Source organism: Mus musculus, chromosome 19, assembly GCF_000001635.26.
Source record: "Mus musculus strain C57BL/6J chromosome 19, GRCm38.p6 C57BL/6J".
In the NCBI taxonomy this organism is placed as follows: Eukaryota; Metazoa; Chordata; class Mammalia; order Rodentia; family Muridae; genus Mus; species Mus musculus.
Genome location: NC_000085.6, coordinates 7,401,730 through 7,545,281, shown reverse-complemented (window position 1 = coordinate 7,545,281; position 143,552 = coordinate 7,401,730). Strand labels below are relative to the sequence as shown.

The following is a 143,552-nucleotide window of genomic DNA, read 5'->3' as shown; positions in this document are numbered from 1 at the left end:
GTTCTTTGTCTTACAGAAGCTTTTCAGTTTCATGAGATCCCATTTATCAATTCTTGATTTTAGAGCCTAAGCCATTGGAGTTCTGTTTAGGAAATCCCCCCACCCCCATGACAATAAATTTAAGACTCTTTCCCACTTTCTCTTCCATTAGATTCAGTGTATCTGGTTTTATGTCGAGGTCCTTGATCCACTTGGACTTGAACTTTGTTCAAAGTGACAAAAATGAATCTATTTTCATTTTCCTACATGCTGACTGCCAGTTAGACCAGCACCATTTATTGAAGATGCTTTCTTTTTTTCCATTGTATATTTTTGGCTTCTTTGTCAAAGATCAAGTGTCTGTGTGTGGTTTTATTTCTGGGTCTTTAATTCTATTCCATTGATCAACATATTTGTCTCTGTACCAATACCATGTAGTTTTTAATTACTATTGCTCTGTAATACAGCTTGAGGTCAGGGATGGTGACTCCCCTAGTTCTTTTATTGTTAAGAATTGTTTATGCTATCCTGAGTTTTTTGTTTTTCCATATGAAATTGAGAATTGGAATTTTGATGGAGATTACATTGAATCTGTAGATTGCTTTTGGTAGGATGGCCATTTTTACTACGTTAATCTTACCAATCCATAAGCATGGGAGATCTCTCCATTTTCTGAGGTCTTTTTCTATTTCTTTCTTGAGAGACTTGAAGTTTTTGCCATACAGATCTTTCACTTGTTTGGTTAGAGTTACCCCAAGATATTTTATATTATTTGTGACTATTGTGAAGGGCATTGGTTCCCTATTTTCTCTCTCAGTCCATTTATCATTTGTATAAGTGCTGAGAAGGTATATTCTTTTGTTTTAGGGTGAAATGTTCTATATTATCTGTTAAGTCCATATGTCATAACCTCTATTAGTTTCATTGTGTCTCTATTAAGTTGATGACCAGACCATTGGTGTGAGTGGGGTGTTGAAATCTCTCACTATTATTGTTTGAAGTTCAATGTGTGTTTTGAGCTTTAGTAAAGTTTCTTTTATGAATGTGGATTGCTTTGCATTTGGGGCATAGATATTCAGAACTGAGACTTTCTCTAGGTGGATTTTCCTTTGATGAATATGAAGTGTTCTTCCCCATCTTGCTTGATAACTTTTAGTTGAAATTCTATTTTATTGGATATTAAGATGGCAACCCCTGCTTGTTTCTTGGAACTGTTTGCTTGGAAGACTTTTGTCCAGCCTTTCACTCGGAGGTAGTGTCTGTCTTTGTTATTGAGGTGTATTTCTTGTATGCAGCAAAATGCAGGATCCTGCTTGCATATCTAGTCTGTTAGTTTGTCTTTTTATTGGGGAATTGAGTCTGTTGATGATAGTAAAGACAGATGATTGTTAGTTCCTATTATATTTGTTGTTATAGGTGGCATTACATATATGATTCTCTCCTTTCGGTTTTGTTGTGAGATAATATCTTATTTTTTTCTTTGGTGTGGGCATTCTACTTGTGTTGGCATTTTCCTTCTAGAATCCTCTGTAGGGCTGGGTTGGTAGATAGATTTGTTTAAATTTGGTTTTGTCCTGGAATATTTTGGTTTTTCCATCTACGCTGATTGAGAGTTTTGCTGAGTGTAGTAGCCTGGGCTGGCAATTTTGTTCTCTTAGGATCTGCATGACTTCTATTCAGGCTCTTCTGTCTTTTAGTGTCTCTGTTGAGAAGTCTGGTATAATTCTGATAGGTCTGCCTTTATCTTAGTTGGTCTTTTTCCCTTTCAGCTTTTAATATTCTTTGTTCTGTGCATTTAGTGTTTTGATTATTATGTGACATGAGGATTTTCTTTTCTGGTCCAATCTATTAGGCTTCCTGTATATTTATGGTCATCTCTTTCTTTAGGTTGAGGAAGTTTTCTTCTATGATGTTGTTGGAGATGTTTTTGGGTCCTTTGAGTTGGGAATCTTCACTCTCCTCTATTTCTATAATTCTTAGATTTGGTCTTTTCATTGTATCCTGGATTTCCTGGATGTTTTATGTTTTGTTTTTTCTTGGACCATTATGTCAGTATCTTCTAAGGTATCTTCTACACCTGAGATTCTCTCTTCTATCTCTTGTATTCTGTTGTTGATGCTTGCATCTGTAGTTTCTGAACTCTTTCCTATGTTTTCCATTTCCAGGGTTGCCTCCATTTGTGTTTTCTTTATTATTTCTATTTCCATTTTTAGATGCTGAATGGTTTTGTTCAATCCCTTCACCTGTTTGATTGTGTTTTCCTGTATCTCTTTAAGGGATTTGTTTCCTCTTTAAGGGCTTCTGTTTACCTGTGTTTTCCTGTATTTCTTTCAATGAATTATTTATAGACTCCCTAAAAGAATCCATTATCTTCATGAGATAGGATTTTAGGTCTGCATCCTAGTTTTCAAGTGTGTTGTGGTACACAGAGCTTGCTGTGGTGGGAAAGCTGGGTTCTGATGATGCCAAAGTATATTGGCCTCTGTTGCTTATGGTCTTGTGCTTGCCTCTCACTGGTTACTTCTGGTGTTAGCTAGCCTGGGTGTCTCTGTCTAGAGCCTGACTCTTGTGTCCCTGGGTTACTGCTGCTCTCCTTGGAGGCCTGTGCCCTGGCTATAGCAGACCTCCTGGGAGGCCTTCAGACTGTTGGGTCTTCAGAGAAGCACGCACACTGGTGATCTGTTGCCTTAGCTGCAGGGGATCTCCTGGGAGCCCTTCAGACTGTGGGGTCTTCAGAGGGGCAGACAAGCTGATGATCTGTTGCCCTGTATGCAGATCTCCTGGCAGGCCAGAAAGCATTAGTTTTTTAACCTTTCCCTATGTCCTCTCTTGTCTCTCTCCCTAAAGGCAGCAAGGACTGCAGGAGAAAGTTTCTTTCCCTGCCTGTCTTTGGTTGAATCTCAGCTGTTGTAAACTTTCTGAGCAATTCCTAAAAGTTGAAGCTTTGGGGGTTAGCCTTGTATGAGGGGGTACTGAAAGGAGAGAAAGGGCTGATATTGGGTTGTAAAATGAATATTTTTTAAAAGAAGTTGAGACCTATTCATCCTTTCTAATCCATTTAATTTCTACAGCTTTCTCCTTATGCCTAAGGCCAACTACATGACAGAGGCAATATTAGCAGCTTGCTGGTTTTTCAGAGGCATTTGAGTCTATGAAAGCAAATACCCAATATGCCTCACAGAACCATGACACAAACCCAGCAGGCAACTCTTCAAGTCCTTGAGTAATCCAACTTGGATAAGCTGCAAGGTTTTCTGGCTGCTGATTTTAATCCTCCCTGTATTATTTGGAGAATAAGTGTCCAATGCCCTCCTACCTTAAAAAAGGTTGATAAAGGCTTCTCTGAAGGAAAGGAAGAGTTTGCAGTCTTGCAGTTATACAAGTCACTGGTAAAGAAGGGGGCATAAAGCATGAACAAGGGGGAAGTTGGACTTTCATCACCTCCACACAAATACATGCAACTGGGGGGACTGCTTTCCCTTTCCTCTGGCACAACCAGCTGCTTGGAGTAGGTAGGGAACTATTTCCTCCTCTGTGTACACTCTGCTTAGATGGCAAGGCTCCCTACAACCTCTGCCACAATGAGGGGCCAGGCGTCCCCTGTGGGGACACTTCTACACAGGGAACAGGACCAGGATCCCTGAACGGCAAGCAGGAGTCAGTCAACTAAACAAGCCAGAAGGGATTGCTCTGGAGCAAGAGATGGGAGGAGGTCAATTTCCTTGGGCAGAGCTAAGAGAACCAAGCAGCTTTGGGTTTCTCTCAGCAACCTGGCTGAGCTAAAAGGATAGGAGGCCAATAAGATGACATAGCTCTTAAGCCAAGGAGTGGCTTGTACCAGAGAAAGTCATTGGTTATTACAGGGAAACTAGTAGTTACCACCACTACTAGAGAGCTTCAAGAGCTGCCATAGTAAGAGCAGCAGACAGCAGTGGCCACAGTCAGTGCCCTAGGATGGGGGCAACACAATGCAGGTGGATACATGCTGTCCCCAACCATGCATCTGCAGAAAACTGTGCGCTACCTTGAGGACAGCAGTAGCTGCAGTCTCAGGACAACTCATTCTCACTTCAATTTTCTCTAACCATTGGAATGGACACTCAGGGACAGAGTCACACAGAGACAAATAATAAACACAAACAGGAGTAGCTACCACACATTTCTAGGTGATATCCCAGACAGCATCTACGAAGGCTCCTGGTCTCCCCTCTTGTGTACTAACCTAATGACATCTCTTACAAACCACACTTACCTCCTGAGGTGTTCAGACCAGGTGACATTCTATTTACCCTTTTCTTCTTTTGGGTGGCAGTGTCAGGGTGCCTCCAGAGCACTCAGCATAGGTTGCACACCTGCTAGAAGTCCTCTGCAGCTGCTACATTCTTCACTGTTCTTGGGATCCTGAGGCTCCAAAGTGCCAGGAATCAGTCTGGAGATCTTGCTGGGGCCTCCAAAATGTATGAGACCACAAGAGAAGACCACTCATACAAAGTTTATAGCCATTGTTGGCTACTCAAGCCAAGTCAGGTAGCAGAAGCATTCCCTGACATGCTCAGACTCTTTGTAAGCAAGGCCTGAACACCTGGAGACCTCTGGCTACCAGGCTCCTAGATTACTCAAATGGCTGGGCCTAATCCCTTCATGTCTGTGAGCTTCGGCACACCCTCCCCCACAACCCCCAGAAGCCCCATCTGATTGGCTGAGGCACTCCAAAGGCTAAGGCCTACCCTCCCAGACTTCTCTGTTCCCAGCCCCTTGAAGTGTGAAGTGGCCAGGCCCTATCCCCAATGGCCCTAAAGGCAATCCCCAGCCCTGAGACTGTTCAGGCCTAGAAAATAAAAAATGATATCAGAGTTTGCCCCAATATCAGGTCATATAACTCCTCCACGCCAACCTGGAAAGCTCTGCATCCTGCCCACAAGAAACCCTAAATAAACCCTGTGTTCTCAGTTTTCTGCTGCTTCTACAGAACAGAGGTAGCCACCCTCTTGCCCCCGCCCCCTGCCCCAATAAATCTTTGTGAGGTTTGTTGCATGATGACTTTGCTGTAATCCTTGGCTCCAAACTGCCATGAAACCTTTCCCATCTAAGTTGTAACACTTATACAATTGAAAATTGTTATTCCGGTCCGTAGGAACTACTCACATATTTGGGACCCAAGTATCGCCCCAACCATTTAGAACAAGGGGGTTTTAAAGGCAAAACCCACATCCAGGTACATCCCTCAGCAGCTACATAGGGAGGTTTTGCACAAGAAGCTAAGTTAGTTAGGGTATCTTGATCTCTGGTTCCTAGAATAGAGTTGGGTTATTTTCCACAGATTCTCCATCAAGATCAAAATCTAGCTAAACCTACAGAATAGCCTCAGCAATAATATAAGATGGAGGAATCTCTGCACTGCCTTGCCCTGTTACGAGTACTCTTCTATTTGTTCATATTTCCAGCACCACATGAATTGGATGTAGCACAACTTAGTCTATAATCCCAGACAAGACAGGTGGAAGCAGAATCAAGTGTATCATCAGATAAATAGTGTGAGGACAATCTGAGCAACTGCTGACCTTCATCGACCTATGTAGATCTGTCAGAGACCTGGGATTTGAAGACTTTAAAGAATGAGGACCACAATTCAATGCTGCAGACAACTTTACTTCAGTTTCAGTGCATTTTATACACAAATGTAATAAAAAAAAAAAAAAAAGTAATGATTCAACGAAGGTTGAGTTCAGAAAAAAATGTAAATAAATGCCAGTAAGCACATACTAAATATTAACAGAGCAGCCCTTTCTCAGAACAGCCCAATTTAAAAACTTTTCTCAGGAGAGAACAAATATAACACAATTGCCTGGCAAGTACTATAGATTATGTCTGGGAAAGCACAAAAGCAAGGCAGAAGAAGACTATATCCAGATTCAGAGCACACTGAGGACAGCATTCAGCATAGCCTTTCACCAAATTGAGCTCTACAGCTATCTTCCAACATCCAAAAAGAAACATGTCTTAAAAGTTGATTGCAAATTTTTGTCGCAGGAGGCACAAAATCATGTTTGTAAACAATCAAGGGGAACAAAATTCACTTGAGGTAAAAGGCTCTCTGCCTGTATTACTGGAGACTCTTTCACAGTTCTCCAAGGCATTGTTCACCATGCACCATGACCACGTTCTGACAAGGAAAAAAAAAGGAGCCCAGTGTAGTGGCAAACTCCTCTAATCACAGTGATCCTTTTTTCTTGGGGGGGGTGGGGTGGGGGGGGGTGTTTTTGTTTTTGTTTTTTCAAAACAAGGTTTCTCTGTATAGCCTGGCTGTCCTGGAACTCACTCTGTAGACCAGGCTGGCCTCAAACTCAGAAATCGGCCTGCCTCTGCCTCCCAAGTGCTGGGATTAAGGCATGCGCCACCACTGCCCACTCCCAGTGCTCTTAAGGCAGAGGCTGGTGATTGCTATGAGTTCAAAGCCAGCCTGAACTCCACTCTGAGTCCAGCCAATGAGTGACAAGGCTGCATAGTGAGTCCACAACTCTCCTGTCTAGTCACTGCTTTCAAGGCATTGGACAACAGCCTTACTAGATCACCGCTAACCAGGCTCAATGTCACTGTGGTCCCATCTCTGACCAGGTCACCAACTCCCCTGACCAATCCCCACTCTGTTCTATAGATCCTTCCACAAGAAAGTACAGTAACAACACACACAGGTGACACGGTGGTGTGATCTTTAATCCATTAAATGTACAGCATCATTGATTCCCATTGTGCTTTAAAGAAAACTATAGTCTTAAAGCCATTCAAAGGCAAATGACCTAGCAGAAAGCATAACAAACCATTTTTAAAATAAAATTGAGAACAACTGTGTATATTCAAGATTTACCTCTTGTAAGGTTTACATTCATAACAATTTTGATCACCTGACTATAAGGTTTGGGCATTAATGTGACCTTCACTTTGTAAGAGCATTACACCAGCTCTGGCACATGAAATTCTTTCCTGTAAGAAAGCGTTCTGGTTCCTGCTGTGGAGTACATAGGTAACGACTTTCATAGTTATGATCTCATCCTTTTTATTCATTAGGTATTTAATACATTAGGGTTTTCTGTGTGTTAAAGGTTTCGGGATTCGCAGAGACAAGTTGATCTCTGTGAGCTTAAGGCCAGCGTGGTCTATATATATGGTGAGTTCCAGAACAGACAAGGTTACACTGAGACCCTTTCTCAAAACAAAACAGCAAAAGATGTAGGAATTCAAGTCACAGTGCCCAATGGGGCTTTTTTAGAGTGAGAAAGAGGACACTCTCAAAAATTTTAAAATGTTTTCCCAATTACCTGTTTGTGTGTGAGGCAGGCATTAAGAGAAGGCACTATGACAGCTTTAAAAAGCTTGGACAATCATCTGAATTAGGATACCCTGATGGTTCTAAACATAGCAAACTCTAGGGGGAGCAGACCTGGAGGCAGAGCTCAGGTAAAGCTGCTAGAAATGCTGAAGAGCCCTCCTGTCTGGGTACTTCCAGTCCATGGGTCAGCTCAGTCTCCATCATTCACCCCACCCCCACCCACCCACCTTTCACCTACTGATGTTTATAAATGATGATCCCAGGGCCACAGCACAAAGCCACTTCAGCAATCCCTAGCTACAAAGCAGAGTCCCATTTTCTTTTAGTACACCCTGTACATTAATCTAAAGCATGAAAAGGTAGATAAGAACCAGTGTCCAAGATGGAGCCACAGTACAACTCCTGATGAAAATAACCGTAGACACTACGGCAGGCCACATGAGACAAGAATACTTTTCACTTTGCTAAATGAGGCTTGCTTATGGCCTCACTCCTGACAAAAAACACACTGGTTCCACTTGCTAGGTTGCAAAATACAGAGATGTTGGCCACCTGATTAAAAAAAATAAATAAAATCATACTCAACTATATTCCAAAAAACTTACACAAACAAAATAGGTCTTTTTGATATTTCCATGGCACTTGGGAGATGGGAGGGGGGTTCCTTTTGCTTGGGCTTATATTAACCTACTGAATTTTTGTCTCATTCACATATTCCAGGTACCAACCACTGTGTGTGACCTACTAAAGAAACTACATGGAAAATACAATGCGTGTCTGTCTTAATGAGTGAGAGAAAGTGAATCAAGCATAAACATTCAGAGGCCTGACCCAGTATACAGCAGGTATCAAACACAAACCTCTGGCTGGAGCTGCATAGAAAAAGAAAAAGAGAAAGGGGTAGAGGGAGGGAAAGAGGACAGAAATGTCACAAGCATCTATGAGACAGATTTTTGGTATTCTTCAAAAGAGATGCTCAAAATTTATCAGTAAGCAATAAATCATGAGAGATTTCTCAGTGAAAGAATCAAAGTTGTAATTTTATCCATTTGATAAGAGGCACACTAAAGCGCTACACCTGGTGCATAGAGCTAGCCCCTGGCATACACAGAGCCCTGTGAATGCACCCCCAGCACCCAAAACAAAAACAAGGACATCTTGGCAACAACTAGCTTTTCCTAAAGTGAGTTATTTTTAATGAAATCTCCATTATATCATATAAATGTGCTACACTTAGTGACAGAAGTGCACGAATATTGCCTGTACAGAACACCTATAGGGACACTGATCTGACTCCTTCACCATGTCCCAGAGCCACAAAGCAAAGGCTGAGACTCTTTCAACCAGTTATGAGTCTCCTCAGAACTATTTCCAGCCAGTCATAAAAAGGCATTTTGTGTTGAAAATTGTAATAGAAAATCCACAATTTAAAGTTAGAAAACAGGCCAACCCTCAAAGAAACTTTATATACATGTCCCAGGAGCAGAGTAAGCTAATTAATGGAACACTCACTTTAAACACACACACAGATGTAATACTGAAGCAATGGCAAAGTTTCCCCACATCGTCTTCCTCATCATTAAGAGAACCAGAGGTGGGCATGGGGACACACTCCTACAAGCTCAGCACTTGGGGAGTCTGAGGCAGCAAAACCTCAAATTCAAAGCCAGTCTAAACTACAAAGTAAGTTAAAGGCTGACCTAGACTATATAACAAAACCCTGTCCCCAAAACCCTCTCTGACCTTATCTCAGTATCAGGAGTACTTAACTCAATACAAGCGTTCGGATAGGGGACATTACCTAAAAACTCTGCACTACGCCAGGAGTGAGTTTCAAGCCCCTTACAGTCAGCCATCACTCACGAGCAGTGAGTAGTTTTAAAACAAGTTGGAACCATTCCCAAATGTCACAGCAAAAGGAAAAACTACTAACATTTTCAGGATGAGATGGTATGAAAATATATAAAATACTTAATATTAATTCAGGATTCATTAAATGTTTGACTGGAAAGCCGTTACTAACAAGAAAGTTGTGCATTAAAGAGAAATGAAATGAAGACTTCCTTTTCTCTTACCTTCCTCTCATACTCCATGTACATAAAAGGTACACTAGGCTTTGCCAAAACCCTGTATCTCCTTCCTGCAACAAAATCTCACATTATCTCCAAAATCAAGGCTTCTATACCTTCAGAAGGTTTAGGTCCACAATAATTCACTACTACAAGTCAAAGAAAAAAAGCAATAGATAAAACTTTATCACATAATCAAGGTAAATGTAAAAAAATAAATATGAGAGTCTTAGCAATTATCCTTCCTAAGCCAATTATTTTCAAACTGCTAGACTAACCAAAAGAAGAATCGAGAGGGAATTTGTTTTCTGGTTTTTTGAGACAGTTTCTCTGGATAGCCCTGGCCATCCTGGAATTTAACTCTGTAGACCAGGTTGGCCTCAAACTCACAGAGATGATCTACCTGCCTCTGCCTCTGAAGTGTTGGGACTAAAGGTGTGTGCTAATGCCACCTGGCTTAAGAGATATTTTAAATAGTTTGGCTAGACTGAGTACACTTTCTTCTTCGATGGAGGAAAAAAAAGGGAAAACTTACTAAATAAAATTAACAGTCTAGCTTTGATATTATGAACATTAGATAGTATATAGAATAAAAAGCAGTTTAGGGCCAGGCACAATGGTACACAGAGGCACAAATATCTCTATGAGTTCAAGGCTAGCCTGGTCTACACGCCAGGGAAACACCATGCGACACATACACACACACACATACACAGAGTTTAGGTAGAGACTTTAGATTAGATCATTTGGTATTACCGCTAGGCAAAATGAAAGTGAACATTAATTAAAAGGAGTAATATTTGGTCATGCCTTTTCTCTGTTGAAAATGACTATTTTTGTGGCATAAATGTACAGTGACATAAATGTACAGTGAATCTAACCAAGACACAAATTCAAGGTGACTTTATCAGAGGTCTCATGGTTCATTCAAACTACAATTTCCATGGAGTATCTAGTTCCTTTTATTATGAACCACTGACTTTTTAAGAATAGTTTGCCTCTTTTCTAGAAAGAAGCTATAGAAATAAAAATAAGAAAGCAATGTCGACAAAACTGCCAGCCTCCTCGGTGTAAGGCCTTACAATCTGAAACAGAGTACTAAGTGACTTAACGTCTTTCATGCTGCATAGCAAAGAGAACTCATATAAATATGGCTTTTGAAGCAAGGATGGCACCACAAGTCTGTATTCAACTACTCAGGACCTTAGGGAGAGAGGACGATGGGAAGCTCAGCCGCGGAGAATCGAGTAATTGCAAGCCCTGAGTCTGCACAGTCAAGTGGGCTGGGGGCAGCTGCAGGGGAGAGCAACTGCTTAGCATACTCAGGCAACAGGTTCAATCACCAGTACTGGGAGAAAACTTTTGAAGGATAATAAAGCATCATTTCAGTGGGCCTTTCTTTCTGAGCCTTTTTCAAGTGGTGTAAACTTTTAAAAAGACAAATCTTCAAAGGTACAAAAGAACTAAAACCACATTGATCCAAAACCACATTTCATGAGGTTGCCCTCCGTTCCTTAGCCTCCATGGCTGCAGAGGGATGCACTGGTCTGAAAAGGCACTATGTGGCACATCAAAGACTCAAAAGCTGCATTTCTGTTTTCCTTTTAGCCCCACCCCCACCCCTTAAAGTGCAAAAAGCAGAGAACAGAGAAAAGAGTAGCCTTGAGTCTGTAACAGCAAGAAAAAGAACTGCTTCCAAGCCAAGTGGAGTTGGAAACCAGAGCAGAAGTCAGTTCATTTATTACAGTGCCCTGTCTCAGATCTTCCAGAATGGTCTCAGATCTGCCATTCCTCTGGAATTGGACCCGTGATGGCATTGGCAGAAATCCAGAAGCTGACTGGGCTCTTGTTGGATCTTCCCATTAAGATGCTATTGAGATTTTTTATCAGCAGGTGGTCTCCCAACAACGGCATCCCTTACTGCAGCCTGAGTAGAATTACCAATATGCGAAGAAGCCTGCAAAAGTCCATTTAGTCAATATGTTAGTTAATAAATTACAATACGGCACGAAATAGCTAAGTCCTGGGGGGTAACTTCCAATAATCTTTCCTCATCAGCAGCATGCTGAAAAGGCAGACGGACTGAGACGACCGTGGTGAGAGGAAACCATGATGGCAGCTGACTCCTAAGTGTCAACGGAGCCTCTCTTCCCCTGCTGAGGAGGTTGAGTCTCCCCTGTTCATACTGTGGACCTAACTAATCTACTTACGTCACAGAAAAAGAAAAAAACTCGTCCTAAAAACATACAAAGTGACCAGTTGTAGTGGTACAGACCTACAATCTCAGCATTCGGGAAGCTAAGGTAGAAAGATTATGATTGTATTACACAGTGAGTACCAAGCCAGCCTAGACTGCACAAAGACCCTGTCTCAAAAAATAAAATATGAACACTGGAGCCCATCCTGGTGTAGCAGATACTGTGAGCCTATACCACAGCATTTGCAGCACTTAGAAGCCATTGAGAGGCAGCAGAATCAAGAGTTCCAGAGTTCAGGTTCATCCTCTCCTATACATGAAGTCTGAAACCAGCCTGGTCGATAGGAGACTCCGTCTCAAACAAACAAAATCAGCTAACAAGATGGCTCACTGGGTAATCACTGCAACCCTAATGATGTAAGTCCAATCTCCAGAACCCACCTAAAGGTGAGCAGAGAAAACTGACTCTACGGAGTTGTCCTCTGGCCTCCATATCGTGCGATCTGGGTCCCACACATCTACATTCACATATCATATACAACCCAACACACACAATAATAACAAATTTAAATAAACATTAAGAATAAAAAAACCCTAGAGATCATGACAATCTCAAAAAACATTTCCTTTTTGAAGATATAAATGAAGGTATGTATGAAAATGCCATAAACAAACCCATTATTATGTATGTTAACCAAAAAACTAATTTAAAAATATACACATAAAAATGTAATGACTAAATGAAGGCAATGCCATACATTTTCTATCCCAAAAAGATTTAAAATGCAACAGTGTTAAGTCCCTATTTTATCAATGAAACAAATTCATCAGAGGATGGAAGAATCATACAGGAACTGGATCTGAAGAGCACATAATTAGAGCTGCCCATGCTCACAATCATCTGCAACTACAGCTCCAGGGACCCACCTCTTCTTGCATCTCTGGGCACTCTGTACAAATTGTGCACAGACATATGCAGACAAAGCACTGGTACACATTAAAAATAAAACTGACCCAAGAGAAACAGTAGATTAAAGACCCCTTTTTGCATTAAAGGGCCACTTTTAGGCATTAAAACAAGACATCAGGATTAAATATCAATATTCTAAAAAAGAATAAAATGTAAAGCCCATCACAAAGTGGGCTCACCCTCCTTTCTCACTATGAAATTCTTTCAAATCTTACTTCAGAAGCACATCACCACAGCCTCAGCCTCAGCCTCAGCCTCAGCCTCAGCCTCAGCCTCAGCCAGCTCTACTCACCTGCTCTAACACATATGCTGCACCGGAGTCAATGGCTCCACCCAGCTCACGATACTGCCCGGAATATCTGATGTACCCCCAGGTAAGGAGTGCTATTAAGAGCAGTCCAACCATACAGTTGAACAGCTGGGCCACAACCTCAAGCCCAATGAAGCCCGTGAAGCCCGAGGCTATGTACAATGCTGCTATGCCTGTGAACAGAACTGCAGGGGTTCGGAAGGTGCTGAAGACATTCTTGCTGCCGTTGTGCTTGCAGAAGTTCTCATACAGTTCTTTGATTTCCTCCTCCAGTTCCTGCTGGTAACGGAAGCTGAAATCCTTCCCACCCATCTTTTTGATCTTCTTAAAGTGGTCCAGAGCAAGTTGTTTGAATTCTAGGTGCTTCTCTTCTAAAATATCTGGAGACAAATAAGGTTTCTCTCCCCCACAAATCTAAAAATAACAAAAACACATGCTGAATATTCTTGTACATGCCAAATAAAGTAAGTAAAAAGTCACAGTAAAGATTTGAATGCTCTTAAGAGTTTAGAAAAAAAGCTTAGAAATTAACTTCAGAAAATATTCAAGAGAGACTAAGATATAACCTATATGTTAGAGTACTTGCCTAGTATGCACAGAGCCCTTGGTTTAATCCCAATATCATACAAATCAGTATGGTGGTACATATCTGTAATCCCAACCTTCCACAAGTAGTTACAGAAGGATCAGAAAATTCAAAGTCATCCTCAGCTACATGAAATGTTTGAGGCCCACCTAAGCTACGTGAGATTCTGCTTAAACGGGAAGTCAGAAAAGACAAATATCCCAGACCAAAGCCAGACATATTAGTATATGCCTATAATCCCAGCCCTTAGAAAGCAGAGGCAAGAGATCCATACAAGCTTAATGTGAAATTGGTCAACATAACATATTTCAGGCCAACCACAGCCACAAAGCAAGTCTTTGTATAAAAATATAAAGATTAATTAAAAGCTTGGTTAGAAATGGTTAAGAACCAGACACTAGGAGGCTGGAGAGATGGCTTAGTAGTTAAGAACACTTGCTGCTCTTGCAGGACCAGAGTTCAGTTCCCAGCACCCACATCATAAAGCTCAAAACCTCCTGTGACTAGGGCTCCAGAAGATCTAATGTCTGACTGTGTATTCAGGTACCCACTCCAGAGATATACACATAAATAAATAATAAATCTTAACAGAAGAGATATGGCAGCACACATTTGTCTAGGACTTAAGAGACTGAGGCAAAAGAATTGCTATGAATCTGAGGCCAACTTGGACTACATATCACAACTCTGCCTGACAAAAATAAAAATAACTAGAAGATCCAAATTACATAGAAAGACTCTGTTTCAAAAGAAAAGAAAGATTAAACTTAAAAAGTAATAATTAGGAGCATCCCAATTACTAGGGTGACCTGAAAGACAGCTTTCTAACTCATCATCTTAAGATGCGACAGCTCATGAATTAAAGGAGGGCTTCCAGCTTTTCTAGACAAGCAGGTTGCATTTCTAACACACACATTAGGCCATTCACAACCACCTGGAACTTCAGCTTCAGAGGATCCCATGCCCTCTTCTGGCCCAAGAGCACCCATGTCTATGGCATACATACACAAGGATTAATAAGTGAAAACAGACTTTTAAAGCACATTCCTGTGCCCACAGCATTAGTGAGGTCTAGGCAGTACAATCAGACACCTTCCACTAACACAGTGATTCTCAGGCCAGCCTATTACATAAGACCCTGTGTCAAACAAACAAACAAAAAGGATACATTGAGGAGGATCAAATTTGGGCCTTTGAAGTCAGCAGCCATGCTGGGAAAATGACACTTCAGAACACGGTGTTACCCACATACCTCTTCCATGTTGTTGTAATAAATATCTTTGGCAGAGGCTGCAGCTGCCAAATTATTGGCTTCAGCAGTGGCCTTTAAAAAAAGAGTAAAATACTTTTTGTAACATTTTCCAAGAAACAAAGCAAAAATATCTCTCTTCCTATTCCCATTTTTCCTTGTTAGCCTTCTGTTATTCTTTATATTTCCATATAATTCAACTCATAAAATACATACTTTCACCCACTTTTGTGCCAAAACATCTATTCTGACACTTAAGAATCTTTAGCATAAACCAAACCTCTAAAGCTCAAGAAAATATAATTTCCTTTACTTCAATTTTAAACCTAACAGGTGCCTACTTGGGCTGGAGATGAGGCTCATACGTAACCTATACAGTGTAAGGCACCTTGGGCTCAGTCCCAGTGCCTCAAAAAGGAGGAGAAGGAGAAGGATGGATGGATGGAAGGAAGAGGAGGAAGAAGAGGAAGGTAGAAGGAAGAGGAAGCAGGTAGAAGGTGGAAGAGGAAAGGAAGAAAAGGAAGAAGAGGAGGAGAAGAAGGAAATTGTTCATTATGCTACAAGTCACAAGGTCCAAGGATTTTGTGAAAATATTTTGCTACTAAAGAAATCAGTATTTAGCAAGAAATACCCATACATTCAGCATATGAAAGTGAAAAACAGTTTTAAGCAAATGACCAGAGAATCCTTTTCAGCTGTATCCAGCAAAGCAATGTTTCCCAGTATGCTATGCAAGGAGAACAGCCCCAGCTGTATTGACTGCTCCATCGAGAACACAGACAAGGCAGAGGGCACATACACTTGCTGTAAATGTGCTCTTAAGAGTCAAGGTGAGAAGAGTGGCCTCGCTCTCCTTCAGGTCTCAGCTGTTATATTTGGGTCAATCCCAGCAAATGAAGATGTCACTTAGAACACCAAAGACTTTATTACCTGAAGCATGGACTTCGGGTGAGGCAGATCTTCTCCTTGGTAAATTTTAATATATGCCTTAAAATATAAACATAGAAACTATTACAAAAATATAACTAAAATATTTTGCTCATATTTTAAAATAGTGGGACCACACAAATGCATTTTCCTAAAATCCTAGATCAACAACCAAGAATTAGCAGAAGCACAACACACCTCTGCGTGCATGTTAGCATTTTTAGTTATCTATAATATAAATATTCTCAAGCAGCACAGCCTACCAAGGCCAGGACTCCACTCAGGCCCCATGCACAATGGCCTCACCATGACCTGTGGATAGAGACCATCCACCTGGAGAGAGCTGCATCCCATCTATGTGCGTCTCCTACTCACAGCCACCTCTTAACCACCTCCTGTCCACACCATCTTCCTTGAAGACACAGTAATGACTACTCTAAGAGAGTGCGAAGAACGTCATTTGGTTCTTATGCCCATACTGCCACCCAGTGGCCTGCTTCTGTAAGAACACTAAGGTCATAAAATGCCTCTGACCATCTCCCCCAGAATATTAAGTCAATTTTACAAAAAGCAAATTAGAACTAAAATTCATATTTACCTTAAAATATTCCAACAATCCCCGGCAGGTGACTTTTGAACCATTGATCTCCTTCTCCATTAATTTAGATGGATTTAGTACATATGGTATTAGAGCCTGTAACTGCTCTTTGAATTCACTAGCAATATCTATAAAAAGAAAGACACAAGGAGCCAAAATGAGCACACAACCATCTTACAGAAAGAGGGTTAAGATTATGCTTGCTATCTTCTGGCTGAGGTCCGGCTGCTGATAGACTGCCGTCCTGATGCACTTACATTGTGACCTTCCTTCCCGTCACATTTAAGTCCTTTCCAGTTCAGAAGAATATACAGAATGCCCTTATCTTGTTTTCAATTCTGGGATATCTGGTTTATTCCCTTGCTTTTTAAGATATTACATGGTTTGGTTTGGCTTGCATTTATGGACAGAATCCTGACTATTTACCCAGGGCTGGTTTCAAATTTACAATCCTCTTGCTTTTGCCTCCCAAGTTAGTATCACTTTTTAAAGAATTAAAGAATGTATTCAAAAACAAAACAACCTCTTCACTTGCCCCATGCCTTCGCTGCACCCATACACTATCCCTTAGAATAAACAGGAAGCCACTATTCATTCGTTTGCCTCATTTTTGCTAAGATTTTGTCTTAAAAGAGAAAGCTCTTGCTGACACTGTGACTCACACCCATAATCCCAGGAGCTCATCTGCAGTGCATTAATTCTGTCTCAAAAAAAAATGATAATAATACTTGAAGAAATAGAAGCATTTGTACCTTCTGCTATTTGCTTCTAAGTATCTTCTCAGTGGCTCCCAGGCCACCTCAAGATAAAAAGAGCATTATGTCAGGAAAACGATGCACTCTTTGCAGTTTGCACCAGGTTCTCAGGCAGAATCAGGGGACTCATCAAGTAGAGGTGCCCTTTCCTCAAAGTATGGACAGACAAACCCAACTATGACGATGCAGGAGAACTGAATTGCCAGAAGTATGATTTATACAAGTTTTGGATTTTTTTTTTTTTTTGGTTTTTTTTTTTGAGACAGGGTTTCTCTGTGTAGTCCTGGCTGTCCTGGAACTCACTTTGTAGACCAGGTTGGCCTCGAACTCAGAAATCCGCCTGCCTCTGCCTCCCGAGTGCTGGGATTAAAGGCATGCACCACCACGCCCAGCTAAATTTTAAGAAATAAAAAGGTAGGACAAATTATTAATCTCATACTTGAGGTTGGAGATGGCTCAGCAGTTAAGAGCACTAGCTGCTCTTCCAAAAGAGAGGAGTTCGATTCTCAGAACCTACATGGTAACTCACAATGGTCTGCAACTCTAGCTCCAGAGGCTCTAACCCCTCTTCTGTCTCTGCAGGCACTACACTCAGACAATGCATAGACATATGTGCAAACAAAATACCCATACACATAAAATAAAAAATAAAATAACATAAAATCTAAAAAACTGTATCTTAAATCCTTTTATACTGATTCTTTTATACTGAAGAAAGTATATAAAGCGGTTGATACACTATACTGTTCTACAGTATGCTTATGTATATTAAACTATAGGACCTTACAGAAAATAGAATTTCATTGAATACCTTTTAATCCTTTGGGAAATTTTAAAAATTTGTGCAGTTGTGCGTGTATGCATGTGTGCATTTGTGTGTATATGTGACACAGAGTATGTGTGGAAGTGAGAGATCAATTTGTGGTAGTCACTCTATTTCTACGATGTGAGTCTAAGGAACTGACCTCTGGTCATTAGGCTAGGTAGCAGCTGCCTTTATTCACTGAGCCATTGGTTTTTTGAAACAACAGTTTCTCTGTGCAGCTCTGGCTGTCCTGGAACTTGCTTTGTAGACCAGGCTGCCCTCTAACTCACAGAGATCTGCCTGTCTCTGCCTCCCGAGTACTGGAATTAAAGGTGTGAGCCGCTGCGTCCATACCACCTAACTTCTGGTCCTCTTTTAAAGCATGAGAATATATCATCTATTTTTAAACGTTTTTATGGTTTCAACTTTCATCACCTTGAAGGACTATTTAAAAAACACAGGGACCAAGCAGAATGCAGATGCTAAGACTTACAGATCTCAGACTACTCATGTCTCTACTAAGGCTATTCCAAAATAACAGCTTTTAAATCATAAAAGAACTGTCTCTTAACAGTCAAGCCCAGTTTCTCACAATATAAAAGACTAAGCCCTGGTGTTTGGTAAAGGAAACACTTAAATAGCTGCTTTAGCAATCTCCCTGCTCCAGCGAAAAGTTTTCTTTATGCTGATGACACAGCATCCTGCTTCTGAGGAAACAGTCTCAAAAACCAAGTGATCCTCTATCTGCAAGAAACAACAGCTCAGCTTCTATGACACCAAAACTAAGCTCATGTTTGACCAGAGATTGAATTTCAATCGTCAGGCCTGGCAGCAGGAACCTTTACCTGCTGAGCTATCCCCACAACAGTTCCACTTACAAGTGTATCACAATAAAGTCAATCACATGTGGTGCCAGATACGGTGACACATACCTACAATACTAGGACTTGGGAGGATGAGGCCATCCCAGGCTATCTAAAAAGATAGAGGCCAGCTTGAATTCTGTGCATCAAGAACCCATCTCCAAAACTTTTAAAAACCTGTGTGACTCATAAGCTAGTCCTAGCTAAGTATTTACAAATCATCTACTTTTTTCAACTTAGAATTTATTCTTCACTGAAACTCAATAAAGCCATGCATGAAGGTGCATGCTGAAAATCCAGCACTTGAGAGACTGAGGCAGAAGGACTGAGTTCAAGGTCAGTATGGGCTATTATAATGAGTTATAGGCCATACACAGCAAGACACTGGCTCCAAAAAGAAGTAGGTATAATATGCCTCAGTGGGTAAAAGAGGTTTGGCTATGCAAGTCTACTGACCTGGATCCCACTAAAGTGTAGAAGAGACTCACCTCCACAAACCTGTCTTCTGACCTCGACTACCAAACCCAGGCCTTGGTATGTGGGTCTCTGTGAGTTTGACACCAGCCTGGTCTACAGAATTGAGTTCCAGGACACCCAGGGTTACACAGGGAAATGTTGTTTTGAAAAACCAAAAACCAAAAACCAAAAGCCAACGCCAAAACAAAACAAACAAACAAAAAAAAAACAATAAACCGATAACATACTAATATATTTGTGCTTTTCTGACTGTTATAATGGTTTACATATTTTCAATAATTTGGGTTTTGGAATTTGGAGATTAGGGTCTAAGTCTGGGTTTGAACTTGAGTTTGGTGTCTGGTTGCTTTTTGTTTTTTGCTCAATGCTGAAGACCACACTTACATATTCATATATGCTAGGGAAGCCTCTGTAATTGAGCCGCATATCCCTAGTCCTTCTGGACTTGCCTTTTCATATTTAAAAAAGCATGACTTAAACCCTGTAACTGTATCTTACAGTTCTATCTCGGCCATGGTGGTATATACCTTCAATCCTGCCATTCCAGAAACAGAGGTCGGCATCTCTGAGTTCACAGCCAGCCTGATCTACATAGTGAATTCCAGAGGCCAGCTAAGACTACAAAATAATCAATTAAAATATATATATGTATATTGTTCTATCTTGAATGAAGGAAGCAAATGATTCCTAGTCATGAGACTGGAAATTGCTTACCTTAAATTTCCTCCCTGTCTTATAAATATAAACAAGTATTTAACTTAACATTTAGTTAATAAACCATCAGCAAAACTGTGCTGCCTCCCAAAACATACATCATATGACCTTACTTGGAAGGTGCTCCAAAAATTTGATTCACTAAACAGGAGGATTTATAATAGCTGAAGAGGTCTTAAATTCAGAATGATGGGCTGGTAGGAAGAAGAGTGAGAGAGGACAGCCATGTGACAACACAGAAACTGCCAATGAATGCCAAGGATTGCCATCACCTCCCAGGGTCAGGAGAGAGGCACGGGATAGGCTCTCGTCAGAGCCCCTGAAGGAAACCAGCCACTACTTCAAACTTCTGGTCTCCTGAACTGTAAAGGAATAAATCTCTACTGTCTTAAGCTGCCCAGCTTGTAGTGACTCACTAAAGACAACCACAGAAATGCAAACAACATGAGTCCCAGTAACATACAACTTCAGGTCACAGTCACACAACCTTTAAAAACTGCCTACTTTCTAAATAAAAATGCTAAAATGAACTGAGTTTCAAAATAGAAGGCTTTGAAATATCAAAATGCGTGAAGATGGGAAATACTGACATTTTTCTATACTTATACCCGGTAACCTGAGCTCCCCAGGAAACGAGGGCACGACATGAAAAGTCACTGACCTATCCCCCTAAGCTCACCTATTGAAAAATATCGAAGCTGGGGGTGGTGGAATACGTCCATAGTCCCAGCATTTAGAAAGTGAAAACAGGAGAACTGCTCCAAGTTCAAAGCCAGCCTGGTCTACATATCAACTCCCAGTTAAGCAATGCTAAATAGCAAGGCCTTAACTCAAAACAATCAAAAATCCAACAGTTTAGATTTGGTAAAAAATACAGCTAAAATGAAGTGTCATAACCCTGAGAGAACATTACTAGTCAGGCACACGGATGCGGATGAATACCTTGATCCCAGCAGTCAGGAAGTAGAGGCAGGAAGAGAAGTTCAAAGTTACCCTCGGCTACCAAGTGAGTTTGAGGCCAGCCTGGGCTAGAGATCCTACCTCTCAAAAAAAAAAAAAAAGGAAAAAGGAAAAAGGAATCTATATCGTTACACACACACACACGTGCACACACACACACACACACACACACACGTGCACACACGTGCACAGGAGTGCACTTAACTTCCTTAACTTTTTCTCCCTACTTAACTCTAAAAAATTTTCTCCCAGTTTTTAGGTAACAGGTTCTACCTCCACTGTTTACCCAAGCAGGTATCTCTACCAAACCCAGGTCTTGCTCTTGAATATCTCAATCACTGAGTAACAAGATCTCACAGTATCCCCTTTAGGAAAGCTGCCAATCACTTAACACATCACACAAGTGTCAAACAGACAGTAAAGGTTACAGCTTTCAAATTCAGTTTGTTTCAAGGCACTTAGACCAGCTGGCCTGTAAATCTTTTTTAAAGATTTATTGATAGAGGTTAGGGGTGGAGTTAGTGGCTCAGCAGATAAGAGCATTGCTCTTCCAGAAAATTCTGGCTTGATTTCCAGCAACTAGATAATGGCTCAAAAATACCTGTAACTCCAATTCCAAAGGCTCAGACACCCTCTTTCTGGCCTCTGCACATATATGGCACATAGGCATATAAACTGGCAAAACACCATACACATTGAATAAAAATAGAAATAAATCTTTGAAGAAGAAAAGAGAGAAAATGGCTCAACAGTTAAGCATACTTGTCGCCCTTGCAAAAGACCCAGGTTCAGGTCTCAGCATCTACATGAGGCTCCAATTCCAGGGAATCCAGCACACTTTTCTGAGCTCTGCAGGCATAAGACACATACATGCTATATATTCATACAAGCAGGCAAGACACTCATACACACAGAAAAAAACCTAAAAAAAAAAAAAAAAAAAAAAAAAAAGCTAAGTGTCCATTTCAGTTTTGTGTGTGGCAGCACATACACAAGTGCATTATGTTCATGCAGTACCAGGAAGGCCAGAAGAGGGCATCATATTCCCTGAAACTACAGTTACAGTTGTGAACCATTTAATGTGGGTGCTGGAAATAGAACCCAAGAGCACTCTTAGCTACTGAGCCATCTCAGCTTCATATCTGTACATATTGACTTAGACAAATATATTTCTCTTCTTAGATCAACTAAATCGAATAGAATGAAAATTATATATTATTTATTTATTTTATTAATTATATATTTACTGAGGCTATTCTTAAAGGGCAAGTTGCCCTGGTAACTCAACATGTACATATTCTCTAAAGACTTCCTCTAAACAACAGTGAACGTCTATTTCCACGGTGCAGGCTTTAAGATGTTCACCTCTGTCCTACTGCTTTTAGCTGAGCACTTTGAGTTGCTTAACTTTTCTCATTTTTGCCAGCTTCCTGAAGCTGAAATGAAATGATGTAACTTCATGGAATTACTGTGAGCTTAGTAATAAAGCATTTTGTATAACACTGGAAACCCAACTGGACTGCAAAGCTAACAGCTACTATTACAGTGTTTTAGGGGAAATTAAGAGACTCAGATCAGCCTATAAACAAACTGCTTGACAAGTATAAACTGTGGGCCAGCCATTAGGTGACTCAGGGCCTCCAGGAATAAGGAACAAAAATAACACAATGGTACCCAAGCATCCCAACTCGGGTTCTCTAACCTACCACTGACCCAGCAATTCTTGACGTTAGCTAATGACCCAGCATCAGGTTTTGGTAAAAGCACAAAGGAGTTGAAACAGTATTTGGCTGTGTAACATGGTACTTTTCCCCAGGAAGATATTTTTACTTGAAAAAATATTGAATGTCTTATGTTTTAGTCTTCCTTCATTTAGCACTCTGATCTCTTATAAAGCAAAAGCTGTTTCTTAGAAAGAGCCCTAGCTGGGCGTGGTGGCACGCGCCTTTAATCCCAGCACTCGGGAGGCAGAAGCAGGCGGATTTCTGAGTTCGAGGTCAGCCTGGTGTACAAAGTGAGTTCCAGGACATCCAGGGCTATACAGAGAAACCCTGAAAAAAAGAAAGAGCCCTGAAGAACATTACTTCATTTTCAGTTAGTGAAACAGGCAAAATGCTTCTGATGGTCATAGTACTCAGGAGGGAAATCTGAACTGTACTAATACTATTCTTTCCATGAGACCATATTCATTCTCATAAACATCCATTCGATTCATAACTGACTCTTACTGCAAATTATGGGATTCCAAAGATCCAATCACATGTACACTAGCAATGTCTATAACATACCTTTCAATTTCCCATCAAAGTTGGGGCTTGTGGCCACCTGGAGCCCTGGATGTGGTAAGAGAAAACAGGTGACATCGGAGAAACATGAGTGAATATGATTTCTCACATTCTGAATTTCTTCATGTTGATGTTCCTTCACCTGCCAAGGAAAGTCAAGCAAGTTTACAAGCCAAAGACAATTTGGTATTCTTCACCAGCAGCCACTAGCATAAAGACAGAAGAAAGAAGACTTCCCAAATGACAGATCAGAGTGACAAATGGGAAAAACCAGACCCCCAAAAAGTAGTAAGTGTATGAATGTGCTCGAGTCTCCCATAGCTAACAGAGAGTAGAATCTAAAGACTTGGTTGTCAAAGGTATTGCGCAACATGTAAGAAGAACAGAAAGCTTGTTGGTCAGAAGGATCCAATGAGCTAGCATTGACTGACAAAGGTCTTCTGTTTTAGGGAACAGGCTAGACGTGTTATTTGCCAAAGCAAATAATATTGAGTAAGAACAGAACTACAATTCTAAATATGATATTCTAAAGGCACATGTAGAATGATTCAAAATAACTGGAAATTATAATTATAAAAAGCCTTTTGCTTAGAGTTCCTCTCCACACTGCCTATATATTATATACCCTGGCTCTTCAATTTTACCATGAAAAAAACTTATACTAGGGCCAGAAAGATAGCCATCTTTCTGCTAAGCAGGTAAAAGGTACTTGCCATCAAGTCTGCCAACCTGAGTGTAATCCCTGAGACCCACATGGTGAAGAGAGACCTAACTTCCATATGTTGTTCTCTGACTTTCACATAAGTACTGAAGCACTCTCCTCTTTCTCTAGCACAACACAAGTAATACATGTAATTTTAAAATTTTTAAACAAAAAATTATACAGGTTTATGCTAATATTCATAAAAATGTAAGAGTATCATTTTCAATCATATGCTTTAAAAACAATATTCTAAAGCAAATGGGAAAGTTACTACCTTTAGAAAACCATTCAGATTTCCTACTTACATGTAAACGCTTATCCAAAAATGCCATTCCTCCTTGCAGTCCATAGTTATATTCATAAGGGAAACTCCAATCTCGAATCAAAAACATCAGTGTCTATCGTGACAGAGCAGAACAGAATTACAACACTGTATAAGTGCATATTCAAAGTTAATTACAGTTATTACTGTAATATTTTCTGCTAATCTTTTCAAAGGGGGCAAGGACATGCTAAAGCAATATAGCAAGATGTCTCAAAAAAAAACAAAAAACAAAAAACAAACAAACAACCCTGTAGTTTACAGGTTATAATAAAAACAGGCAGATCTGGGTTGTGAACTGTAAACTAAACAAAGATAAGAATGACATTCACAGTGCTTTACCTGAAAAGGTTTTTGGAAAATTTCATCCATTGCCAGGCGGCCATATTCTGTGAAGAGCTTTAAAAAAAGAAAAAATAAGTTAATAACTTGTAGGACTTTATTTAAAATAATTTTAAAGTATTCTTTTGCAAATATTTGGGAGCTAGTGAGATGGCTCAGAGGTTAAAAGCACTTGTTTTTCCAAAGGACCAGAGTTCGATTCCTAGCATCCACACGGAGGGTCACAAATTCCAGTTCCAGGGGATCCAACACCAGGCACATTTATACATTCAGTTGAAATATTCATGCACGGGGCCTAGCAAACACAGAAGTGGATGCTCACAGTCAGCTATTGGATGGATCACAGGGCCCCCAATGGAGGAGCTAGAGAAAGTACCCAAGGAGCTAAAGGGATCTGTAACCCTATAGGTGGAACAACATTATGAACTAACCAGTACCCCGGAGCTCTTGACTCTAGCTGCATATGTATCAAAAGATGACCTAGTCGGCCATCACTGGAAAGAGAGGCCTATTGGACTTGCAAACTTTATATGCCCCAGTACAGGGGAACGCCAGGGCCAAAAAGTGGGAGTGGGTGGGTAGGGGAGTTGGGGGAAGGGTATGGGGGACTTTTGGGATAGCATTGGAAATGTAAATGAGGAAAATACCTAATAAAAATATTTTTTTATAAAAAGAAATATTCATGTACATGAAATAAATCTTTTTTTTAAAGATTTATTTATTTATTATATGTAATACACTGTAGCTGTCTTCAGACACTCCAGAAGAGGGAGTCAGATATCCTTACAGATGGTTGTGAGCCACCATGTGGTTGCTGGGATTTGAACTCCGAACCTTCGGAAGAGCAGTCGGGTGCTATCTCACCAGCCCCATGAAATAAATCTTAAAAATTTTTTAAATATTTATTTGGCTGGGCGTAGTACATTTTTTAGTTACTGTGAGCACTCAGACCAGTATGCAGAAACATTCCCATTTGGTGCATTCTGTTATCTCCAACGGCAAAAGTCCTGCCACCATTGTAAGTAGCTGCCCAACTCAAATGTCTGAATGGATGCACTAAGATTAGGATTCACACATACACTTGCCTGCTTCTTCATGAAGCCACACTAAGTATAATAAAATAAAGTTTAAACATCAAATTCACAGGACACGGAGGACATGAAATAAGGCAGTACAAAGAACTTGTCACAAGCACCACAGAAGAAAAGAAACAGATGGCAAGCGTCCAGTTCTGACTTTTTCTGCCCTGTTAACAAATGGGAGAAAACAGAGGCCCAAGAAGTAAAATACTCTCTCAATAGACTCTTTAAACAACTAAGAAATGAAAAGCAGAGTTCCTCCAGAGAGGGGTAAGGAAGTGGGACTATCAACTAAAGAAATGTTTGGAAGTCTGTCCCAAGGTCTCTGCCCTCTACCAGAGAAATGAGTGCAAGAGTAGTAAGTATGCATAGCTGATAACAACAAACATCTAGCCTTGAAGCTGAGCAAACCCTTCAGTAGTAAAAGCTGTCAGCACTTAAGCCTGGGAACCCAACCCAAACTCAACCCCAGAAGCCTTGGCTGCCCTGGACGCACAGAGACCCTGTCTCAAAACACAAAATTAGGAGCATACATTATGTACCGCTGTTTGCTTTTATTTCTTCTGTTTTTATGTGTATGTCTGTGCTGTGTTGCTGTTGTTTGTGTGATGTGTATAGTGTATGTACATGTAAATGTACATGTTAGTGTATATATGTACATATGTATGTGAAACCAGAGGTTATTACTGGGTTTCTTCTATACCTTTCAACTTTAGTTTATGAGACAGTGTCTCACTGAACCTAAGCTAAGCAATTTCCTAGACTACTGGCCATTGAGCTTCAGATAACCTATTTCTACCTCTCCATCACTGGGGTTAGCAGCCACCATACTGAAACTCACTATGTAGACCAGCCTGGCCGCAAACTTAAACAGATCCACCTGCCTCTCCCTCTTGAGTGCTGTGGTAAAAGGCATGCACTACTACACCTGGTTGTTTACGTGAGTGCTACATATTACAAGTTTTCATGCTTGCACAGCAGGCACTTCAGTGACCAGGCCTCTCTTCCCAGCACCCACCCAGCCACAGCCTTTTCATCCTATCCCTCCTCCTCTCTGGTCTCCTTCCTGCACTCAGACACACCCTCTTACTGTCTAGATTCCACACACGATAGAAAACACACAATATTTTATCATTTACCCACTAGTCCCATTACCATTTCTTGTTACCTGTAGCTGCTGAAGATCATCTTCCTGAATATTCTGGGACAAATTGTAAATCTAGAAAACAAAATCAAGATTGATAACACTCTGTCTTACTTCAAACAAGTCCCAAATAACACTGGATGGAGCTTTCCAAATGAAAAGAGAGAGAGAGCAGTATTATCTGTCTTTTGGAAAAAAATAAAATATAAGGCTAAAATCACAAAATTCCTTCTTTAAAATACTAGTTAAAATAATAGTTTAAAATACTTTAAGAGGTTTGAGATTTTCTTGAAATATTTTGTATATAATTAAATAAATAGAAAAAATAATTATTTTTGTGCCTCTAAGAGCTTAAGTTATGCATATAGTCTATGCTAATTAAATTTTATTGACAACTTGACACAACCCTGAAGTCACCTGGGAAATCAGAAGCCTCAACTGAATAGTTCTTCAATTAGATTGTCCTATGCCTGTAACTGAAAAAATATTTCAAAGATTTATTTATTTATGTGTATGAGTGGGTACATGAGCACAGGTATGTGTACCACATGCAGGCTTAGTACCATGGATCTCCTGAAGTGTAGTTACAGAAAGATATGAGCTGTCCTGCAGGTGCTGGAAATTAATCCCAGGTCCTCTAGAGCAGCAGTCAGAGCTCTTAACCACTGAACCAGAAAGAGGGTTTCTTGCTTGTTGACTGATATGGGAGGGTCTAGCCCACTGTAAGTGGCACCATTCCTAGGCAGGTAGGCCTGAAATAAAAAACTATATATAAATATATATGTAGTTCTTTGTACTGTCATACTATTTCATGTCTTCCTTGTCCTGTAAATTTGCTATTAAGCTTAATTTTATTATACTTAGTGTGGCTTCAGAAAGAAGCAGGCAAGTATATGTAGGAATCCTAATCTGTGTGTGTGTGTGTGTGTGTGTGTGTGTGTGTGTGTGTGTGTGTGTGCGCGCGCGCGCGCGCGCGCGCGTGTGTGTAAACTATATACAGTAGCTAAGCAGGAGCAGGAAACAGTCAGTAAGCACCACTCTTCCATGGTTCCTGACTCCGGAGCTCCAAATTCCTATCTTGAGTTCCTGCCCTGACTTCCTTCCATAAAGGATCATGACCTGAAGTGTAAGCCAAATAAACCTTATCTTCCCCAAGTTCACTTTAATCAGAATGGTTTATCACAGCCACAGAAAAGCAAACTGAAACAGTCTAAAAAGATCACTCATAGCCAGGTGGCGGCGGCACATGCCTTTAATCCCAGCACTCAGGATGCAGACAGACCTCTGTGAATTCAAGGTCAGCCTGGTTGGTCTACAGAGTAAATTCTAGGACAGTCAGGGCTAGCCCTGTCTTGAAAAACCAAATTAAGTAAAAAAAATAAAACCACTTAAATACAACCACAAAAATTGCATTAGCAGAAAATAATTGACAGACTACAGAGCTCACTGTAAAATAGTTGCCTTGCATTTTTCAAAATCCTAGGTTCAATCCTCAGAAGAAGGGAGGAAGGGGAGAAGTAAGGAAAGGGGGGAAGGGAGAAGGGGGGAAGGGGGGAAGGGGGGAAGGGGGGAAGGGGAGAAGGGGGGAAGGGGCGAAGGGGGAAGCAGACAAAGGAAAGTGACAGAGGGGAATCTTACCTGAACAGAACTAGTCATAGTGCTTAGAGCAAAAATGGTAGCACAATCCTTCACAGTTGACTGGCTGTCAAAGGCCCCCTGGGTATCCATCAGAACAACTGCAACCTTAAAGGAAAAGAAAAACAAAAGGTGAAAATGAAAAAGAGGAGACTGCAAAGAGTAAATTAAAAGTACACAGTAACCATTTAGGCTTTCTATATCCACCCCAGTTCCCAAATACTGCCACAGAGGCTTGTTTATTTATGAATTAATGCCTAGGCCTTAAGCTAGGCTTGTTCCCCAACTAGCTCATAACTCAATTAGCCCATTTATACTATTCTATGTCTGCCATGTGGCTGGTTATCTCTCCTCAGTTTCATACATCTGACTTCCTCCAAGTCTGGGTGGTGAATCTCCTGCACAACTCCGTACCAGAATTCTTCTATGTCAGATGCCCCACCTTCTACTGTATCCTGCCTTGCTATATAGGCTATTCATCTCTTTATTGACAGGTGATACTTTTATACCATGCACAAGAGTTTATCCCTACAGTATACAGTAATCCTGTAGTCCAGCACTCGAGAAGCTGAGGAAAGAAGATAACCGTATGTTCAAGATCAGCCCGGAATACATAAGGAATAGTCCAGGATAGGCTATAGAATGAGACCCTGTCTCAAAAAATCAGAAGGAAAACCTGAAAGCAACATTTACATGAGTCACCCAACACTGCTTGTAGGTTCTGTAAGAACAAGCAATTCGGTTCCTGCTTTGGTAAGAGCACTTCACTAGGGACTATGTGCTCTGACCTGGTGAGATGCTACAAAACACAAGCATATGGAACAACATGAAGGATAAAATTATGCCACCAAAGGAAAACATCAATGTCATAACCAGCCACTTATCTCACTATCCACCAGGCATTTCATTTTTAATATTTTTAATTAAGTTATAAAACATTTATTTATTGAGAATGTAAACTACAAAAGTCACTATAGAAATCAGTGGCTTAAAAATTAAAAATGGAATTCCTGTATGATCCCACTATACCACCATATGCATACCAAGGACTCCATACGCTACCATAGATATGTTCATTGCTCATCTGTGTTCACTACTTTTCTATTCACAATAAGAAAATGAACTCTTAATCCCAGCACTTGGGAGGCAGAGGCAGGCGAATTTCTGAGTTCGAGGCCAGCCTGGTCTACAAAGTGAGTTCCAGGACAGCCAGGGCTACACAGAGAAGCCCTGTCTCAGGAAAAAAAAAAAAAAGAAAGAAAAAGAAAAGAAAATGAACTCACCCTAGATTTATTTAAATGTGGTAAATGTAAACAAAAATGAAATTCCCAAAAAAGTGGGTGGGAATGAAAAATAGTATATTAACATCGGTGACATAAACTCAGAAAGACAAACACCATGTTTTCTTTCACATGCAGATCCGGCTTCTCATTTTTTATATATGCACCATTTATGTGGATGAATATGTAGAGGCCAAAACCTAGAAAAGGGCCCACGAGAGAAGGAAAGGGAAGCTTTTTCTTCCTTTTACTTTTCATTTATTTATTATTTATTCACTGTACATCCTGATGTCAGCCCCCACCTTTCCTCTCAGTTCTTCTCCCAGGTAGCCCCTCCCCCTATCGTCCATCCCTGGGAAGTTTAAGAAAAGTGGGAGTAGTAGAAGGCACATGATTTGAAAGTGGAAGAAGGAACACTGGGAACTGAAAATATTTAAATGGGAATGGGGACAAAATGGAGGAGGTGAGATAAAGAGTCAACTAAAACTTAAGTATGTATGAGAAATCATAATGAAACCTGCTACTTTGTAAGCTAGTTTACAAAGTTAAGTCAGGAACTAGAGAGACAGTTCAGTGGTTAAGAGCACTTGCTACTCTTCCAGAGGACCTAGGTTCAATTCCAAGCACCCACATGGCAGTTTATAACCATCTGTAACTCCAGTTCCAGAGGATCCAATGCCCTCTTCTGACCTTCACATATATCAATTATATATTCACAGATACCAGTTACATATGTGGTACAGATTTATATATAAGCAAAACACCAATACACATAAAATAAAAATTTTTGTAAACTTTGGGTTTGATTTCAATAGACATTTCTCCAAAGAAGTCTAAATGGCTCTTAAGCATCTGAAAAAAAAAATTCAATACTATTCATCACTAGTAAAATACAAATGAAAATCAAAACCACAATGACTTACCATTTCATACCTGCTAAGTTGGCTATTAAGTACACACACACACACACACACACACACACACACACTGTAATTGGAGAGGCGATGGTTCAGTCAGTAAAAGGCTTGCCTCACAGCATGAAGACCTGAATTTGAGTCCCCACAACCCATGTGAAAATCCTAAAACTTCATGGTGTCCACCTGTAACCCCAACTCTGGAGAAGCAAAGCAGAAGAACCCCCAGCTCCCGGGCCAACAGTCGAGCTTAATTGGTAAACTCCAAGCCAATGAGACACTGTCTCAAGATAAACAGCATCCTAAAGATGACACTTCTACACAAGCACATAAACACATATGCACCAACACAAAAATATACACAGACACACACCCCAAGATGTCTCAAGCAGGGAATGGGGACTATTCAGAGGTATGTGCAAGCCATCAAATAAGTTAATACACATAAAAAGAACAAATAAGTAACGCATATTGAACTCAGGAGGTTAAGGTATCAAATTGGAGACCGGCTTTGATTTAAAAATATAATCTTGCCGGGCGTGGTGGCGCATGCCTTTAATCCCAGCACTCGGGAGGCAGAGGCAGGCGGATTTCTGAGTTCGAGGCCAGCCTGGTCTACAAAGTGAGTTCCAGGACAGCCAGGGCTACACAGAGAAACCCTGTCTGGAAAAACCAAAAAAAAAAAAAAAAAAAAAAAATATATATATATATATATATATATATGTGTGTGTGTGTGTGTGTGTGTGTGTGTATAACCTTACTCAAAAGAAAAGGAAAGAAAGAAAAAGAAGAAGAAAAAACTAGTATCAAGTGTGAAAAACTAGAATTTCCTACATTGCCAGTAGGCACACAGGTTGGTAGAGCTCTTTAGAATATATTAAGTATTGTGTTTGTTTGTTTAAAGATAGTCACGGGAGCTGCTGAGATGGCTCAGTAGTTAAGGGAGTTTGATTCCTAGCATCCATACATAACCCGAGCTCAGGGGATCTAATGCCCTGTCCTGGCTTCTGTAGGATGCATGCACACGATGCACAGAAATACGTGCAGGCCTAACACCCATACAGACGGAAAAAAGTAAGCAAGTTTAAAAAGTAAAGTCAGCCAGGCAGTGGTGGCGCACGCCTTTGATCCCAGCATTGGGGAGGCAGAGGCAGGTGGATTTCTGAGTTCGAAGCCAGCCTGGTCTACAGAGTGAGTTCCAGGACAGCCAGGGCTACACAGAGAGACCCTGTCTTGAAAAACCAAAATAATAATAATAATAATAACTAATTAATTAATTAAAGCCAGTCAGAGTTGCCATGTGATACAGAAACACATTTAGCATTTTCCCCAAGAAGTTCTTTTGTTGAAGACTGGTTCCTCAGCTCCTGAGTCTAACTGAGGTAACTCAGTGTGAGGCATTCATCTCATCAACGGTGACCCACTGGTGAGTTCATACTGAGTGAGGAAGTAGGTGGTCCAGGCATAGCTCTGAGGCATGTGCTTGCCTGGGCCCCTCCTGTCTCTAGCTTCCTGTCAACTGCAAAGTGAGTTAATCTGTTGCACCCTGAGCGTCCCATCATGACAGTCAACCCTGCATAATCATGATTCCTGTCATGTACAGATTGGTCTCTAGCCCTCAGTAATAGCACTAAGGACTGAAATTTCTGGAGCTGTGACTGAAATAAATCTTTCCTCCCTTAAGTTGTGTATCTCCAGTACCTGTCACAGACAGGAAAAGTAAACATGGAGATATACAAGAGACCTCCAATCTTAGAAAAGCTTGTACATAGATGCTTATGGTGGGTAGTATTTTTTAATTATTTTTTAGATGTGTTTATTTTATTCTTGTGTATATGAGTGTGTAGTTGTTATTTGGCTACTTGTGGGTTTTTCTATCTTCCACCCTTCGCCACTCTTTCTCTTCTAACCTTACAACCTTTTAACCCTACATAAGAAAGAAAAAAGAGCAGAGAGGAAAGAAGAGAGGCCCTGAATAAAGTCAGAGGTCAGAGGTCACCAGACTACTTCCTGCTGATTAAGGGCGTCAAGTTCCTTGGGACAAGTTTGATCTTCACTGTCAGGATATCTAAAGTCTTCCTGTTGTTTCTTCTTTGGGCATAACTACTTAACAAATCTCGACCAACAGCAACCAAACAACCCAACAACATTTACACACCCTCTGAAAAGTCCCCAGAATTCCAAATATCACATAATGGCAAAAACTATCTGCAGCTGGCGAAATTATGCTTCTGCTAGAGTATGAGGCAAATCAGAGCCAAAGAAGCCCCATATTTGCACACCTGGAATCAAAAGGAAAACACATTCTGGTAATATTTCTGTTTTTCAAAGGACCAAAACTCCAAAATTATCACCACCTGAGTGTTTTGTGTGTATGAGTGTTTAAGAGGACCCAGGTCCAGGGCTGGAGAGATGGCTCAGTGGTTCCGAAGGTCCTGAGTTCAAATCCCAGCAACCACATGGTGGCTCACAACCATCTGTAATGAGATCTGTTGCCCTCTTCTGGTGCATCTGAAGACAGCTACAGTGTACTTAGATATAATAATAAATAAATCTTAAAAAAAAAAAAAAGAGGACCCAGGTCCTCGAAAAGAGCAGCAACAAATGCCCTTGAGCCACTGACCTACTTCTCTAACCCTGGGTTTTTGTTTGATGGAAGAGGTTAGTTTAGACAGGATGTCAAGCTAGCCTGAAACTCATGTCTCAGCTCCCCAAGTACTAAGATTGCAGGCATGTACAGACAGCATTATTTATAATACACCAAAGATATACACAGTCCAAATAGTCACAACTGATGTATTAAAAAAAGTACAGTATTCTTATACAGTGGAATATTGTTCAGTCATGGAAGAGAGTAAAGGACTGATGAATGCTATAAGAGAATTAGGCTGAATAGAGGCCAGATCCAAAAAACACATATCATCTCACTTATCTAACATAAACAGACAGCTTCACGAGGAGATGTAATTGAGAGATAGAACACACTAGGTTCAATCCCCAATACCAAAAAAAGACAAGAAGGCAGGGAAAAGGAGAAGGTGGCAGGAAAAAAGGAAGGTGAAGCAAGCACACCAAGTTCTCCACCAGGCCGCAGCTCCTGACAGCCCAGGCGAGAGTGAATTAGCAGAGACTAGGAGCTGGAAGAAGGCCTCTTTTAAGGACATAAAATGTTTTAGAGTCAGATGGTGACGATACCTGTTCAGCTTTAGGTTTATTCTAAAACCCACTGAATCAGACACTTGTACAGGATAAATCCTGAATCATCAGCATGAGATCCAATTAAACAAAAGCTTACAATCACATGTGTCTGCTAACTAGAAAATGAGACAAAGAGGAAACAAGAGGACTCACTGGCAGCTCTCTGAGAAGCAGAAGCTACAAGTGTACTCAGCATTGATGGAAATGGTCTCATGTCACAGACTAACACAGTAAACTTCCAAACCACTTTTTTTGTTGTCGTCTTTGAAACAGGGTCCCACATTCTATAGCCCATGCTGGCCGCAAATGTGTGCCGATCTTCCTGCCTCAACCTCTTGAATACAGAGATTACAGGCACAAGTCACCATGCCAAGCTCTTTTATGTACATTTTAAGAAGCTCAAGCTGGCCTCTAAGTTGTGACCTAAGACGTACAAATAGCACATACAGCTCTAATAGTTGCTTTCTTTTGTTTTACAACACTTTTGTTTAACATTAGAGTGGCTTTTTCATTAAAGGAATTCAAAAATGGAAGGAAGGTTTGAGTAGTCAGCTTTACAAAGCAAAAATTTTTATTATAAAATGTATATCGACACCTCCCTGCATCAAGCTTTCCACTTAGTAAAGGGTTTAAATAAGCACACTGTAGGATCTACTGTCAAAATAACTCAACAGGAAAAAAGAGCAATTACATTAGGAGATAGGAATTATCATGGATTTAAAAGAATCTAATTTATTTTTTGATTGGATTAACACAGCGTATGTTACAGTTCTCATCTAGTGACAAGCAAGGTAGTGTGCACCTATATGTGGGGGTGGAGAGCGAGGCACCGCAGGCTCCTGGGACTCCTCTAAGAGTCCTGATCTGCGTCACATGGCATAGATCTAAGACTGCTCCTAGAACACCAGTGAGACAGCAAAGAAGAACCGAGGCCAAGGCACAGCTGCTTCCCCTGTCTTCATGAAGTCCTAAGAGGTGAGGATACTCCCCCCACTCCTTCAGAGTAACCTCATCAGGCATGGCTTTCATTGGAGGCCAGTGACGATGTGGTGAGATACAAATGGACAAGGATTAGGGGGTTGGGATTGGTTCAAACACTGTATATAAGCTTATATGCTGGGCAATAAACTGAGATCTGCACCCTAATGCTGGTCTCCAGAGTCGGATTTCCCAGGCTTCGTCATGTGACTCCATCTCCTCTCCCCATACCTATGATCCCAGAGCACAGGCAGCTGAAGGCGCCATCTCAGGATGACTCCTCAAGGCTAGCCTAGTGTTACCTACCGAGTTCCAGACCAACCTGGCAAACTTATCCAAAACCAAAAAAATTCCTATCTCAAGAAAACAAAAGAAACACAAGTTTTCATTTAGTTATTCTGTAATAATATCTAAATCTTTTCTTTCCTTTCTTTCTTTTCTTTTCTCTCTTTCCTTCCTTCTTTTTTTTCTTTGTCTTAACATCCTTACCTTTTTTCCACATGGCTTCTTCACAGTGAAAACTTCACTCCAAATCTGAATCCCAGTAGTTTCTGGATCAGAGCCTCCTCGCCATGAAAATCCTGTCAGAGGTTCTTCTGGGTCACCCAACCAGTCTGAATGACCACCTTCCTTCTAGAGGAGAAATCGGATGTTCTGTTACATCTTTGCTTTCACTTTCAGAGGCACTGGGAATAAAATGCAGGGCCTCACACACGATAGACAAACACTGGACCACTATATTACATACCCCAACCACTCACCAAATCTTATTTTTTTGTAAAGATGTACTTATTTATTTTATGTATATGAGTACACTGTTGCTATCTTCAGGCACACCAGAAGAGGGAATCAGATCCCATTACAGATGGTTGTGAGCCACAGTGTAGTTGCTGGGAATTGAACTCAGGACCTCTGGAAGAGCAGTCAGTGCTTTTAACCACTGAGCCATCTCCCAGCCCCCTCACCAAATCTTATGTGATTTTATACATCAAGAATAATTCATGACCTTATTTTTCTCACTTTCTACTTTGAAATTAACTAAGTCTTTCTTACCTGAGAATATAAGTATCGCAGCATAAAGTCCAGAATGAAGGATTTACCCTTTCGAAAAGCACCAGCCACTGATACTACCACCACATCAAGATCTCGGATATGGTCTTGGAGGAGGACGCTGGCCAAGGCTCTCTCTTCTAGCTCAAAGGAATGTTGTTCTTTATGAACCAAAACAACCTGCACTGGACCAGGTTTTCCATTTTCCATGGCATCACCTATGCCCATTTAGGAAACAGAAAAAAAAAATAATAATAAGTTTTACACACACACCATGAAGAGAACAAAAGCTTTCATAAGGCACATAACATATACAATAACCATAATAACTGTAAAAGGAGTATATGGGTTTTTCTGTGTATCCCTGGATGTCCTGGAACTCACTCTCTAGACCAGGCTTGGCCTCGAACTCAGAAATCCGCCTGCCTCTGCCTCCCAAGTGCTGGGATTAAAAGCTGAGCCACCACTGCCCAGCTAACATGGTGAATTTTAATTTGGGGTTATTAATGGGGAAATAGATACTAATAGCTTAGAAGGCAGTTACCTGCCCAGCTATAGTGCTGATTAAGGCTTATTATAACAATAAAAGCTAAAGGCTGGAGAAATGGCTTAGAGGTTAAGAACACTGTCTGTTCTTCCAAAAAAATGCTTGAGAAAATTCTGATCTCCAGAATCCAGGATGGTTATAGTTCTACCTTCACAAGGTAGACTCCCCAGAGCAAGCTGGCTAACCTAACTAGTTATATCTGTAAGCTCTGGATTTGAGTAACAGACACTGGTCAACAAAGGTAGAAGAGTAATTGAAGATGATTCCTGATGTCAACCTTGGACCTCCAAGTATACCTACACACGTGTGCCCACACACGCAAGTGAGTGCACAGGCAACACACACACAGGAAAGGGGATTTTAAAAAAATCTGGAATCTATTATGTATCTCAAGATGATCTAAAACTCAATATCCTCCTGCCTCAGCTTCCCAAGTGCTGTGATCACAAGCATGTGCCACTACTTCTAGCTATCTTAGACTAATTGTTGGCACAGCAGCAAATAAATCCAAGACCCAAAGGTCTTTAGTCTCTCATATAAAAGAACTGAGAAAATCTGGGCTGGGGATGGCAGCCCACTAGTAGAGCATTTGCCCACTGCATGCATGCAAGTCCCTGGGTTCCATTCCTGTAATTTAAAAAAAAAAAAAAAAAGAAAACTCTGGGAAATTTATCGGGTTTTTTTAAGATGTACTTATTTATTTTATGTATATGAGTACACTGTAGCTCTCTTCAGACACAACAGAAGAGGGAATCAGATCCCATTATAGATGGTGGTGCGCCACCATGTGGTTGCTGGGAATTGAACTCAGGACCTCTGGAATAGCAGTTAATGCTTCTAACCGCTGAGCCATCTCTCCAGCACCTTAGAAATTTATTCTTAAGGAAAAGCCAGTGTCAATGTACAGAACTCAAAGAAGCTTACAAAACAAAATTCAACTGTGGCAGGGAAGACATTCCCTCAGTCAACAGGAATACTTCGAAGCTGTGTCTGTACAGAGTGCTGACTGATTAGAACTGTAGTAATGTGCAGAGTTGGAATGTCCAGATCCACAAGCCAATCACCTTATCTGGACTACCTCTGGCTCCCAGAACAGCCATTCCTTGTGTGATGATTTCCATATGTATGACCCTCATAAATTCATGTGTGGCCTTATTGGAAGAAGTGGGTCACTGTAGGGTGAGTTCATCAAGCTACACCCAGTGTGGCACACAGTGCTGGCACACAGTGCTGGCTGTGGATCAAGATGTAAACTCTCAGCGGCTCCTGCAGCATACCTGCCTGCATACTGCCATGCTTCCTGCCATGATGATAATGGACTAAACCTCTGAAATGGTAAGCCAGCCCCAATTAAATGTATTCCTTTATAAGAGTTACTGTGCTCATGGTGTCTCTTCACAGCAATGGAAACCCTAAGATACCTTAACTATCTATCAACTAGTATCTGGTGACTAACAGATAAAAAGGCTTTTAGAATCTATTAACTTAGCAGACCACTAGCTTTCACCAACCTGTTGTCATCAGACAGCAAAGACAGAAAAGCTTCCTCTATCTTGTTGTACTATTTCTCTGCTGTACCCATCAATGTATTTTAAACTTGCCTTGATTTTTTTTTACATTACGTAAAACTACAAAACTTCATTCCTAAGATTTAGGGTAGTCTAAATTTATATTCCCAGATCATGGTCATTCAAATATGGCTCCAGAACAAACTATCTCTTATTTCTCTTTATAGTGAAAGCTGAGTTTTTGTGTCAACACCCTAATAATCTCTGATTTCTCCTTGTTATGTAACAGTGTTGGGTTTTTGTGTGTATGTGTGTGTTTCTCTTTTTGAGGCGGGCGGTCATACAAAGTAATGGGTTACATTATGGCATTTGCATATATATGTACTTATGCAACCAAACATCTGCCACCTTGGGATGTTCAGCTGTTGACCTCTGGCAAAAACGATTATCCCAGTTAGGCTTGTTGACTGTTTACATTGCTTTGTGGAGGTTTGAGGGGGTCACAAGACCCTATCCTTAGTATCCAGTCACTACCTACTACTAGTGCTGGCTAGTTTTGTGTCAACTTGACACACACTAGAGTCATCAGAGAAAAAGGCACTTCAATCAAGAAAATGTCTCCCTAAGATCAGGCTGTAGACATCCTGTAGGGAATTTTCTTTCTTTCTTTCTCTCTTTCTTTCTTTCTTTCTTTATTTCTTTCTTCCTAGATTTTATTTATTATACATAAGTACACTGTAGCTGTCTTCAGACACACCAGAAGAGGGCATTGGATCTCATTACAGATGGTTGTGAGTCACCATGTAGTTGCTGAGATTTGAACTCAGGACCTCTGGAAGAGCAATCAGTGCTCTTAACCACTGAGCCATCTCTCCAGCCCGGGACATTTTCTTAATTAGTGAGTCATGGATGAATTATGGGAGACTGGTTGGTAGTCCTAAGTTCTGTTAAGAAAGTGGGCTGAGCAAGGTTCTATAAGAAAGCATGGGGAACAAGCCAACAAGCAGTACTCCTGCATGGCTATTGCATCAGCTCTGCCTCCAGTTTATTGCCCTGCTTGAGTTCCTATCCTGACTTCCTTTGATGCTCAACTGTAACATGGAAGCTTATGCTAAATTAACTTTTTCCTCCCAAGTTGCTTTGGTCATGGTGTTTCATTACAGCAATAGTAACCCTAAGATACCTACTGTATGCAACTCTATCTTATTTGAACTAACATTCTAGGTAAAGGCTTTCCTATTGGGAGAAGGAGCCCTCACACCCCTGTAAGAAATTTTTTCCCTATGCCCTGTAAGGAAGCTCAATAAACTTACCCAGTGTACTCTTGACAGAATTGTACCTTGGTTTATGGTTGGGCCCTTAGGAGAAGTAGTAAACAGAGGTTGTTTATGGGATGGAATTTTAACAACAATGTGTCATTACTGTCTAATTCATCCCCATCCTCTATGTACGTTTTAGCAGGACATAGAACTGCCCAAAAGAAATAAATTGCCAAACCATATGACACATGGAAGTTTTGACTAGTAGAGTAACTGGAAAAAAAAAAAAAATACAGGCAACTTCCAGATTTTCCCCTTTCTGACTGAATAGATGCAGAAATGGAAACGAGTCAGTGAGGCTCAGGCACAGGAGGACAACACCCTAGAGCACTGCAGTGCACAAGAGTCAGGTCCTAAACTTCATGCAGAAGTGCCACCAGTTCACTTTTATGGGACAGAATGGTTCCTACTTTAACTCAGTAACATAGCAACTTTCAAACACAACCAAACCAAGTAACCAACACAAGAATCTCCCAAGATTTTTACACTAGAACTTTCAATTCCAGCTATTTTTCTATTTCAGCATAAATGAATGAGAATGACACATAGCCAACATGGGTGATATGCAGTATTACACAGTCAAAGGCTATGATCCTAAAGATGCTGGTGGCACTATCAGCCAAAAGACATGAAAGTTAAGACTGTACAGGCTACAGGCAGGATGGAATAACCCAGTGACAAAAAGATACAGTTATATCCAATGAAATGCACCACAAGAAAAGTTGCATACTGCTGAGGACAGGGAGAATGAAAAGGAAACTGTTACTCTCTTGCCTCTCTTGGTTCTTGCAATACATTAGCAAGAGTAAAGAAAAGCATGCCATTATTAGTGTGAGTGCTGGGGTGACCCTGCATGCCCCTTCATTGGGAATATAAGCAGTCATTAACATCCTCAGGGCTAAAAGGGACCATGTTCACTAACAGTGGCTCTTTGAGACACATACACACACACACACACACACACACAAAATTATTTTGAAATGTACACATCACCAACAAATCAATTTATATACATTAAGCACCCCACTTTTTAACCATACCACCACCATCCCGCTTCCTAAAGACAACAGGGTTTTATTACTGATTTCAAAAACAAAAACAAACAACAACAACAAAAACAAAACAAAACTCATTTTGAAACCTCCCACTGTAGATAGCAGATAAAGGGCCTTTGCTGATTTATCCTAGACTCCAGAATCATTAAGATGCCTTAATTAGAACAACCGGAATGGGAGTTATCCCAAAAACTGTTGCCTGTATGTTTACTATGTTCTACTAGCTAGGCTGCCGTGTCTGGCCTCAGTGGGAGAGGAAGCACCTAGCCTAGAAGAGACTTTAAGTGCCAGGGTGAGAGACTGCCCAAGGGGAGCCCCTACCCAATCAGAGAAGAGGGGAAAGGGAGGATGGGGGGGGAAAGAATGTGGGAGGGGTGACTGGAAGATGGTCAGTGAATGGGATGTAAAATGAATAAGTAAAAAAATAAAATTTAATTTAAAAAAAGATTCCTTAATTAAACCTTAGGGGTTAGATCGTTTATCTCAGCAGTAGTGTGCATACTTGTCTAGGGAACTTAGAATATGTAGTACTGAACAGAGAGAGGAAAAAAAAAAAAAACTTGCCCTCATAGAGGACATTGGAAAAAAAATATGAAAACTTAAGAGTCCTGTTCCTTACCAGCATGCCCTTTCTTCTTTCCACCTGGCAGTCACTGATTGCCTCTGACTGCTCCTTTAACTACATCACTACCTCATCCCTTAGGACGTATTAAGTATATCATAGCCAGGCAGTGGTAGTGCACGCCTTTAATCCCAGCACTCAGGAGGCAAAGGCAGTCAAATCTCTTAGTTCGAGGCCAGCCTGGTCTAGAAACGAGTTCCAGGACAGTCAGAACTGTCCTGAGAAACCCTGTCTCAAAAAGCCAAAATATAAACCCTAAGTGCACCACGGAGACAGCCACATTAAAAGCATCAAAATTACAAGGGAGGGATGCAGCTCAATAGCAGAGGCATAAAGTCCTGTGTTCTACCCCTAGCAACACAAAAAATACAAAATAAAACAATTTATGGACTGATAGCTCAAAGCTAAGCTTCCATCCTGTAAGTACTATCACTATTCCCTATACTATCCTGACTGTTCTCATCCTGCTTGTAAAATTCGTTCTCATTGGTATTTCTACAGGGAGAAAGCTACGGCTCAAGTCTTATCTTGTCCTGTCTTAACTCCACAATTTCAAGTAGATGACCTATGCAACCACTTATTCCCAACGCCTGAAATGCTTCTTGCTCTTGACCTAGACTTCAATTTTTAACTAACCTTGTCTGGATCACCTACCTCTCCCTCTGAGTTATTAGTTTAAATTTTCATCCGTGTGTGTGTGTGTGTGTGTGTGTGTGTGTGTGTGTGTGTGGTGTGTGTGGTGTGTGTGGTGTGTGTGTGTGTGTGTGTGTGTGTGTGTGTGTGTGTGTGTTGTGTATGTGTCTGTATGTATGTTTGCACTGGTGTCATATAAAGACATCAGAGGAAAACTTAGAGGAATTAGTGTTGTCTTTCTATCATGTAGTTCCCAGGAGTTGAACACAGGACAACGGGCTAGCAGTAAGCATTTTCACCTGGAAGCTATCTGACCTGCCCTCTTAAATAGTATGATAAGATGAATAAAAAATAGGCTCTAGCATGAGGACAAGGCCTCAATTTTGGTTTTCTCTACTCCAAAATGTTAAGTACTATGAGGGCAGGATTTTTTTGTCTTTTGTTCAATGCTATGACCTCCAAGTTCCCAGAACAACACCCACAAACAGCAGACAACAAAAACTGTGACATAACCAAAGCCTATGACCTTGTCTCAGCATAACTCTAGAAAACATAACAACTTCAGCCTCCATTTATAAACCTAATACCCAGCTGCAAGAAGGAGGAAGAGTAAGAACAATGGCTGATTCAAACCCAAACTATGCTAGATTATCTGTTCAAGCCTAGGATGGCCTATACACTGAGAAGCTGTGTCAAAATAAATAAATAAGTAAATAAATAAAATAAAAGGCTAAAGCATAGCATCTGACATATATGGGAAATGGCAACTTAAAACCTCTATTCAGGACAAATCTTAGCATGCTCTTTGGCATCTCCCTACAGGAGTTCTTTTCTTTCCTCACCCTCAGTGGCTGACATATACCAATGCTCTTCTGTAATCTCCTATAGTTCTTACTCTCTCACTGAGCTTTTTGGGAGAAACAGAGGGTCTCAAAATCAAAATGTAGCCAAGGCTGTCCTTGAACTCCTGACCTCTCTACTTCCACTTCTATAGGCATGACCACTATGACCAGCTTCAATGAGCTCTTTATTTATAATTTTAACTCTATGCTCATTTTTTACCATTTTTCTTTCTTTTTCCACCCTGTATTTTGGTGCTATAACTCCCCTCCTTTCTAACCTCTGAAGCGACATGTTCAAAGGCTTAAGTATAGAGTCACTAAACGTTCCACTCATACTAGCAGGAGGAATATGTGCAAACACACTGACCTGAAGAGTCAGGAGACAAGTCCTTATTCCAGTTCTACCACTCAGCCTCTGTGATCTGACTGGTTCACCTCCAGTCTCCTTTCAAAACTCCCCAGTAGTAACATTTTACAAGTCTACACTTAGTATTTCAAAATGTTTCCTCTCAATTACTCCATTCAAGTCCTCTGCACTTTCCCAGCCTTATCTCCCTATATGCAATATATTACCAAGTCTTACCATCATTTGTCTCTTCTATAACTGAAGTTTCTGCTTTATTTGGGGGCATTTTTTATTTGAGCTTTTTGTTTTTAGACAGGCTCTTGCCCAGGATCACCTCAAATTCTCAATCTTCTTGCTTCAGCCTCCAGGGTGCTGGCATTACAGTGCAAGGATTAAGAGCAAAGGGCATCACTGTAATGAGGCAGTGGGCAGGGAAGAGAAGCCTCTATAACAACAATACCAGAGTTCTGGCCCTGGGTCTGCCCTAAAGAAACCACTTCAGTTCAACTTCTTCATTTGTACTACAAAGCCAGGCAGAAACTGTTTAGCTCTAAAACCTAACTGCTACTTTTTTGGTTTTCTGTTGTGTTTTTGGTTTGGGGTTGTTTTCAGAGACAGGGTCGCACATTGTAGTTCAAGCTAGCCTAGAACTCATGGCAATCCTCCTTATTTGGCCTCCCAGATATCTGTTAGGATTACAGGCATGAGCTACCAGATCTGCCTTATCTCTCAAGAGTCTCAAATTCTTGATTTCATAAATCTCGTATCTTTTGTCCACATTTGTCTAAGTCTTACAATCTCTGGTGTCATGTATTGTCTCAGTGTGCAGATGTGTACTTTGGAAAATAACTGCTTCTTTAAAGGGAAAGGAGGATATTATTCTCGAAATCTATAGTTGCATCCATGTTCACATAATAAACTTCAAGAAAATAAACAGAGCACCGGGTGGTGGTGGCGCACACCTTTAATCCCAGCACTTCCCCAGTACTCGGGAGGCAGAGGCAGGCGGATTTCTGAGTTCGAGGCCAGCCTGGTCTACAGAGTGAGTTCCAGAACAGCCAGGGCTATACAGAGAAACCCTGCCTCGAAAAACCAAAAAAAAAAAAAAAAAATCTTTAATGAAAAAGTAGTCTAGGCCGGGTGGTGGTGGCACACGCCTTTAGTCCCAGCACTTGGGAGGCAGAGGCAGTTGGATTTCTGAGTTCGAGGCCAGCCTGGTCTACAGAGTGAGTTCCAGGACAGCCAGGGATACACAGAGAAAAAACAAAAAGAGAAAAAAAAAAAAAGTAGTCTAACAGCTTATGTGACATCACAACCTTTCTCCTAATTACTTATGAACTACTGACTTATCCTTTACTTTTGGCACAATATATCGAGTCCACACTAACCAAGAGGTTTAATAGGCCAACTCAAACAATATCCCTAGTAAACTACATTCTATATAGTTTCCACACTTAAATGACAATCACTCACACTGAATGAAAAATGAAGTTAAAAGACTGACAGGTAAATTAGAAATTTTTCTACACATGGATATTACAGCACTGATTCCTACATTACAGGCCTTAAAAACACAGCCAGTAATGGTGGTTCTCAACTTTAATCCCAGCACTTGGAAAGCAGTGGAGCAGGATTTCTGAGGCCAGCCTGGTCTACTCAGCAAGTTCCAAGCCAGCCCAGGCTGGGGTAGAGGAAGCTGGGAAGCCTGGGATTGTAACTCAATATTGTAGCACAAGGTTAGGATAGAGTAGGCCCTGGATTTAATATCTAAACCAACAAAAACAATCTGGCACAGGATCCTAATAGAGGACACCTTTGATCCCAGGAGAATCTGAGTTCAAGGACCAGAGGTACACAACAGAGAAACCTTGTGTCCCTTGCCAATGGGGAAAGGAAAAAAAAAAAAAACGGCATAGGTTAAAAAGCACAGCATAGGTTGGCTAGTAATCATGGTTAGCCTTTTCAATTTTACAAAAGAATACACAAAACCAATTTTATTTCAAGTTAAACTCTAAGAACATTATTAGAACAACTAAGGGTATAGCTCAGTGGTAGAGTAACATCCACAGGGCTCTGGATTCGATCCCAAGCACCACAAATACACAAACAGATACACACATAAAACCTGTATGGTTTTTGTTGAGATAAAATACCATGTAGCCTAGGGTGTCCTTGAACTTGCTAGAATAACCGTGAATTTCTGATCCCCCTGAATTCATTTCCTGAATATTGAGACCATTGGCCCAGTTTCATGGGCGGTTCTGGAATACAGATCATGGCTCAGTGCATGCTACACAAGTACTCTACCAGCAGGTACATGGTACTGCCCAGTCCTAGAATGAGTGAGTTTAAGTGGTCCTCAAACATTTAATTACATCTGAACAGTGATTCGTTCAATGAAAATGGCTAACTGAAAGCAGTTACCATTGCTACTTCAGAAAATCTAATGGATTAATTAAACAGTGTGGGATCAAGCGTGGCAATTTTGGCAATACTGACAACTAGTGGCCAAAAAACCCTTTGTGGAGAGAGGGGATCCTATCCCTACTCTGTACCCACTACATACTAATGGTATCAGTATTACCCATAAGGTTGACATCCAAAAACACCTACAGACATTTCTAAAAGGCACATAGACAGGCTGCAGAGATGGCTTAGCGCTTAAGAGCACTGACCACTCTTCCATAGGTCTTGAGTTCAATTCCTAGCAACCACATGGTGACTCACAACCATCTATAATGGGATCTGATTCCCTCTTCTGTTGTGTCTGAAGATAATGACAGTGTACTCACATACATAAAATAAATAAATCTTTAAAAGAAAAAAAGACACAAACACAAAAATCACCTTCTGTTAAGTACCACTGAGAAGCTGAAAAGATGGCTCAGTAGTTAAAGACAGTTGTTGCTCTTGTAGGACTTGGGATTTGGCTCCCAGCACCCACAGAGCAGCTCACAGCTATCTATAGCTCCATTACCAGGGTATATGATACCTTCTTCTGACCTCTGCAGGCACCAGGCATGTACATGGTGCACATACATACAGACATGCAGGCAAAACACTCATACACATAAAATCACTCTCTAAAAAATTTTAACAGGAAAGAAAAACTTAAAAAAAAAAAAAAACTACTGTGACTACTGTGCTAGAACCTCGTCAGTACTCATCCTCTCTGTCCAGAGGACTCTTTTGTTTTTGTTTTTCGAGACAGGGTTTCTCTGTGTAGCCCTGGCTGTCCTGGAACTCACTCTGTAGACCAGGCTGGCCTTGAACTCAGAAATCCACCTGCCTCTGCTCCCCCGAGTGCTGGGATTAAAGGCGTGCGCCACCACGCCGGGCTCCAGAGGATTTTTTTTTTTTAATGTATTTATTTAATGTATATGAGTACACTGTAGCTGTCTTCAGACACACCAGAAGAGGGCGTCAGATCTCATTACAGATGGTTGTGAGCCACCATGTGGTTACTGGGAATTGAACTCAGGACCTCTGGAAGAGCACGCAGCCAGTGCTCTTAACTGCTGAGCCATCTCTCCAGCCCCTCCAGAGGATTCTTAAAAGCACAGGAACAAAGTTACAAAGTAGACTATATGACTCATGGTGAAGTTATGACCTGAGTTTTCCAGTCCCCTTCTGAAATAACATATTCTCTAAAGGGCAAGAGCAACACACCCAAAAAGAAGCATACCATTTCCATGTTTGCCTTTGCTGGCAGTCCTTAAAGCACAAAGTCTTTAATTCACAAAGCCAGAGAAAACATCAGAGACAAAGGAAGTATGCTAAGAAGTCCTCTCCAGGGCTGGCGAGATGGCTCAGTGGTTAAGAGTGCTGACTGTTCTTCTGAAGGTCCTGAGTTCAAATCCCAGCAACCACATGGTGGCTCACAACCATCTGTAATGAGATCTGACTCCCTCTTCTGAAGTCTCTGAAGACAGCTACAGTGTACTTACATATAATAAATAAATCTTAAAAAAAAAAAAAAAAGAAGTCCTCTCCAGACTTCATAACTACAGCATGTTGTTCTTTCTGGCTTCTATGTTGCACTTTCCCTTAAGGCAAAAAGTGTGCCAGGAGATACACAGAAAAGCTTGTTCCCATGAAGCTGCTCAAACCCAACCACCAGAACACTGGGGAAATGCGTATTCTAGTTAAAGCACTGAGGAGGGAAGCTTTTCCCAATTCATTTACAATCGTTGTGCTTTAGCATAAGATGCTAAACAAAACTGTTCTACCTGCAAACAGAAACATCTAATGTGCTATGGGTTTTTAAAAAAAAGAAGTATTTAAGCCGGGGCATGGTGGCGCACGCCTTTGATCCCAGAACTTGGGAGGCAGAGGCGGAGGCGGAGGCAGGCGGATTTCTGAGTTCGAGGCCAGCCTGGTCTACACAGAGAAACCCTGTCTTGAAAAACAAAACAAAACAAAAAAAGAGATGTATTTATTTTATGTATGTGAGTGCACTGTTGCTGTCTTCAGACACACCAGAAGAGTGTGCATCAGATTCCATTACAGATGGCTGTGAGCCACCATGTGGTTGCTGGGAATTGAACTCAGGACCTGTGGACGAGCAGTCAGTGTACTGTACAGTCAGACATACTCTTCTAGTGTGTCTGAAGACAGCTGCAGTGTACTCATATAAATATAAAATAAATAAATCTTTAAAAAAAAGAAAAGACAGGTCTGAATCTAAAACTTAAATCAAAAGTTAGGTGAGATGGTATATACCAGCAGTCACAGCTATTCAAGATGCTGAGATGGGGATTTCTTGAATCTATAGTTCAAAGACAGCCTAGGCAACACAAAGTCCTTCATCTTAAAACAAAAATAAAAACTATTCAGCCTTTTATCAGCTAGAGAAAAAAAAAATTCAGGGAGGGGGGTTGTTCAAGGCAGGTTTTTTTTCTGTGTAATGCTGGCTGTCTTGGAATTTGCTCTGTAGACCGGGCTGGCCTCAGAGAGGTACATGCCTGTGCCACCCAAGTCCTGGGATTAAATGTGTGTGCTACTACCTGGCTATGTTTTTTTTTTTTAATGCATATATGTGTGTACTCTCTCGAATTTATGAGCAGTACACACATGCAGAAGCCCAAGGAGGCCAAAAGGTAACAACTGACCCCTTGTAGCAGAAGGTACAGACTGGGCTGTGGTGCAGAGAACCAAATCTATTCTCTACATGAGCAGTAAACCCTCTAACTCACTAAACCATCATCTCTCCAGTCCCAGGGGGCTGGGGGGTGGGGGATGGGGGGAGACAAATTTCTTTCGTTTTGTTTTTTGTTGCTGCTGTTGTGTTTGTTTTACTCAAGATAGGGTTTCTCTGTGTAGTGCTGTCTGGCCTTGAACTCAGAGATGTGCCTGCTTCTGAATAGAGTGGTTGTACTTGCCTCTTTCCTAAACACAGGAAATCTAATCTGGATGTTTCAATTAGTCAAGTTACAGTTAAATAAACCTTTCTTGTTTTATTTCTTAGTTTCTTCTTGTTTTAGTCTGGTTTTGGTTTCTTTGTTGTTGTTTGGATTTATCTTTTTTTTTTTTTTTTTTTTTTTGAGACAGGGTCGCATTCTGTAGCTCAAGCTGTCCTGGAACTCACTATGTAGTCTAGCCTGGCACCAAATCCATGCCAATTCTGTCTCACCTCCCAAATACTGGGATTACAAATGTGGGCCACCTCATCGAGCTTAAAGAAAGGTTTCTTTTAGAGGGAAGGTGCTTAAAAACAAGAATATCTTAATTGGCAATATTTACTCAGCTTAGATTCACCATTTCAGATAACCATGCCCTTACTCCAATCCTTTGCTTGCTTACTATATGAGTAAAGCCTATCACTTTATTTATAACATACTTTTAGCTGTGAGATACATCTAGCATGCTCTAGCAAAAGAAATTTAAATAAAAACATTTTTAATTTGTAAAAAATATTTCAACATAAATACTAATAGCTAACAAATGTTTATTTTCTATCAAATAAATTATTCAAATGCATACACCTACCATTGGAGAAATTTTATTATAAATATGCAAAATGAGGATTTTCTTTTTCACTGTTTCCTGGCCCCTGAATAAATAAAATCAGGATCTATAAGTTGTGCTAAGAATAGTGGGTATCTGAAAACTAGGAAGAGGTAGTCAGATCTCCATAAGTTCATCTTCAAAAGAAGTTCCAGGGGCTGGTGAGATGGCTCAGTGGGTAAGAGCACCCGACTGCTCTTCCGAAGGTCCAGAGTTCAAATCCCAGCAACCACATTGTGGCTCACAACCATCCGTAATGAGATCTGACTCCCTCTTCTGGAGTGTCTGAAGACAGCTATAATGTACTTCCATATAATAAATAAATAAATAAATCTTTAAAAAAAAAAAAAAAAAAAAGAAGTTCCAGACCAACCATGGCTACACAGTGAGATCCAGTTTTTATTTTTTTAGTTTTTTTTTCCAGACAGGGTCTCACTGTGAGAACCATGACTTTTTTTTTTTTTTTTTTTTTTTTTTTTAACACTGTTGAGAGGAGCCCTAAAAACTAGGGTTAAGGGCTATAAAAGCACAAAACTGCATTCAATCCCTAGCAGCACAAACCAAACTGTTCTTCCTTACTAAACACTAAGAAAATTATTATGGCATACAACCACACCTCCCTCTTCTGTTTTGTTTTGTTATTGTTTGTGGGTTTGTTTGTTTTCAGGGGGTGACTTGTTTTGTTATTTAGTTTGGTTCATTTTGTTCCCCCGAACCCAGACAAGGTTTTTCTGTGTAGCCTTGGCTGTCCTGGAACTCGCTCTGTAGACCAGGCTGGCTTTGAACTGAGAAATCCACCTGTCTCTGCCTCCCAAGAGCAGGGATTAAAGGCGTGCGCCACCACCACCCCTCAACTGTTTTTCTTATGGTTATGACTATTACAAAAGACAGTAAACTACCGAAAATAAAACAATGTTGGTATTGGCCTTATGCTTCACTAGGTGAAAATGTTTTTCACCCATACATCCCCTCACGCATGTAAAAGCTGCACAGGAATTTCTAGAATACAAGCTGGTTTTCGTAGGAAGCAAAACAGCCCTCATTTGATGTTGCAGTTTGTATGTAAGCTGAATACTGACATAGAGTACAAATCCTTAACGTAGGTTTTACTTAACTCCACTTCTCCAAAACAAAACTGAGAACCATGACGTTTTAGACTGCTAGGGGTTTTTTTTTTTTTTTTTTTTTTTTTCTTCACCTTTTGCAAAACATTCCACTTCGTACTCAAATTTGAAGACTGGGGTTTGCTAAAAAATTCTTCAAACACTACTGTTGACTCTTCTTTTTTTTTTCCTTTAGATTTCGCAACTGAAACTTGCAATCATTTCAGGGCCATACCCATTAAACAAGCACAGTGCCAGGTAAAATGACAGGCGAAACTGCATCCATGAATTTACGGAGGGACTATTTGGTTTTCATTTAGTACTTTTACCACCTCATTTTATGTCTCCGGCAAAGCCAAAGGAACCAAACTTACTTTAAAAAAAAAAAAAACAAAACAAAAAACTTGCAAAACAAAACAACCAAATTTAGGCCAATTCTTTTATCACCAAACATGGAGATAAGCGCGGGTGGAAAACGAACTTTACTAATACTTGTCAGTATCTCAAGGTCTTTTCGTTTAAAATAAAACCTTTCAACTCCAAGGCTGCACCGCAGCATTCCAGCACTTTAAGGCTCAACAATAAAGCCTTCCGCCGATCCCGGCCCGTTAAGACGGACCGCCAACCTCGCTTCCCGACCCGGAGCGCGCCACCGCCCGGCACGCCCTGCCCAGCACAGGGCGGAGCTCGACGGGCCAGAACACCAGGCCGCAGGAGGCCGCGGGCTCCCGGCGGAGACTGGGAACGTTCCCCGCTCCAGGAGCCCCGGCCCTGAATTCCGAGCCGAGACACCCGGCGGTGCGGCCTCCCGTCGCCACACCAAAAAAGGCGGCGGCAGGGACGGCTTGTCACCTCGGAGCCGAAGCACTGGGAGGCAGCGTGGGTAACCACGGACCGGGTCCCGGGAAAATTGGACGCCTCACCTGCTCCTCTCGATGCCACCGCTGCAGTTCGCTGAGGGGACAACATGGAGCCTCCTCCTTCAGCAGAAGTAGCAGAGGCAGAGAAGACAGGAGCGGGTTGAGGCTGCCCTGGAGGAGGGAAACAGGCGGAGCCTGGACTTGGGGAGAAACCGAGAAGGAGGGGCGCGCGGAGAAAGCCTACAGCTCAGGAGACAGCCCTGCCGATGGCGCAGGGCGTGACGAGGGCGGGAAAGCGCACGCGGCCGAGTCCCGCCACCGTTCGGTGCGCGTGCGCCGGAGCGGGGATCGTGCCGCGGGTACCTGTGACTGCGTACTGGAATGTCGGGTCCATCGGGAATTGTAGTTCGGCGTTTTCTTGGGCCCGGCCCCTCTGACCCGGGTGTTCGCCCTCATCCGGGGCGTAGAGGAAACGGAGGACAGGACTGGGCCGAGTGGGTCTTCCTACCGCTGAACTACAACTCCCATTAGGCCTTGCAAAGGGAAAAAAATGAGGAGGGCTCTCGGAAGACCCTGCCCGGCGCCTAACCCGGGGACCAGGGCCGGGCTTTGGCCACCCGGTTCCCGCCGGGAGCCCCCACCCGGCCCGCGTGCTGGGCTCTGGTGTTCCTCGCTGGCCAGGACTACAGGTGGTGGTATGAAAGAATTAACATGATGACGCGAACGCTTCGACTTTGACTTCACAAGGACAGACCATCGTGACTTCATTATCATCACCATCACCCCTAATCTCTGATCTGACCAAGGCTTACTAAAAGCTAAAGTAACGCCGGTCGTGGTGGCGCACGCCTTTAATCCCAGCACTTGGGAGGCAGAGGCAGGAGGATTTCTGAGTTCGAGGCCAGCCTGGTCTACAAAGTGAGTTCCTGGACAGCCAGGGATACACAGAGAAACCCTGTCTCGAAAAACAAAAAAACAAAACAAAACAAACAAACAAAAAGCTAAAGTAAGACCTTACTAAGTCAGGCTCCGGGTGGCACGCTGGTAATCCCAGTACTGGAGACCAGGAGAGGAGGATCAGGTGTTCAATACCTTCCTGAACTACATAGTGAGTCTCTGTCTCATTTTCGCGCGACCTCAGACTATTCTGAGCCATGACCCACCTTTTGTAAACTTTAGACTTCTAGGACCGTGATTCAAAGTTACTTTACAAAAGGAAGTTGTTGGGAAATGCTTTTATTCATACTTGACATATTGTGAAAATACAATTTGCCACAACTAAATACTGTTTTCTAACAAATCCTATAGATGGAGGTAGTGTCACCCCAGTGACTTGATTTTTCCTCACCATTGTTTCGTTCATTCAGCAAATGTTTTCTTTATTCCTTCGGCCTACCCTGAACTTCCCTCTATCTCTACACCCTGCCAAGCCTTTCAGCTATCTTTACTTCCTGAGCAATTATGCCAAAGGTTATGAGGTAAAAATTATTCGTAGCCTACCTAAAGAAATCCTGTTTACACTTCTTTAACCCCTCTTTGAGCCCCTTTACCCCCCAAACTCTCAAGACTGTTAGGAAACTCTCTTCTAGCTTTTAGATTTAAACCAAATTAGATCTTCTAGGCTATTGTGTAGTTGTTTCTTCTAAGGTGGACATGACCATTGCTGTCTTGAATCAGCCACAGGAGACTCATTGGAGGAAGGTGTATATCCAAGAGCAAATTGACCAGAAGGACTCTTCCATTACTGAAGCTGCCCATGGAACTCATCAGGAGTGCAGGTTCTTTGTGAATCACCCACGCTCCAGGTGAGATTTTTAATTTGTATAGTTGCCTATAAACTGCCCAAGGGACTTCCTGGTGATGTAACTGCCTTTGAGTCACCCGTGTACCTATAAGTGGCCTCAATAAACTCAATGGTTCACCAAGCTGAACTTGGATAGAATTCTTTCTTTGGTCTGTCAGTGCCCTTACCCCAGAATGACTAGGCCATTGTTTCTCTCTCCCAAGAAAAAGTAACACAGCATAGGCCAACCTGGTCCAGCAAGAAACTAGAAGTAAACATTAGGGGAAGAGATTAGTTCAAGAAGACATGACACAAACCCATTTTGTTACATGCTCAAAGAGGAGAGCCAAAGGGCAATGACTTTGTCACAACTGCAAATATTATTGTGTAAGAATTTAAAATCGCCCACACATCCTAGCATTCTCCAGTCCCCTTTTCTAAAGTATTGTTTTTTAATTTTTATTTTTTATTCTACATTACATCCAACTGCAATTTCTCCTCCCTCAGCTCCCCCACGCCCCCATCTTTCCCCTCCTCTCTTCCCCAGAACCAACCCTCTCCACATCCCCTCTAAGAACAGGCTTCCCAGGGACATCAATCAAACAGGGCATAAGAAGCAACAATAGGACCAGGCACCACGGGATCATCGCATCAAGGCTGGAACAGGGCAACCCAGTAGGAGGAAAAGGGCCCCACAAGCAGGCAGAAGAGTCAGAGACAGCCCCAGTTGCCCCACGAACACCAAGCTCCTCAGCCAGAACATGTATGTAGAGGATCTGAGTCAGACCCTGCAGGCTTCCTGATTTCTACAAGCCCCAGCGAGTCCTAGCCAGTTGATTCTGGGCTCTGCGGTGTCCCTAACTCCTTGGGTTCCTCTGATCCTTCCTCTCCCTCCTCCACAGGACTCCCAGAGATATGGGACCTTGTGTCTGTTCCCCATCGGTTGCTGGATGAAGTCTCTTTGATGAGATTATTTTAGATTCTGATCCAGAACACTCTACAGGCAGAACAAACTGTAGGTGGAAGGTTTTGTGCCTGGGTTGGTGTCCCAGTCACTCCACTTGAGACTTTGACTAATTACAGAAGACAGAAGAATGTGTCCCCCATTACTAGAAGTCTTTGCTAGAGTAATTCTCATAAATTCCATGGGGTTTCCATTGCACTAGACTTCTACCTCATCCCCAAAATGGCCCCAATTTGGGGGCATTTTAAATTCCACTTAGGGAATAAACCCTAGAATGTATGGGTGATTTTGAATTCCAGTCATTTCTCCTCCCCACCACCTCTCCTGTTCCCAACTCCACCTATCCCGTGTGTTTTTCTTTTTAATTTGGGGGGGCGGGATAAATATTCCACAGTGCACATAGAAGTCAGAGGACAACTTTTCAGAAGTTGATTCTCTTCTATCTCTTTAAGATTTATTTTTAATTATTATAAATCCATGAGTATGTGCACATGATGGTGAGTTGCCATGGAGGCCAGAGGCATTGGGTCTCTTGGAACTGGTTTTGGGTATTTGGGAGCCACCCAGCATGGGTGCTGGGAACTGCTGAGCCGTTTTCCTAGCTCCTCCACCTCGTTTTTGAGGCAGGATCTCTTGTTTCTGGCACTCAGTGCAGACAAAAGCTTCCAGAAGATTGTCCCATCTCTACCTCCCACCTTGCTGCAGGGATGCTGCAAAAGACCCACTGTATCTATATCTATTACATTTTTAAATAATATATAGGTAATTTTTTAAAATGTGAGTTGTGGAGATCAAACTTGGGTTGTCAGACACACAGAGCAAGTGCTTTTAGCCACAGAGCCATCTTGCTGGCTCTTGCCTTCCATTTCTCCCAGTATATTCTTACCATCAGATTTGAGTTTTACATTTCTATCTTTCTTTTTTTTTTAACTTCTTTTAATCATTTATTTATTTATTTATTTATTTATTCATTGGGGTTTTTTTTGTTTTGTCTGGTTGTTTTTGTTGTTGTTGTTGTTGTTGTTTGTTGAAACAAGGTTTCTCTGTGTATCCTCCGCTGTCCTGGGAAACTACCACCAAACATGCTTTTCCTTGGCAGAAGTTGTTTTCTAAGCTGTGACCAATCCTAAAATCTACCAATAATTTGTACCATGTTGTTTCAAAAGTCAAAATCTTCCAAGTGTGAGGAAGGCCAATATATTTGTATTGACTTCAGTGATTTGCACACATCTAACTCTAACATGAAGGACTCACTTCCTGACAGGATATATTTCAGTACATTTTTATTGGAAGCTCTTAAAATCAAACAGGGTATTGTGTCCTGTAGCAAAACTATGTATGTAATACTAAAAGAGGCAGAAAGTTCTGAAGCAGTTAGTGTAACATACACCTTCCTCATTCCTTAATACAACCTTTTTGGTTTCTACTTACTATCTGTTTCAGGCACTGATGCTGTAGCTATTTTGTTCAAAACAAAGTTCTCCATTTGGAATTTATAACAGAAAGAAAGAAATGTTCACATCTATGATCCCTGCATACACTTGGAAGGCAAAGGCAGTAGGATCCCTGTGAGTTCAAGGCCAGTCTTGTCTACACATTGAATTCCAGGATAGCCAGAACTACTTAGAGAGACCTTGTCTCAAAGAGAAGTAAAAAAAAAAACAGCCAAAGTTCAAAATACCGATTCTCATGGTAGCCTGCCTTCAGTCTTCTCACTTAGGACTGGGGCATATAGCATGACTTGTGTTTTTTTAGAAGAAAGTGACAGGTTACATGTAGACACTTTTGAGTGGTTAAGGCCATTGGATCTGGGGCCAGCCTGACTGGCATTAAATTTTGGCACTAATGCTCACTAACTGCAAACTCAGGGAAGTTAATCTCTCTGAATCTGTTTTATCGGTTACAAACTAATTCTATTGCCAACAGAGTTTTGGATTAAATGTGTTTGTCCCTGATGACTGCTCTATGGTTAGTCTGGAACTGGTCATTATACTCATTCTGGAAAAGCAAAGCAAAGTCATAAATACTCAAGGCACTTACATATGTTATGAAGCATTAAAAATAGCAAAATTGTTGTCCAAAATGACATCCACTCTGAGTCAGATTCCAAAGCTTTCCCAAAACAGGATATTGGTTATGCTTCAGACACAGTGAGAGGTAATAATGCTGCATAAGACACATTCCTGTGTTCCACAGACTCACAGTCTTATGAGGTACACAGGGTAAATAGCTAAGAATTGTTCTCTACTGATGATACATATGACAGCATTTGGCCTCTCACCACCTACTTACAGGACTAATGGCTAAGCAACTTCAAAATGATAGACTACTACCTGCCTTGAAATCATTACAAAACAAAACAAAACAAAACAAAACAAAAAAACACCTAGATTAGGCATAGAGCTCAGTGGTAAAACACTTGCCTACCATGCTCAAAGCCCTAGTTTGGATCCCATTTTGGAACACAAAAGTAAGTGCCTATTCTGGGATCAAGATATAGCTTAGTGGTAGAACGTGTGTTTAACATGTAGCAGACCCTGGATTTGATTCCCAAGCACCACAAAGAGACAGAGAGAGCAGGTTGGTGACTCAGCTGGCAAAAGCACTTGCTTTGAAAGACTAATGACCTGCTAATGACCTGAGTTCAAATGGAACCCAGGGACCCACATTAAAAAGTTACATGCAGTAGTTCAAGCCTTGTAATCCCAACAATACTACAGGGTGATGGGAGGCAGAGATAGGAGAAGAAGAACACAGAACACAGCTGGGAGGAGCTAGCAAAGTGTCAGGACCATTAAGCATGATCACACTTCAAAACAAAATGGAAAGTAAGAAGACTCCCAAAAAGTTGTCTACACAGGAGAGCCATGGCCTTCATATGCCCACCCTGTCATGCATAAACACACAAAATACATAATAAAAATTATAAATAACTATAAAAAAACAAGAGGCAGCACTCAGAAGGAAGGCATAGAAGGATTATGGAATGTTACAGGTCAGTCTGGCCAAAGTAGCAAGTTCCAGGCCAATCAGAGCTGGCCTGACTCTAACAATAATGACATGAACAATAAATGTTGAGTAGTAGGATTTAGCATGGTAGCATAGTTAAAGTTTAAGACTTTATTGCTTCATTATTTGTAGTTCAGCAAATAGTATAGCCATCAAACATTTCAAAAACAATTTCCAGAAGATTCTAGAAAAGTGTCATGTGCACAGCAGTGCATAAAGCACAGTATCTCTTGTGTTAAAAAAGGAGGATGTGGGCCAAGTGTGGTGGTGCATGCCTTTAATTTCAGCGAGGAAGCTGAAGAAATATCTCTGAATTGGATGCCAGCCTGGTCTACAAAGTGAGTTCCAGGACAGCCAGGGTTATATAAAGAGACCTTGTCTCAAACAACAAGAAAGGGTGGGTGTGCAAGGCTGAAGAGATGGCTTGGTGGTTAAGAGCACCTACAGCTAGCTCTTCTAGAGGTTCCAAGCTTGGTTCCCAGCACCGCTCATGTAACTCCAGCTCCACAGGTTCAATGCCCCTGGCCTCTTAGAGCCCCTGTACTCACATGTGTGTACCCCTCCCCCCAACATATATATGTAATTTAAAATTATAAAAATACTTTTGTAAATTGGGCATAGTGATACACACTTTAAATAATGCCAGCACTTGGGAGGCAGAGGCAGGTGGATCTCTGAGTTCAAGGCCAGCCTGGCTTTATATATTGAATGCCAGGACAGCCAGAGACCTGTCCTAAGAAAGCAAACAAAAAGAAAAAATGCTTGTTTAAAGGTAGATGTAAGTAAAGATTAGCCATACCAGCTGTTGCTTAAGCTAGAAGACGTTAGTCATGGTTACTTGCTGTGTAGCAATGTGGAGGAGGAGGTTAATGATGAAGGAAACTTTACAATACAGTCATGTACTACATACTAACATTATGGTCAACGACAGCCAAAAAACTCTTATCATTTAGTGATGTGAGCATTGTGGTATGTAACCTGTCACGTGATTGTGCTGGAGGCCTGTCAATCACGTGAAAAGATTGTGCGTCCAAGTGCGTACAGCTAATAATGCCTGGTCCTGGCAAGCAACATGCTGATGATGCTTGGCCTTACTATATTTAACATTTCTTATAAAATGAAAGCAGTCTACATGTGACACCGTAAGCAGCTTTGCATATCTTGTGCTCTTTGAATCAGTTGATTGCATCAGAAACCACATAGACCATTCCGTGGAGAGTTCTGAAAATGCACTCTCTAATGTCCCACAAGAATGAACTTCCTAACGCCATTCTCACAGCACACCCCCATTGTCAAACAACTCATAAGCATATGTAATTTTTTCAGTTCTGGGCATAAACTCCAGGACTCAGCTCTGTTCATAGTTGGGTTTTGGGTTTACTTTGGCTTGGTTTTTTTTTTTTTTTTTAGGACAGGTAGGATTTAGAGAGAGGGTTTCTCCTTGGCTGTCCTGGAATTCACTATGTAGACCAGATATTGGTCTCCTGAGTGTTGGGATTAAAGGTATACACACCACCACTCTGATCCATAGTTTTTAATATGCATGTACATACATGTGTGCATAATATATACATGGATATATTAATGACAGATGTTTATAACCTAGCCTGGTACCACGGACCTGTAATTCCTGATTTTCAAGAGGCTGAGGCAGGAGGATAAAGAATTTGAGGCCAACTTGAGCAACATAGTAAGCCTCTGTTTCAACACACACAGAGACTCAAAAGTTGAAATTAATAAGGGCTGTGGGAGTGTATGACTTTTAACCCAGCACTTGAAGGCAGAGGCAGGCAGATATCCAAGTTTGAGGCCAGCCTGGTCTACAGAGTGAGTTGCAGAACAGCCAGGGCTACACAGAAAAAAACTGTCTCAAAAACACCAACACTAAAACCAAAACCAAGCCAAACAAAACAAACAAACAAACAAAAGCCTGTGGAAATGGCTTAGTGGTAGAAGACCTGTATACCACGTAAGGGGCTCTGGGTTCAATTCCTAGTACCAAAAAGAAACAAAACAAACAGATGAGGGCTGTGGAGGAAGGGGAATGTGCATGCACTTGGTGTAGGCGCAGCTTAGTACAGGCATATGAAAAAAGCAATATGAAGTACTTCAGAATACTCCAAGCAGAGCTACAATATGATCCTGCAACCCCCATACAGGGTATATATCTGATGAAAAGAAAATCGTTGCATCTCAGATGCCCATATTGTGTTTTGTTCTGTTTGAGACAGGGTCTCAGTATATTTTTCAGGCTGGCCTCAAATTCTCTATCCTCCTATCTCAGCCTCTTGAGTGCAGGAGTATGTCATGACTTCTGGCTCTCCATGTTTCTTTCAGCATTATGCATAATAGCTAGAATACAAATTCAGCCACCATGTCAGTCAGTGAATGAATGGATAGATAAGGAAAATGTGGTATATATGTACAATATACTTCTGGATAAAAGAATGAAATTTTGTGATTTGCAGCAGCAACCGGCAGTCATTATGTGTTGAGTAAAATCAGTCAGTCACAGAAAAGACAAATCCCACAAGATCACCTTTAAAAACAGTTGTTATTGGGCTATAGGAGTGGCTCAGTGGTAAAGAGCATGTCCTGTTCTTGCAGAGGACCTGCGTTCACTTCTCAGCAGCTTACAACCACCCACTACTCCATCGTCAGAGGATTCAGTGCCCTCCTCTGGCCTCTGCAGGCATGTGGTGGTATGTATGAACTCACACAAGGGCATACATACACATGAAAATAAATATAATTTTTTTAGTCTCTGACCTGGACAAGATGGTGTGGGCCTGTAATTTAATTGTAAGTCCAGGTATGATAGCATTTGCCTTTAGTCCCAACTCTTAGGCAGATGCAGGTAGATCTCTTTGAATTCAAAGCCAGCCTCATGTACAGAGGAAGTACAGGCCAGCCAGGGCCACAGACATTTCTTCTGGGGCATTCCCCACCCAAAAAAAATTTTTACTGAATTCCTGTTAGTCCTAAAATAAGGCCTCAAGCCCCCTTCTCCTCGTTAAACTTCAACTGCCGGAGTGCTGGGATTACAGGCCTGTGCTGCCACACCTGATGTTTTAGGATATCCAATACAACTGACCCTAGTCAACTTGACACACAAATCACTGTGAAGTCATACCCTTTCCTTTCTTCCCCAAGATCACACATTAATATAAACATCACAGGATGAAACATTTTACAAACTTAAAAAGTCCCATAGGCTGGACAGTGGTGGCAGATTTCTGAGTTCGAGGCCAGCCTGGTCTACAGAGTGAGTTCCAGGACAGCCAGGGCTACACAGAGAAACCCTGTCTCAAAAAACAAAAAAAAAAAACAAAAAAAAAAAAAAGAAAAAGTCCCACAGCCTTACAAATTCACTCATTAAGTTTTCAGTCTTTAAAAAAAAAAAAAATACCCAGTCTCTTTTAAAATCCAAACTCTCTGTAAAACTCTAAAATCTCTTTTTAAAAACGTTTTAAAGTCTCTCAACTGTGGGTTCCTGTAACATCAAAAATAAGCACTTTCATACTCCAAGAGGGAAGAGCTAGGGCACATGATCCAGTCTGTCATAAGACCCCACTACACTGGTACAACTTTGTTAGGGTTCCTGTTGCTGCATCAAAACAGTGACAAAAACAAAACAAAACAAAACAAAAAACAAAAAACAAACATGGGAAGGAAAAGGTTTATTCTACTTACTTCTGAAGGAAGTCAGAACTGGAACTCAAACAGGGCAGGAACTTGGAGGCAGGAGCTGATGCAGAGGCCGTGGAGAGTGCTGTTTACTGGCTTGCTCTCTAGCTTGTTCAGCCTGCTTTGTTATAGAGCCCAGAATCTTCAGCCCAGGGATGCTCCTACCCACAATGGGCTGGGCCCTTTCCCATTGATCACTGATTAAGAAAAATATCCTTTAGGCTTGCTCACCACCTGATCTTATGGAGTCATTTTCTTTTTCTTTTCTTTTTTTTTTAAAGATTTATTTATTTTATTTATATGAGTACACTGTAACGGTCTTCAAACACACACCAGAAGAGTACATCAGATCCCAGTACAGATGGTTGTGAGCCACCATGTGGTTGCTGGGATTTGAACTCAGGACCTCTGGAAGAGCAGTCAGTGCTCTTAACCACTGAGCCATCTCACCAGCCCTGGAGTCATTTTTTTTTTTTTTTTTCCAGAGACAGGGTTTCTCTGTTGTAGCCCTGGCTGTCCTGGAACTCACTCTGTAGACCAGGATGGTCTTGAACTCAGAAATCCACCTGCCTCTACCTCCCAAGTGCTGGGATTAAAGGTGTGTGCCACCACTGCCTGGCTGGAGTCATTTTCTTAATCAAGGTTCCCTCTTTTCAGATTTCAAGGTAACATAGAACTATCCAGCATGCCTGACTTTAACATAGACTTTAAGAAAAAAATACTTAAGCATTCACCAAAATAAGTAATTGGATTCCTGATTACTGGCATACAGTTCCCTTTGCCATCGTTCTCTGGCACTCAACAGCATCGGGGGACAGTTTGCTGCACTATCAATTGATGCCTGCCGTTGAGTGACAGAGTAAGATATTTTCCAGAGTCATTTTGGGAAATATCCTGGATCGTTTTCAGAACACTGCAACAACCAAGATGCTATCTGAGCTTTATTTGACCTTAAAAAACTGTCTAGGACAGATGCGGTCCACAGCTTGTTCCCCATCTGCAGCAGCCTGCTTGCCTAGCGCTCCCTCTGTGAGTTAGCATCTTTACAGAATTTGCTGAATCTGCAATTGCACTTTGGGTCATAGATTGCTACTTAGCAACATCAAATCCCACAGCTTTATCATCATTATGTACTTAAAATTTAAAAAGAACAAAATTTGACATAAATTGATGTCCAGTTTCAAATGTCATTTTTTGGGGGACTCATCTTAGGACATGAATAAAATTCAGTATTATGAGTATCTGTGCCTCATTTTTAATACCTCATTTCATGTCCACTCCATTCCCCCAGTCCCAACCAAGACGTTTTCTCCTGGTTTTCCTTTCCTCGGCAGCTTCTTTTTTATTTTCCAAAGTATGTTTTTTGTAGCTCAGAACATAGCTCAGAGAAAAGACAACCTGAAGCCTCTTTGGGAAGAAAAACAAGATAAAAATATGAAGCCGATTCTGTGCCTGCATTGCAATGTGATTGGAATGAGTAATAGTTTCTCATTCTGTTTAGCATCTTTCTCCACCTATCAAACATGGGACTGTACCATGCCTGCCTCGGTGGGGCGATATTACGACACGACCAGATAATTCAAAAAGAACATTACAGAGGGGGGGTCTTTAAATATTGTACTCTTTGGAGTCACAGGCTGGTACGTATCAGGCAAAGACATCAATTAGGATTTATAATAAAAAATTTGTAGCTTATGAAGGCATAAAGAAACATAATCTGCCAGCTAGAAAACATTCACATAAACAAGTGGAAGGTGGGGAGACTGGGCACGGTTAATCTGTAGCAGGGGCTGCAGTGGCGGGCCGGTTCTAGAGTTTAGCCACGCCCCTTACGTCAGGCTTTCCCCCATTCCCCCACCCCCTACCCCTCACCCCCGAGAGGCCTGCCCCACCCGCGGGCCCAGTCACTGCGTCCTTTCCTGCGGGAGCGCAGAGGGACAGTTCTTGCGCCTGCGCATTGCGTCGCTGCGCGCCTCCGAGGCCGCCGCCCGCGCGTCCAGGCTCTTTGTGCGCATGCGCGCTCGCACTCCTTCTCTCCCTGCGGAGCTCGGCTGAGTCAGTCAGTCTGTCGGAGTCAGTCTTCCGAACAGGCGTCGCCGGGAACTTCGGAGAGCCAGCTGCTGGATTATTCTGTGTCCCCTCCCACTCTCCCGCCCTACGTCTCTCTTCACCCTTCTCCCGCCCTTGCTCGTACAGCCATGGCGGAGTCGTCAGCGGCCACTCAGTCCCCGTCAGTCTCCTCGTCGTCCTCCGGGGCCGAGCCGTCAGCTCTCGGCGGCGGCGGCGGGAGCCCTGGAGCCTGCCCCGCCCTGGGGGCGAAGAGCTGCGGCTCCTCGTGTGCGGGTGAGGCGCGCGTGGGGCTTGGTCCCTGGGGAGCGCGAGCTACTGGGTCTCCGGGAAGGGGCGAGCGACCTGTCTGGGCCGTGGGCGGCTTTAGTCTCTTGGCGGGCATTTGAGGAACAGGCTAAGGGGGAGGGGAGCGAAGGACCGAGGTGAGGAAATAACGGGGTGTGAAGAAAACAGGTTGGGGGCGGGGTGGTGAACTAGAGTGGGCGTTGACGCTGACCCCCTGCAAGGGAGGGCACCGCAGTGGGGTGAAAACGGAGAAAGGCTATGTGCACCCAATGGATCGAGTGCTGGAGGCCCGAGAGCCCTAGGGTGGGTCGGGGGGTGGGGGTGACTTAGAGCAGGATTAGCGAGCCTCAGGGGATTGTGACAGGTGGGACGTAGGAGAAATGAAGTCGCTAGGATTTTGAGAGGGGTAGTGGTGGAAAAGGTGGCGTTGCAGGTTTGCAGACCGGTTGACACAATCTTAAATGGATGATATAGCCTTCCAAAAAAAAATTTTTTTTTTTTTTTGTTCGCCAGAAGGATCAGGAAGTTCTGTTACTGTTTTTGGCTAAACTGAATGCCAGATTTTTTTTTTTTTTTTTTTTTTTTTCTGAGACTCTGAGGTAGATGAGGCGTGATGAGAATAGCATGGGAAGATTTGGGAGGGAGCTGCTGATAGTCCAAGATGGATCCTTGGCTGCATCTGCAACACAGCCGGCTCTTCACCGGTGGTGCATCGTGGGGGTGGGGACACGCAGTCAGTTGCTATATTCTAGAAGATAATAAATACAGTCTTGCCAAGCCATCACCATGTTTTGATTTCTTGTTTTCGATGGCCTATTCTCAATAGCAGCATAACAAAAGGGAACGATTGCTGCAGGGGAAAGAATTCAGACAAAGCCTGGGCTGCTTGAACCCCCTTCTCTCTTGTGTGTGAAAAGACTAGGAGGGACGCTGGCGGCCTCCTTTAGTTTCTTTTGTATACAAGTCTGCCTGCTGGTGGGAGCTGACTGGCAAGCTCGACTCAGATCAGAGAGATCTGCAGTGCAGATGCCTTCTTGAGGAAAAATATGCACCACTGGCAGGTGGTGGTTCTTAAGAGAACTGAGTCTTTGGCGAAAAATTCGGTTTGTCAAAGGAAGGATTTTAAGAGGTTTAGAAAATGCTTTGTTGACTCCAGCGCAGTCTTGAATTATGACACAATATTCCTGATCTTAGCATTAAATATATTCTCTCATGTTTCCTAATACTGGCCTTCCACCTGTCTGAGAGCTTTGGTGCCCTGCAGAATTCTCCATGGGAATGGCCATTTGGATAAATGGTATGGGAGGAAGTTTTCTGGAGATAAAGGGAATGAGGCAGCATATTTTGAACCCTGGTTCTGTTTAAACCACCAGCATTTCTCTTTCAAATTTTTGCATTTTGGGCTATTTTCCAGATAAACGGTGGCTTTTCTATAACTTAGTGACTTGCCTTTAATCACTGCTTACTGTTTGGTTGGCCTAGTCCTAATTTCCAAATTTCTGATAAAAGTCTAGGTTTCAGAAGTTGGCCTTTTGTGCTGAAGATCAAATGTTAAGTATTGAGGAATCAGTCTAGCTAGCACTCAGAGAATTAAATTTTTAGCTATGGTTGTCATCAAATAGTGAAAAAAAATTTTAATACAAAGTAGCCCAGGCTAGCCCTGAATGCAAGATGATTCTGCCTCAACCTCCATGGGAACTACAGGTGCATGCCACCACACCCATCACGAATCAACATTTTTTTTTTTTTTTAAAGATTTATTTATTATTTTATGTAAGTACACTGTAGCTGTCTTCAGACACACCAGAAGAGGGAGTCAGATCTTGTTATGGATGGTTGTGAGCCACCATGTGGTTGCTGGGATTTGAACTCTGGACCTTTGGGAGAGCAGTCAGGTGCTCTTACCCACTGAGCCATCTCACCAGCCCTCGAATCAACATTTTTATTCTTTTAATGCACTGTCAGAGGGATTGGCTCCCTTAGTGTGCCAGAGGAATGCAAGTATGTACTGCCACCCTGTGAATTTTATATTAGCAGTACTGATATATTAACATGCAGTATTTTTGTTTAGCTTGTGTTTCTGCTATCATTCCCTCATGTCACATGCCACATTGTCACAGTTTTATTATTGCCATTTCCCTGTGTTTTTTAATAAAGAGTCTTCTTCTGGAATTCATTACATATCCTAGCAGGCTTTGAAATCTCTCCTATCTCATCATCTCAAATCCTGAGATAATAGGTGTGAGCCACTATGCCAAGCTACCTTGCTTGGGGTGGTGGTGATGGTGTTGTTGTTGTTGTTAACATAACTCTTTGTTTCATTTGTTTCGATTTTTTGAGAGAGAGAGAGACAAAGCCAAAACAAAAAGAGGTAGCCCTGTGTAGCCCTGGCTGACCTGAAACTGGCTCTGTAGACCTGGCTAGTCTGGAACTCAGAGATCCACCTGTCTGTGCCTTCTGAGTCCTGGGGTTAAAGGTGTGTGCCAACACTGCCACCACCACTGCCTTTTAAAATACCCCTTTTGGTAGTGGGAAAGATTCTAAAATGAGGCATTTTGCCAACAGAGAAATTTATATCTTGAAATAGTATTCTGCGTAGATGTGTTTGCCTTGTACTTTCCTAACAGTATAAATTGCCTAGTATGACCATTTTTCTTAATTTTTGTATAAAATTGCTTCTGTGACATCAACTGTAGACATTTTGTCACTATTGACTCAGTGAGGGTTTTGTTTTGTTTTCTTTGTCTTACAGTGTTATAGAGGGAACCTAGGGCCATTTTGCTGCTAGGTAAACTTCTAAGACACATCCCTAGCCCCACTATTGGCATTTGAAACAGTGTCTATCTGTAACTACAGAAGTACTCAATGGGTTTCTGTTGAATAACTCATCAAGTTTACAAGCTGAAAAGGAATACCTGAAAAGCACACTAAATGTCCTATCATAAACTACTGCTCATTGTTAATTAACTGATTATCAGAAAGTAGAAATGGGGTGCTGGCGAGATGGCTCAGCGTGTAAGAGCGCTGACTGCTCTTCCAAAGGTCCTGAGTTCAAATCCCAGCAACCACATGGTGGCTCACAACCATCTGTAATGAGATCTGACAGGTACTCTTCAGAGTCAGCTACAGTGTACTTATGTAAATAAATCTTTAAAAAAAAAAAAAGAAAAAGAAAGTAGTAATAGTTAAGTAGCCCCAGTGGGTTCTTGTTGGTCAAGTGACTACTTGAATATAAAAGTCTGTCGTATGGGACTAGCAAGATGGCCCAGTGGGTAGGACACTTGCAGTTAAGCCTAACAACCTGAGTTAGAACTCTTGGACCCACATGATGAAAGAAGAAAATTGCCTCCCACCATTGCTCTGACCTCCATAATAAGCACAACTCTCTGTCTCCCACTTAAGTTAAAAAAAAAGTCCTATGTCTTGGTGAATTACATTTACATTCTAAACTAAAAATATTATTTTAAAAGCTGGGCAGTGTTGGGAAGGCAGAGGCAGGTAGATCTCTGAGTGGGAGGCCAGCCTGGTTACAGAGCCATGGCTACACAGTGAAACCCTGTCTCAAACAAACAAATCATTTTTTTTTTTTAGCCAAAAGACAGCTTTTTTTTTTTTTTAATTTTTTATTAGGTATTTAGCTCATTTACATTTCCAATGCTATACCAAAAGTCCCCCATACCCACCCACCCCCACTCCCCTACCCACCCACTCCCCCTTTTTGGCCCTGGCGTTCCCCTGTACTGGGGCATATAAAGTTTGCGTGTCCAATGGGCCTCTCTTTCCAGTGATGGCCGACTAGGCCATCTTTTGATACATATGCAGCTAGAGTCAAGAGCTCCGGGGTACTGGTTAGTTCATAATGTTGTTCCACCTATAGGGTTGCAGATCCCTTTAGCTCCTTGGGTACTTTCTCTAGCTCCTCCATTGGGAGCCAACAAATCATTTTTAAAACAGCTGGGTTTGGTAGCATACAGGATGCAGAGGCAGATGGATCTCTAAGTTAAGAGGCCAGCCTGTTTTATATAGAAAGCTTCAGACCAGTCAAGACTTCATAATAAGGTACTGTCTCCAAAAAGCAACAACAGAAAACAAAGAGTCTTCATAAAGGTATTCCAATAAAGCTGAATGTGTACCTATCGCCTCTGTATTTCTGACACTGAGGCAGGAGGTTCACCAGTCTGGGTAGACTATACTGAGAAACCCTGTCTCAAAAACAAAAATACTGCAGTGAAGTCACCATTCCCCTTCTTCCATGCTTCCCTCTCTCAGAGAAGATGCTTCAAGGTTTGGCAAGAGGAAAATAAGATGTAGTTTATTATTCTAAAATTTAACACATCTTAAATGATTCCTAAAAATTCTGCTGTGGTTGTCAGGTCCTGATTACATGGAAATCCTAATCAGCAGATCATATGAGCTGTGGTTGTAGGAAAAACATGCAAACATTGCTGTCAGTCTTACTCCGTGTTCTTTACTAAGTTCAATTTTGACTGACCTGTCCAGTAAGTTTAGAAATAGTGATTTCTTTAGAAACAACAGCACTCTGTAGCCCAGTGTGGCAGGTGTTAAAGCAATAGTAAACTGTGGTGTAAACTCTGAGAGAAGGCGAGGGCCAGGATGCTTTCCTGGAGTTCTTCCTTTGAAGGAGATGAGAGTTTCAGAGACAGACATTTGAGGGTGAAGGTTAAAAAAAAAAAAAAAAGGCAGAAATATGTAATATTCTTTACAGAGTGAGAATTGCCCTATACCTGTTTTGTCTGAATTTTATTTTATGTTTATGGTTGTTTTGCTTGAGTGTGTGTGTGTGTGTGTGTACCACATGTGTGTCTAGTGTCCTTACAGGCCACGCATCAGGTTGCTGATGGTCAGGGACTGGACTCACAATTATGAACCACCATGTAGGTGCCAGGACTAGAACCCAGTCCTCTGGGAAGACTTCCAGTGCTCTTAATTGATGGCCTATCTCTTCAGCACTATGTTTGAATTTTAAATATGGTTTTAATACTTATAACATTGAAATTTTATAATTTGCCAAAGACTAACTACTTTTATGAAAATCATAATGTCAAAATAAAGCTACATTTTACTTCATGATACTTGCTCAAACAATAGCATGGGCAATTGAAAAATATTTTGCTGTAACTATTTCTTTTCTCTCTCTCTAAACTTAGTTCTGTGTTCTATTCATGGCCTCATTTCATGCTTTGTTCTAACAGTCAGTCAAACATTAACTCTGTAATTTGGATTTACCGTATTAACCCTTAAATTATAAGGATCCTACCACTTGTTTTTATTAATGTCAGTATTACATTCATTCCTGACTATATCCATGGTAGCATCATACATTTACCAACAAACATGTGAGCACCAAAAATTACCTGATTTCAATTCTGGCTTATCCCTTTTTAATTAATGATTAAATTTTATTTGTTTAAGACAGGGGGCTTGGAACTGGAGAGATGGCTCAGGTTGAGAGCAATGGCTGCTTTTCCAGAGGTCCTGAGTTCAATTCCCAGCAACCACATAGTGGCTCACAACCATCTGAAATGAGATCTGGTGCCGTCTTCTGGCCTGCAGGCATACATAAAGGCAGGCCACTGCATATATAATACATAAATCTAAAAAAAGAAAAAAAAAGACAGGGGGCTTCACTGTTTAGCCTTGGCTGGCCTAGAACTCACTATGTAGACCATGCTTGAACTTGCAGAGATCCTCCTACCTCTGCCTCTGGAGTGCTGGGATTAAAGGCATGTGCCTTTTGGGTTTCTCTCTTTCTCTCTCTTCAATTTTAAGTGCATTGGGGTTTTGCCTGCATGTATGTCTGTAGAGTGTGTTTGATCCCTTGAAACTGGAATTACAGATAGTTGTGAGCTGTTATGTTGGTTCTGGGAATTGAACCTAAGCCCTCTTCTGCCAGTGTTTTTAACCACTGAAAGATACCTCCAGCCCTTGGGTTTATCTCTTTAATAATTGCTGTTGTACAAATTCTGTGCCTTAGTTTCCCCTTCATAAAAATGATAGTAATTGTTGTTATGAAAATTAAGGGGCTGGTGAGATGGCTCGGTGGGTAAGAGCACCCGACTGCTCTTCCGAAGGTCCAGAGTTCAAACCCAGCAACCACACGGTGGCTCACAACCATCCGTAACGAGATCTGACTCCCTCTTCTGGAGTGTCTGAAGACAGCTACAATGTACTTACATATAATAAATAAATAAATCTTTTTAAAAAAAAGAAAATTAAGCACACATACTTTGCCTATAGTGAATGTTAGCAAGTAATAGTAGTGATTAATGTGAAGGGCTAAAGTACACATCATCTGTATGAACTAGATGCTTTTGTGTCCTTGAAAGCAAACTACTTAAAACTAGTTCAAAATATTTATTAACAATACTTGATGCATCGGACAGTTACAAATTATCTGCACGTAGAATAGTAATTGAATTACAGGTGAAAAATCCTACTCTTCCTTAACAATAAAAGAAAAATCAGTGATGTTTTTTCCACTAGTACTGAGGTGTGTGTACAGGGCCTGGCCTATATGGTTGACATGAAGTTCACCAATGAGCTATGTATTCCCAGCCACTCTTTTAAATACATATTTAAAAATTTTTAATTATGTGTATGTGTGTAGGTATGTGTATATACAAGTGCAGGTTCCTAGAGAAGCCAGAGGTGTCAGATTTCCCCTGGAACTAGAATTACAAGTAGTTGTGAGCCATCCAGTATGAGTTCTGGGAACTGAACCCCAGTCTTCTGCAAAAGCTGTACCCTCCTAACTGCTGAGCCATCTCTCCAGACATCTATCCATTAAAAAAAATAAAGTTTTAATAATTCTTGGCTTGGTGATGCTCATTGTTAATCCCAGCACTTATAGTCAGGCAATTTTCTGTGAATTCAAGGTTAACCTGATCTATATATCAGGTTCTAGCCTGCCAAAGCTATATTGAGAAACCCTATCTCAAAAACAAAAAAAAGTAAGGAGGGGGGCAACTTGTTTCCTAGGTGGCTTGGCATAACATTAGTATGTTTTAAGTATTTTTTGTACCCTTCTGGCCATAGTAAATATAATTATGATACATTATAAAATGCTTGCCACAGCAGATGTGTTTAAGAGAAACACCTACTTATTCAATTTGTTTTGTTTTTGTTTTTCAAGACAGGGTTTCCTTGTAGCCCTGGCTGGCCTAGAGCTTGCCCTTTAGACTAGTCTGTCCCTAGAACTCAGATTCACCTACCTCTGCTGCCCAAGTGCTGGAATTAAAGGCGTGAGCCAACACTGTCCAGTGACTTGATTTTATTTGTGGATGCACCTTAACCCTAACTTGAGGTCACCAGGTGATTATTTACATAGTTTAAGGTAAGAATTCTAGTGTTTTTATTTTGTTGCTATTCATTTATTCTTTGCACTGCTTTTGTGTTGAACACTTTTTGCCTTTTAGTATTTTAAAGATGGTCTGAAAATAGTAGCAGGAATAATGCTGCTTTATTAAATTCTTCTGTGAGGAAACTGTTCCTCATAATGTCAGTCATCTATTCTACTCAGGTGACTGTTGCAAGCACTTGTAAGGTGAAATTTGGTAATGAATGAATTAGTGGCCTGTTGTTAGAGGAAAGAGGAAATTAAGTTTATCAATTCTGTTTGAGCCAAGCATTATTTCTCTTGAAAGACACTTCTCTTTAAAGTAGTGATAGTCCTAGAACGAGCATTTCCTAGTTCTTGGCAGAATTAAATTGTCTCCAAATAAGTGTTATGTTTTTGTTTTGTTTTGTTTTGTTTTAAAAAACAAAAACAAAAACCTTTCTGCCGGGCATGGTGGCGAAAGGTTAATCATTAGCAGGTGGACCATTTTAATGGTAGTTTTTTGTTGGTGATTTTTGTTTTTGTTTTTAATTTCAAAGAATATTCTTACCTCTTTTCTGAAATCAAACTATTCCTGTAAAAACATCTTTGAAACATAACCAGGAGGGATACATGTGGGTTCTTGGCGTTCATCATTAGCAGCTCTTCCTTCAGGATTCATGGAAAGGTATTCTGGAAAACCTCTTAAGCAAAATTAATACATAACCTTTTTGTTCTGTTATGGCAAAAGTTTTCAACAATGGGCATTGATTTTGTACATCTTATTTTTAGTCAAGGTCTCACCAAGTTGCCCAGGCTGTTCTTGAACTCACTTGTGGCAGAGGCTGTTCTCAAACCTTCACTCCACAAGCAGCTGGGATTACAGGTGTGTGGCAATCTGGGCTGGTAATAATTTTGATACATTAATATTTGCCTATTGGTTTAAGTCATGCCCACATATAATAATTAAACGGCTGAGCATATTAAGGCTCTTTCTAAGGGATTTTGGGAGATAGGAAGACAGATAAAACATTGGCTATTCCTTTGGAGGCTATATTCAATAGAAGGAAGACTTGTATTGTTTATCTGTGAGTTAAGAACACACCCTAGGTGGAGACACAGGCTCAGAGAAATTAAGCCATGCCACAAAGTTAGCAATAGTTAAGTTAGTAGACTAGCTAGAATCAAGGAGTTTAAGGCTCAGATCTCTTTCACATAAACATATATACTGCCTCTATGGTTAGAATTTGAAGCAGCTTTTACTAAAAATACTCCAGTCACCCAACCAAGCAAACAAACAAAATATACAATAGTCAGTGTTAGCTATAGATAAATAAATAAAAAGCTCAACCTGCTGGTTTAGGGCTGGCAAAATGGATCAGTAAAAGTGCTTGCCACAAAGCTTGATGATTTGAGTTCCATACCTGGGACTCACATAGTAGAAAGAAGGAAGTGACTTAAGTGCCTGGCACACACAAACCCCTACACCCACATTGGGCACCAATATGTTGTGGAAATTAACTAATCCCGACTTGGGGTTTCATTTAGTTCCCAGATAAAAATAACACACAACCTTTATATTTACAATAAGCCTTAAGCAGCACAACAAATGAGCAGATACCTACCCTCTATATTATTAGAACCTACTTTCCTATTGATAATTCTAAATTATTACTTACTACTTACTATTAATTCATCTGGACTGCTCTTAATTCCAATTGGTCAGCCCTCAAGGCTATGTTCTCTTGACGCCTAACCCATGGCAACTTCTTTCTCCTGTACCTTCCTTTCCTTGCCTTTTTTCTTTTCCTCTTTCTTTCTTTCTTTCTCTCTCTCTCTCTCTCTCTCTTTCTTTCTTTCTTTCTTTCTTTCTTTCTTTCTTTCTTTCTTTCTTTCTTTCTTCCTTTTTCCTCCTCCAAACCCAAGCCTGAGAAACCTAAACTGTACCTATGTCTCTTTTGCCCAGCTATTGGCATCTTTATTTACCAATTAGAAATAACTTGGGGCCATGGTCTACATGTAGACTCTCATCTCTGGGACAACCAAATCCTGGGAGCCTACACTTAGCATTACAATAGATAATAAAAGACCAAACTCAACAAATAAGTAAAAATTTATATATATATATATATACACACACACACACGTATGACATGTGTATACACACACATGTTGTGTGTGTATTATATACATACATATTGAGGGAGTTGTATTTTGTTTTTGTTTTCCTAAAACTCTTTGAAGACTAGGCTGGCCTCAGATTTACAGAGTTTCACCTTTCTCTGCCTCCTGAATGTTGAGATTAAAAGAATGCCCACCACACCTGACAAGTAATACATTGTTTAAGAAAAACCTGGACTGGTGAGATGGCTTAACACAGCAGTCCTCAATCTTCCTAATGCTGTAACTCTTTAAAACAGTTCTTCAAGTTGTGATGACCTCAGACTATAAAATTATTTTCATTGCAACTTCATAACTATAATTCTGCTACTGTTATGAATTGTGATGTAAATACCTGTTTTTGGATGGTTTTAGATGACCCTTGTGAAAGAGTCATTGTAACTCCAGAGTGTTCTCCACCTACAGGTTGAGAACCACTGGCTTAGCAGGTAAAGGTACTTAATAACAAACCCATTGTCATAGTTGGGTCCCCAGAACCCATGTGGTAGAAACAACCAACTCCTGCAAGTTGTCCAACCTCCACACTTACATGTTTGTGATTTGGATGGAAAGCAGAACTGTCCTGGAGAAACTTAGCAAACAGCCTAAGTTAGGCTTTCATCACCACTGCAAATCTTACTGGTACTAATCCTTCAAAGGTTAAGATAACCCTTCATCTCTGTGATATTCTTGCTCTAAACCTATCATTTCAGTCCAACCAGAAAGAAAAAAAGTCAGACCCTAATTGGAAGATATTCTGTAAAAATGTATTGATTGGTATTCCTCAAAACTGTCAAGATCACCTTGACTCCTAATCCACGGCAGCTTTTCCTTCCTCCTGCACTTTTTTTGGTTTTGTTTGTTTGTTTGTTTGTTTTTTGTGGTTCTCCTCCAAACCCAAGCCTGGGAAATTTACAATAATCAATGTTAACAATATAGATAAATAAATTAAAAGGCCAACCTGCTGGGGAGATGACTCAGTTGGGTACAAGCACAGGAACTAGAGTCCAGATCCCTATCATTCAAGTAAAAGATGGGTTTGACGCACATTTCTGAAACCCCAGCATCTGAGAGAAAGCAGCTTTGTAGACAAGCAGATCCTGGGGTTCCTTGGAGGAAAAATAGTGGAGAACAGAGGAAGATACCTGATGTCTGCTTCTGGCCCCACAACCTTGCCTATGGGCAGGTATACCTAGAATTTGCATATTTACACATACCAACACCACACACACACACATTCAAGATCATAAAGCCAGAAAAGTCTGAGAAGCTGTCGTCTTCTGCAAGTTAAAGGAGTGATAGCAATATGTGATGATGCCCTGCATGTCTTTGAGGCTGGTGAAACGGGCACTGGGTCTGGGAATGTAGCTCAGTTGGTAAAACGCTTGGCTAGGATGCACAAAACCCTGTCTGTGTTCAGTCCCCAGCACCATATAAACCAGTAGTTGTGACACATTCCTAGAATCCCAGCACTTGAGAGGCTGAGTCAGGAGGATTACTAGTTTGAATCTAGTCTTAACATACTGATTTCCGAACTAAACCAAGTCCCAGGCTAACCTGAGATACACAGTGAGATCCTGTTCTAAACCTTGAAAGAGACAGAATATAAGCTATCCCTTGTGTTCATTAGTGGCATTGAGTCCTTCAGGTTTTTTCTTTTCCTTCTTTGCTTCCTTTCCTTTTTGTTTTTCCTCCTTCTCTTTCTAAACAAGGTCACATTGTGTCATCCTGGTTGGCCTCAAACTTCACAGTGATTTTCCTATTTCTGCTTTCCAAGTGCCAGAATTACAGGTGTGTACCATTATCATTTCCTCCATTATCTTTATTATTTCTCTAGTTTCTAGCATCCAATCAGGAGATTCCAAGTTGTCTTCATTCTGCCTTGCTAAAGTAGTGATTGTTTTGGATTTTTTGTTTTTGTTTTTGTTTTGGTACTGGAATTACAGGTATGTACTATCTTGTGTCTGACTTATGCAGGAGATTTCCAATTTAGATCTGAGTTCTTCTTAAAACATGTGTGAAAATTGGGTATAGTGCACATGGTTGGGATTCCAACACTCTCAGAAGATGCATAGTGAGACTCTGTCTCCAAACACATACATGCTCCCCCCAAAAAACCCATATGTGACAGTGTCCTCTTTGTACAATGTATCATTTAGATATTTAAAGGCATTTGGAATCTGTTCAGTTCCTTCCTTCCAGAAGAATGCTTGTCTCCACTTCCTCCCCTGGCCCTGGTTCACCTAATACTGTAAAGTCTCTTCTGGAGTGATTTTTATTTACCCTACTGGCTGTCCCTGCTGCATTCCAACAACTCACACTATGCCTGTTCGATGTCTCTAACTGCATTAGACTAGCTACTGGTATTTTTTTTTTTAGCTTTGACTGGCTATTACAGAAAGTTTATTCCATTAGTATTTGAGGATTAAGGTTGCGTTCTTAAGTTCACTTACCTGTAGGGTAGATTTGAATAGGAATATAATGTGATTTTGTAAGTTAGAAACCTCTTGCAATATTGTTGCAAACTGCTGGTTATCTCTGTTCTCTATCAGAACAGATGTTATGCATACAAATTGGCAGGGTGGAATTTTCCACTGGGTGGGGGTTATAATAGAAACAAACCAGCATATGACTGCCAGGTTCATAGGCTTTTTATTTTTTGCATTGGGCTTACTTAAAGCTTAAAGACCGTACTTAGCCCCCAGCCCCCAGCCAGGTCTATCACATTTATTTTTGGTTTGGGATATTCTTCAAGAAATCCAGGCTGTCCTTAAAGCCCACAATCTCCTACCTCAGCCTTCTGAATTCTGGGATTATAGGTGTGTTCCAACACAACTGGCTGTTTGTTTAGATTTAAACTGATCAGTTAAAATTTAATGTTAACAGTAATTGCATATAGAAATGGACCCATTTGGAAACATTGAACAAGAGATAGTAAACATTTTCCTCTAAAAAAGAGGAGAGAGCCTTGAAGAAGTACATTTTGCCCTTGCAGAGTTGATTCCCAGCACCCCACACTAGGTGGCTCACAACTGCTAGGGAATCTAATGGCCTCTTCAAGAGTCCGCAGGGTCCTGAATTCATGTGTACATGCCCATATATAAATAGACATAATTTCTTTTTTTTTTAAGATTTATTTATTTTATGTAAGTATACTGTAGCTGTCTTCAGACAGCTACCAGAATAAGGCATAAGATCTCATTCTGTGTGGTTGTGAGCCACCATGTGGTTGCTGGGATTTGAACTTCAGGCCTTCAGAAGAGCAGTCGGGTGCTCTTACCCACTGAGCCATCTCACCAGCCCGATATACATAATTTAAAGTAACAGTAAGTTATTTAAAAAGAGAATGTATGTGATAATTTATCTTAAAGCAATTGGAAGTGAATTTCAAACTTCTGGTCTTGAATTAATGAGTAACTATCTGGTCCCCACCAAATTCTGGCTTGATTTTAATACACTCTATATTTGTTACAAAATAATTTTCCTTGATTAAAACTTACAGGTACTTCTATGGCTTAGTTATTTAAAACAGTCTTCTAAGTATAACTTTAATATTTGTGAAAACTTTTTTATAATTGAAAGAAAAAAGAATTCATGCATAATATTTTGTATATTTAGTACATTTGCAGGGAGTGTTTTGTGTGTATGTCTGTATTTATATGGGTGCATGTATGTCCCAGAGCATATGGAGATCAGAGGACAACAGTTATCTAGTATCATGTGAGCTCTAATGTTAAATTTGGATTGTCAAGCACCTTTACTGCTGAGCAGTTTTGGTATCTCTCTGTCTCACTCTTTTTTTTTTTTTTTTTTTTTTTTTTTGAGACAAGGTTTCTCTGTGTACCCTTGGCTGTCCTGAACCTTGCTTTGTAGACCAGGCTAGCCTCAAACTCAGAGAGATGGACTGCCTCTGCCTCCAGTGTGCTGAGATTAGTGTGTGCCACCACCATCCAGTGAGAATTTTTTTTAATATATTTTACTTTTTGCTGAAAAGATCATGTTTTCTTAAGTACCAAAAGCAAAATCTTCCTTCTATCCCAAACAACAACTTCTCCTCTTTCACTTTTTTTTTTTTTAAATGGGGTCTCATGTAACTCCAGTGGCCTGGAACTCTATATAGATCAGACTAACCTGAACTTACAAAGATCTGCCTGCCTTTGCCTCTGCCTCTTGAGCACTGGGATTCAAAAGTATGTTCCATCATTCATGGTTTGTGTGAGAGAGACGCAGAGACAAAGGTGCCAGAATCTCATGTATCCCAGTCAAGTGCTGGGGTTACAGATCTTCATACAGGTTTCACCTCAGACTTTTTTTTTTTTTAAGATGTATTTATTTATTTAATGTCTATGAGTACACACTGTAGCTGTACATATAGTTGTGAGCCTTCATCTAGTTGTTGGGAATTGAATTTAAGACCTCTGCTTACTCTGGTCAACTCTGCTCACTCTGGCCCAAAGATTGATTTATAAGTACACTGAAGCTGTCTTCAGACAGCACTGAAGATGGTTGTGAGCCACCATGTGGTTGCTGGGATTTGAACTCAGGACCTTCGGAAGAGCCGTCAGTGCTCTTACCGCGGAGCCATCTTACCAGCCCCTCACCTCAGACTTTTAATCCCTTATGTTAATAGTCCCTTTTGTTGCACTGAACACATGGGAGCACAGTGAATGTATTTTTATATTTTATATGCTGGCTATATCAGTAGACACAGCTTCACCTGTTTTTTTGTTGCTTGTCCTGGTCCCTGTGAACTTGGATGATCTCCATCTTAGGATCCTGTGCTCCTGCGAAGGCATCACCATAAAGCTTGTACTTCACTCTTTTCCAGATCACCACGTTAATTATGTAGATGTTGTTTTTAACTAGTCACTTATTGGTAGTCATTTACATTATTTCTGTTTAAAACCAGTGCCCTTACTGAATGTCCCTGTACACATATGTACTTTGTAGGATGGATTCCTGGAAGCATTCACTACTTAGTTAACGAGTATGTTTATGGAGCAGATAAAAAAGATGTTATGTATATGTTACTTTTTTTATATGTTGACAGATGAGAGGAGTGTGATTCTCAAAGCTGAAAGATTTCTCAGCCCTATTTAACCAGTGAATTGTGATTTTTTTTTTTAAAGTATTGAGGTTCAGGTTTTGCCAATTAAATATTTTAAGTACTAATCTTAATGACTTATTGCTTCTGGATGTAGTTGGAAATTATTTAAAGCAAGTGGCAACTAGTTCTTAGAAAACACTTTGCCAGAGGACAGCAGAGGAGAGTCTGTTCTTGAGGTTGTGGCTGTTGTGAAATGGTAGGGCTTCCTCTTTCCTCCTGAAGGTGATAATGCTTGTCTAAAGAGATTGACTTGGTGAACTTGTAGAAGTGCATCCTGGGAGTGAAATGAGGTGGCACTGGCAGGTGAGTGAAAACAGTCACTAGAATAAAGTTTGAGTCTTCTTTGGCCAGTAAGCCCAGTTAAAATGATAATGTTTGACCCTCCAGAAAAAGAAGGTTACAATGAAGATTCCTGTGTGGGCTTGTCAAATTCTCATTCTGTATATTTTCTTTCAGATTCCTTTGTTTCTTCCTCTTCCTCTCAGCCTGTATCTATATTTTCGACCTCACAAGGCAAGTCCATAACTTTTTTTGCACATTAATAAAAAGAAAAATGTTAAGAAAGAGGCTGTAGCTGAGGATGAGGTGGGAATCTTTTATTGCCCCACATTTCTTAAAATGGAAACTAACTACTAGTCCGTCCTTTCTCTACTGAAGAGTTGCCAGTAGTTCCCTGTAAAGACTAATATACTTGAATGAAGCTGAGTGAACCATTTATACCGAAGTTTTAAATGTAGCATTGACTATTACTTAAAAATTAAAAACTTGGCCAGTGAGATGCCTTCTCAGGTTAAGGTGCCTGTCACCTACCCTAATAAGCTTAGTTCAGTCCTTAGAACCACGTGGTAGGAGGAGAGAATCAACTCCCATAGGTTATCCTCTGATCTCCATCCATGAATTATCTCACGCATACAGTTTAAAGTGTATTGGGAATGGTAGTGCAGCAATTAAGAGCTCTTGTTGCTTTTCTAGAGGCCTTAGTTTAATTACCAGCACTTATGTTAGATAACTTACTGTATTTCTAACTTCATGGATCAGTGCCCCCTTTAGGCCTCTACAGGCACTGAATTCTACACATACATACCCCCCCACACACACACACACACACCACACATGCAATTAAAAATAAAATAAATCCTTGAAATATTAAAAGTTTGCATGTAGCGCTTGGGACTTTTCAATCCCAGCATGCACTTATTAACTTGAACTTATTTGGAAGAAGAATGAAAGTATGCTTCCAATGACCTACAAAATATCAGCCTAGCTACAAGGGTTAAATGCAAATCTGAATGAAATTTATCCCAACAGCTAGGCTGTTTTCAGATGTTTGAAAATATTGAACAAGTCAGTTGACTTATATCAATTAAGGCTCCTTATCCTAGAGATTAAGCAGTGACTTAAAAAAAAATCCACTCTGCAAGCAGAAGCAGGAGGATCTTCTGTGAATTCCAAGCCAGCCAGAAGTGCACAGCAAGAAGCGCTCTCTCTCTCTCTCTCTCTCTCTCTCTCTCTCTCTCACACACACACACACACAAAATGTCAACCAATAGGAAAGATATCTTAAGTTAATATAGCAGCTCTTGCCAAAAATTTGGAAAGCATGATGTATGCTTTGTTGATTATAATGTAAAATGCATTCTATTTGTACTGTGGTACTAAACCCGAATACAGGTCAATGGGAAACTTACTTTTTAAAGATAAGATGATTAGACTGTAATAGCTCAATAATAGAACACTTGCCTTCCATGCACAAATCCTTGGATTTAGTCCCAGCATCACCTAAGATTGGGGGATCACATATAATTGCAGTCACTAGATAGATCTCAAAAGTTCTATGAAAAATATTCATTGTTCTAGCTGGGATTTTCTGCAGCTTGGATGCTGGTTCATAAGAAAGACTTTGAGCTTATAATAATAAAAACACAGGACTGAGGATGTAATTCAAGTTAGAGCACTTGCCTAGTATACATGAGGCCCTGAGTTAGATATCTAACAATGTAAAAATTAAAAGTTAAGGTTTGAAGAGAGATAGCTCAGTGGTTAAGAGTACTAGCTGTTCTTGCAGAGGAGTAAGGTTCAGTTCCCAGTACCCATGTGACAACTTATAACTATAAATCTAGTTTGAGGGGATCCAGTGACAATTTCTGTCCCCTTAGGCACAAAGTGCACTTAGCATGTAAAACTTGTACCCACAAAATAAATAGAAATCTTTTTAAAATTATAAAAAGAAAGGATGAAAACTTTATGAAATGGTTTCATTCAGACTGATAACTTAGCATTCCTAACTCTGCTATAATATCCTTAATTGTATGATTTTAAGATAATAAAATATCAGAATCATAATTCTGCTATCTTATGAGCTAAGTGTCTTATGTGCTTACTTTCAAAGATAGAAGCTTTGTGAGCTCATAAGTAATTCACATATATAAAAGTAGTTATATTGTTCTGATAATTTTAAATCTAACCAGATGGCTATTTTTAAGCTATTTCCTTCTCATTAGTTGATAATTTAAACAAATAGATGTTGAATTTATTCTAATCTGGAAGAAAAAATAACGTATTGTAAGTAAAACAAATAATTTTTTCCTTCAGCTGTAAATATTTCAGATTTTGAAAAATACATCCTGCATTTGAGTCGCTTTTCACCCAGAAAGGGAATAGTTGATGTCCTAGACAGTGAGTGATGTAACTCAAGGCAGTTCCTAGTAAACAGGGTTAGAAACACAGTGTCACACTGAAATAGCTCTCTTAGCCCCTTCTTGCAAACAGCACACATGCACCACAGTAGAACAAAAATAAGGAAAAGGAATCAAAGCCTCCCTTTTAAGTAGCTTCAGGGTTACAGTACATTCTAGTCTTCATAAGAGCATGTTGATCATTCTTTTGCTTACCAAAGCATTTTATTTTGATGCATGCAGATTCAGAGCATCCTTATGTAAAGGCAGTTAATAGTGCTGTATCCCAGCCTCTTTAGTAGCATTTCCCTTTCAAACAACAAAAAAAGTTTTAAAAAAGGATTTAGGGCTGGAGAGATGGCTCAGCGGTTAAGAGCACTGACTGCTCTTCCAGAGGTCCTGAGTTCAATTCCCAGCAACCACATGGTGGCTCACAATCATCTGTAATGGGATCCAATGCCCTCTTCTGGTGTGCCTGAAGACAGCTACAGTGTACATATACATAAAATAAATAAATATTTTTTTAAAGGATTTAAAAGTCAGTTTAGGGGAGCTCTGTAGTCTGGAAGTCAGCTCATTCATTGTGTGAAGAAGCCACTTGGCAGATGATTAATTGTACTTTAGGGTCGCCAATAATGGAAATTTCTAGACTGCCTTTAAAAAGAAGTATATTTGGTTATATTCAGTTAACAATTAAAACCCTGGGACTAGCTGGGCGTGGTGGCACACGCCTTTAATCCCAGCACTCGGGAGGCAGAGGCAGGCGGATTTCTGAGTTCGAGGCCAGCCTGGTCTACAGAGTGAGTTCCAGGACAGCCAGGGCTACACAGAGAAACCCTGTCTCGAAAAAACAAAACAAAACAAAACAACCCTGGGGCTAAAGCAGTCAGATTTCACAGAAGCCTTTTTGGACGTTGCCACCAGCAGGGAACTTGAATCCCTATTACTAACCCAACTAATCTTTTCTGTATCCCGTAACCCTTTAGTCTTGTTGCAAACATGCTACTTTTTTATCTATCCAAACCATAGCATACAATCCATAGCAGTCATTCATTAGAACATTTTTAGATTTAAAAATGATTTGTGGGCTGGGACTATAACTCAGTGGTTAAGGTTTTACCTTGTCATGCAGAAAGACCAGGCTCAGTCCGTGAACAACAAAAATTATTTTATATTTTTAATGCTGAAATATAGATTATTTACCATTATCAGGTTTCAGGGACATATGCATGTATCAAGGAAGGAAGGAAGATGTCATTAATTTGTATTGAGTAAAACTCATGTTTTTACAAAATAAATTATATTAACTTATTTCCATGACAGGTTATATAAACTAGGAAGTCAAGTTTTTTTAATAAATATATTTGTAGTTAATATACCAATGGAATTCATAGTTAACTTGTGCTTGGGAGTAGGCCCTGCCTCTCGGTTCCATTTTCCATCAAGTAGAGCTAAACTTCAGGCACTTCCTAAAAGTGTTTCCGAATTGAATGACTGTTGATGGTGTCTTCCAATATAAGACTCATAAAGATATTGGCAAGACATACTGTATGTAGATAATTTTTAGGGACTCTTTAGCATGCTAGTACTTGAAGATGAAGATCATTAACTCACAGCCAGTGGTGAAGGAAAGGCACTAGCTCAGTGGAACAACTTGGCTTTAGAATGGTGAGGTGCCTGGCTCAGAGTCACACAGACCAAAGACTCCAGAGTCCCTTCATATATAACTACTGCACCTGTGATACAGATGATCAAATAAGTAGCTCCATTTAGGATTTAGGATGTAATGTTGAAGTTGATACTAAATCCATAAGCGCAAAGAGGTAGAACTTTGACAATATTCCTATTTTATTAGTTATATAATGTACTATTATTGGGAGAAGAAGCCTTCCATTAAACACAAAAATCAAATTGAAATTTGGTTTCAGCTTTAAAGAGAGTGGAGTCTGGAAAATACTTTTATTTTCTTTAGAAAACTTTTTTTGTTGTTGTTTTTAAGTAGATGGAAAGACAGGCTCCATCCACCATTGAGGATTAGAAGTGGAGCAGCATCAGGGGCATTCATGCTCAGTCTGACTGGCAATGAGTGTCTGGAATAGGAAGTTGCAACACTGAACTTTGGGGCAAAGCATTGAGAAAAACATTTTGCCAGTTACAGCCTTTTTCTTAAAAAAATTTTTTTTAAGCCAAAACATTTTTCTTTGTACAAAAGAAACTTTTTGTTTAGGACTTGCTTGGCTGCAAAGTTGTCTGCTGGCTAACTTCCTATTTGGATGCTATGGCTGAAAGTTGCTGGTACTGTTGTGCACGGTAATGTGTCTTGCCTTCTTGTTCTGTGAACATAAGAAAATTCAAGTGTTGGGAAACCTACACCTGAATATTCCACACTCCCCTTGTATTGATATACATACTGTTTATGTGAAGAATGGCTTAATGGCATCTACAGGCTGGCACCCCTTTGCTAATGTGTGTAGTCTTCCATGTTGAAAGTGTCCCATGTTTAGAGTGTCCCTTTAATTAAAACAATAGAATTCCTAAGTAAAAGGAGAATTAACTAAGTGGTAATCATGTTAGTCTAAGCTAATTCATTCTTTGTAGGAAGAATGGCTCTTTTCAACAGTTGAGTTAATGTGCTTCTGGGATCTAGATCACATGTTTTCAGTGATTATGGTAGGAATGTTTACATAAATAGTAAACTTTCACTCTTTCTTAGAGATTGTTTAAGTGGGAAAATGTAGAGAAGATACTTTGAAAAGTAGGGTAAACTATAAGCGATTTTACAATTCAAATATGTTCATTTGATATATATGTTTAATTCACTTGAAGTTTTTTTTAATTGTGTCACTTTTTAATCCTCTTCTTACATAATATTCTAATTCTTGAAAACTTCCTCAGTCAATTTCCATGCCAGATTTCTAGTCAAGTGGTGCTTTGTCTTATTCCACACAAATTTAATGTTACTGTATTTTTCAAAATAGGCTTAAAATTGCCCTGGTTTGGTTTTTATTGCCATTTATTGTTTGCTTGTTTGTTTGTTTAAATTATTTTTATTTTATGTAATTGGTGCTTTACCTACGTGTATGTAAAAGGACGGTGTTGGGTCCCCAAGAGCAGAACTTACAGACAGGTGTGAGCTGCCATATGGGTGCTGAATTGAAGAGCAGCCCGTGCTTTTAACTGATGAGCCATCTCTCCAGCTCATGGTTTGGTTTAGTTTTGTGTGTGATTGTGGGAGTGGGACCCAGAGATCCACCCCTGCAACTCATTGTGCTCCTGTACATGTGATGGACAGTGAAGAGAGTGGCCACCATCTGTGACTTACAAAACTAGAGCTCTGAACTACAGCTCTGGTCATTCTGCCTTCTAAAATTCACCAGATGTGCTGAATTAGATGTGTCAGGGAAGCTAGTGGACAGACCCTTGAGCTCTATCCTTGGAGATTCTGAGTTAATGAACAAAAGATTCAGCTCCATAAATACAAGATGGTACACACTTTAATGCTGGTACTTTACAGGGCGCGAGGGGATAGTGCAGATAGAGACAAGTGGATATTTGTTAGTTCAAGACAAACCTCGTCTACATAGTGAGTTTCAGGCCAGCCATGTCTATCTACATAGATACATAGTGAGAGACTCTGTCTCAAAAGAGGTTTAAAAAAAAATTTTTTTTTAAAGCTCCTATAGCCAAGCCATGGTGGTATATGCTTTTAACCCCAGCCTAGTCTATAGAGTAAGATCCAGGGCTACATAGAAAAACCTTAAAATTAATGTGGAATTGAATCCCAGTGTTGGAAAAAACTTAATTCAGAAACTACTTGCAGTGACTTTTAAATATATTTTATTTTATTTTATTTTATTTGATACAGTCTCACTTTGTTACCCTACCTTCCTGGAATTCACAGTAGACCAGGCCAGCCTTGAATTCAGAGATCTAAGCCGGGCATGGTGGCGCACGCCTTTAATCCCAGCACTTGGGAGGCAGAAGCAGGCGAGAATTTCTGAGTTCGAGGCCAGCCTGGTCTACAGAGTGAATTCCAGGACAGCCAGGACTATACAGAGAAACCCTGTCTCAAAAAACCAAAAAAAAAAAAAAAGTTTTTTGTTGGTTGTGGGGGTGGCAGTAATGTTTTATAGTTTTGTTGTTTGCTTGTTTTGAGACAAGGTATCATAACACAAGCTGGCCTCAAACTTCTAATCTTACTGCTCCTAAGTACTTGCTTAATGATCTTACATTTCCCAAGTGTGGGATCACAGTTGTGTGCACCATACCCTACTCAAGAGATTTTTTTTTTCATGGAGATTTAAGTACATGTGAAACATTGCAAGGTATATGTTTGTTTGTGTTTATTTTTGTTTTGTTTTGTTTTGTTTGTTATTTCTGCTTAATGTTTTCACACTATAAACCTTTTACTTCCAGCCTAATTTTTTTTCATTGTGTTAGTACATATCCACCCTGCTCAAGTTTGTTAGGGTTACAGTTAGCCAGAATGTCTTCATTTTCCAAAATTCTAATGGAGATCATTAAAATTAAAACACTGATAAACTGTAGCCCTGGCTGTCCTGAACTCTCAGAGATCTGCCTGCCTCTGCCTCCTGGGTGCTCTGAGAGTCAAATGCATGAGACACGATGGCTGAGTGTTTGAAAAAAGAAAGCTAGTAGACATTTTCTTATTTATACAATAACCCAAATCTGTTTGATCAGCAAGTCGTGTAGTGTATATTATTTTAGTAGGTAACAACTTTCAGGTTCTCTGGAGTTTTCTACTGTATTATAAGTTGCTGATTTGTGAAACACTAATGGCTATTAATGCCATGCTGTCTACTAATTGGAGAGTTCTTGTTTAGAGCTTTTGCAAAAGGCTTGTTATTTCTGCTTAATGTTTTCACACTATAAACCTTTTACTTCCAGCCTAATTTTTTTTCATTGTGTTAGTACATATCCACCCTGCTCAAGTTTGTTAGGGTTACAGTTAGCCAGAATGTCTTCATTTTCCAAAATTCTAATGGAGATCATTAAAATTAAAACACTGATGAAGATGTTGCCTTCTTTGGCTCCACGAGGGAAAGTCTGTTAGTAATGAGAGCTCTAACATCCTATATCTCAGGCTCACCAAAGAATGAACAAGGCAGTGTTCTGTTTACCCTCAAAACTTCACAAAACACTGTCCACCACAGCTGGTTATGAAATCATTATTAGGGAGCATGCGTGTGCCTCTCTGTGCGTGTGCGTGTGCGTGTGTGTGTGTGCTCGCGTGCACAAATGTATCAGGCTTTTGGTTTTTCAAGAATGGGTTTTTCTCTATGTAACTGGCTGTCCTGGAACTCTGTAGACCAGGCTGGTTTTGAACTCACAGAGATCTGCCTCCCAAGTACTGGGGTTAAAGGCGTGTGCTACCATGCCTGGCATATCAAGGGCTTTAATAAGGAGCTGAGGCTGTAGTTCAGTTGATTGAGTACCTGGCATACATGAAACCCTAGAGGAGGTAGAGTCAAGAGAATGAGTAGTTCATGAATATTCTGAGCTACATAATAAGTTTGAGGCCAGCCTGGAACGCAGAAGACTTTGCATCAAAAAAAGTATTTAATAAAAAATTTTCAGTCTGCCAGGTAGTCATGATGCTCATAAGAAAACCCACTAGCATTCTGACAGCAAGACTTCTAGCCTAACCTCACAGTTTTGCCTTAGATTGTTCTATACCCAGTTCAAAACTATTGGAGTGCTCAGGGTTCAGGGGAAATTGGAGAGAAAACAGGGCATAAGAAACTGGCAAGTTCACTTCCTACCAAAGCACACAGTGTCCTCACTGTTATCCTAGTAATTACATATTTTGTGATCATCGTTTCTATTGTGGTTTCTTTTTCTTTTTATGGAATATATCAGTTCCATTATTTTATTTGTTTATTGATTTTGTGTATTTTGGTCTTTCTTCCCTGTATTAGCTCCATAAAGAACAGGTTTTTTTCTGTTTCATTTACTGCATTAAATCCAGTTTCTGAAATGGTGTCTGGCATGTGATAGACATAATTAATTTACTTTGCTGACAGTCTCATCTGCGAGTCTTTCTTCTGAATCATCTGAAATTCCATGTCTATAAAATGGTAGGCTATGCTGTCTTTGTAAGGTCAGTTTTGCTTGCCTCAGGGTTACATTCCTGTTGGGAAAGATTCAGCATTTTAACCTAGGTACAGGGATTCATTTACCTTACACCTCTTTCATGCTGAGGATCTCAGGTATGTAGTGATGGGTATACACAGTTTACGACATCTATGTCATCATTTTTTTCGGCCAGTTTTATAATCAGACTTAATTCTATGACCACCCACCCCATCCTTGAAGGGGTTCCCACTGCCTAGGTTACAGCTTTACTGTTCTAAAGCTCAGATCCTGTGACATAAAATTTATTGATGTGACAGAATAAAACAACTCCTGTTTTTCTATTTGGAGACAGGGTCTCTCTACATAGCCCTGGCTGTCCTGGAACTTACTATGTAAACCAGGCTAGCCTCTCACTGACAGAGAGAGATCTTCCTCCCTCTGGTGCCCCAACCCCACCCAGTGTGCTAAAGGCATGCACCACTGCTCCTGGCTAATGAGGCAACAACTCTTTTATATGGCATTTGGAAACATCTGATGTTTGATGATTAACATCTGATGTTAGTATGATTTTCAGACTCAAGAAAGACCTGCTGCCTTTCTAAATCAAGAACAACTTGAGTCAGGCTGCTAACTCTTCCTTCTCAGATTGTGAGGACTGTAACAGGGGATCTGTAGAGCCAGTGTGTTCTGAATTGTTCAACTCACAAAGGAAGACATTACAGCAAGCTCTATTGTATAGATTACATTGTTCCTATAGAATAACTACCCCCCCCCAAAAAAAAGAATGGAAAAACTCCCCAAATCTCCCAGTACCATCACCCCTTTATTATGGGGGGGGTTAACTAATTAAAAAATAGTTGTCCTGAAAAATAAATGTTTTGTCATTCGAAATTTGTAGCATGATACTGGCTTTTGTTTTATTGTTGGCACTTTAATGCATGTTTTGTAGGATAACCATTGACCTTTGGTTTGTTATGTACTTTTGTGTGTGTGTATCTGTTCATACACTCTGTGTGTGTGTGTGTGTGTGATATTTTTAAAAATAAAAAGCATGCTGCTTGGCCTGACTAGCTAATGTGTGTACTTGCATCTGGTAAATGATCTTTTTCCTTTTAAATTCTGACCATAGCGGGATTGAGCTCTCTTTGCTCTGATGAGCCACCTTCAAAAAGTATGACTTCCTCCTTTCTTTCATCTTCTGAAATACATAACCCTGACCCTACAACACCGCTTGGAGAAAAGAGTGAAACATTAGGTAGCCAGTTTGTTCTAGCTAAAGGAAAAGACCCCTTGGTTCTTCTAGATAAGAAAAAACTGGACTCACCTCAGGGGACCAACAAGGACAGAGTAGACGCTCCGGTTTCTCTTGCAACTGGCATTCCTTGCAGCCACCCTTCTATTCCAGACAGTTTCCCAGAGCAACCTGCTTTTCTGTCAAAAGAAATTGGTCCAGCAGAAGAGTGGGTAGTTAAAGACCAAGAACCCAAGAACCCAAACAAGGTTCCAGATGGGGAGGACAGAAGTGCACTGGATTTTGGGCAGTCTAAGGCAGAACACATTTGTACATATTCCTTGTCCCCATCTGAACTTCCAGTAGCCAGTGTAGAAAAAGATTCTCCTGAGTCACCGTTTGAAGTAATTATTGACAAAGCAACATTTGACAGAGAATTTAAAGATTTGTATAAGGAAAACCCAAATGATTTGGGTGGCTGGGCAGCTCATGGCGATAGAGAATCCCCCGCAGACTTGTTGGAAATGAATGACAAACTCTTTCCACTGAGAAATAAAGAGGCAGGGCGTTACCCATCCTCTGTACTGCTCGGTAGACAGTTCTCACACACTACAGCAGCACTGGAAGAGGTGTCTAGATGTGTGAATGATATGCATAACTTTACTAATGAAATACTGACTTGGGACTTAGATCCCCAAGCAAAACAACAGGCCAATAAAACATCTTGCACCACAGAAAGTACAGGACTAGACAGGAGTGAACTTCGCTCAGAAATTCCAGTTATAAATCTTAAAACAAACCCTCAACAGAAAATGCCTGTATGTTCTTTTAATGGGAGCACTCCCATTACCAAATCCACAGGTGACTGGACAGAAGCATTTACAGAAGGAAAACCTGTAAGAGACTACCTCAGTTCCACAAAAGAAGCTGGTGGCAACGGTGTGCCAGGCAGTTCTCAGCTTCATTCTGAGCTGCCTGGCTCTATGCCTGAGAAATGGGTCTCAGGCTCTGGAGCAGCCACAGTGGAAGTAACTTTACCTAACCTGAGGGGTGCCTGGCCTAACTCTGTGATGGGGGAAGTCACAGAGGTTGATAGTTCTGGGGAATCTGATGACACAGTAATAGAGGACATCACAGAAAAACCTGACTCCCTTCCAAGTGCTGCTGCAAAAACAAGTGAAAGGGAAATCAAAGAGACTCCCAGTCGTGAAACTGTGAGGAGTGAAATGTGTGAAAACTCTGAGCAGCCGCAGGCCCAGCCAGAAACTCCTACTCAGAAGAGTCTGGAAGGTGAGGTGGCTTCACAAGTACCTAATACCCTGAATGAAGTCACACCTGAAAAGCTTGATATGACTAACAACCCCAAAGTTTGCTCAGCAGCACCTCCAAGTGTTCTTAATGAGACAGGATTCTCACTAACTGTGCCAGCTTCTGCCAAGTTGGAATCTTTGCTTGGAAAATATGTTGAAGATACAGATGGTTCCTCCCCAGAGGACTTGATGGCTGTCCTCACAGGAGCCGAGGAGAAGGGGATAGTGGATAAAGAGGAAGGTGATGTTTTGGAAGCAGTGTTAGAGAAGATAGCAGACTTTAAAAACACTTTGCCTGTGGAACTCTTGCATGAAAGTGAGCTAAGTGGTTCTGAAACCAAAAATATTAAAAGCAAATACAGTGAAGACAGCAGAGAAACAACTGGAGGTGCCCCTACGATGTCTCCCGACTTAGAGCAGGAGCAGCTCACCATCAGAGCCATTAAAGAATTAGGAGAAAGGCAAGCTGAGAAGGTGCAGGATGAAGGAATATCTTCTGGAGGAAAACTCAAGCAAACCTTTGCTCCACAGTCTGGGCCACAGAGTTCATCTGACATCCTAGAACACACAGATGTCAAAACTGGATCTGATCTTGGAATTCCCAAAAATCCTACTATCATCAAAAACACTAGAATAGATTCTATTTCCAGCCTTACCAAGACTGAAATGGTTAACAAGAATGTTCTAGCAAGACTTCTCAGTGATTTCCCAGGTAACCATTTACAACAGAAATTCTGCATGTGGCTGATGCTGCTGTGATTATCAGACTACCACTTTTTCATTTTGCTTTATGCCCTGTAAGAAAAGGCAGACTTCCCACACACACTTAGTGATCACTTAACTTAGTCTCTCTATATCTGTATTTCCTAAAGCCACAGACTTTGGGAACTAACCTTCTGAGTTCTGTTCTGTTTCAAGGTTCTTCTTTCTTTATAAGTGGCCTAAATGTGGCTATTGCCTTTAAGAATATCACCACGTTCATATTTATTTACCAGTTTGTGATTTTGCTGCTGTTTGTTTTGAAACAAGGTTACCCCAAGCTGGCCTGGAACTCACTACGTAGCCCAAGCTATTGTTGAGCGCATAGTATCCTTCTTCAGCCTCTCAAGGGATGAGATTATAGGCCCAGTCTGTATTCTTATTTATTTTTAAAGTTCAGTTTTTAAATCTCCATGATAGTAAACATTGATAGGTACTTGGATTTTTTTTTTTTTTAAAGAGGGGACTTGTAAATTTTAATTAGTTATCAAAGATAAAAGAATTCCTGCAGGGAAACTCGGTAAATGTAACTTTTAATTAATTTACTGTATTCCACAGGGTTTATGCTTTGAAAGTAGGTGACCATTATTACAGTGTTCTTTTGGAGTAATACTTAAGAGAAACTCATTCATTCTTATACTTCAGGCCTACTGAACAGTCTCCAGACAACAGGACATTTAATAGTACCAGAAGATCTTCATGTTTCTTTTTTATTTGAAATGATCTCTTTCCTAGTAGATGGCTTGCAGGAAAATGGCTTTAAATGCTGTTTATTTTGCAAAGTGTATTAGTTACTTTTTATTTCTGTGAGAAACACCATGACCAAGGCAACTTAAAAAAGAAAGTATTCATAAATAAGTAAATAAATAAAAGCCGGGCATGGTGGCTCACGCCTTTAATCCCAGCACTCGGGAGGCAGAGGCAGGCGGATTTCTGAGTTCGAGGCCAGCCTGGTCTACAAAGTGAGTTCCAGGACAGCCAGGGCTACACAGAGAAACCCTGTCTTGAAAAATCAAAAAGAAAAGAAAAGAAAAAGAAAGTAAGTATTCAAAAAGGCTTACTTAGCACCATAGTCATGGCACATGCCTTTAATTCCAGCACTGGGAAGACAGAGGCAGATGGGTCTCTGAGCCTGGTCTACAGAGGGAGTTCTAGAACAGCTAGGGCTAAAGGGGTTAGGGACTCGCTTATAGTTTCAGAGAGAATGACTTCATGACAATCATGGTGGGGATCATAGCAGCAGGCAGACAGGCAGAGCTCTGGAGCACTAACTGTGAGCTTACATTTGATGCACAATTAGGAAACAGCCAATTGGCATGGGCTTTTGAAATTTCAAAGCCCACCCCCAGTGACACACCTTCCCCAACAGTACCTATTTGTCCTTACCAAAACAGTTCCACCAACTAGGGACCAAGCATTCAAATATATGCATCTATTCGGGCCATTCTCATTCAAACCACCACAGTTAAGGGGTAAAAAAAGATTCTTAAAGCTCTGTATACAGCCAGTGTTAAATTAGACTACTACTTCAGTGATACATCAGTACCTTTTGAATTCCTGGGTTGCATTGGTTCTCATTGCAACCATTTTGAGTGATGAAGCATATAGAAATTAGGTCATAAAGCCTCCTGTCTAATTCTGGCATTTTTAGACTTCAGTGTGACCTTAGACAGCAAGCCTAGCTGGTTCATTGTCTTTCTTTGGTACTGGGACAATGGTAGTTATTTTACAATGTTTTATAGTGTTATAAGTAAAGAATTTTGTAAGTATTTTCGCCTAGAATGAGAAATAAAAAGAGATGTAGAAGTTAAGGATATTTCACTGACCAGATTCTGTTATTGGTAAATATTTTTAGGTGGTAGTTAAGGCAGATTGACATAGTTAGAAGCTTAAAAGTCACTCTTTACACGTGGTGACTTACATCTATCTGTAGCTCCAGTTGCAGGGGATTCAGTGTCCTTTCCTGGCTTCCTCAGACACTGTACACACATAGTACACTTACATACTTGCAGGTAAAATATCAGTACACATAAAATTAATACTAAATTTTTTTTAATGTTATTCTTTTTTTTTTTTTTAAGATTTTTATTTATTTATTTTATGTAAGTACACTTCAGACACTCCAGAGGGAGTCAGATTTCGTTACAGATGGTTGTGAGCCACCACGTGGTTGCTGGGATTTGAACTCCGGACCTTCGGAAGAGCAGTCGGGTGCTCTTACCCACTGAGCCATCTCACCAGCCCCCAAAATGTTATTCTTTACAAATTTCAAAATTAAAAACCTTAGCAGTTATTTTATGACCAAATCTTTAAAGATGTAAAACATTTCTGTTAAATGCATCAACTTGTTTTCACACAGTGTGTACACATGACATGTACATACACATAAGTAGAAATCTTTAAAATAAAAAATTTTTAAATAAGAGCCAGGTGTGGTGGCCCACGCCTTTAATCCCAGCACTTGGGAGGCAGAGGCAGGTGAATTTCTGAGTTTGAGGTCAGCCTGGTCTACAGAGTGAGTTCCAGGATAGCCAGGGCTACACAGAGAAACCATGTCTCAGAAAAAAAAAAAAAAAGTTAAATAAAAATAAAATCATGAGACTAGAGAGATGGTTCAGTGCTTAGAAGCACTTGACTACTTTCAGAGGTCCTGATGTCCTGAGTTCAATTCCCAGCAACCACGTGGCAGCTCACAAACATCTGTAATGAGATCTGACGCCCTCTCCAAGTGTGAATAATGACCAAGCCCACTCAGTCAACAGGCAGTGCAGGAGTGAGGATTGAAAGGAAACAAGACAGTTAGACAACATTGTATGGTGACCCCAGTCAATTCTGAGACTGAAGGCAAATTTTTATTTTCCAATCCACTTTTTATACCATTTTTAATTACATGCAAGTATTTTGGGCAAAGCAGTACAATAAGGAACTAACAAAGCAGCAAGCAATTACTCCCATGACAGTTGTTTAAAAGGGCTTGTTATACTGACCAAAATACTTGAGCCCACTTCCTCGTCCAAGACCCAAAATCTTGCCTGAAGCCTAGTTCTTCTGTTCCACCCTAAGACTAAAATTCCTGCCTTGCCCTACTTCCCTATTACAGCCTAAAGTTAGATTCTTTTTTTTTTTAATTATTCATTAGTACACTGTAGCTGTCTTCAGATGCACCAGAAGAGGTCGTCAGATCTCATTACAGATGGTTGTGAGCCACCATGTGGTTGCTGGGATTTGAACTCAGGACCTTCGGAAGAGCAGTCAGTGCTCTTAACCACTGAGCCATCTCGCCAGCCCTAAAGTTAGATTCTTGCTGAAACTTACTTCCTTATTATGCCCTAATGTTAGATTCCTGCCTGAAGCCCATTTCCTTGTCCTTGGCCAATGTCAGACTCCTGCCAAGCGGTACCCCAAAAGGCTTTCCAGAGAATAAAGACAGAGCACACATATACATAAGTTACATGAGTAAATAAGTCTTTAAAAAAAAAATAGGGCCAGAGAGATGGCTCAGCAATTAAGAACTGACTGCTCTTCCAAAGGTCCTGAGTTCAAATTCCAGTAACCACATGGTTGCTTATAGCCATCCGTAATGATATCTGACTCCCTCTTCTGGAGTATCTGAAGACAGCTACAGTATACTTAAATATAATAAATAAATAAATAAATAAATAAATAAATAAATAAAGTCACCTTTTTATTATAACCTGGTAGGGTTCTATTGGACCCAGTGTTTCTGTATATGACTATACTTAAGAATAATTTAAAAGAAAGAGGTCTGAAGGCAGTATAGAACATAAAAAAACAAACAGTTTCTGAAAGAGTTAACATGGAATACATTTGAACAATTAAATTTAATCTATTTTTCATGCTTTTAACCAGAAAAACAGGCTGTAGTTGGGACCTGACCAGTTGAGAGAAAAGGTTTTTTGTTGCTTTGGGCTGTTTGTTTTGAGACAGGGTTTTATCTATGTAGTCCCCCAAGTGTGGGTTAAAGGTGTGCTACCACCACCCATCAAAAGAAGATAAATTAAGTCATTCTCAATGAGGAGATATTAAAAGGGAAGAAGTATCCTGAAAAGGAGAGATCCAGAGGACAAAAGCCTAAATTCTATAAAATAATCTCTGTGTAAACTTTTTCTGATCCCTGATCTACATGTGTACATGAGAGAATCTAGGCAATCCAGCTAAAGATGGAAGAACGGAACCATGACTTGATCTGCACCAGTGACAATTTGCAAATAGTCTTTAACAAAATGTAATGGCATGCTTAAAACAACCCCCAAAATCAATACTCTCAGTGGTTGTAAGCACTTGTTGATATAGCAAGAAGGCTCAGGTTCAGCTTCTAGCCTCCTTAGGCTAGGCATCTGCACTCACTTAGTGCACATACAGACAAGCAGGCACCCACCCACATGTACATATGAAATAAATACAATCATTTATTTGCATGTGGGAAAGTGTTGACTTGGGGTCTGTCTGTATAGCCCTGACTGATCTGGAGCAGTCTGTGCTCAAGCTCAAAGAAATCCCTCTGCCTCTCTGCCTCTGCCTCCCAAGTGCTGGGACTAAAGGAGTTAAATAATTTCTTAATGCATGCTATATGGAGAACTATAACAGAGTAGTTACATTAAGCTGTAAAACATTTTAGTTATAGTGTCTAGAATGGAAATCAAAACTAACTTTGTTAAAACCAGAAAAATAATTCAGTTTGGAAAAGGATCTCTATAAACTAAATTCATATATTAGAATTAAATCAAGGCCAGCCTAGTCTATATATATGAGTTCCAGGACAGCCAGTTGCATAATGAGACCCTGGAGAGGGGGTGGGGGAAAGATAATTTATTATAGTGAAGGAAAAATGTTTGTATTGAATGAAAATAAAGGGAATCTCAGCCTAAAAATAGAAACAGAAATTGCCTAGAGGAACCCCTAGAACTATAGACATCTGAAATTTGAAACTCACTAAGTGACCACAATAGCAAAATGGGAAAGAGAAAATCTGTGAGTTTGATGAATAGGGAATTATACAACCTGAAATACAAGGGAGGAAGAAAATTACCTTCAAAACTTCAGTAATCTGTGGAATAATCAAAAGATTGTGTAATCAAAGTCCCACAGCAGACTAGAGAAGAGCTTTTTGAAGATAAAATGATCACAGACTTCCTAGTCAACGAAGTACACATGCTGGCTAAAGCTCAGCTGTCACCTACTAGGATAAGTCCAAAGACAACTCTCAGGCTGAGGGACTGGCTAGGACTCAGTGGGTTCAGAAACTGATAGCATTGCTAACAGTTGATTGCAGCAAAGGATCACACAGGAAGATACCAGGCGAGCTTTCAGCTGTCAACACTCTCAACGCAGGGAAGTATCCAATTCTTCTACAACTATGATGACAAAATATAAAGAGTTGTCATCCAGAATTGTTTGTTAAGTCCTTGGTATCCAGGATAACAAGCCGTGTGTCCTTAACTGCTACATGACTACTCAGACGCCAGCATCACCAAGCCAAAATAGGCATTTGCCATAAATCATATTACCGGGCTATGCTTAATCTGACCATTATGAAATAGCATAGCCCTGAGATCTCAGGCACATAAAATGTTAAAAAAAATCATCATCAAATAACCAAAGTGAGATATTTTATCCTCCTCTCCTGCTTCCACCTCCAGAGTGCTGGGATGTGCAACCATGTCCAGTTTTAACCCAGATTTCTATATTAAATAATAGGAGACTAAAAATCAAGGGGCTGGAGAAGTGGCTTAGCAATTAAGAGCCCTAGTAGTTCTTTCAGAGGATGCTCTCTTCTGGCCTCTGGGCACTGCGTATATGCAGTACAAATACACATAGGCAAATACTATTGTACATGGAATAAAAATGATCTTTAATATATAATAAAGGTTTCTTAGATGTGAAAAAAAGAGAATTTGTTATAGATGACCTGGACTACAAGAAATGCTAAAGGAAGTTTTCCAGATTAAAGAAGAATGACATCAATCCCATTAAGCACTAAACGCAATAGGATCAAGAATTCAAGGAAAAGGCTGGCAAGATAACTCAGTGGGTAAAGACACTTGTTGGCAAGCCTGATACCCTGAGTTCAGTTCCCCAGAACCTACATGGTAGGAGAGAACCAGTTTCCACAAGTTTTATGCATGATAGTGAGCTCAATCCCAGCCTGGGCTACATAAAGAAAACCTATTAAAAAAAAAAACAAGAACAGTGGACTTAAAGAGATGGCTCATAAACTAAGAACACTTGCTGCTCCTACAGAAGATCTAAGTTTGATTCCCAGTACCCATGTCAGGGAGACCATAACATCCTGTAAATTCAACTCCACAGCTCTGGCCTCCACAGGTAACTTGCACTCACTTGGAGCACACATAGAAAATACACTTAAAATAACTCTTTTTAAAAAGTGTGAAAGGAATCTATCCTATATAATTTATAAAACAATCACTAGCACTGATTAATGAATGTAACAAAATTTAAGAAGACATACTGGCTAATGCTCAAAACATAAGTAATAGAAAATATGTCTAATGTGCATGAGGCCCTGGGTTTGAACCCTAGAACTACAATAAAATAAAGTACTCAAGGGCTGGAGAGATAAGTCAGCAATCACCTATGATTGTAGCTCCAGGAGCTCTTTTCTACCTTCTATGGGGAAATGCACACACACATAGTTTGAAAAATAAAATACCTGGGACTGGAGAGATGGCTCAGTGGGTAAGAGCACTGACTGTTCTTCCAGAGGTCCTGAGTTCAATTCCCAGCAACCACATGGTGGCTCACAACCATCTATGATCCGATGCCCTCTTCTAGTGTGTCTGAAGACAGCAACAGTGTACTTATATATAATAATAAATAAATCTTTAAAAAATAAATTAAACTTGAGATAAGATCTTGGAAAAAAAAAGAAAATACCTAAAACTCACTGTATTGTTATACACTAATAGCAAATAATTTTTAAAAACTTTGAATCGGGGTGGGTAGTTGCAAGTCAGGTAAGGTGGTACATGCATGAAGTCCACTTGGGAAGCTAAAAGAGGAAGATCTTGAGTTGAGAGAACCTGCAACCCTGTCTCCTGCCCCCTGCCTCCTCTCCCTTCCCCCCCAGTACATAATATATTTTCATTTAAACATCACAATTAACAAAAAAGGGGGAGGCTGGAGAGTGCTCCAGCTTGGTGGCTTAGAGACTTGTTACAGAAGACCAAGGTTTGATTCTCAGCATCCGCATTGTTTTTTAATTAAGATGTGCTAGAAACTACAGATTACTGCAGAGGAAAATGAAGGAAGAGCTAAGGGGAAAAGATGTTCTATCTGCATTTGGAAGACTGGCAGTCATTACCATGTCAGTGCTGTCCAGAATGTGGGTTCAATATAGTGTGGTCAGAGTACAAGGATTTTTCTGCCACAGAAAATTGAAAGTCCAAATGGAATTCTTCTGTGGAAATACAAAGAACTTAGCAAACCCAAGCAGTATTGGAAAAGAAAAATTAAGGGACTTAGAATATTCAAGATATTATAAAACCCTAGTAATAAAGACAGCAGTGATGTTGAAAGTTAAGCAGAGCACAGGGGGTATTACTACTAGTTCAGTGATTTAAACAGTGTTAGTTCTTATTCTATAGGTCAGAAATGTAGATGTGGGTCATCTGCTGATCTTCTGTGCAAAGTCTTGCTAGGCTGAAGTGAGGTCTGGTTCTAAAACTGGTGTGTGTGTGGCTGTGTGGTCCAGAATTGTAACCTCATCTGAAGCTCAAGAGCTTGTCATCAGCTTCTTTGGTTGCTGACAGAATTTAGGTCATGGAGGTTGTGGGATTAGATCCCTACTTTTAGTTGTGGGGGGGTGGTAAGAGATGGCTGGAGAGGTGGCTTCGTGCCTAAGAGCATGCATTGTTCTTGGAAAGACCCAAGTTCAGTCCTAGCACCTACATTGAGTGACTTATAACTACCTGTAACTCTTGCTTCATCAGCCACTTGGACTCATGTGCACATACCCACACAGACACCAAATACACATAATTAAGAAATTTTAAATCTTTTTTTAAAAGATTTAGGTCTAGGCATGGTGGCACATTCCTTTAATCCCAGCACTTGGGAGGCAGAGGCAGGCGGATTTCTGAGTTTGAGGCCAGCCTGGTCTACAGAGTGAGTTCCAAGACAGCCAGGACTATACAGAGAAACCCTGTCTCAAAAAAAAAAAAAAAAAAAGACTCAGATTCAAAATATATTTACAAATACCTTGGCCATATCTAGGCTCTTCTCTGACTATAATCATAACTTAGATAACCCAATTATTTTAATCTACATTCTGCCATGAGCCGGTTACCTGTACTCAGGTACCATGTAGCCATCTCCTCACATCTTCAGAGGTGGATCTCCCGGGTCTGTCCCAGAATCCTTTCTCTGGATGTTCCACCTTCAATTTCCTAACTAATCCATAGGCCATCAGATTTATTATTGATGGGTGCCACATTCATACAGACATCTTCTCTCCAGGATGTAGGTGCTGGGAACTGAACTAGTCTGTAAGATAAGTACTCCTAATGGCTAAGCCATCTCTCACCCCAGATCACAACTCTCACTAGCTATCAACTGAAGTGGAAAGTGCTGGTCGTGTTTAGCTTCTGGAGCTGCCCTCAGGTTCTAGTACTCACGTGGTTGCTCACTGCACTGACTAGCCTCTCCTAATCACAGGTTCTACTCATAATTGAGAACAAGTGGGACATTCTATACAGGACACATAAACCAAGTGGCAAGTCTTAGGCAATGCCTTGGGATGTTGCCCACCAGTTCTAACATCACATGGTATACAAAATTAATTGAAAATCAGTCAGTAAACATAAAAACTTTTTTAAAAATCTTACAAAGCCAGGGTGGTGGCTAAGGTTAGATAAGAGGACTTGGGTTCAGCCCAGGCTGAGTAATGAGACTGTTGCAATGGAAGAGAAGAAAAAAGAAAAAAGTATCTACATTGTATGGGGCTAGACAAAGGGTTCTTAGGTCATTGGATGTACTAATCTCAGAATAACTTAATTAGACTTTATCAAAACCAAATTTTTAATTTTTTTTTAAATTTTTGCATAATGAAAGACATCACTAATAAGTCACTGCCTTAAGAAAGTTCATGCCAAAATGTATTTATTGGACTATCAGAAATTGGACTAAACAAACTAATTATACTTCCCTGTTAATGGCTAGTTTTTGGCTATCCCACTTTGTGCTCCCAGCTGGTCGCAGGCGCACACCTGCCCAGGAGCTATCTCAGTTCCACAGATGAAAGACTCACACACATTAGCTCATTTTTAAGCTGCCTTATTATAGGGTCTGTGGCTGGGCTCTTCAAAGCCTTCCAGCCCTTCCTTCAAGCCCTTACCTTTTACTCCTAGCTCAATATTTCTAAATCTGCCCTCAACTTAGTTGCCCAGTTACCTTCTGTGAAGCCCATAGGTCTTGCTGCCCAAGACACTTTCAAGCTTCCTTCCCTGGACCTCTTTTCTTTTCCGCCTACGTTTTGGAAGATCTCCCCTACAGCTCTGAGTCTGTCTCTCTTCCCCTAAATTCTCCTCCTCCTCCTAGCCTGCGGGAACCTGGAATTCCTGCCTCTTTCTTTCCACTCAGCCATTGGCCACTGGCATCTTTATTGATAGATCAAAACCCAATTGTGGGCAAGGACCTCCAGCATCAGTAAACACAGATTCCCAATTAAATCAAAGCATCAGACCCACTCCTCTACATTTACCAGAAGATTTTACACAAACAACAGTAATACAGTGTAAATCTGTCCAATACTGAATCTCACACAGTTTAAATAGTTACCACTATCCATTCATTCTAATGGCTCAAGCTAAATACAGTTCCTAGTGAAGGGGGAGTGACAGCGAGAGTCTCATGGACTGTGGCTGAGAGTATAAATGAGGAAAGCTGGACAGATTCTTGAAAAACAATACCCATTTGTCCTACAGCCTAGCAACTCCACTATAGAGGAGTAAAAACTCCATATACATACATATATACACACACACATATATATATATGGTAGTTTTACTAATAATGTCCTAAAGTTGAAACAATAAGGGAATAAACATTCCTTGACATAGCTATGTTTGTGTATAGATCACAAGGACAACTTACAGGAGTCAGTTTTCTCCTCCTACCTTGTGGATACCAGGGATCAAGTGATCTTATCTGCTGAGCCATCTCTCCAGCTGGACATAGCTAGGTTGGATTTTTTGTTTTGTTTTTGTTTTGGTGCTTGCATCAATATAAATCTCATATATTATGCTCAGTGAGAACCAGCATAAAATAATTTGTACTGTGTCAGTTATGTCTATGTGACTGTAGAACATCTGTGTGACTGTAGAACATCTGTGTGACTGTAGAACAAAAGAACTGGGACAGCAGTGGTTGCTTTTGAGTTGCTGACTTTTGGGTTAGTCAGCTTTCTACTACTGAAGCAGATGCCTGAAATAACTTGCCAGGCTCATAGTTGGCTTTGTTGCTCTTGGACCTTTGGCATCACCAAAGTAGGGCAAACGTGCTGAAGCAAAACTGTCAGCCTTATGGCCAAAACACAAGGAAGAAACTCAGACCCCCTCAATACTCCATGACCTAAGACCTCCACTAGACACCCAAACCTTCCCAAACTGCCTCTCTGGGAATCAGCCTTTAACTGAATGGGCCTTTGGGAGTAGGTGTGGGGGATCGAGATACAAACTCTATAATGAAAAAGGTGCACCTTCAGGAGTGTGGTCTTTTGTACACTTTGATCGAAATTGAACAGATGTACATATTGTACATGTACCCAATGACTATGTTTATGTAGTTTGCTGTAATTTTACATTTAAAGAAAAACGTGAAAAGAATACTCCATTTTAGTCCTGGTTCTCAAGCTGAAGTAGATGTCCTGATAACCACTGTTTATTTTGACATGCTTGTTTAAACACTGGAGTGAGCAGAAGGATACAGTGCAACATCAGTGGATAACATCAATGTGTTTGTACTTTGGAGGTGGGGGGGGTGGGGTTCAAAGCAGGGAGGGTTTCTTTTTTGTAGCCTCAACTGTCCTGGAACTCACTCTGTAGATAGGCTGGCCTCTAACTCACAGAGAACTCTGCCTCTGGAGTGCTGGGATTAAAGGTATGTATGTGCCACCCCACCTGGCTAATGTGCATGTAATTAAATGCTACTGAACTACTCTTTAAAAATAGCCCATGTTGCTTTATGGTATATGTATTTAAGCACATTGTTTTAGATATACTATTTTATGTGTTTGAGTCTTTTGCTTGCACATATGTGTGTGTACCATGTGCATGCCTGGTGCACTTTAAAGTTAGAGTTGGGCATTGGGGAACTCGAGTTAACTGACAGTTGTAAGCTGCCATATGGGTGCTGGGAATTGATCCTCAGTCCTGTGCAGGAACACATGCTTTTAACAGCTGAGCCAATTCCAGCCTATTAGCACTTTTTTGTTTAATGTAGAAGTTGGACATGATGGCATTTAGCGTTGAGGCAGGAGCAATACAGTGAGCTTGAGTCCAGCCTTTGAGACAGAGTGAGCCCCTGTCTCAAAAACAATCAAACAAACCAAATAGTGTAGGTGTGTAGCTCAGTGATATAGTACTCACTCTTGGGGCCTTTGGTTTCCATCCCTAGCATTGCCTGAGGGAATAAAATATAGGTGGTTGGTTAACCTGAAATGATTATCAGCTATGCTATGCTGGGGGCAATAAAACAGAGGGGAGTATCTGTTCATTACCCAGATGCCCACTGTCTTAGTTGAGGTTAGTATTGCTGTGATGAAACACCATGACCAGAGCAGTTTGGCAAGGAAAGGGTTTATTTGGCTTACACTTCCACAACACTGTTCATCACTGGAGGAAGTCTGGACAGAAACTCAAACAAGGCAGGAACCTGGAGCTGGTGCAGAAGCCATTGAGGGCTGCTGCTTACCTCTTGCTCCCTCTCAATCTGCTCTCTTATAGAACCCAGGAACACTAGTCCAGGGGTGTCCCCGCCACAGTGGCCGCTCTCACATCAGTCACTAAATAAGAAAATGCCTAAGGCTTGGCTACAGCCCTGTCTCGAGGCATTTTCTCAACTGAGGCTTCCTTCTCTCTAATGACTCTAGCTTGTGTCAAGTTGACATAAAACGAGCCAGTACACCACTCTTTTTTCACAGGAGAGTTATTTGCTTTTAAGTTATTTGCTTTTTTGAAGTTTTTAAGGCTTCAAAGGTCAGGGATATGTATGTGTATTTACCTGCGTCAACTAACAGAAAAAGACAGACAAGCTGACTACCACTCGGGTTTGAGGCTGGCTGAGGTGTCCCACACTGGCAGAGGATGTAAGGGGTAAAAGTGGGAGGATTGCACATTCAAGGCAGTTCAGTTGCTAGAGTACTTGCCTGGCATATAGGAACCCCAGGGTTTGAACCCTGGTACTGCTCAAGTGGGGCATGGGGGCACATGCTGTAATCTCAGCACTTGGGAGGTGGAAGCTGGAGGATCAAAAATTCAAGGTTCTGCTAGTTTTGAGTTTGAGGCCAGCCTTGGCTTTATGAGAACCTTTCTTTAAAATGTTTGTGTGTTTAAATTTGTTAGCACTTACGTAGTTTTTCAGTTAGCGTGGTCCAGTGACTCTGCTCTATAAATTCTTTTCTTCTTTGTTGAGACAGACTCTCACACTGTAACTGTAGCCCAGACTGGCCTTAAATTCCCGCTAATCCTTCTGCTTCAGCCTCCCAAGGGATTTCTGGTGTAATTGTTTACAGGGACAGGATTTCAGGTGTACTCTATTTACCACGCCCATCTTCTATACAGTTCCTTAATTAACAAATTCTGTAATCTGATGTGTGTAAAAACACACCCAGATTTAGTAGGGGAAGAAAAGAAAAAAAACAAGTCCTTGTGTCTTTAGCCGTTTATTATCTAGCTGCGTCCTAAATAAGGGAGGTTAAGAGTTTCAAAACCACCTGCTTCACAGCTTGGGGAGGGCTAGTCTCACATCCCTGTTGTATGTGCTTTACAAATTGGAAATTGGGGGTAAAGATAATGGGAGGTTTTTGGTTTTGGGGTTTTTTGGTTGGTTGGTTTGGTTTGGTTTGGTTTTGGTTTTTCGAGACAGGGTTTCTCTGTATAGCCCTGGATGTCCTGGAACTCACTTTGTAGACCAGGCTGGCCTCGAACTCAGAAATCCGCCTGCCTCTGCCTCCTGAGTGCTGGGATTAAAGGCGTGAGCCACCACGCCTGGCTGACAATGGGAGGTTTTAATGATTAAAAAAATGACTTATTTTTTAAGAATCTAGTGGGTATCAATTTGAAAGAGGTCTCTACAAATGTCTTTGGCCTGCTGCTAGACGCTGCTGCGGACAAAGCAAGACTGTGCACATGTTTGACAGTGAGAGCTTTTCCTGTCAGTGATCTGTGCCACTTGGAGGAGTATGTGCTGAGGTAATGGTAAATATGTGGTAGAGAAAACTTAAGCCTTATCAACATACACAAAATTGGGATCTGAATTTACAGATATCTAGTATCTTTTGCAACTTAAAAAGTGATTTAATTTAATGAAAACCATGCAATTTTTAAAAATATGAAAATCTAGTCCAATGGGGAAAATGCCTTCATCATTTTATTTTAGTACAATATTTTTTTGAAACTGAACAGTCACCATCACCTTTTATTTAATTTAGCAGTGCATGGAACTTGGGACCTTAGCATGCTTAGCAAGGAAGTCTTTGCCCATTTACTGCAAAACCCATCTGCAAGTCTTTACCCATTGCTGCAAAACAGATCTTGGTCAGAAAATCCAAAGTTAATTTTTTAAGACAGGAAGTTAAAATTGGGAGAAGCGTGCCCTGTCAGTGAGCATCCTCTTTATTAATGAGCCGTTCCCCCTCTTGTAGTCGGAAAGCCCGTCTTTAACTGAGAAAGATCATTAGTTAGTGCTACAAATGGAAAACCCTACTCTAAACAAATCAACCAGCGTGACTTTCCCCCCATCTAAATCTTATTACATGTATTGAGTATTAGCAAATTAAAACAAAAAACTTATGCAAAGAAAATAAAACCTTGTGTCAATCTTAAGTTACTCTTCAAAAATAAAATTAAAGTTGGAGTTTTGTCAATTTCATCCCTTCCTTTTTCAGTATAATCATTTTCTACCCTTACTTAAGAATGCTTGGGAGAAGCTCCACATGGTGGCACAAGCCTTTAACCCTCGTCTGGGGAGGCAGAGGCAGACAGATCTCTGAGTACCAGGACAGCCAGGGCTACACAAAGAACCGTGCTAGGGAAAGCACGGTTGATCCTTGTTGATCCTTGGAGATTTCTATATTTAAAATCAAACCAAACTCTTTCCCTAAATTTGGTAATAAAGCATTGATAAGGAAGTCAGCAAAGTGTCAATGCTGCTCCTGACTGAACTTGCGGAACTGGCAGCTTTCTTCTTTTGAGAACGCCATTAGGCTCCCTCTTTTGGTATATTATGGGTACTGCAGCTGGCGACCTTAAATCTCCTAGCAAGTAGTAGAAAACCTTTGTTTTCAATAATAAAGATAAAGTGGGGCCCTCAGACCAGGCCTGGGCGCCTGGAGTTGCTCCCTAGAGCCACCGCGCTGTGCTGCTGCTGCTCGCGCGGCTCCTTAAGGCCACTGCAATAACGGCCGCCTTGGCGGAGCTCTTCAGAGCAGACAGATGCAGCTGCTGGTACCTAGGCAGCATGCGATGGGTAACTGCTGCTGGACGCAGTACTTTGGGCTGCACCGCAAGGAAGGGGGCCTGATGCAGACAGGAGGAAGCAGTGCAGGATCCAAGGGTTTTAGAGCGTGCCCGAGAGGTGAGCACTTAAACACAGTTTGTGCACCTACTCATAAGTGATGGCTTGAGAATGAGACACACATACACAAAGCATCCATAAACCACCTCCTAAGGAAGAAGCAGTTAACTTGTAGGAGAGGCATTATAAGTCGATTGCTGCAAAACAGATCATGGTCATAAAATCCAGAATTAACTATAAGAAAGGAAGTTAAAATTGGAAGAAGCAGCTGGGTACTGCCTGCCTCTGAGAAGACAGGGCAACAAAGTAGAGAAAGCACGTGAGGCAGGAAAGGTACAGCTGTGCCATGATGTACTACTAGCACGGAGACCAAAGTTATTGACCAGAAGATAAGTATGGATCTTGCCAGATACACAGTATTGACATAAAGTACCAAAAGCAGCTGTAATTTAACAACCCAAACTAAGTTAGCTTGTGATATGATAGCCCATCCTTAGATGGGACCAGAATGTTTACAATGTTTCTCATAAGGCAGCCTTTCAAAACAGGAAGACATTCCCTAGGCAGCACTTAGAAAGTGCTGAGCAAGAGGGGAAAGGACTTTGTAGGGCTGAGATGGATGACAGTGGTGACTCTTGAGTATTGCAGCCTTGTGAGTCCTGGCTTAAGAACTGTTCTAGAATCAGTCTAAAACAGATCAACAGATTGGGCAGAATGAAATTTTGTGATCCTGCTTAGCAGTTCTGACCTAGTGCTTAAAAGTGGACTAGAATGCATTAGTGATAAATGCTGAGCCTTTTAAAGGGGAGCAGGCACTACGTTGTAAATGCTTGTTTTACAAGGAGTGAAGATGATGGAACACAGCTAATGGCTTCAGAATGAGTGTAGATTTCACCATCTGCCTTCTGCTTTTCAAGACCAATTGAAGGGCTCATTTTATCCTTTAAATTTATTTTAACCTTTTATAGTATTCTTACCCTTGTTGGGTTTTGCATTTTAAACCTTGGCTGATTTTACTTTGTCTGAACAAACCTGTTTTACTATGTAACTGAAAATCTTTTTTTTTTTAAAGAATTACTTAAATATTTAATTTATATGAGTAAACTGTAGCTGTCTTCAGACACACCAGAAGAGTGCGTCAGATCCCATTACAGATGGTTGTGAGCCACCATATGGTTGCTGGGAATTGAACTCAGGACCTCTGGAAGAGCAGTCAATCTCTCCAGCCCCTGAAAATCTTCTAAAAAGTGTTTTTGTTAAGTCTTAGCAGCTATAAAGAGAGCTGAGTGAGGATGGCCAGTTATGTTTAGGATACTGTTATTCCCACTCTCCAGCTTCATTTATTTTGATGAATTCTTTAATTTGTTTTATTCTAAACACAGTTAACTTGAGGAAACCCTAAGAAATGCAGGGTATGGTTTCTTTCCACATCAATCACAAATGCATATCCTAATGTGATATTGACACATTCTAAACAGGGATACTATATTTAAAAAAACAAAAAAAACAGCCGGGCGTGGTGGCACATGCCTTTAATCCCAGCATTCGGGAGGCAGAGGCAGGGGGATTTCTGAGTTCGAGGACAGCCGGGGCTATACAGAGAAACCCTGTCTTCAAAAAACAAAAAACCAAGCTACTCTACATGTTATAGTGATATTAAGATTAATATATAACTACAAATTTTAGATATATTGGTTTCTTGAGGTTTTTTCCTATTTTAAAATTTTCTTTGGGGCTAGAGAGAGGGCTCAGCGGTTAAGAGCACTGACTGCTCTTCCAGAGGTCCTGAGTTCAATTCCCAGCACCCACATGGTGGCTCATAGCCATCTGTAATGTGTCGGGAGACAGCTACAGTGTATTTACATGTAATAAATAAATATTTTTAAAAAAATTCTCTTTGAAAGATTTTACCCAAAACATGTAAATGTGGATGATTGAAGAAAACATAAATGATAGTAATACAGGTATTTAAAAGTAAAAATCCTTTTGGTATGAAAGATTCCATTGGTTCTACTACTCTTTGATTTAATGGCATGGAACTAGTATATCAATATATATAATTTGTGGAAAGCAGATTTTCACTAAGTTTATGAAGCAACATTCCAGTTAGAGGAATACTATTGAGATGACTCAGAAGGAAAGGCAGCTGCTCCCAAACCTGACCTGAGTTCATGGCCAGAACCTATATGATTTAAGGAGAACACTGTTACTGTGTCGGACTGGAGCTCCAAACACTCAGCAGAGATGAAAATGAGCAAGGCAAGAATTTTCAGTAATAGCCAGGCTACCTGCTCTCCTTGGGACCAGAAGTGAGCAAGTGACCCCAGCTATAGTGGACAGACTCTTGTAAAGGTATTTTATGACCTTTGCAAGCAAGCAAAGCTTAACAGAAATGGAACTTTTCGGACTAGCATTTAGCATAAACGCATTGTTACATTTTTAACATCATTATGGGCTGCCAATTTCAGAAAGCCTTGTTTTTCAAGTCAGGTAGACCTAGTTTGAAGGAGTTATTTGTGGTCTAATGATTTGAAAAACAGTCTGTACAGTAGGAACATAAATCTCATTTTACCTGAGAAATACAAATACCAAGACTTTTGGAAACAAGTCCAGAAACTTAACAGTAGGGAGAATAAAGGCCCTGTTATTATTTAACCCATATTAAAATCAGTAGTGAAGGCAGAAATGGGAGGGGTCAGCTTCTAATAAGCACCAACCCTTGAAAGTGTTTGGTAGCACACACACAGGTATGCTCATAAATGCATGCCCAATCGTGCAGCACTAAATAAATAAATAAATGTATGTTGGATTTTTAAACAAAACTAAACAAAACAGGAATATAAAATGCTCCCTGGATTTGGTGAGGATTGAGCATGGGTTTCTGTAAGCACACTTACCTGGGCTCTCCTTAGTATGTTTTCTTTTTTGTCTTGCAGCAGCAACAGGGCAATGTCCTGAAAAGGGAAGTTCAGATAGCAAGAGGAACTCAAGGCTCCTGCTGTGCTGACATAGCATGCACTGTACTTGAATTATAGTGAGATCTAGGTTCTGTTGTTGTTTTCATCTCAGAGATGAGTATGACACTTTAGCATGTAAATATACATTAAATCATACTGTTGTGTACATATCAATATAACTGAAGTTAGAGCTTCATCATTGAAAATCACTTAAAGATGTTGTCTGGCCCTATTTCCTGTGCTAATGCTTTTTTTTTTTAAGTTGTATTTTGCATGAGATAAATGTCTTGTTTTGGCACAAACTACTGTAGTAGTTTGTTTTAGGCTTTCACTTGTATCTGTATCTGCTATATGTATAAGTCCCTGTAGAGGCCAGAAGAAGAATCAGATCCTCTGGAGCTGGAGATACAGGCAATTGTGAACTGTCTGATGTGGGTACTGCAAATCAAACTCTGGTCCCTCAGAATTGCAGTCACTCTTAAACTGAACCATCTCTCCAGCCCATTGACTTTTTGTTTATAATGAACTTTCTGAAGGAGTGGTAACTGCTCAAGATTATAAATAAGCCCATTTTTGCATGTAAGCATCTTTTTTTAAACCTTAAATTTAAAAAAATGTATGACCACTGTATTAGGATCCTCTAGAAAAACAACTTATAGGATGGAAAAATATATGTATGTACATACAAATATATACGGGATTTATTAGAATGGTTTATCTGCTGTAGTCCATCTGGTCTAACAATAAGTAGACTATCAACAGAAAGTTCAAGAATGCAGTAGTTGTTCAGACCATGAGTCTGGATTAGATATCTTAGCTGGTCTTCAGTATTCATCAGAATCTCAAAGAAGTAGGCTCTAATGTCAGTAAAGGAATAGACTTGCCAGTGAGACCAAGCAGGCAGAGAACAAAAGCTTCCTTCTTCTGTGCCCTTTATATAGGCTGCCAGCAGAAGGTATGGCCCAGATGAAAGGTGGATCTTCCCATCTCAAAAGATCTAGAACTCAGGAGGCAGAAGCAGGTAGATCTCTGTGAGTTCAAAGCCAGCCTAGTTAGAGTGAGTTCTAGGACAGCCAGAGCTACACAGAGAAACCCTGTCCAGAAAAACAAGACAAAACAAACAAAAGATCTGGATTAAAAGTGGGTCTTCTCACTTCAAATGAAAAAAATCCCTCAAGGTGTACCCAGCCACTTGGGTTTTTAGCTGAGAGAGAGAGAGAGAGAGGGAGGGAGGGAGGGAGGGAGGGAGGGAGGGAGGGAGGGAGGGAGGGAGGGGGAGAGGGGGAGAGGGGGAGAGAGAGAAGAGAGAGGAGAGAGAAAAGACCCTGTCTCAAAACAAAACAAAACAAAAATGCTGTACTGGCAGTGGAAACAGATGATTTCAAAACTACTGTGGCTTCTTGCTAGATTGAACATCTATTCTAAAGGCTTCACATTAGACTTTGACAGCTACCCTTTTGTCACATTTGTCTCTTAATTCTACCAGAGAGTCAGCGAGGTAAACATTGCCAAATGATTTGCCACCCCTACACACACACACACACACACACACACACACACACACACACACACACAAACACACAGAGTCTTTTTTTTTTTTTTTTTGGTGGTCTGTACTGAATACATTTGGCAAATTTCCATGTTGAGGAACAGTATAAGGAAACAAAGGGAAGTTGTAGTCACACTGGCTCTGGGTTATGAGTTTGTTCTGTCACAGATCTGAAGAGTCTATAAAAGATAAACGAGGTGGAGGTGCTCCTAGAAGAAACAAAGCTGTAAGATCATTCAGAGTGATGGGATACAGAGTGTAGGGCAGGAAGTAACTGCAGGCCAAGGCCAAATGAAGCAAAGCTGCAAACTGAGGTTTGAGGTGTAGCACAATATTGCCCTTTATCTGCCATTCCCTAATGCCCTTTTTCTGGTCTAGGCCCAAAATTCCACTGGTTGAGCCTAGAGCTTTTCTGTATTGTTATGCAGTTTATATTCTGCATGCCTCTAAGGGGCACTAGTCACATGTGAATTGTACATCTGACTATCTTGTATAACAGCTTTCCAGCAGGTGGCAGTAAAGTCCATGAGGACACAGTGGCTCTTTTCAACTTTGCAAATGTAGAAATCCGTTTATTTTCTTTCTGTGTAATAAAATTAGATTTATTAATTTTATTTATATAAGTGTTTGCCTATAAGTAAGAATGTATGTATGCATCATGTGTGTCCCTGGTGCCTATGGAAGCCAAAAGAGGTCTGTTACTCTCCTGGAACTGGAGTTACAGACCGTTGTGAGCCAATCTGTGGATGCTAAATTCAGGTCTTCTGGAACTGCTGAGCCATCTCTCCAGTCCGCTGTTGGTTACACTGGTAATTGTTTGTTTCCTTGAATATTTATTTATTTTATATATATGGGTACATTGTCACTGTCAGACACATCAGAAGAGGTCACCGGATCCCATTACAGATGGTTGTGAGCCACCATGTGGTTGCTGGGAATTGAACTCAGGACCTCAGGAAGAGCAGCCAGTGCTCTTAACAGCGAGCCATCTCTCCAGCCCTACACTGGTAGTTTTTAAGAATATAGATTAGTTATTTTGTAGGACATTTCTCCAGGTAAGTTTGTCTAGTTACCTTCTCTTTTTAAAAAGGTACATGTTTGGGGCACATATCATCAATTTGTTTGATTGGTTGATGACATGAAACCTTTCTGCATTCTGTATTGAAACTATACTTATAGACATGAGAACTCGACATAGGTGTGTGCCTGACTTTTGACTATAGGAATTACCCTGCTTAGCGCTGGCCCTTTTAGGTCTCCTTCATGCAGTTCCCTGTATCGGCTCAGTTCAATCATGTGCACCTGACTGGAACCCTGTTTTCTCCCGATTTGCAAAATCCACTACCTGGAACTCAGTTTCCCAGCAGGAATCTCAAAACCTCTCCTTCCTAGTAAATCACATAAGTTTGTTGCATGTAGGTAATAATACACTCTACCTGCACTGGACTTGAAACAGCTTTAGGGAGATGGTGCCATTTTCTTCACTTTACAATGGAGAATGGCTTAGAATGGTGAAAAGTAGCACAGGTAGAAATGGCCAAGACTCAGACTCTCATCTGTCCAACTCTAGAGGCCTTGTCCATTTTTGTAAGGCTGGACAGTTTAGCAAGACCCTGTGTCTTAAGAATAAAAACAGTCAGATATGTGTCACAGGCCTACAATCCCAGCTCGTAGGAGATCAGGAGTTAAAGGTTGGGTTACAAAAAACAACCCATAATAACAAAATCAAAAGTAAAGAGGTGCCAGGATACTAGGGAGATAGATGGCAGCCAGTAAAGCACAGCACAGCCAAGGTGGTCCTGGGTTCTCTAACTTCTATTCCCCCTCTCTTGGCAGTGCACGATCTGATTTTCTGGCGAGATGTGAAGAAGACTGGGTTTGTCTTTGGCACCACACTGATCATGCTGCTCTCTCTGGCAGCCTTCAGTGTTATCAGTGTGGTCTCTTACCTCATCCTGGCTCTTCTCTCTGTCACCATCAGCTTCAGAGTCTATAAGTCTGTCATTCAAGCTGTGCAGAAGTCAGAAGAAGGACATCCATTCAAGTAAGTTTGCTGAGATAGCACATGTCTGAAGTTCTAACCTGTCTCTTACAGATAGATGGCAAAAGCAGTCCCTAAATACTTGCCATCACCCTAAGAAGTAATTAGGTTAGTATCTGAGAACTTTTAACTGACTAGAGACTCACACTTAAGGCTAATAAATCCAGAGCTATAAATCCAGAGCAGGGCACAGAATAGCTTGCCCAGGGCAGCCCTCAGTCAGCCATTGTGTCCATGTTTCAGTACTATATAGTAACAGCTAGAAACAGCTTTGAATTCCAAGTTCTAGAACCAGGGGGTTTTATTTCTGATTTTCTTTAACTCTAGTGCAGTTTCCCTGAGTCTAGGGGCAGTTATTTTTACCCTTTAAAATAATATTTATGTATATGGCTGTTTTACCTGTATGTATGCCTGTACAACATATGCATGTGGTGCCTTTGCAGGCAAAAAGAGTGCATCTGGTCCCCTGGAACTAGAGTGCGGGTTGTAATTATAAATTAATATAGTAATTGTTGACTTAGTGAATATATTTTACAAGCTCAGATATCTTTTTGTCGGGAGGGGGGGTGTTAGAGACATGGGACGGTTTGGAGACAGGGTTTGTTTGTTTTGTTTTGTTTTGGTGGGACAAGGTCTCTGTGTGTCTCCCTAGCTGGCAAAGAACTCACTGTGTTGATAAGGCTGGCCTCAAACACAGAAACCCACCTCCCTCTGCTTCCATACCTGGAAACATCTCATGTTTAAAACCTTTATATTTATAAACAGGAAAATGAACACATGCCTCTTACTCTTCTGCTCTTCCAAGAGTTTGAGCTCCTCAAGATGTCTTCAAACCTGATAAGCAGTAGACGCTCAGTAGCTGTTGTGTGAATGAACAGGTTATGAGCACAGGCTTACCCCTCAGAACAAGAATGCCAGACATGGTCACTGTGGCATGCCAAAATCGCAGCATTTGGGAGGCCAAGGCAAGCAGAGCTCTTTAAGTTCAGGCCAGCCTTATCTATACAGTAAGTTCTAGGGGCTATGTAGTTGAGACCCTTTGCCTGCCTATACACCTACCACCACCCTTTTTTTAATCTCAGCCTCTGAAAACACAGTGTGTTATATAGTTTGCAGCCCTAACATATTCATGATTGCTACCCTCCTCAGTCTTTCCTTTGCTTTTTTAAACTATGCTCCCTGCCCACAGCTTGGAGATTGAGCCTAGGACCTTACACATACAAGGCAAGTGCTCTACCATTGAGCTCTAGTCCCAGGCCTTTTTTGTTGTTGTTGTTGTTGTTGTTGTTGTTAAGTTTTTGTTTTGATGGTGATTGCTTGACACAAGGTCTCTCTACGTAGCTTTGGGTGTTCTGGAACTTGCTAAGACAAGGTCCTAGCCAGCAAGATGCTCAGCAGGTAAAAGCTTGACAATCTAAGCTTGACAATCTGATTTCAGTCCCTAGGACCCACATGGTGGAAGGAGAGAACCAACTGCCACAAACTGTCCCCCGACCTCTACTTGTGCACCATGTGTGTACCCACTGTTTTAGACAATGTCCTATTGCTGGGAAGAGACAACATGACCACAGCAACTTTTATAAAGGAAAACATTTAATTGGGACTAACTTTTGAGAGGTTTAGTCCTTTACAGTTCAGAGTTTACTACAGTTTAGTCCATTGTTATGGTGGGAAGCATAACAGTGTACAGGCAGACATGGTGCTGAGACCTCTGTCTGGATCCACAGGCGACCAAAAGAGGCAGTATGAACCACTGGGCTTGGCTTGAGCTCCTAAAACGTCAAAGCACACTCCTAGTAGGCCACATTTTCTAGTAGTACCACTGCCTATGAGCCTGTGGGGTCATTTTCATTCAAACCACTACACACACACACACACACACACACACACGTACATACACATGTGCATTAAAAATAAAACAGTGTATTTGGACAGTAGGTCGGTAGGAAACTGTTAAAGAAAGAGAAAAAGAGAAGGACAGGATAGGGCCAGAGAAATGACACCCATGGTAGTTCTCTGAACTCAACATGCATATACACACAAACACACAAATGAATTTTTGGTTTTTACTTGTTTTATAATGCTGGGGATTGAACCAGGATCTCATGCATGCTAGGCAAGCCCTCTGCTATCTGATGTACAGAGTGTATTTTGATATATCTACACCAGATAGTTCTTCATTGTACATTCATAGATAACTGGCATATTAGCTTTTATCGAGTAAAGGACAGCTGTGTCCCCTACAGAGTTCTAGAATGCTGATTTCACACTAAAATACCACTGTGCTGTTGAAGAATTTCCCCTTGTGTGTCACATGTGCGACTGTTTTTTCTTCCTCGGAAGGGCCTACTTGGATGTGGACATTACCCTGTCTTCAGAAGCTTTCCACAACTACATGAATGCTGCGATGGTGCATGTCAACAAGGCCCTCAAACTCATTATTCGTCTCTTTCTGGTAGAAGACTTGGTTGACTCCTTGAAGGTTAGTTGCTGGGCTTTAATTTAGAGGTAAGCCGGGCAGTGGTGGCGAATGCCTATAATCCCAGCACTTGGGAGGCAGAGGCAGGCGGACTTCTGAGTTCGAGGGCAGCCAGGACTGCACAGAGAAACCCTGTCCCGAGGGGGGGTGGTAAAATAGGGCATATATAGGGTTTTATCAGAAAAGAGAAAATAACTATCAACAGAAAATGCTGCCACCTACCAGCATTAGACCAGCATTAGACCAGCGGTCATCAGCTCAGCACCCTGAAATTATGGACCCCAAGACAGTGAGTTTTCTGACTATAAGTGCACATGGGGGAATCTGTGTCATAAAACACTGCATTGATGCAAACCTAGTTAGCTTGAACTCGGGGGTATGTTTATTCTTATTTAACCCTCTGACACTGACCTTCACAGCTGGCTGTCTTCATGTGGCTGATGACCTATGTTGGTGCTGTTTTTAATGGAATTACCCTTCTGATTCTCGGTAAGGTGACAAGGAAAGTGTGTCTTTGTGCTTATTTCTTTAAAGACTTGTAAGACTAAGTGTAAATGCCGGGCGTGGTGGCGCACGCCTTTAATCCCAGCACTCGGGAGGCAGAGGCAGGCGGATTTCTGAGTTCGAGGCCAGCCTGGTCTACAAAGTGAGTGCCAGGACAGCCAGGGCTACACAGAGAAACCCTGTCTTGAAAAACCAAAAAAAACAAACAAACAAAGACTAAGTGTAAATGCTGAGCTAGATGGTACAGACCAATAATCAAAGCTGTTCAAGAAGCTGAAGCAGGAGAATCAATCCTTCAAGGCCAGCCTGGCTAACCTAATAAGGCCCTGTCCAGGGCAACCAGGCATGATGGTGCATACAACTCTGATGCCCTCACTAGGTAGACAGACACAGGAAGGTCAGGAATTCAGCATCATGTTAAGCTTCACAATATGTTCTGGGCCCACTGAGGACATAAAAACCATCAATAAAGTGAACAGCCACAACAATGTAGCTGAGGACTGGAGCACTTTGCTACAGATCACGTATGCAGTGTGATCTCTTACTCTGTAGAGCCAGCCTGTGCATTTACAGTGTGGTAGACGTTAGTGTAGCCTGGGCTTGTGGCCGAGAGCTTATTAAATGCTTTCACAAAGGATTTCAAAGCAACCGTGAATAAAGAGCACTGTTTAAATTTGGTTTAAATATGGGGACCTTGCTTTTAGAAACCACTTGTAGTTTAGAAGTTGACACCTGTCATACAAAGAAAATAGCCTGTTAGGGGTTTTTCAACACTACCCTTATCTGCTCTCTCCCAGCTATCCTCAATTTCGAGAGCTCTTATTTTTCCTTTTTGATTGTTTCTCTGTACTTCATGAAGAAGTGTCTGTGCTGCTTGAGTCTCACGTTTGCACTTGCTGTGTTTTTATTGTCTTACAGCCGAGCTGCTTGTCTTCAGCGTCCCAATTGTCTATGAGAAGTATAAGGTAGGCATTTATCTGTGGTAGATATGCTGAGTAATGTGTGACTGGCTTCAGTTCATTTTAAGGAAAGTAAAAAACGGATAGCAAGAGAGACTGGAGGCCTAGATAGATGTTCTGAGTCATAGGGATGAATTGCCCATTCCAAAAAGGAAGGTAAAAAAGATGATTTGTAAAGCTAATCTTCTAAAAACTAAACTGCACTTCCAAGGAAATGTTAGTGTGAGCAGATGTTTCCATTGTGGACGGGGTAGATTATCTCTGCATCTGAAGACCTTTTGGGAGTGTCAGGGAGATGGCTCAGTTGGTAAAATGTCACACAAGCATGAGAACCTGAGTTCTTATCTCAGGCACCCACATAAAAATACCTGGTGTTAAATGTACACCTGCAACCTGAGCCCGGAGGAGGATCTCTGGGACTTATTGGCCAGCCATTCTAACCAAATCAGTGAGCTATAGGTTTAGTGAGGGACTGAACTGTCTCAAAAAATAAAGTAGATGCCTAGGGATGTAGGTTAGCTGGTGAAGTACTTGCCTAGCCCTAGGTAAATTGTGTCTAGGGATGCGCATCCATAGCATGTGGGAGGTGAGTCAGGAAGGTGAGAGGTCCATGCTTCAGCCTTATTTACATGGTAAACTGGAGGCCTCATCTTTAAGTTAATTAAATTGATTAGTTAATAACAAGATAGAGAGCAATTGAAGAGAAACCTTAGATCAAAATTTTGCCTCCAAAGACACATGCACACTCATACACATATGCACTAATATGCACATATAAAAAATATTTTTGGCTCTTAATTATTAAATGAATTAATAATGCCCAGGAGTCAAAAACACATCACAACTACAGAATAGATTAAATCTGCAATTTCTAGTACTTAGAAAAGTACTTCAGTGTTACTACAGAAAATACCACATAAGTTCTACTTGTACAAATGATGTGTAATTTTTATTTTGAAGTGTTGTTGAAATCTGAAAACAGAACTTTCACTTCTGAAAAACTGGACATCATTTTTATTTTCTGGGATAATGAATACTGGGATTTTTTAATACTTGCACTAAATAAGAGAATAGTGCCTTTTGGGGGAAATAAGAATATTACCAAAATATATATTGTATGAAATTTTTCTTAGCCCCTTTATTGCCCAGCTGAGCCTTCTTTCCTTCCTTTCTTTCTTAAAGACACAGATTGACCACTATGTTGGGATTGCCCGGGATCAGACCAAGTCAATTGTTGAAAAGTAAGTGTACTTAGGGACCACGTTCACTGTTTCCCATGTGGACTCCTCTCCCATATTGTTTAGTCTCTTATATAAAATGTTACTGTCAAACGTAACTAGTTTTCATCCTGAATAAAACTTTAGCTTTGTTGTACTTAAGAAGCATCTTTGGGCTTTGTGGTGGTGGTTTGGTTTGTTGGGTTGTTCATTTGGTTTAGAGACAGGGTCTTGCTGTGTAGCCCAGGCTGGCCTCAAACTTAATATCCTACCCTCCAGCTCTCAAGATAGAAATGATCAAGGTAAATACTTTGGCTGTCAAATATGTTTGGTTATTTAACCCTATTTTCATATGTATCCAAGTTAAGGCAATCTTTCCTGTCTTTTCTAGTAAGTAATAAAAAGCTTAGATTCCGTCATTGTGGTGAACACCTGGAGTACTTGAGAGGCAGAAGCTGGTGAAGTTGAAGGTCCAGCCTGAATTCCAAGATAGCCAGGGCTATGTAGTGAGAGCCTACCTCAAAAAGAGCAAACAAAAATCCCTGTTTTGCTTTTTAAAGTTCTATAAGATATCATGAATTTTTTTTTTTTTTTTTTTTTTGGTTTTTCGAGACAGGGTTTCTCTGTGTAGCCCTGGCTGTCCTGGAACTCACTTTGTAGACCAGGCTGGCCTCCTCGAACTCAGAGATCAACCTGCCTCTGCCTCCCGAGTACTGGGATTAAAGGCATGCACCACCACACCCAGCTTCATGAAATCTTTTTAATGACTTTTTTAGATATTTTTAAGATTTATTTATATAATTAAATAAACAGTATGCTGTTTTCATGCACACCAGAAGAGAGCATCAGATCCCATTACAGATGGTTGTGAGTCACCATGTGGTTGCTGCAAATTTAATTCAGGACCTCTGGAAGAACAGCCAGTGCTCTTAACCTCTGAGCCATCTCTCCAGCCCCACGATACCATGAATTCTGAATTCCTTATCTGATACTGTGAATCAGGGAACTACTTTTACTTTGAATGGTCACAGCAAGATGAGCCCAGCACTGACTTAGCATGTTCTCCTTTTTCTGTTTCCTTCAGCTCTTCTTTAAGAAGTGAAGTGCTACAGCTGTTGACTCTGAACCTTCCATGCCCCAGATTTTAGTGTCTTTTCATGTTATCAGGAGGAAGCTGAAGGGGTTAGGAGTGTAGTTAAGTGGTAAAGCATTTGCTTAGCATACATGGCCCCAGATTTCCATCCACAGAACAAAAAGAAAGAAACTGAATGTAAGCCAGGCCGGTGGGTATTGATGCCACAATCCTCACCTGACTTGTTTGCTTCATTGTGCGCTCACACTAACTGCAGGTTGAAGGCATCCATAGATACCTGGTGCTGTTCACCAGAGCTGGACTGCTTTGTTGTTGAAAGCGTTAGCTGATGTGTATAATTCTCAGTGAGATGTCACCTCTATGGAGAGCAGCTCTGACAACACTGAAGGTTCAAATGACCACTTCACCAGGGTCAAAGACAGCTCTGATGTCCTCTTGCCAGACCTTGTAGTTCAGAGAACCATGAAACTAACCAGCCATGCCCTTTTTTCACACCTCGTCTTGCTGACTTGTCATTCCTTCTTGACGCTCCTTTTCTTGTACTTCACAAAGGGAAAGACATGGGCGCTCACATCATCATCCCAAGACCTTAATACTCTGATTCTTCCTGGATCCCAGTGAAGGGCCCAGGGATCACTGTAGTGAGACAGAATCAGGCCCTGCAGTAAGGGCAGTGTGGTGGGACCCCTCAGGCTTGTTCCAGACAGTTGAGCCTTACCTGACTTCAGCCATCCCTGAGAAACAGACCTAGAACAAACCTATATTAAAAACAAATATTTTCAGTTTTCTTTTTCTTTCCTCAATAGGATCCAAGCAAAGCTTCCTGGAATCGCCAAAAAAAAGGCAGAATAAGCACGTGAAGCAAGAAGTGCATCAGTTACTAAAACACCATTTAATAGTTATAACATCATCACTTGTACTATGAAGGAACTTGCTCAGTGTCAGCTAGAGTTTGGTTCCAAGTTGTTTGTTCATTTTAATTTGGTGTTCTCTCCCCTCCTCTCCCTTTACCCTCAGTACCAAGCACAAGATGTGTTAGACTGAAAAAAGAACTGATCTCTTAGAACCGTAAAGAATAAAGATTGAATCAGATTACTAGAATTAATCAGACCATAGTGGGGTGGAGCTTTACATGTACCATAAAAGGAGAAAAAGAGAAGTGTCTCTAGGGTCCTCTCTCCAGTTCCAAGGACTCGTATACAGCTCCCATTTATAATTTTGCCCTTATTTTTAAGTTAGGAAATAATGATTAACTTATGAATAAATAGTATGGGGCAAGAGTGGGATTTCTTCCGTTGGGTTTGTATGGCCCTCCAGTCCCACCTTCCTGCCTTACACATAAGCAGCTACTCTTACTGCTCCTCTTCTTCCTTAATGAAAGAACTCTCAGCTCTGAATAACTTACAGAACTCCCAGAATGCCACCTGAGAAATGGGGGTTGGGGGGACAGTGGGTGGAGCAGTCAGCAGGAGGGCAGCCACCACCCTCTCTGCGGCTGCTCCTAGGGAAGGAAGGGCTCTGGGGCTGGGAGGGCCGTGTACAGCCCTTGGTCTGGGATCCATGTGTTGGTTGAGAAATCATTCCAGAGTGTGCTTTCCCCTCTCCCTGCCCACCTTACCTCACGTTTAATAAATATGGTTGTACTTTTCTTATTATGAAATAAATGTCTGTAACTGCTGTACACTGCTATAAACTTGTTAAAGAAAAATAATCTGCATGTGGGCTCCCAGCCATTGAGTTATTGTAATCCTATCTCAGTCTGTGGAGGAGGAGGTACAAGAACATGAAAAGCCTTCCTTCTATTTCTTCCCTGCTGCTTCCTCCTGTGCTTTGCAGTGCTTTAGCCTGAGGACCAAAGCCCCACTGACTGCAAGTCATGTATCTGTTGGCGTCCAGAGGCCTGGCTGACTGAAGAGGTCCATTTCTAGAAGCAGGACATGCAGCTGCTTGGAGTCAGTGCAGTTCTAAAAGGATCTCCATTTTCAGACATATTGATGAAATAGTTCATACCATGATCCACAGTGCTCATTTGGATCGTGTTTTCCAGAACTTTTAGGTTGTGGGTGGCCAAGCAAGACCAGGTGGTACTGATAGATACAACAGAACTTACAGTGGCATCAGTGGAGGGGTCCAGGATCTTAATTTCTCAGACCTTGCATCTCTCCTTCAGCATGGAAATCCAGTCAGCTTGAAAACTGGCATCCAAGAGTCCTTCATTTCTCAAACCCTGCCTGCCCTATTGTGAGGAAGTAGGAGCTGGGGATTTCAAGGTATTTGATGGTCACAAAGTTCTGTGACTGTAAAAGTAGGAATTAGTCGTCTTTCCAGTCCTTTTGGGAAACGACTCACAGACTGCGATAGGTAGAATGCCTTACTCCATCTTCTCAAGTTCCTTTGCCCCTGTACATTTTGAATCTTTCATTTCCACTGTAGACAACACTCCCATCACCATGCTCTGCCCTCCCAGGAAGTGAACGCACCCATGGTCTATGGGGTCTCCTAACAAGGGACCTCGTTCTGCACTGGAAGCCTCCACAGTTTGCTCTTTTCTTTGTTGCTGCTGCTGTGTTAAAATAATTGGAAAGGTTTCTGTGTTACATGAGAGGGTTTTTTCGGTTTTGTTTTTTTAAACAAAGACTCGTAGAGATGAAAAAATTACTAATGAAATTGTGTACGTGTCTGTGCGTGCAACATAAAAACAGTAGTACCAAGAAGCTCTTTTGGTCCCTGTAAAACTGCAAATTGATGTATTAATTATAAATAAAAAACACAGTGACTGTCTCATCAGTCTGCAACTTTATTCTTTGTACAGTTTGGGTGAAGTAAGAGCAAAGGCTTTCACTCACTCCCACCCTCATTCCAGGAATTTTGAGAAAGAACTCCCAAGATTGCAAGGATTCCCATGGCACTGAGCACAAGCTGCACTACGTTTGTTTTCCAAAATGAAGTTAGAGACCCGGTAAAGGATGACCTTAGAAGTGACTGGGGTGAAAGGCACCTGCCTGGGGATGGGAAGGAAGGTTCCCCACTTGCCACAGGAAGCAGCCGAAAGCTGAAACTGAACTGGTTTCATGCATGTCTGGTCTGACATCAGAACTCCTCTGACTTGCTCTGCCCCCAAACTAAGTTGGCTGTGACTCATAAGGCTGGATTCTAGATTTATTCAACATACCTCTGGGTTGGGGGGGGTGGGGTGGTACTTTATGACTGATGCAAACAACTTCACAAATACACATACAAATGTTTGAATAGTGTCACTAAGTAACATGGCATATAAATATGTATCCAGAGTAACATTTACATATGGGTCATAATAGCAAGCATATCATTAACAAAACAATGAAGGAACTTCACCTGTTCATGTCAGAATAGAGGGAGGAGACCCAGCAGCCCCTTGAGGCCATAGGTCATTATGGCAGAATCACTGCAGAGGTACTTGACAACCACCTTGGGAGTTGCAACTGTATGGGAAAGGCCTATCAGGAGGGCCCAAGAATGTGTCTCTAGCAAGCGTCTAAAATGATGCTACCCTGAAGACTGCTGAAATCTGCCCCAGCTAACCTGAACTTCTGCAGTGAGCTCTGGCAATCACGACAATCTGTGGCTCCAATTTATGTAGAGGTGGGCGAGAATAATCACCCTCAGCGTAAAACATGCAGGTGGAAAGCAAAAGGGTAAGTGCACAGCCTGGCACTATCCATAGTCTCTGTTCTTAAGATTTAATACTGTCTCCAAAACCCTGGCCGGTCAAAACTGGAATTTCACTGAGCCAGCAGCTGTTCCAGAATACCTGATGGCCTCAAAACAAGCACAGATAAGCAGCCTAATTCTGCTGGGGAAACCTCAGCGGCAGGGAAAGTGGGCCCCACCTGGAGTTCTGACTGGCAAGCCTGCACTGCTGAAAGCCGCCTGCATCCTCATTCCCGTAAGTGCAGTACACAAGTGCTGTGGGCCTGCAGTGCCCAATACCCACTTTAACAGGCCTAATAGGTAAAGAAATCTTAGTAACTTGCCAGATTGGAAGCAGGGCAATATAGTGCAAAGCTCACTGAACTGGGAGTTGGGAGTTGAGATTTGAAAGGAATCAGTTTGTGAGCTCCAGGGTCCCTTCCCACTGACAATCTTGAATTATAAAAAATGTTATAAAATCCGTGGTATAAAATCCATCTCGATCTAGGGAACTGGGCCTGAGGCACTTGAACCTTGAGCTCCGGCTCTGGAGGGTGAGAAGGGATTTCTTTTCTTGTTTTCTCACCACAAGGGCTGCACTGGCCCCAGAACCCAGGCCCCACGCCCTGACCACCGCACCCTGACTTTAAAGGGAGGGCACAGTGCCTGCAGCGACTTCTCTTTGTGAAGAGCAGACACTGGACCTGGAGGCAAAAAGGCCAGGGGAACATGGAGATACCTAGTATATCCCAATCCCCTCACCACACTCCCATCTCAGTTCTTCCTCCACCACCTCACAGCTTATCTCTGATACACGCATAATAAATAAGACATTTGCACGTAAGGGTGATTGGGCCAGTTCCCCTCTCCCCTTCATATAAAAAGCATTAAATACAGTTTCAAAATAAAATACAAACAGCAAAAAAGGGCCTGATCTTCGGACCACCTGTTCTCCACGGGAGAATGAAATCTACATACCCCTCTCGGACCTGCCTGGGAGACTGAGGGGCCCTTTTGGCACCATGGGGCCTGGCGCTGTTTCCGGCAAGAGAAAAGGAGGCAGAGACCCGGCCCCAAGCCCAGGGAGCTGAGAACCAGTAGCGTGTCCACCGAGGGCAATTCACGTTCAGAGGGGGCAGTAGTAGAGCCCTACCACCCCAGTGCCCTGAGGTGGAACGGTACTGGCACTGGACCAAGAGTATTCCCGCAGCCTTCACCGTGTGGGTAACAGAAGCCCTCTGAACAGGAGGGCCTAAAGAAAAAGTGCTAATCCCTTTATGCCCCCGGTCCCGAAGGCGTGGCACTGGCCCAGGATGGGTGCGCTCGCTGTCCTAGGCCAGCCGGGGAAATTGGTCCAGCAGACTGGGCCCCACCGTTCCGGCCCCGCCCCGCCCCCTGCTCAGTCCCAATTCACCGCCTGGGCCTCCGAGAGGCCAAGAATTGGACCCCACAGCCTGGGAGCCGAGAGCCGCGCCCGCTGGCGTGAAGCCACACAGAACTGGGCCACTGGCCAGGGCGCGCGGCCAGCGCGTCCTTCCTGGCTTCCTTGCGCCCTGCCTTCAACCCTAATACTGACTGGCTGCGCCCCTTCCCCGGCCTGGCAGCACTGCGCCCTCAGGGACAGCCAAGAGTGCTCACTGCGAACACTGGGGAGGCGCTTTGGCTTTTCGGGAAGCGGGGAGCACCGCACAAAGAGTGCCTGGACCCCCGGGCTAGTGCGCGCCTGAGGCGCAAGTACTAGCTGGCACAGCAAAGTGTCACGGGACGACTGCAGCGGCGCCATCCCATCCCCATCCCAGGCCCGGGCCCCGGCCCCAGCCTAGCCCGACCAGCGGGGAGGTGGGGAATCCCCGGGCCTGACATCAAGGTCTCTCAGCCCAAGGGCCAGGACAGCGCAGGGTGACTGCTACGCGCGACACACCGCGCCAGGCTTGAGATCCGCGCCGCTGTCTCGTGGTGCCGGGGCGGGTGGCCCAAAGCCCTCGTGGCCGTAGCAACGCAGCGCTGCCTCCTCATAGGCCTCTAAAATGGTCTGGCGCTCCTCCGGGGTGAAGTCCATGGAGAAGGGATGCACCTGCAGAATGTGTCGCTTGATGGTGCTCACCTTGAGCGTGGCCAGCGCGCCCCCGCACACCATGCACACCAGCCCGCGCCGGCTGCCGTCGTAGTCCATCAAGTATTCGCCCCGCCAGCGCGGCTGGTAGTTGCGCCGCTGCTCCCGGCTGCGCGGCGGAGGTGGAGGTGGCGGTGGAGGTGGCGGCAGTGGCAGCGGTGGGAAGGCCAGCCCCCCGGGCTCCTGGCTGTCATCTTCGTCGTCCTCTTCCTCCGCGGGTCTCTCCGACGGAGCTCCAGGGGACAGCGGCGCGTCGCCTGGAGAAGAACAAAGGGCTGCCTTGGAGCGAGTGCCATCAATCAGGCCCAGTCCCTGTTCTCCACTGCTCTTCAGGTCCCATCCTCCCGTCTCTCTACAGCCTTCCATCCTCACCACCCTTCCCTCCGAGCCCTGCCCTCTCTCCCTTGCCAGTTGCTCCGACCCATCCACAGGCTCACCCCACCACTCCTCCTCTGGCTCCGCCTCCTCTGCCCCTCCCCCCTCCTCAGAGGCTGAAGCTGTGCTGGGGGCGACAGGGACGCTGGGCGACTCCGGCCTGGGCAGCCCCAGGGCCAGCAGGTGTGCGGCCTTTTCGCTCCACTCCTGGGCGATGAGAGCTTTGACTGGCCCGCTGAGGCTGTTGGAGCCGGGGTGGCGCTGGCGGATGTGTCGCTTGATGGTGCTCATCTTGAGCGAGGCCAGCGCGCCCCCGCACACCATGCACACCAGGCCGCGTCGGCAGCCGTCCAGCTCCATGAGGTACTCCAGCCGCCAGCGCTCCTGGTAGTGGCGGCGATGGTCTCGGCCCCTCCGAGGCCGGTTCGGGATGCCCTCCCTCTCGCCCTCGCCCTCGCCCTCCTCCTCCTCCGCCGGCCCGGGCCTCTCAGGCACCCAGCCAGCCTCTTCCTTTACGTCTGGGGGGCTGAGATCCTGAGAGGAGGGGGCTCCAGCAGCGGGGGCGGAGTCCCGGCTCTTTCTGGTCAGGTCCTGGGGGACGAGGTCATCGTCTGTTGGGGAAGGGGTGAAGGAGAAGGGCTCAGCCTTCTGGCTGTGTTGTCCTTACCCACACAAGAGGGTTCCATCCTTGCTCCTCACCCCAGCCCCAAGCTAGCCGGCCCCAGCCAGAGAGAGATGGGTGGAAAGTTGAATGTCTGTGTGTGAAGGGAAAATAGGCCTGCAGCCCTCAACCAAATATCCCTGCCTCCCAATTTTGTTTTCAGTTCCCATGCTGCCGCCCTAATATTGAAGGGATCTCAGCCCTGGGACAGCCTCGCACCTGGTGAGGGCTGGGTGAGCTCGGACAGAGCCTCAGGCTGGTCACCCCAGGCCTGCAGCAGGGCACTGCGCTGGGGGCCACTGAGCCCTAGGGAGCTGGGGTGCACTTCCAGCACGTGAGCACGGATGTCGTCCAAGTGCAGGCTGGGCAGTGCCCGGCCGCAGGCCATGCACACCAGCCGATTCCCCCGTGGGTCGTAGTCCATGAGACACTCAGCCCGGAACCAGTTCTGCAGTGACTCCTTCAGCCTCCGCTCCAGGCGCCGGGCCCCCAGCCCCCTGCTGCCCCCAGCCCTTCGGGAGGCTGCGAGGCGCCGGCGCCGAGGTGCCACTGAGCCCCCTCGGACCCCTCGCCGCTGGCGCCGGCAGCCCCCACCAGCTGGGGCTTTGCCTGAAAGGGTTGGAGGGAAGCAACTGAGTCTCTGACCCTCTGGGGAGTCCCCACCACAGCCAGGTGCTCCACACAGTCTCTTTCTCACTCAACTGACTCAGGTCCCGTGGCTGATCTCTGCCTAGCTTTTCCTCTCCTCTTACATCTTTTTCTGTTCTGTTTTTATAAGACAGAAACTCATACAACCTAGGCTGGGTTCAAAAGCCCTACCTACCTATGTAGCAACGTTTATCTAATTAATGGTCCTCCTGCCTCCACTTTCCTGGTGCTAGGATGACAGGCATATGCCACCACACCCACTTCCTTTATCTTAACCCCTCTCCCTAATCCTCCTGTTCACTCACTCAAGTCCCACCCAGCCTCCCTAGACCCTGATTTCAGCCCCGTCCCTGGGCTTCTTTGTGCCAACACCACACCCACTCCCCTCACCAACTCACAACCACTTCCTCAACTTGACCCTCCCACCCATACAACTCTTGCTCCTTCTACTACAGTGTCTAGGCCTCAGGGATGCTGGAAACTACCCCACACCACTATCTCTCCCCACTCTCAAAAGGAAGGGCAGTAAACAGACTCCACCCAAAAAGAAACAGAGATTCCCTAAAAAAAAAAAAAAGAAAAGAAAGTAGAAAAGCTGCCCCCTCCCTGAGCCCCATATCACACAAACCCTTGCCTCTCCATATTCTGTATTACCTGAGCCCTTGGGTGGGCAAGCTTGCAGGTTGGCCCCCTCCTCCTCCTCTTCATCTTCTTCCTCCTCCTCCTCTGCCCCCTGGGCCCCCAGGCTCTCAGCCTCACCACCGGCCCCCAGCCCCAGATGGGCGTCCCAGCTGTTGCTGATCACTTCCTTCTCCCTGGGACTCCAGTGCAGGGAGTAGGGGTGTTTCTGGCGAATGTGCCTCTTGATGGTGCTGAGCTTGAGGGTGGCCAGGGAGCTGCCACACACCATACACACCATGCCATGCCGGGAGGGGATGAAGTCCATCAGGTACTCCAGCCGCCAGTGGTCGTGGTAATAGCGCCGGTGGTCCCTGCCGGGGATGCGACTCTTTCCAGGCCTCGAGGCCCGAGCCTCACAATGATCTGAGTATTTCCTGCCTGAAGATGCTGGTCCCCTGGCCCTGGAGGAGGGTAGGGGGGTACTCCCCCAGGACCCTAAGGCACCCCCTTCCAGCTGAAGAGCTTGTCCTGAAGAAGGGAAAAGGGAGACAGGCTCTCAATTTCCTATTTCCAGAGAAAGGACCTAGGGCTTTGATTTGGAAGCATGAAAAGGGGGCAGGGGAGGTTAGGGCAAGAGAGGGGTGGCAAGAGCAATGAAAGGGAAGTGGGTGATGAGGGGGTTGGAACACCCACACAGAGAGCAGGGACCCAGCTGGAGAACAAAGAGATGTGGGCACTGGGCTAGCTTGCTGAAGACTTTAAAACCAAGGTGAAGGCCACGGAGTTTAAGGAGGGATAAAGCCAGAAGCTCAGCAGGCTGGGCAGTTACAGCCAGAATACAGCAAGCAGTAGGGAGAGGGGAACAATAGGGGGTATTTGTCTGCACCCAGATCTGTGCACAACACCCACCCACCTGAGGCCCCTCCAGGAGGGCACCCACCAAAGGTTATCTCCCTTTCCCAATATGCCATCCTGTAAATAGCAGTTTAAGGATGAGGTAGGAACTGTCAGGTCTTCCACTGGAGGGACACCTAAGATACAGCTGTCAACACCTCCAGGGAAAGGAGTTTCTCGGACCTGGACTTCCCCAGAGTCTGGGAGGCACAATGACCCGAAAAGAGGAGGTCGGAGGGCCAGCAGAGTGACTACCGACTGCTCTTCAGACTGGGGAGCAGCCACCACCCATCACACCCATTAAGTCGTTCTAGTTTATCTCATTTGTGCTAGCAGGGATGTGGTTGCTGCCAGCCCTCCCAACAGTGTGCACTTCTGGGGCCTCTCCAACCATTAGTGTTCTTTCACTTTGTCAAAGACACCCAGAGCCCTCCTTGCAGTGCTGGCTGACCATTTTTTATTTAGAAAACTGTCTCCTGGCCACAAAGACGAAACAAGCAGACTCTGGCATTCTCTCAGTACAGAATCCCAGAGTCAGACAAACAAATGACAGGATCAGAGAGGGCTCTTGTCCTCGTGTGGAGTTGTTTGGTTTTTTGGTTTTTTGGGTGTTTTTTGTTTGGTTGGTTGGTTGGTTTGGGGGTGGTTTTTTTGTCTGTTTTGGTTTGAAGGTTTTGTTTGTTTGTCTTCCATTACTTTTTTTTAAGGTAGAGGTATAGAAAAAACATTAGATTCAAGATCTGGCTTCACTGGTGCCTTGCCCAGTGACCTTTGGTAGGTCAGTCACATCCGCTCTCTGGGCCTATACGCCTTTGTCTGCAAATGCACTGACTGAATAGCTAGCATCCTACTAAGCATCTTTCCAGTGCAGGACCACTGTTAAATCTAAGGCAGACTGGCCCTTTAAGAGCAGAAAGAAGAAAAAAATAAAAGAAAGAAAGAAAGAAAAAGGAGGAGCTGAGATTTTTTTCAAAAAAATAAAAAGGGGGGGTGGGGGGCGGGGGCTTATAGGGAGAGGAGCTCAAAGAGTAGAGAGCACTCTCCCTAGTACGGATGGAACCTCCGCTGATCTAAAGGCAATGAACCTTACAGAAGGGAGACAAAAAAAAGCAGTTGGTTTTAAGGGCCAACTAGGGCCGGCAGGTCTTGGTACAGCTGACAAACTGGGGCCAAAATCGATTCTGAAACGCGACAACGCACGGGTGGGGCATCCACCTTCGTGTGCGAACCCATCCCTCACTAAGACCTTCCCGACGTGGGGTATGACAGACGGGGGCCCCCAGGACGCAGGCTGCGCTTTGTTTCTCGTAGCGTAACCGTGAAGGGAAGAGTTCACGTCTCCAGCAAGGCCACGCAGAAAGGGATGGCATAACCGAGAACAGCGGAATCCCGAGCTATGCTACTCTGGGGAAAGCCTCAGAAAGGGACAGAGGGACTGGGAAGCCTTTAAAAGACAGACCACCTGGGAGTGTGAAAGAGAAAGGGCGGGAGCCGCAAGTTCCAGCACCTCGACTCCCACGTCGCTGCCCCCCCCCCCAAAAAACGAGCAACGCGGGGCCCTTTAAGGAGCAGGGATCCGCCCCAGCCCGGCGGGCAGACCCCGCCACGGGCAGGGAGCGCCCCGCGGGCCTTGTAGCTGCTCTCTGCGCCCACCAGGTGGCGCCCCGAGCCGCCCTGCGCTCGTCCCCCGCTTTGTTCGGCGGCCGAGAGGGGCCCGGAGCCGCAGCCCTCCCCTCCCCCACGCCGGGGCCCCCCACCCCCGGTCGTCGGCCCCAGATCTTACCGCCGTCGTCCTCCTCGGGCTCCGTGCCGCCGCTCGCTGCGGTGGGCGGCAGCCGTCGGCCCCGTGCCGAGGTCACTGCGGGCCCGGGGCCGCCCCTGCCGCCGCCGCTCCGGCTCCGGTGGTCCCCGCCGGGCTCCATGCGCTGCGCTGCGGAGCGGGGGCCCCGGGGCGGCGGGGCGCGGGGCCGCGGAGCCAGCGGCGGCGCACGCGGGGCGCTCGGTGCGCGGGGCCCCCGGGCGCGGGGCGCATTCACGGGCGGCCGGCCGCACGGACGGCTGACTGCTCGCTCGGCAGCGCGGGCTGGACCGGGGTGGGGATTCCTGTCTGGGGCCCCTGGGGCTCCTTTAAGGGCTCCTGGGTAAATTTAAAGGGGCCGCGCGCAATTTCCTCCTGCCAGCTCGCGGGGGGCTGGTGCGGGGAAAGCGGGAGGTGGCAAGTCCGCAACGGGCGCTTGTTACGGACGCGGGGAGCACGGTCCTCAGCGCCCTCGTGGGTCCGCCCTGCCGCGTCCGCAGCTGCAGCTCCGGCTGGTAAAGAGTCGCCGAGGTGACCAGGGGCGCCCGTGTCCAGTCCGCTGCGACGCGCTTCAGCCACCGCCCCCTCGGGGCATCTCCGAGCGCGGCTCTCCGCAGCCCGCTAGCAGGGGACCGCCCGGTGCGGCGGCACCGTTCCCCTCTCCGGGGTGCCTCGTCCTCCCGCAGGAGCTGGGCGCGGGCCCCAAGCAGACGCGCCTGGCAGGGGCCCCAGATGGCCGCGGCCCCGCGGAGAGGGTGGAGCCGTGGGGGCTGCCGCGCCCCCTCCCGCGGGAGCCTGGGGCTAGCGCTGGCAGCTCTGGCTTCTACCGGGGAGGGGCGGCGGGGCGAGGTTTCCCTGGAGCCGGCCAGAGTGAGGGCGGCGGCCGCGAAAGCGCAAGCCGGGAAGAGGGGCGCGCAGAGGAGTGTAAGAGAGCTAGCACGCTGCGCCTGGCCAGCCGGCGTTCCGAAACAGAGGTGGCCCTGGGCTGGAAGCCGGAAAGAGAGGGAGACTGCGGCGGTGATTCAGGCTCCTGCCCCCGCAGGCCTATAGGTACCGGGTGAGGCACTCCGCTCAGCCCCGGGCTCCTGCACAGGACGAAGGTGCAAAGAAGGGACTGGGATCCTGGTGATGGGCAGCTGGAGATTCGCATCCCTAGGCTGGAAAACCCTGGGGCGAATTCTGGCTTCGGCCGAGGGACACCTTCAGGTCTCAGGCTCCCGGTAAGCCTGGAGAAGGAACCTCGAAAGGTTGTAGGGTCGAGGCAACCTGGGGTCCTGCCAGGGCCAGCTGGAGAAACAGGTCCTCCCTTAGCCTTTGGTTAGTCGTCCACAACAAAGCAGAGGCCTGGAGATCCAAATTACAGGATGCCAGAGACCATGAGGGTCTAGAAGTGGGTTTTATTCCCTCCCTGTCGGGGAGGCACACCACAGTCAAAGAAGGCACCATTCATGGAGTCATTCTCACACTTAACACCTACTATGTGCTACAAGAGCTGACACTCTGGACATGCAGCAGTGAACAAGATTGCTACTAATGCGGGTAACTTAGACATCCTCAGTTTATAAAAAGGAAACAGTTTCAGCCCCTTGGGAGTAAGGAAACTATTAAATTACCCGACCCACAGGAAACCATTCTCCGAAGTGTATATGCCAAGAGGACAAGAGTCACTGGTGGAAATCACACACACACACATACACACACTCACACGTAGTCTCCGGAATGACTTGGGAGAGATTTCACCTTGGGGAAATATAAGTCCCTTTCCATAGCACTGCTCTCCCACGGTTGGCTGCCCTTCAGTTCACCTCTTGGACTGAGCAGAGCCACATGCTCATGGGACGGATGAATGCCGGATGCACCACGAAGTGGAAGGTTGCTAGGCCCAGGAACACAAAGAAAAGGACAAGGAAATGGCCTTTACATCTTACCATGTAAAACCTAAAAAGATGCTAGGGGTCATGGAGCGCGCCTCTCACCCCTGCACTGGCAGGCAGGTAGGTCTTTATAGGCAAGGGGGAAAAAAAAGGAAGGAAGGAAGGGCTGGATGTGGTGGCAGGAAGCTCTGACTCCAGCACTCTGGAAACTGAGGCAGGATGATTAGTGTTAGCACTAGATTCTATCCAAGAACCTATTCTAAGGGAATAAAATAGTCCAAAGCAACTAGTGACCTAAGTGAAAGAAGTCTGTCTTCCTAAGGCCTCGTGCTTTATCTAGTTTAGTTTCCAGGTATAAGAACCAGCCCTGCAAAACACTTTGGGATCTGTCCTTTCTGATATTATTTATAAAAGGTAATCTTGTTACCAAAAGAAAGCAGTCACAGCCACCTGTCTCTATTTTTAAGTTGCCCGTCCTCACCTCAAAGCTCCACAAGCATTTTCCATCCATCCTTTAGTTCTCACAGCCAACCCATGAACGTGGAGCTGGCTGCTAAGATGAAAAGCAGGGGCTGGAGAGATGGCTCAGAGGTTAAAGAGCACTGACTGCTGCTCTTCAGGAGGTCCCGAGTGCAATTCCCAGCAACCTCATGATGGCTCACAACCATCTGTAATGGAATCAGATACCCTCCTTTGGTGTATCTGAAGACAGCGACAGTGTACTCATACATAAAATAAATAAAAAATAAAATATTTAAGATGAAAAGCAGAGTCTCTAAGACAAACACTGGGCCAAGCCAGGCATGGTAGCACAAGACTTTAATCCCAGCACTCAGGAGGCAGACAGAGACAGCCAGGCTTCAGCCTCAGCAGGAGCAGGTGGATCTCTAAGTTGGAGGCCAGCCTGGTCTAAAGAGCAAGTTCCAGGTCTACAGAGCAAGTTCTATCTACATAGAAAAACTGTCTTGAAAAAACAGGGAAAAAAAGAAATTTCTAGTGGACTCAGTGGTAGACAGGCTTGTAATTTTATTTTTTTAAACCTTTTAATGATGGTTTCTTAAAATATAACTTTTTAAAAAAGATGTGTATCTATACACACACACGCACACCATTGTTCTCTTCAGAGATACCAGAAGAGGGCATCAGATCCCATTATAGATGGTTGTGAGCCACCATGTGGTTGCAAGCCACCATGTGGTTGCTGGGAATGGAACTCAGGACCTCTGGAAAAGCAGTCAGTGCTCTTAACTGCTGAGCCATATCTCTAGCTTTTAGTGATGGTTCTTAAACGCTTTAACCTTCCTTGTAGCCCACCACTCACTAGAGATAGTGGAAAAGAAAGGATACAGGGGCAGTGGATCTGTTTAGAAAGGTTCTTTGGAGCAACTTCTGTCTGTGTTGTCTGGAAATCGACACTTTAGTTGACAGGTTAGCTTCAGCTGCTCGATTCACTCACAAACACTTTAGCAGTACAGTTAGAGTTGGGATATCAATCACAAATCAGCAGAGGTGGCACTACCTAACAGAGACAGCCAGGCTTCAGCCTCAGCAGGAGTCAGTAGAAGGGACCAGGCCAATAGGAGCTCCAGGAAAACCTCTATCAGTGAATTGAAGATCAGCAAAAAGATGTGAGACCAACAAGCATTGTATAGCTAGCTCTAAAGTAAGCCTAGCTCAGCCATAGCCATCTTCTGTTGAGTCTTATTTATATCCCTCTAAACATCATGTGTCCTCCACCAGTCTTGTCTTAGCATGTGAGTCTGTCTCAGCTGACATTACTCTGTCAATCAGCCTGAGTCCAATGAAGTGACAAGAAACTGTAGCAGGCCACCAGAAGTTTTTTGGTGTGTCTCTCCCCATAGAATATGGACAAATGGAGCTCAACTATGCAATAAAAGGTGGACCCATACATGCATGTCATTAGCAGAGAATCCTTCATCACGTGTCTTTTCACATGCTTGCAGAGCATCTTCTCCTCTGTGTCTGCTTCAGCGAAACATTCCTTCAAGCATCTGCCTTAGCCTTTCACCTGTGTCCACTTCAGGAAAACACTTCTTCACGTGTTTGCCCCTGCAAAACACCAGCTAACACCACTGGCTTTCCAAAGACCCTTAAGTTTCCGCTTCACGGGCAGAATATACTGAAGCAGAATTGTTTGAGACCAGAATTATAAGGTTTTCATAGTGAGTTCCAGGCTACCCAGAGCTGTGTATATATCCTGTTGCAAAAATAAAATAAAGCCTTATGTAGTGGTGCATGGGTAGTGTCAACTAGTGAGAGCAAAGTCAAAAGGGTCCCAAGTTTGAGGCCATCATGAAAAAGGGGAGGGGCATGAGGAGAAGGGAAGGAAGGTGGGGAAGGAGGAAAAGGAAAAAGGAAGCGAGGGAGGGAGGAAAGGAATAAGAAAATTTAAAATAATACAGTTTTATAAAGAGAGGGAAAACATTATCTTGGCCTTTTTTATGTTAAAAAAGAAAGGTATAAGCCAGGTGTGGTGGCACACGCCTTTAATCCCAGCACTCAGGAGGCAGAGGCAGGCAGATTTCTGAGTTTGAGGCCAGCCTGGTCTACAGAGTGAGTTCCAGGACAGGCAGGGCTGCACAGAGAAACCCTGTCTCAAAAATCAAAAAAAGAAAGAAAGAAAGGAAGGAAGGAAGGAAGGAAGGAAGGAAGGAAGGAAGGAAGACCAAATTAAAAAAAGAAGAAAAAAAGAAAGGTTTTTTTTTTTTTTCCTTTTGCTTATTTGCATGTCTGAGTACTATGTGCATGTCTGGTACCTGAAGAAGCCAGAAGATGGCACTGGGTCCTCTGAACTGGAGTTACACTTGTAAACCAGCACCATGTGGGTGCTGGCAATTAAACCTGGGTGGTCCTCTTGAAAAGCAGCCAGTGCTCTTGCCCAGTGAGCTAGCTCTCCAACCCTTCTTTAACCCTTTAAAATTCTTCCTTTTCCTTCTGATTATCAAAAATAAATAAATATCTCACGAGCCCCTGAAAAGCATGGTGAGTTCTCAGCCTCTGGTACCAATGGGATGCAAGAGTTGGTTGAAATATGGGGTCATATCTCCAAGAACAACCGTCAACCTGAGAAGGCATCTCAGGGACAGCATGGCTTGAACAAAGCCTGAACAGAGCAGGAGGCATTGTCAGGAGAAGAAAGGGACAGCAGGCTCTGCCGGCCAAGGCCAGGCCACTGAAGTAAGAGATGGGCAAGTGGAAGAACAGAACAAGAGAGGGACTTAAGCAAGAACTAAGCCTTAGGGGCCACCTTGAAAGTCCAGTCTGTCCTAGAGACCCTGGAAGATTGAATTTCCTGAAGGTATCCCTAAGGACACCAGAGAGGGAGGTTCCAGAGTGACACACCTGGCAGCCTTTAGAGCAGGCAGCAGAAGCAAGGAGAGACTTCAGCCACCAATGCAGCAGTGCCAGTGAGGGCGGGGCTTGAGCCAGCTACAGTGTGTAGCGGTACAATCACTGCACACAGGAGGGGGCTGTAAAGTGAGAAGGCTTCTGTGTCTGCCCTCACCCTTGTAATGGCTTCAGGAAGAAGATAACTATAGCCTGGAAGCTGCTCACACCCAGGCTTGATCCTTCTGCCCAGTTTCTACCAAGGTTCCCCCAGAGAATAGCAGTGGCTTTGGCTTGAGCCCTATTAAGAAGGTAGAGCTGAGGCAGTGGCGGCACACACCTTTAATCCCAGCACTTGGAAGGCAGAGGCAGGCGGGTTTCTGAGTTCGAAGCCAGCCTGGTCTACAAAGAGAGTTCCAGGACAGCCAGGGCTACACAGAGAAACCCTGTCTCAAAAAACAAAAGGAGGAGGAGGAAGAGGAGGAGGAGAAAGAGGAGAAAGAGGAGGAGGAGGAGGAGGTGGTGGTGATAGAGCTGGAGAGGCCCGCCAGTCGCCATGTGGTAGAGAGATGGCAAAGAGAAACCGAACGGTTGGAACACAACAGAGAGGTAGAACTGGAGACTTGGGGGTGGAGAGGAACAGCCTGATGTGAATATCCTGCCATGCCACCTGAGGCCATGGTGAAGTCCCAGCCCATGCTACCACTGTTGTCCATGTCTGGGTCTGGGTCAACGTCCCATGGCTCATATTACCACCAAAGACTATGAGGATGCCCCTGGTCTGGGCGGCCACCTGGCACCATGTTTAACATCCAAGAGATACACAGAGCTGGCTCTGTCCCTCACTAGCTGCTATGAGGTGCTGTGGGAGAGAGAGGAATGCCCTCCAGCTCGACACCTGGAGGGAGCAGGGCTGGTGTGTTTGTGGGCTGCGGCACTGGATGAACTAACAGTGCAGTGCTGAAAAGCTTGACTTAGGAGTGTGGGTGCAGGAGAGCTGGCGGGCTGACCAATTCAGCTACCACCCAGGCCCAGACCCAGAGTTATGAGTTGGCCCACCCCAACATCTATGCAATTTATGAACTGCTGGAACCTGTGAAGGGGCCAGTCCTATCAATGCTAAGCTGTGGGATCTCCATGACACAGGGCAACAACAGGCAAAGGGCAGATATGAAGAGATGGGGAGATGAATAGGATTGCGGTTCATGATACAAAATTCACAGAGAATCAATAAAAAGTTGTCAAAAGCCAGGCGTGGTAGCACACGCCTTTAACCCCAGCACTCGGGAGGCAGAGGCAGGTGGATTTCTGAGTTCAAGGCCAGCCTGGTCTACAGAGTGAGTTCCAGGACAGCCAGGGCTACACAGAGAAACCCTGTCTCGAAAAAAAAAACAAAAAAAGTTGTCAAAAAAAAAAGCTAGAGCTGGCTCAAGAGAGTCAGAAGCTGAGGTGGCTCTGTGTGACACAAGTCACACAAGTGCCACACAAGTGTGAGGACCCAAGTTAGAGTCCCCAGAGTGCTTGTAAACCCAGCTTTGGCGGCACAAATATGTAAACCGATACTCCTGTGGCAAGGTAGAAGATAAGGAAAGGGGTCCTGAGGGCCTTGGGCCAGCCTGCTGTATGAAGCATCCATCAGCAAATAGAAAGACCCTGTCTCAAAGCATTATTAGAAACGGTTTTTGGAAACAGGGCACAGTAGTACATATTGCTATCCCAGCTCGAGGGAGGCAGATCTCTTGAGTATAATGCCATCTTGGTCTATCTAGTGAGTTCTAGACTAACCAGTACTGCATAGTGAGAAACTGGGGCCTGACTCGACAATCTCCCAGTTTTTTACATTGATTTATGTCATATGTAATTTGTCTGCATAATTGTCTGTATGTTATGTACATGCACTATGTGCATGCCTGGCTGCCAAGGAGGTTAGAAAAAGGCACTGATTTCCAGAAACTGGAGTTTTGAGTGGTTGTAAGCCGTCATGTGAATGCTGAAAACAGAGCCTTGCTCCTCTGCAAGAGCAACAACTGCTCTTACTGCTGAGCCATCTCCAGCCCCAGAGACCTCCCAGTTCTTACATCTTGCCTCTTCTCTTTCATCTCAGTCTCAAATGCTTAATCTGCCTGCTAATGTCACCAGCCAGGGCTGTGGGCTCCCTAACACAGCCCTCTGCTCCCAGCTTCAGAGTGCCAGAGATCCTCAAAATGAGAGGCCACTTTCTCCTGCTTCTTAAATGTCTCTTTATGCAGTACCATAAAAAGGTAAACTTAACTGAGAACTAAACCAGAAGAGCTATGAAAAGTGTTCCCAAGGGGAGACTTGAAAGGGGCACATATGTTAGCATCTCTGCACACACACTGCCCACAGAAAATATACTTATTTTTCAATATCCTCATAGCATAAAAACAAAAAATAGGCTGAGCATGGTGGCGCACGCCTTTAATCTCAGCACTTGGGAGGCAGAGGCAGGTGGATTTCTAAGTTTGAGGCCAGCCTGGTCTACAGAGTGAGTTCAAGGACAGCCATAACTACACTAAGAAACCCTGTCTCCAAAACAAACAAAAAACAAAAACAAAAAAAAGCTGCCTCTGGGATAAATCCTAACATAAGACAGACAAACCGTTTAGAATAAGACTTCCATTTTGAGTAGCAGTCTAATAAAGTAAGTTCCCAAGACCTCCCTGGGAACTGACATCCTACTTGTCAGAAAGGGACATGGACATGGGTAATTGACATCCTGGTTGGCAAGTTAAGACATGAATGTTAGTCAAGACAAATCCTATCCCGGTAGACAACTTCAGACATGAATATTAGGCAAGGCAAGTCCCCTGCCATAGTTGAATATCCCAATGAATGAGAGCAGGATAAGTGTAGAACAAAGACATGTTCTTAAAGAAATCCCCTATCCCTAAATCCTGATTGGTAGAGTAATTTGGCACAGATGTTTGTAGATTTGGGGCTTAAAAACCCTATAGGGCCGGGCATAGTGGCGCATGCCTTTAATCCCAGCACTCGGGAGGCAGAGGCAGGCAGATTTCTGAGTTCAAGGCCAGCCTGGTCTACAAAGTGAGTTCCAGGACAGCCAGAGCTATACAGAGAAACCCTGTCTCGAAAACAAAACAAAACAAAAAACAAACAAACAAACAAACAAACAAAACCTGTAGGATCTAACTTGGGGTCATGGTTCAGTTCCCAAATCTGGATCATGGTCCTGGTCAACCAGTCTTTGGGTGTGTGCTCAATAAACTGTTGGAGTCTGCCAAAAGACCCTCACTCACAAAGACCACAGAGATCCACATCGCTGCAAATTGCAAGAGTTTTTGTTGTTGTTGTTGTTGTTTTATTGATCCAATGCGTTGGGGACCCCCCTCAGCATGCAGGCAAGAGGAGAGATCTTGAACAAATAAAGAACACACTTTTTTTATACCTTGTAAGAAGCAGATTTAGGCAACAGGGTTAGCTGGCTTATTCTCATTGGTGTAGCAAGTAACCCTTTCAGGCATTGGTTGGTTTGCATAGGGTGACTACCTTTGGCCTAGTGACTCACTCTGCCTGCCCTTATGGTGAGTTATTATTATTGGTCAGCAAAGCAGCAGTACATTTTGAACTTATGGGTCAGCTATTAATGTCACAACTATTAATGTCACATAGAATTCTAGCAACAAAGTCAGGGCAGTTTGTGTTTTTTTTCAGAATTCAGTGTGGAGTGGGGTAGGGGAAATTTTCTGGGAACTGTTAATTTTGTTTTGGCAGCCACAAGCTTAGTCTGGTTATTTTGACTGCAAGTTTGGAAAGTCCCTTCAGAAGAGAAGGGGCTAGATGGTCTTGAATTTATTTTGGATTTTACAAAACTATCCCTGTCTGACTGAGATCAGTGTTCATGTGGTTTGTGAGGCAATTCCTGGACCCCAACACTATCTAACTATCTTATCTTTTTAAAAGACAAGGAATGCGATATGCATCCCTGTCTGTCCTGGAACTCACTCTGTAGCCCAGGCTGGCCTCGAACTCACTCTGTAGACCAGGCTGGCCTCAAACTCAGAAATCCGCCTGCCTCTGCCTCCCGAGTGCTGGGATTAAAGGCGTGCGCCACCATGCCTGGCTCTCTTTTATTATTTTATTTTATGTGTATGAGTGTTTTGACTGCATGTGTGTACACTGTGTGTGTGCCGTGTGTCCTCAGAGATCAGAATACAGCATCAGACTGGCTAGAAGTGGAGGGACAGACAGTTGTGAGCTATCGTGAAGGTGCTGGGAATTGAATCTGGCCCCAAATGCTCTTTACTGAACTGTCTCTCCAGCAGAAGTTTTCATTCTTCTCCTCTTCCTCCTCCTTCTCTTCCTCTTAATATCTTTTTAAAATATGCATAAATGTGTTGCCTGCATGTATCTATGTGCAACATGTGAGTGACTATCCATGATTGTGAGCCACTATATGGATGATTGACTTAGTTAGGGTTTTACTGCTGTGAACAGACACCATGACCAAGACAAGTCTTATAAAAAAAAAAAAAAAAAAAAAAAAACATTTAATTGGGGCTGGCTTACAGGTTCAGAGGTTCAGTCCATTATCATCAAGGTGGGAGCATGGCAGTATCCAGGCAGGCATGGCACAGGAGGAGCTGAGAGTTCTATGTCTTCATCCAAAGGCTGCTAGTGGAAGACTGATTTCCAGGCAACTAGGGTGAGGATCTTATACCCACACCCACAGTGACACACCCATTCCAACCAGGTCACACCTATTCCAACAAGGCCACACCTTCAGATGCCACTCCCTGGTCCAAGGATATACAAACCATCGCAATGATGGAAACCAGGTCCTCTGAAAGAACATTGAGTTATAGAGAGAACATCCTATCAATTTAAAAAGCCTATCGCTTAGCCAGGAAATAGAAGGTGGGGCATCAGGAGGAGAAAGAATTCTGGTAGAGAAGGAAGTGGGAAAATGCACCATGAAGTTGTGACAAGGCAAACACATGGTACCTGAGGCAGAATGTAGGCTAGAATAAATATTATATATTAAGTTATATCTAGTCAGAGAAGAGCCTAGCTACATACCCAAGGTATTTGTAAATACATTTTGAGTCTGAGTCTTATTTCTGGGAGCATGGGGCTGGGAGGAATAACTTTAACACCAAGTGCTCTTAATTGTTGAGACAGCTTGTAAGGATCCATGATTCACTGAAGAATGACACCCCAGACTCAAATAGTATGTAAACGCAAAGAGTGTTTTATTCTGCAAAAGTCCTGCATCCTTGGGTCTTCCATTATCAAGATAGAGAGACAACCAAGTGAACTTGCAGGCCTGATTTAAAACACTAGGGAATTTCGAGGTAGATGACTTCTATGTTATTCTGTTGGGTCCAACTCTACGAACACTCCATTACCTGGGTGTGGGAGCTGGAAACTTGCTGGGGAGGTCTGGAAACTGTTGCTGAAGCACTGTCCTTGCCTCAGACCAGATGGCAGGGCAGCTTCTAAGGGCTGGACTTGCTTGGAATTGCTCAGTTCTTGGGAACAGAGATTTCGGCTAGTCTCCTCAACTGGAATCAGCCCAGCCTTCTCATTCCTCCCTTTCAGTAATGGGCCATCTTGAATCCTTGGAGTTGTTTCTGAGGCCCCTACACCAGCATCGCCAGCCAGCCCTATGTCAAGGAGAGAACCTAGTAACAAAGTGGTAATGGCCACCCTTTTAACCCGACTGTTTGGAAGTGCTACCTGGTTGAAGACATCCTTCCTAGAGTAATAAGTCACTCAGGGTGCAAGCTGTACGAGAACATAAAAATCCTCAGTTGTATTTACAACCAGGCCATAAATGCATAGAGTAAGCCCTGAGGTACAAGCCTACCAAGCATTCTCTGGGGACAGCAGGTATCCTACAACAGTAGGGGTTACAGTGCGGTTGCAGAGATGCAGAGGTGGGGATAGGCTGGGGCTACCTTCTTTCCAATACAGAGCCCCTGTCTGGTAGCCAACAGTTCTGTGTTAAGTCCAGGGAGACAGGAGTTAAGAACCATCTGTGCAATTGGCCTTCTTGCCAGCCACTGTGAACTTGACAAGGTTGTTGCACCGTCCCCTGGGGTTACCCAGATAGAAAGGGGGCAGTGGCTGGTGAAGCAGAGCACAAGGAACAAGCAAGCAGGTCCAGGAACGCTGAGTCCCAGCTGCTGTGGATCGACAGGGTGTGGGGGGCCTTCCATCACTCTTGCGGCAGTTCACCTGAAAGTCCCCTTTACTGGGACCTCAACGGCTGGATCTTCTCTCTCCTGGCAGGACTAACATGAGAGTGGTATACCCACATCCTGATCCCGCACACCTTAACAGCCATAGGCATGGTCAGGATCATGGTGTGAGGTCCATTCCAGAAAGGCTCCAGACTCTTGTGGCTATGTCTTTCTTTCTTTCTTTTTCTTTTTCTTTTTCTTTTTCTTTCTTTTTCTTTTTCTTTTTCTTTTTCTTTCTTTTTCTTTTTCTTTTCTTTTTTTTTTTTTTTTTTTTTTTTTTTTTTGAGACAGGTTTTCTCTGTGTAGCCTTGGCTGTCCTGGAACTCACTTTGTAGACCAGGCTGGCCTGGAACTCAGAGATCAGCCTACCTCTGCCTCCCAAGTGTTGCTACTATGCCCAGCGTGGCTTTCTCTCTTAATCCAGACTTTGTCACCTGGTTCAAAGCAATGGGGGGTAGGGGGATGAGCAGACTCACAAATCTGGCAGATGGCAGGTCAGAGTTACTTCTGAACCCTGTGGAGGGCTTCTAACGATTTTATATATGATTTTGGTCATATTCAGCTACGATATCAGAATGAAGGTTAGGCAGCATGGGAGGGGGCCTCCCATATAGGATCTCAAAGGTGGGGCGACCTAAAGTATAGGGGGTGTTCCTAGCCCTATATAAGGTATAAGGTAGGAGGGACACCCAGTCACTGCCAGTCTCAAGGGTTAATTTTGGTCAATGCTGGTCCATTATCAGACCCAGGCAGGGCAGGCAAACCACACCTGAGTATGATGTCTCCCAGGAGCTTCTTTGCCACTACATTAGCAGTCTCCTACTTTGTAGGGTAGTCATCTACCCATCCTGAAAAGATATCTATAAAAACTTGCACAGACTGATATCCATATGGTCCTGGTTTTATTTCTGTATAAGCTATTTCCCAACTAGCCCCTGGCCATTGAGCCCTGATTTTGGTTTCTGGAGTGGCTCCTTGATTGGGGTGTGAAGAGTTCCCAGCCTGGCAGGTGGCAGTCCAAGATTACCTGGTCAACCAAGTGTCCTAAAAATACTTTGTGCCTTGCCCCTCACAGCATTTCCTTCACTTTTCAGTGGCCAGGTGTGAAGCTTGACGAATCTGACGGATGAGTTCCTTAGCAACCTCCTTCAGAGGTCGGCAGCCTTCTGTTTCTTCTGTAAACTCCTTAGAATTTTGCCTGATGTCATTTGTCTTCACTGGTATATTCAGGTATGGCTGGGAACACAGGGCAGAGTGAGAGTCTGACAGCATGAGTTGGCCGCCTCCCCTTGAATATGTGCCCCAGATAGGTGACCTCAAGTTGACAGAGCTGGACCTTCTTAGCAGACACTAGGTAGCCAAGTCGACTCAGCTCTTGTCGCAGGTCTCATGTGGCCTCCTGGCATGTCTCCAAGTCAGGGGCCCCGCAATACATACTGGAGCACAGTTATTTGGGGGTGGGCCAGCTGGTCCTCACCCAAGTCCTCACGCAGTGGCTTGTCAAAGATGATGGGTGAGTTTTTGAATCTTTGAGGAAGGCGTGTCCAAGAAGTCTCTCTCCAAATCTTGCCATTCAAAGGCAAATAGAGGCTGGCTTTTGGATGCCAGAGGCACACCTCAAAGTTTTTCAGTGGCTGAAGTTCCTAACCAATGTCAAGGGCAGCTTGGTTAACAGAAGCCATGTTCACAGCTGACTCTGGCTTCTGGGTCAAAAGCAGTGTAGGTCCTATAGGCTTCAAAAAGTCTAGATGCTCCTGGGGCTCTTACTCTTTCCCTGCATCACGTGCCTCACCTTGGGCAAATTTGTGGGCTGCCTGTCGGCCTGTCGGAGGCCCCCATCAGGGTCTGGTGGTAAGTCTGGAGCTTCTCCTACCTTCAACAGCAGTGTTAAAATCCCAGGCAGAGCCAGGCAGTGGTGGCGCACGCCTTTAATCCCAGCACTCGGGAGGCAGAGGCAGGCAGATTTCTGAGTTCAAGGCCAGCCTGGTCTACAGAGTGAGTTCTAGGACAGCCAGGGCTACACAGAGAAACCCTGTCTCAAAAAACAAAACAAACAAAACAAACAAACAAAAAACTGGCCGAATGGGCTGCCGGAGGTTGCCACCTCTCTTTCCGGAAGACGGCACCACAGAGCACAGCTTCGCAAGGCTCTCCAGCTGGTCCTGGTCTCTCCTGCTGACTCATGCTGGATCAGGCACAGGACTGTCGGTTCTGGTTCATGCAGCTCATTTGTGCTTCCTATCCTGACACTACTCTATTGGATTGCCAGTATCCTGACAACTGGAGGTTGGAACCAGGCTAAAGAACCACTAAGCAGGTCCACATCCTATTTACCAATTTTTCTCCCCTACCTTTGGACAGTGGGCTAGGAGGTGGGTCGAAGTGTTTGAGAACCCCTATTAAAGTAGGTTTTGAAAAACCTAAGCCTATGTACGTTCATGCTTATAAATTACTGCTGTGGTCAGCAGTGGACAGTGGGCAATGTTAACTACAGACTTCTGGTTAAAGGAGGGAAAATAAATGGCTATGGAATGTTCAGCCATAAATGGGACAAGGCTCAAGGAATGTTGGGGTAGAAAGAGTGTAAGAGTCAGTAGAAGGAGCGGAACATTGGAGGCATGGCTGTCCAGGACCTGGAAAAGAGCCACCTGCCTCTGTCTCCCAAGTGGATTACAGCTGTGCACCATCCATCACAACTATGGAACATGGTCTTTTGGTCAGGATGTGGCCTTTGCACATGCACACACAACACACACACACATACCACTGACACATATATACACACACCACCAATACACACACCAATCATACAGCACAATACTAAGAAATAACATTTTGCCAGGCATGGTGGTGTACAACTTTAATCCCAACACTTGGAAGGCAGAGGTAGGCAGATCTCTGCAAATTCAAGGCCAACCTGGTCTACCGAGCCAGTTCCATGATAGCCAGGGATACATAATAAGATCCAGACACACACACACACACACAAATAGGACCTTTGTCTTCTTTCAAGCCTGCCTGAATAATGTCATACTTCAGCCTGGAGACTTTCAACAAGAACTAATCTGAGGAAGACTTGGATGAAGAAAATGCGGTTTTAATGCTGGTCCCACGTACTGAGGTGCCAACCACAGAATAGCCTACAAATGTTTCTTCAACCATAGACCACAAACCACCAGCCCATCTCTGGTGAGGCATGAGGGAAATCAAACACCCAACAAGAACCAGCACCTGTCCTCCACCCAACCTGCCTTCTTTAATGATGTGTCCCCAAACACTCTTCAGAAGTGATGTTGTTATCATAACTGCCATTCGTACTCAAGAAAGTTGAAGTTTATTTGAGACTTTGGAGACATTCATATTCTAAACAAGAATGCTATATTCCCAACACATCTCATGAGGCCAGAATGAAGCAGGGTCCCAAAGAAACACAAGATAGTCTTCAGGGGAATTGGGCCTCCAAGCAGTTGCCAAAATAGGAAGCAGGAGAGTGGTATCCTGGAAATTCTAACTTCACATAAGGGGTCCACATTTGCAGCCTGGACAAGGATTGCCATTCGAGCTGCCCGGTCAGTATGGATTGATCTCCTCCTCCCGCTAATGTCCAGGCCTTTCTGCCACAGCCATTGCAACAAGATCATGAAAAACTTTAAAACTAGAAGCCATACAAAGAAAAATGTCCTACCCCCAAATATTCTGCCTTAGACAAATCGAGGTTTTACTCTGATCTGAAGGGAATGAAAGAAGCAAAGAAAAACATTCTGTGATTCCCTATAATGGCTAAAAAAAACCTCTGGCTGTCAGACTTCAGAAGCCCCTCCTCCTGTCTCCCAGCAGACACACTAGCATGCATCTCTCTAACAGCATCCTGCTGAACCCTAACATCGCTGTCAGTTCCTCACGGTCCTGTTCTGGGTTTGCTAACTGCTTAGCTATCTGAGAAAAGGGGTGGGGGGACGAAAGAAAAAAAATTGATGTTTTATTAGAAAAAAATTAGTACATTGTGACTGTGTGTGTGTGTATAGAGGAGTTGGATTTGACAACTTTCTCTTTCTCAGCCACTTCCCACCTTATTTTCTTCAAATATTTTATTTTATTTTTGTCTATGGTTGTTTTACTTGCAAATATGTTTGTGTACCGCATGCATGCTGGTGCCTGAAGTGGCCAGAAGAAGCCATCAGATTCCTGGAACTGGAGTTACAGATGGTTGGGAGCCGCTGGGTGGGTGCTAGGAACTGAACTTGGATCCTGTTGAAGCGTAGCAGCAGTAGCAGCAGCTCTTAATATCTAAACCATTGCTCTAGACCCAAGAAATAACTTTTTTTTTTTTTTGGTTTTTTGGTTTTTTTCCAGACAGGGTTTCTTTGGGTAGCCCTGACTGTTCTGGAGCTCACTCTGTAGACCAAGCTGGCCTCGAACTCAGAAATCTGCCCTCCTCTGCCTCCCAAGTGCTGGGATTAAAGGCATGCGCCATCACTACCCAGCAGAAATAACTTTTTCTTTCTTTTTTTCGGGGTGGGGGGAGGGTTGTTTGGTTTGTTTGTTTGTTTGTTTGTTTTGTTTTGTTTTCAAGACAGGGTTTTTCTGGGTAGCCCTGGCAGTCCTGGAACTCACTCTGTAGACCAGGCTGGCCTTGAACTCAGAAATCCACCTGCCTCTGCCTCCCCAGTGCTGGGATTAAAGGCGTACGCCACCACGCCCGGCCAGAAATAACTTTTGTAACCTTA

The 143,552-nt window shown here is 42.7% G+C and overlaps 3 protein-coding genes, 1 long non-coding RNA gene, 1 other non-coding gene and 1 pseudogene across 14 annotated transcripts; 3 read left to right on the top strand and 3 right to left on the bottom strand.

Annotated features, from left to right (window-relative positions):
* Positions 1-6,672: 6,672 nt before the first annotated feature.
* Positions 6,673-51,267, bottom strand: Atl3 (atlastin GTPase 3). Of its 3 annotated transcripts, none has more exons than NM_001163505.1 (13): positions 50,921-51,242; positions 35,720-35,934; positions 35,156-35,299; positions 28,300-28,404; positions 26,686-26,736; positions 24,439-24,495; positions 24,080-24,172; positions 23,075-23,213; positions 16,213-16,340; positions 15,618-15,674; positions 14,691-14,762; positions 12,835-13,266; positions 6,673-11,332 (listed from the first exon to the last, which is right to left on the bottom strand). In NM_001163505.1, the coding sequence occupies exons 1-13, from the start codon at positions 50,949-50,951 to the stop codon at positions 11,246-11,248; spliced, it is 1,611 nt and encodes a 536-aa protein (NP_001156977.1). In that variant the 5' UTR covers positions 50,952-51,242; the 3' UTR covers positions 6,673-11,245. The 3 variants fall into 3 exon arrangements, with proteins under 3 accessions (NP_001156977.1, NP_666203.3, XP_006526667.1); NM_146091.4 differs by lacking the exon at positions 50,921-51,242 and adding an exon at positions 50,621-50,844; XM_006526604.4 differs by having other exon boundaries at positions 9,532-11,332; positions 50,935-51,267.
* A 220-nt stretch (positions 51,268-51,487) lies between these two features.
* Gm52401 lies at positions 51,488-52,488 on the top strand. The gene is made up of 2 exons (XR_003952920.1): positions 51,488-51,665; positions 52,235-52,488. It is a non-coding gene; the product is annotated as a predicted gene, 52401 (long non-coding RNA).
* Positions 52,489-61,990: 9,502 nt separating this feature from the next.
* On the top strand, positions 61,991-119,387 carry Rtn3 (reticulon 3). 6 transcript variants are annotated; one of them, NM_001271486.1, is made up of 9 exons: positions 61,991-62,343; positions 77,415-77,471; positions 87,822-88,982; positions 110,144-110,351; positions 112,692-112,830; positions 113,247-113,316; positions 114,250-114,296; positions 115,473-115,531; positions 117,407-119,387. In NM_001271486.1, the coding sequence occupies exons 1-9, from the start codon at positions 62,199-62,201 to the stop codon at positions 117,450-117,452; spliced, it is 1,932 nt and encodes a 643-aa protein (NP_001258415.1). In that variant the 5' UTR covers positions 61,991-62,198; the 3' UTR covers positions 117,453-119,387. The 6 variants fall into 6 exon arrangements, with proteins under 6 accessions (NP_001258415.1, NP_001003934.1, NP_001003933.1 ...); NM_001003934.2 differs by having other exon boundaries at positions 86,859-88,982; NM_001003933.2 differs by lacking the exon at positions 77,415-77,471 and having other exon boundaries at positions 86,859-88,982.
* Positions 119,374-127,657, bottom strand: 2700081O15Rik (RIKEN cDNA 2700081O15 gene). 3 transcript variants are annotated; one of them, NM_175381.6, is made up of 5 exons: positions 127,365-127,657; positions 124,721-125,215; positions 123,638-124,027; positions 122,820-123,368; positions 119,378-122,639 (listed from the first exon to the last, which is right to left on the bottom strand). In NM_175381.6, the coding sequence occupies exons 1-5, from the start codon at positions 127,501-127,503 to the stop codon at positions 122,176-122,178; spliced, it is 2,037 nt and encodes a 678-aa protein (NP_780590.3). In that variant the 5' UTR covers positions 127,504-127,657; the 3' UTR covers positions 119,378-122,175. The 3 variants fall into 3 exon arrangements, with proteins under 3 accessions (XP_011245417.1, XP_011245418.1, NP_780590.3); XM_011247115.3 differs by having other exon boundaries at positions 119,374-123,368; positions 127,365-127,524; XM_011247116.3 differs by lacking the exons at positions 122,820-123,368; positions 123,638-124,027 and having other exon boundaries at positions 119,374-122,639; positions 127,365-127,524.
* Positions 122,640-122,709, bottom strand: Mir6991 (microRNA 6991). The gene has a single exon (NR_105957.1). It is a non-coding gene; the product is annotated as a microRNA 6991 (primary transcript).
* On the top strand, positions 141,851-142,448 carry Gm18842 (predicted gene, 18842; annotated as a pseudogene).

What these genes read in the sequence shown, in the direction of transcription:
- 2700081O15Rik (XM_011247115.3), bottom strand. Translation starts at nt 127,503, where the DNA reads ATGGAGCCCGGCGGGGACCACCGGAGCCGGAGCGGCGGCGGCAGGGGC. An exon ending in GCCCGAGGAGGACGACGGCG is followed by an intron (nt 125,216 to 127,364) that starts GTAAGATCTGGG and finishes TCCCTTCTTCAG; the next exon opens with GACAAGCTCTTCAGCTGGAA. An exon ending in TTGCCCACCCAAGGGCTCAG is followed by an intron (nt 124,028 to 124,720) that starts GTAATACAGAAT and finishes CAACCCTTTCAG; the next exon opens with GCAAAGCCCCAGCTGGTGGG.
- Rtn3 (NM_001003934.2), top strand. Translation starts at nt 62,199, where the DNA reads ATGGCGGAGTCGTCAGCGGCCACTCAGTCCCCGTCAGTCTCCTCGTCG. An exon ending in ACTTCTCAGTGATTTCCCAG is followed by an intron (nt 88,983 to 110,143) that starts GTAACCATTTAC and finishes CTCTCTTGGCAG; the next exon opens with TGCACGATCTGATTTTCTGG. An exon ending in ACTTGGTTGACTCCTTGAAG is followed by an intron (nt 112,831 to 113,246) that starts GTTAGTTGCTGG and finishes TGACCTTCACAG; the next exon opens with CTGGCTGTCTTCATGTGGCT.
- Atl3 (XM_006526604.4), bottom strand. Translation starts at nt 51,013, where the DNA reads ATGAGGGCGAACACCCGGGTCAGAGGGGCCGGGCCCAAGAAAACGCCG. An exon ending in ATTACAACAACATGGAAGAG is followed by an intron (nt 13,267 to 14,690) that starts GTATGTGGGTAA and finishes TGTTATTTTTAG; the next exon opens with ATTTGTGGGGGAGAGAAACC. An exon ending in CAGCATATGTGTTAGAGCAG is followed by an intron (nt 11,333 to 12,834) that starts GTGAGTAGAGCT and finishes GGACTTTTGCAG; the next exon opens with GCTTCTTCGCATATTGGTAA.